At 37.3% G+C, this 144,179-nt stretch overlaps 9 protein-coding genes across 17 annotated transcripts in view; 3 read left to right on the forward strand and 6 right to left on the reverse strand.

Annotated features, from left to right (window-relative positions):
- Nucleotides 1-388: 388 nt before the first annotated feature.
- RB195_000256 (uncharacterized protein) lies at nt 389-4,102 on the forward strand (the record flags this gene model as incomplete). The annotated part of the gene is made up of 5 exons (XM_013441079.2): nt 389-410; nt 892-1,290; nt 1,688-1,786; nt 1,986-2,048; nt 3,972-4,102. 5 exons carry the CDS (start codon nt 389-391, stop codon nt 4,100-4,102), a joined length of 714 nt encoding a protein of 237 aa, XP_013296533.2.
- Nucleotides 4,103-4,376: 274 nt separating this feature from the next.
- RB195_000257 (uncharacterized protein) lies at nt 4,377-18,575 on the reverse strand (the record flags this gene model as incomplete). The annotated part of the gene is made up of 11 exons (XM_064196496.1): nt 4,377-4,503; nt 6,417-6,627; nt 6,691-6,922; nt 7,324-7,475; nt 7,591-7,681; nt 7,745-7,947; nt 8,014-8,134; nt 11,586-11,731; nt 13,272-13,391; nt 16,197-16,376; nt 18,464-18,575. The coding sequence occupies 11 exons, from the start codon at nt 18,573-18,575 to the stop codon at nt 4,377-4,379; spliced, it is 1,695 nt and encodes a 564-aa protein (XP_064052377.1).
- A 7,802-nt stretch (nt 18,576-26,377) lies between these two features.
- On the reverse strand, nt 26,378-74,155 carry RB195_000258 (uncharacterized protein; the record flags this gene model as incomplete). Of its 5 annotated transcripts, XM_064196497.1 has the most annotated exons (21): nt 26,378-26,506; nt 28,146-28,266; nt 32,417-32,461; nt 35,125-35,268; nt 36,565-36,637; nt 37,447-37,532; nt 37,608-37,721; nt 37,780-37,844; nt 40,670-40,748; nt 40,898-41,022; nt 41,113-41,202; nt 42,390-42,493; nt 42,550-42,772; nt 42,842-44,420; nt 46,223-46,464; nt 46,556-46,688; nt 49,118-49,314; nt 51,780-51,857; nt 57,444-57,554; nt 63,858-63,984; nt 64,135-64,160. In XM_064196497.1, 21 exons carry the CDS (start codon nt 64,158-64,160, stop codon nt 26,378-26,380), a joined length of 3,891 nt encoding a protein of 1,296 aa, XP_064052378.1. The 5 variants fall into 5 exon arrangements, with proteins under 5 accessions (XP_064052378.1, XP_064052379.1, XP_064052380.1 ...); XM_064196500.1 differs by lacking the exons at nt 26,378-26,506; nt 28,146-28,266; nt 32,417-32,461; nt 64,135-64,160 and adding an exon at nt 74,127-74,155 and having other exon boundaries at nt 35,121-35,268; XM_064196499.1 differs by lacking the exons at nt 26,378-26,506; nt 28,146-28,266; nt 32,417-32,461 and having other exon boundaries at nt 35,121-35,268.
- RB195_000259 (uncharacterized protein) lies at nt 72,000-82,327 on the reverse strand (the record flags this gene model as incomplete). The annotated part of the gene is made up of 3 exons (XM_064196502.1): nt 72,000-72,037; nt 72,665-72,746; nt 82,226-82,327. The coding sequence occupies 3 exons, from the start codon at nt 82,325-82,327 to the stop codon at nt 72,000-72,002; spliced, it is 222 nt and encodes a 73-aa protein (XP_064052383.1).
- Nucleotides 82,328-93,903: 11,576 nt separating this feature from the next.
- RB195_000260 (uncharacterized protein) lies at nt 93,904-98,056 on the forward strand (the record flags this gene model as incomplete). 2 transcript variants are annotated; one of them, XM_013447165.2, is made up of 8 exons in its annotated part: nt 93,904-93,991; nt 94,048-94,201; nt 94,264-94,378; nt 95,707-95,804; nt 97,189-97,247; nt 97,344-97,440; nt 97,729-97,930; nt 98,000-98,056. In XM_013447165.2, the coding sequence occupies 8 exons, from the start codon at nt 93,904-93,906 to the stop codon at nt 98,054-98,056; spliced, it is 870 nt and encodes a 289-aa protein (XP_013302619.2). The 2 variants fall into 2 exon arrangements, with proteins under 2 accessions (XP_013302619.2, XP_064052384.1); XM_064196503.1 differs by lacking the exons at nt 95,707-95,804; nt 97,189-97,247; nt 97,344-97,440; nt 97,729-97,930; nt 98,000-98,056 and adding an exon at nt 94,611-94,685.
- A 3,630-nt stretch (nt 98,057-101,686) lies between these two features.
- RB195_000261 (uncharacterized protein) lies at nt 101,687-111,662 on the reverse strand (the record flags this gene model as incomplete). 3 transcript variants are annotated; one of them, XM_064196504.1, is made up of 10 exons in its annotated part: nt 101,687-101,694; nt 101,787-102,003; nt 102,890-103,075; nt 103,929-104,054; nt 104,118-104,176; nt 105,495-105,553; nt 105,610-105,797; nt 108,022-108,187; nt 111,396-111,499; nt 111,564-111,662. In XM_064196504.1, the coding sequence occupies 10 exons, from the start codon at nt 111,660-111,662 to the stop codon at nt 101,687-101,689; spliced, it is 1,212 nt and encodes a 403-aa protein (XP_064052385.1). The 3 variants fall into 3 exon arrangements, with proteins under 3 accessions (XP_064052385.1, XP_064052386.1, XP_064052387.1); XM_064196505.1 differs by lacking the exons at nt 104,118-104,176; nt 105,495-105,553 and adding an exon at nt 108,250-108,336 and having other exon boundaries at nt 103,929-104,064; XM_064196506.1 differs by lacking the exons at nt 101,687-101,694; nt 101,787-102,003; nt 102,890-103,075; nt 104,118-104,176; nt 105,495-105,553 and adding an exon at nt 108,250-108,336 and having other exon boundaries at nt 104,030-104,054.
- Nucleotides 111,663-113,647: 1,985 nt separating this feature from the next.
- RB195_000262 (uncharacterized protein) lies at nt 113,648-119,831 on the forward strand (the record flags this gene model as incomplete). Its single annotated transcript, XM_064196507.1, has 14 exons — nt 113,648-113,739; nt 114,110-114,194; nt 114,595-114,651; nt 115,096-115,171; nt 115,499-115,613; nt 115,709-115,933; nt 116,097-116,232; nt 116,289-116,400; nt 116,514-116,627; nt 117,318-117,423; nt 117,617-117,728; nt 117,783-117,917; nt 117,979-118,119; nt 119,595-119,831. 14 exons carry the CDS (start codon nt 113,648-113,650, stop codon nt 119,829-119,831), a joined length of 1,743 nt encoding a protein of 580 aa, XP_064052388.1.
- A 4,164-nt stretch (nt 119,832-123,995) lies between these two features.
- RB195_000263 (uncharacterized protein) lies at nt 123,996-128,192 on the reverse strand (the record flags this gene model as incomplete). Its single annotated transcript, XM_064196508.1, has 7 exons — nt 123,996-124,156; nt 124,299-124,374; nt 125,644-125,732; nt 125,802-125,898; nt 126,204-126,408; nt 126,964-127,127; nt 128,133-128,192. The coding sequence occupies 7 exons, from the start codon at nt 128,190-128,192 to the stop codon at nt 123,996-123,998; spliced, it is 852 nt and encodes a 283-aa protein (XP_064052389.1).
- Nucleotides 128,193-131,717: 3,525 nt separating this feature from the next.
- RB195_000264 (uncharacterized protein) overlaps nt 131,718-144,179 on the reverse strand; it is a gene marked incomplete at both ends in the record, with an annotated part of 13,141 nt that continues 679 nt past the window's right edge. The window contains 37 exons of one of the 2 annotated variants that reach the window (XM_064196509.1): nt 131,718-131,772; nt 131,844-131,986; nt 132,492-132,558; nt 132,630-132,756; nt 132,927-133,078; nt 133,141-133,229; nt 133,310-133,453; nt 133,543-133,626; nt 133,713-133,799; nt 134,249-134,413; nt 134,480-134,614; nt 134,691-134,780; nt 134,840-135,031; nt 135,087-135,155; nt 135,207-135,295; nt 135,369-135,464; nt 136,000-136,077; nt 136,141-136,219; nt 136,461-136,546; nt 136,598-136,687; nt 136,742-136,874; nt 137,346-137,510; nt 137,568-137,744; nt 137,853-137,994; nt 138,051-138,107; nt 138,173-138,255; nt 138,329-138,484; nt 139,086-139,186; nt 140,340-140,450; nt 140,544-140,703; nt 140,759-140,897; nt 141,248-141,358; nt 141,925-142,017; nt 142,094-142,212; nt 142,325-142,491; nt 142,581-142,757; nt 143,117-143,202. In XM_064196509.1, the coding sequence (XP_064052390.1) occupies nt 131,718-131,772; nt 131,844-131,986; nt 132,492-132,558; nt 132,630-132,756; nt 132,927-133,078; nt 133,141-133,229; nt 133,310-133,453; nt 133,543-133,626; nt 133,713-133,799; nt 134,249-134,413; nt 134,480-134,614; nt 134,691-134,780; nt 134,840-135,031; nt 135,087-135,155; nt 135,207-135,295; nt 135,369-135,464; nt 136,000-136,077; nt 136,141-136,219; nt 136,461-136,546; nt 136,598-136,687; nt 136,742-136,874; nt 137,346-137,510; nt 137,568-137,744; nt 137,853-137,994; nt 138,051-138,107; nt 138,173-138,255; nt 138,329-138,484; nt 139,086-139,186; nt 140,340-140,450; nt 140,544-140,703; nt 140,759-140,897; nt 141,248-141,358; nt 141,925-142,017; nt 142,094-142,212; nt 142,325-142,491; nt 142,581-142,757; nt 143,117-143,202 (4,294 nt within the window). Of the gene's footprint in view, nt 131,773-131,843; nt 131,987-132,491; nt 132,559-132,629; nt 132,757-132,926; nt 133,079-133,140; nt 133,230-133,309; nt 133,454-133,542; nt 133,627-133,712; nt 133,800-134,248; nt 134,414-134,479; nt 134,615-134,690; nt 134,781-134,839; nt 135,032-135,086; nt 135,156-135,206; nt 135,296-135,368; nt 135,465-135,999; nt 136,078-136,140; nt 136,220-136,460; nt 136,547-136,597; nt 136,688-136,741; nt 136,875-137,345; nt 137,511-137,567; nt 137,745-137,852; nt 137,995-138,050; nt 138,108-138,172; nt 138,256-138,328; nt 138,485-139,085; nt 139,187-140,339; nt 140,451-140,543; nt 140,704-140,758; nt 140,898-141,247; nt 141,359-141,924; nt 142,018-142,093; nt 142,213-142,324; nt 142,492-142,580; nt 142,758-143,116; nt 143,203-144,179 lie in introns of those variants that run through there. The other variant, XM_064196510.1, reaches the window with a different exon arrangement.

The following is a 144,179-nucleotide window of genomic DNA, read 5'->3' on the forward strand; positions in this document are numbered from 1 at the left end:
TATAGCATACATATATAATAATTTTTTAAGATATAGTAGCTATTAAGCTGCTTTTTATTTCATTTAGCGGAGAGAATCACAGAAACATTACATACTTGTTCAGCAGAATACATAAATTTTAAAATAAATATTTTGGTTATTTTATATTTGTATTTTATTTTATATTTTTTATTTTTCTATAACATGTACGTATATATATATATATGAGAAATTTTTTAATATACAGTAGTTATCAAGCTGGTTGTTATTTCATTTAGCCGAGAGAATCACAGAAACATTACTTGTTCAGTAGAATTTCCATGGCAACAGACAACACAGAGTTTTTCCATGGCTTGATACAACGAGACAATAACATTGTCGCAAAAATAGCAGCTTAGTCTGCTTCAGAATGCTACGAAAAATGTCATCAGGTAAGATTATGATCCTTGAAGCTGCAAAAACGAGTCATTTGTTTATTTTTGATTCAAATCACGCTCAATCAATCATTCATTCCCGGTAAAATAACCACCCATTTTCAGTTTTATCACTTAGTTTCACGTCCATAATTAGATCCTAGAAAATTCTAGGATTTTGAAGCTTAATTACATTTGCAATATTTTATATATTATCATATTATATAAATATAATGTTATTTCATTCACATAAACTTCTAAATGTATGTGTATAATATAATTATGTATATAATTTCTTCATATTTATTTCAATAAATAAATAAATATAATATTACCATATTACATTATATATTCTTTCTACTGACCTAGTATTTCGCAGAAGAATTGACTAAACTATGGTTTTTTGTTTTCCTCCTTGTTGTAGAAAATTAAGAAAAAGTTTTTGTGGATTTTCTACAGTAACAAACTGTAACATTAATAAAAAGTCGTTCGTTTTTAGGGACAAAAGAAGAAAATATTACAAGGAAACCAAAGGAAAGAGCAGAAGAGAAGGTCAACAGGAGAAATTCTTCATGTGAGGATCGTGGACGCAATAGAAAACCTGTAGAAAAGCCTATAAAGAAGGAGAACGCAAGAGTGATCGTAGAGAAAAATCCCAAGGAATCAGCCGTTGGTCGAAATATCCATAAAACGGGAGAGAACGAGTGTAAAAAGATGAAAAGAGAACAGAACGGAATGAGTGAGGATATAAAAAGAAGAAAGGAGAGCAAAAGCGAAGAGAAGTTCACCAACGCCGCCAGAACCGCGAACGTAGCAGAAGCACCGGAGAAGAAGTCGAGGAAGGATTTTTCCACGGGTGGGAATGAGAAGGTATCCAGAAAGGAAATGGACGCGCAAAGTGAGTGCACAACTTTTTTCAGCTGATACGTTTATAGTCGGGTCGAAACCACGTGAAACTCGGGGCTCGGTTGCGTAAGCGGCTGCGCTCGAAGCGGTACATTAGAGCGTAGCGGTTGGGATCGCGAGTGGGACTCTTGTTAGCACCACTCATCGTTGCAATTCGCGAGGGTCCCACCTCGATCTCAATTGTGAACTGCAGTGACGATTGGTGCCAATGAGGGTCCCATCTCTACGGCAAAAATTCCGGTCCACCTCGCCAATTGAAGCGCTGTTGCTTCTGAAGGCAACTGAACCATCGAGCTTCATATCGTCTTTACCCGACTATACCATGTTCCCTTTATGTACTATTTAGAGATATTCGCTTTGAACTTTTCGAATATTCGAATGATTTCCAGAAAAGCAAAATCCGGGCCGTACTCGGATGAAATCGGACAGAAGTCCAGTCGAATCGCCGGACCTCGACGCGCATGTCGAGGCTATCCACGAGAGAAGAAGTCAGTTATCGTTATCTGGATAAGCGGAAGTCCTTTTTTTCGTTTCTTTTTCTGAAAGAACCCAAACAAAAGTTTCCTTCGTCATTCCGTACGGGACCTTCGTTCACCGTGTCAGAGATCTGTTTCTCGTCATAGCATTTGATTACCGCCGTCAATTAATGAGATTTCTACATTCTACATTGACCATAAATCTGTTTAGTGTCGTTACCGAAAACAATCCTAACCGATCCAATGTCAGATGTGGAAATAGTGATTGGTGAAGGTGAGTGATTTAGTAGGCTCCTGGTTACTGTAACGCTTAAAAATAGGAATAATCGTATTTTACATGCACTTATCTTGCACCTTATATGCTTTATAGAGACCTCATTTGATTTTTTCATTGACTTCAAGTTAAGTGAAAGAAAAAAATGCACTTTTGTAAATTCTTCGTTTCGAGACTCATATGCATATGGGAGGAGTTGAGAGAGTTGAAATAGAAAGTCGTTAGGTTTCGGTCGGTTAACCTCCACTCAGCATCGATATTGTTGATTGAATTTAAAGACATGAAATTAATTTTATTCCATTAAATAAAATTTAATGAAATAAAATTAATCTAAAAAACCAAATTAAAATAGAATCAAAAAGAGATAGATCAAATTTTTTTTTGGAAGAAAAATAAAAATTGCGAAATAAAAATAAATATTACGCTATAAATATATTATAAAATAATAAAAATAAATAAAAAATAAGATAAAATTTATGGAAAGCTCTGTGACACATCCGTAATTCTTCAGGAAATTAATTACATATATTGAAGAGAAAATGTTATGCTTGGTTACCCTGGAAATGTGTGGCGCCAGCGTAAACAGCGTATTGTGTACGCATATCTTTCTCTACATCTACTGTTCTCCTCTTTCAAAGCATAAATATAAATTATAAATATAAAAATATAAATTAAATCATACGTTAGTTTTCAAAAACATTTTCAAAGAATCCCTGACGAAACATCTTTACCGTAATATTCATCAAAGAAGTACAAATTTTCGGAAATTTTCACATGAACGGAATTTTCACATGTTTTTGTCTATGCGACCTATCTTACTTTTTCATAGGATTTTCGGATTAGATGAATAGATTCTTTATTTTATTATTATCTCATTTTCTTTATCGTTTTAACTAACTAACTTTTAACTTTAATTTTTAACTGATAAGGAATCCCACTAACTTTACCTATCATAAAATTAAATCGGAAACGATAACTTGTTTTCAAAAAAAAAAATTCAGGATTTTGGTAGTTATTATGTCTTGCAGTGGTATACGGTTTGTTCAGGGTTACAAAGTGATAAAGAATGACCTAAACCTTTCATAGTCTGAAAATTTATGGTCCATGAAAGGATTAAAAATAATCTAAAGAAAAAATTACATTTACAACAAAAATCAAACCAACTCATTAAAGTATGTTTAGTTGCGTTCAGAATGTCGCTAAAAGGGATGCTCGCTCAACTCCGCGCTCTATCTGAAAACCAACCACTCACTTTTTTGCAACGACGCGCTCACAACGTTAAAATAATCGTAACACGAAATTAACGATAATTATCGTCGAGAAAAACTATGTAGGAAATTGTGCTTGATCCTACGAAGCACTTTGAAACGCGCCACCCTTGCGCAGGAGTGGCGGGTTCTAACTTGCGTTGTGGAATCTAAGGTGATTCCCACGTCATTTTTCAGGACGATTGATTAGGAATTGGGCGGTACCATGCTCATAGACTTAATTAACACCCCAAACTCTATATTTGCCCTTAGCGACCCCAACATCGTTAGTCAAGGATTCCGTATTACGTTGGGTTTAGGGTACATTTGATTTTTTTTGGTAGTTTCATTCTCATTTGAGAGAACCCAGGAAATTACGCCAAATATGACGACCAGCTCAATAATCACATCACATTTCCCCTCCTCCAATGAGAAGACGAAATTTCCGTTTAGTTCTACAAATCCTGGAAAATTCTCCAAAGCACGAGACACGTTGTATTTAACATTTTTGATGTAAACTAAGAGAATAAAAGTAGGAAACGTTTTCCTACTCTTTTTGTTCCTTTTCCCAATCGCTAGAAAAATATAAAAAGAACAAAAAAAGAGAAGTAAAATAAGAATAATGAAATAAAATAAGAAAATAAGTCAAAATTTGTATAATTTGAACTAATTTCAGACGGTAGACCGGTCTTTCTCCCAAGACAAGCTTCAAAAACCGAGGAAGAACTGGTGGAAGGACTCACTGACATCAGCTTAGCGAATGTGAAAAACGTGGACGAACGTACCGCGAATTTCATTCCTGCATGAACCGCCGATAATATTTAAAATCTCTGTATAACTGTTAGATTAACAGCTCTGTACATTTTTTGCGAGTACATAAATTTTAAAAAATAATTTATTCATCGATTGTACAAAACCCGTTTCGATTCTCTTTGGGAAACGAATAAATGAAGACACATTGGAGATCACGGGAAGAGCAATAACGTTGGCTGTGTGTATGGATTGTTGAGGCAAATGGAACGATGATTTGAGGCAGTTCAGAAAATTTAGGAAGAGTCGGAGGAGCCCAGGATGACTTTTCCTAACTGGAAGCGGTAGACGTAGACGAGGACGTTTCGGCTACAAGTCGAGGGATTGCACGTTTGCGTCGCGGTAACGATTTGTTCAGCATTGGATCGGCTGGGAAGACGGCGTATCCTTTGCGAGCTCTGGAAAAATAGTGTTGATCGGGCGCAAAGAAAATAAAATTATTATTTTTCTGAACAGTGTTTGGTATTCTATTATTTAGGAGAAGGTATATTTTGAGGGAAAAGGGTTGAAGTTTAGATAAAACTAATGGAAATGGACTTTGCTAAAACTATCTTTTCCCATTTCCACTCACTATGTTGTAAAAAAAAGATAAAAATAGAAAGAAAATAAAAGAAATGAAATAATAAATAATAATAAAAGATGAAAGAAGAAAAAAGATGTATCGTAACTACATACTCTGCTCCATTCACACTCTATGACATAGAAAAAATATGAAAAATCTTAAAAAGCAAGGAAAAAGAGAGAAAGAAAAGAGAAAAAGAGAAGTTTTTTGCCTACTGTAGAGATTGTACATTTTTTCAGTGTTTTCGCATAAGAGCGAGCCTTAATACTATTGTATCCATCGGCTCCACCCTCTCCCGATTTTCCAAACCTTATGGATATAAATCAGACTATGTGTATTGTAAAAATTTGTTAAAATTTAGTGACTACTAAAAGTTAGGGGAAAAGAAGTTAAGAAGAAAAATAGTAAATATATGAAGAAGAAAATATAATGGAAATACAAGAGTAAAAGCTAAAACACATCGTATCATCATCAGGTGAAGGTGATAGGTGGATTTAAACATGAAATTACAGTTCCCGTATGTATTTATGTAACCAGGAGGTATATTTTCAAAATATTTTGAAGGGTGGACAGCTGAGGGAATGTCTGAGAAATAATAATGTAATAGAGCGAAAGAAGCTTGATGTTTTTTAAAAACGAGAAAAAAAGAAGAGACACACGGAAAAATTAGGTATTGACAAATATGTGAAAGATTGAAGAAGAGTGGAATTTAATCTTTTCATATCTTCAATTTTAATACTGCTTTCCAATTGTTTGAATCGTCAAAACGAAAATTTTAATCTTAAATTCAAAATCTTAAAAAAAAATCCTAAATTTTCATTAGTTTTTGTAATTCTCTGTATATCAACATTTTGGGGAAGTTATGAAGAACCTAACAAATTATTTGTTTTTAGTACGGTATGGTTTAGACCAGAAATCTACAGTAATCTTCTAGTTCACTGTCAAAAGCAAAAGAAACGAAAGGAAAAACAAATTAAGGGATTTCTGCTTCGATTAATGGGAAAATTTGAAGCTAAGCGAGTGCTAAAAGCACCCGAGGAACCTGCTGGAGCGGTGATCAACTCAAATTCGTGGAGCCTACTTGACGATTTTGTGCCTAGAGGGCCCATAGAGGAAAAATCATGCGCTGGCTTTCATTTATTTTACGCTTTCACTTCATTTTTCCATCATATACGTATACAGAAAAAGGTTACAAAAAGGATTTTGCAACTATCCATGGAAATTCTCATCCTTGTACTAGAACTTTGGCTTGATTTCTGTTCCCTGGAATTTCCAAGGCGAGTCCGAGATTATCATTGGGATATCATCTCTATTAGGTCAATGCGACGTCGACGAGGCCACCAGGGAAATTAATATCTGTTGAACGCGAGGCGCGGTGATATCTTTATGGACTGTATATTTTTAATGGGGAACAATTCCTACTGTAAGAAGTTACAGTATATTACAGTTAAGCTTGCCTAAGATTGTGTCTTTTGTAAAGTATGTAAGAAAAAAAAGACTACGGTAGTTCAGGCTTTCTTTTCAGATTTTCCAATTTTCTCTTTCTTTCTCTTTTTTTTCCTTTTTTTCACTTTCTGCCCTCTTTTTCTTTTTTCCTCTTTTTCCATTCACCTTTTTCATCTCTTTTTTCTTTTCTTTTATTCTGTTCATACGCTTACCCTTCCTAGAAGCGTCTTTAGATGACTGTAACCTCGTTGTGGGAACAATTACTAATTTTTAGAGAATTTTCTGGAATAAGACTGTGTGCACCTGGAATCCGACGGCATTCGTGGAGGTGAGGTCTTCGGTAGAGAAGGAACACGCGCCAACGAAAGAGATTTCTGCAGCGGTCGTGGACTTGATTCGCCTAGAAGTGTAGGGATTTGAGAGGTGGGCGGCGCACGAGGTTTCGCTGGGATCCGTGGAGGAATCCGCGATGGTTTCGGAAGTTGCGTTGTTGGCGACGAACGAGTTTCAAATCCTGTAAAAATTCCTGACACTTCAATGATTCTTCTTTTTCTAAGAATAATATGTACGTGCTTACCGTGTACAAGATTTCGTACGCTTCCCTTCCGCTCCTCGTTTTGAGGATTTTCGTTTTCTTGCGGTTGAACCTCTTCGTCCTCATCCTCCTCCTCCTTACTTGAGTCATCCGAATCCGAACGTGATTCTCGACCGCTGTCGACGGATTTGTCGCTTTTCGGTGACTCTTGCTGGTTGATCACATGCGATTCTTCATTATTTGGCTCATTCTCTTGGACAACGGAACTCGTGGTCTAAAAGTTGTTGATTTTTATGCGCATTGTTTACCAGTTGTTTATAGTCGGGTTAAAACGACATGAATGTTTGGTGGGGCTGCGTCAGAGCTCCGCCGTCGGCTGCGGTCGAAGCGCAGTGGCGGAGTTAGCGGTTGGGACCTAGGCGGGACCATCGCTAGCTTCATTCGAAGTGCAGCGATGACTGGAGCTTGGATCGTGTAGCGCGTAGCGATTAGGATCGACGAGGGACTTTAACTAACACCCCTTATCGCTGCAGTTCCAGTGAAGGTAGCGATGGTCCCAACCACTTTCATCACCGGAATTCAAACTTCGGACTTCCAGCTCGACCGCCTATGCAATTGCAGCGATTTTCATGTCGTTTTGACCCGAGTATATATTTCACTTTGAGTTATACGTACCTCCTCATGGTCCTCAGGTATGGTGATCAGCATGGGCACAAAACGTCGCATCCTTATTCGTTCTCGTGCTGTTTCTATCACTCTCCGTAGATCAGCGAGGAATTGTTCGGCAACTGGTGGTGGATTCACCATCATCGCCTCATCCAAGTACTCTAAATTATGTGAAATTTTTTTAAATCATTTTATCGTTTCCGGATGGGTCCCAGTAAATCATTTTATTGTTTCCAGGTGGGTCCCATGCAGTTTTGAGTAGAAAGAGTTGATCACCTGAACTGAAATACAGCCGGCGTTTCGGGATACGTTCCAAGGCGGCCTTGAATTCACATTGACTCATTTCAGAGGCGTGTGCGGCCGCCATCTGACCGTTGTTTATTTGTTTATTTGTGTTGTGTGACACACAAGACAACAAGAGAAATTTTACCTTTTGTGCTTCTTGTTGTTGCTGTAAATGATAGAGGAATTGCATTTGAATATCGGAAATCAATTGTCGTTTTTTGATTCGCCAACATAGATGCCAAACGATAAAAGAACCAATTACGGTAAGCGCAAGAAGAAACGCAAGCACCAGGATGAACAATAGCTCTGCTCTGGTCCCGGAAGAAGGTGGAAGGTAAGGATTTTCTCCTGGAAAGATAAAATTATAAAGAGAGAGAAGGAGAGAAGGCAGAAGAGCTCTCTTCAAGAACTCACCGGATACTCCAGTGACCCGGAAAGAAAGACAGTGTTCGTCCGGCGCAAAACCGGCGCAGGATAGCTTCAGCTGGACAACAGCTCCAGTCAGGATCGCCACATCTGTTTCCGTGCCAAGAAACTTAAAGTGGCGTACTTTTAAATTTAAACTTTAGTTTTAAAGTGCTTTTACTTTTTTAAATTCTTCAGTCACTGTGCTTCACCTTGTCTCAGCAGGTTTTTTTCTTAGTTTTTTAATTTTTTTTTTTTACAATTACCACTTTTTTGTTTTTTTTTACAGTTAGGATATGCATGTTGACATTGCTTGAAGACATATGATCCCAAGTACTGGATAAATTATTTTGAAACATTATCTGAAGAATTTTTTTGATTTCAGATCTAATTTTTGCGCTTCTTTTCCTTTTCTTTTCCTTTCTTTTCGTTTTTTTTTCTCTTTTTTTTGCTCTTCTACGTTCTTAGACCTTTTAGACCTTTCAGACCTTTATAAATAGCAATGAACTTGTATGAAAATGTAAATTAATCGGAAAAAAAACTTTTCAGAGTAAGATATAATTCCTAATCAATTCTTGAAATCAAGTAGAAAGCAGAAAAAAAAACTCTTTTCATAGGAACTTATAATTCCTCATCAATTCCCGAAATCGAGCGGGAACTCTTGAAACCAAATAACCAAATTTTCTCCTTTTTCACATCTTTCCATGTGTTCATCCACATTTTATTTGTTATTATTTTTATTTTATTCATCCTCATTTTTCTTTTTTTTTCGCTCTTCCGAAAAATTTTTCGACTTTGTGAATAGTACTGTGTTGGCACGGCAACGGTAAATTAATCAAAAAAGAAACTTCTTTTCCGAAAAAGGTGTGAGTTCCTGCAATCCCTCAAACAAAGCACCTACGCGTGCGTCTGAAAAAAATCTCTAAAATCTAAAAAAATGTTTTTTTGACGTCTGGCTCTTTTTTTCAGCATTGGAACACGTATTTTGCATCGTTTAGCCGGCGACTATTTCCAGTTTTCTCTAATCCAAAAGAATGTACGCGGATGACGGAGGATTTCTAGCACGTAACGTGATATGTCATAAAGATGGCCTCGACAGATCCCCCCCCCCACTCTGTTTGTGATTCTGCTTGTTTCAGGTATGCAAAATAGTAAATATTGATCGAAGTATGAACAAGAATTAAATCGGCATAAAAAGCCAAGGAAAGTATCTGGTAAAGAACGAAATGCTCTTTTAAATGGAGATACAAGATACAAATAAAAATAGAAATAGAATGAACTTTAAACTCCTGTTTTTTTTTCTTTTTTTCTGTGCGCGAATTTAAATATAAAAAAAACGTCATCAGTTACAAATAATCTAATCTACAGCTTGGACGGAGAATACGGTATCATACAGTAACGAGAACCATAAAAGTATTTACTTCAAGTGAACGTCGACCGATAAGCGGACGGCTTCTATCGCACGGATCGCATGAAAAATGAACAGTTCTTTGTTAAGCCAGCCGACCTTCTTTTATTTTAAACTATTTTTATTTTATTTTATTTTGGCAATTTTTTTAGTGATTTTTTAAAATCTTTTCTCAGACGTATTAAATTGTTCGAAGCATTTTGTGGATCTACAATGGATCCTATTTCATCGCACATTTTTGACAGCACATCGATACAATTTCAACCGTCTCAAAACGCTATAAATTTTCACAGGGACCACCTGTTATTTTATCTACTATCCTACTTTACAAATTGAAATTCGTTCCTGAAAATTGAAGTGTGAAAAATTCCTGAAGAGAAGAAATTACGAGCGCTGAGAGCATGGAAATGGTCGGAAGCACTTTTACGACCACATTACTTTTTTCTGCTGCAGTAAGGATAAAGACTTCCAGTAAAAATAGTCATAACATAAAGTGTCGCCACATAAAAAATGACATAAAATAACAACGACAAAAAAATATGTGGTTAATAAAAAATCAAGACTAACTCGCGTACAGAAAGGGGTTTTATCTCGGACTGAATCTATGGAATTCAATTTGTGGATCTACTTCAAAAATATTGTAGGGCTATTAGTAGCTGAGTCGGTAAGACGTCCGGCTGTTACTGGACGATCGATCGATGGTTCGAGTCCGCTGTGGTGCCAACCAAGCCTTTTATCGTTACGGGATCAATAAATTGGTACCGGACTTATGTGGGAGGATAAAAACACTGATTTGATCCAAAGACTGACCCCTTCAAGTCATTGTTTGGGCTACACACACGTTCCTAAACCCCAAGCGATTCCGAACTGCAGAGAAACGCGTTGGCGCATCCGAAGCGGATTGATTCGACAAAGACTTCATCCTTTTATTACATGTAGGTTATGGGAAAACTGGTTCCTCTCAGTTATATTCGTATTAATGCGCATCATAGACGATGCGCCTTCGATTACGGTAAGAAAAGAAGGAATGTGCGCTGCGGCAGACGCGTCGCGTCCAACCGGTTGAACACATCTGGTTTCAAGTATACATTCTGGACAGGCTCGCATTAATTATTTGCAGGAATCAGTCACAGAACCAGCCATTCTTGTCCTCAATACGAATGAGTTAACCATTGTAAAGGTGGAGAGGTTGTTAGCGCCTTTACGGCTTTACGGTAGAATATGGGGTGAAAATTAGGGAATTCAAGGAGCTAAGGAGATTAGGAAGCTTTCGCACCCTTCTTGTTTTAAATCCATTTTACCTAACCTTTTCGGGCCTCATTTCATCTTTTCCTCTATATATTTCTGATTTCTACGGTCTCCTCCATAATCAATGAGGGAAGATATAATGGAGTTTAGAGGGGTGTGGAGAAGCTGAGATCCATGAGAGGACAAGAAAAAGAAGGATTATTCTTAAAAGTAAGAATAAAGTGAAAAAAGAAAAAAAGGATAAGAAGGACGAGGAAAAAAGGTAACAAACAGAAAAAACCGCCCTGAGTAATTTCTCTGCACATTCTTCCTGTTGAAATTAATTAATAAGATAGAAATCAACGGAGAGAACACTACCGCAAAAATCCTGACAGAAGTTAAAAAAATAGAGTCAAATTAAATAATTAATTGAATAATTAATACATAAAATCTACTAATTACAATAATTATTACATTATTTCATATCATTATTATTACATAGTATTAAATCTTTAATATTAAATAATCAATTAAATTAAATCAATTTAAATTAAAAACTTTAAAAAATCCTAAGACCTTAACATGCCCGAATCCTATGAACATCTCTACCTTCCACGAAGAAATATCCGTAGGATACGCCAATGGCAGGATTGCAGAGATATAAAAGTAATTAACGAAGGAAACGTTGCCTGTTCTTAGGCTACAAATTTGTCGAAACTAAATTCTGGAAGCATAGTTGGAATCAGCGGCTCCATTACTTTTGAATGGTATTTTGAAAACTTAATTTTGGCCGCTTCCACGGATTCTGACGGTTTACGGCGGATTACCCCGTTGGTGATGGATTTTGGGGCAGTAGCCGGTGTTGTAGCAGCCTTTTGACTTTCTGGACGACTTTTTAATGGATCACTAGAGTCTGTAAATTCTCCCCGGAACATCATCGACTCACCATTACCGCAGGGCGTCCACGTACTGTAGATATCTCGAAAAGGGTTCGTCGAGTGGTTGCTCTCCACCGATGATCCATGTTATCGAAGAACACTGCGCTCACGGTACAGTCGACGCTGCCCTCCGGTGAAACTGCTATACCTCCATCTGAAACAGTACACTAATTCATAAATTTTCTCATCGTTAGGTTTTGTTTTGGAAAAAAAAACTTCGAAAAAGTTTATATTTCAGATGCTTTGCATACATTAGAAAAAACCTCTTCAAGTTCCGAATATGTTAAAAAATTACACGATCTCACTTGTTTACAAATTTTAAAGACATAATCTAGAATTAGATCATCGATGCATGTGCTTTCCCGTTCTTAAGCAGTCTACGATCATAATAATCCAAGATTTGGTGTGCTTTTATCCACGCAAATACGCTGATCTTTGAGTTCGGACAGCTTTCACCTTTTAACTAATCATGTAATCGACCGTTTTAATCGAATCGAATTTATGAATAAAAATCTTCGGGGTGCATACGTATACTGTAAATAGGAATGAGATGAAGAATAACAGCAGCAAGGTGAATATCCGGAAAACCTCAGGAAATATGTAAGATCACAGTAATTTCCGGACAGCAACGGAAGTTTTAGGGCGGGCATTTGCTTGGTTTATACTTCGCAGTAGTGAAGCAGGAGCCAAAAAAAACCAGAAAAGTAATAAACCAAAACATCATTTTGCCTTGATTCATGTTATAAATAGTTTTCAGTTGAAGGAAATTATTCTGAAACGAGAAATAAACTGTTTTCTTTCTCTGTCTAACCAATCACCGCGTTCTATTAAGGAATCTGTCGCGTGAATCAGCAAAAGAACTTTTTGGCGGCGAGTTTTTAGAAAGTGACAAAACTCTGGAAAACTCCGAAGAAAAAATCTGGAAGCAGAGAGGTCTGGAAGGATATGTTTTCAATCCTTGAAGAGAGTTTGGATTCTTCAATAATAATAATTCTTCAATAAACACAACTCCTTAATTTTTCTCCTGTAATAATATACAATAATAAAATAATAATGAAAAATAAAATAATAATTTATAATAATATATCAGTAGAATGTTTCGTTTTCTTATGTAATCGGAGAGAGAACTCTCACCAGCTGCTGAATAATTAGCAACTTCCAGAAAAAAAAAACCCTTTCTCTCGGAGGTGATCTACCTTTCATAGATTTTCTTAGAATAGAACTCGACATGAACAGCATTTGAAAAGAAAACTGATGGATTTTTCCTTACTTTGGAAGAATTATGGGGTTTTTCTCTTTTTGATTTTTAATCTTTGGAAAAATTAGCCAACGAGTTGGAACAAAATCACCAGAAACAATCTGAAGACGGGGGATGAGTCAGTTCTGCTGCGAGATTAGATTTAATCTCAGGGTCATTCATGAACATTCACCATTTGCACGTGATTCTACAGTAAACGGACAGACAGACAGAGACAGACAGCCAGACAGACAGACAGACAGACAGACAGACGGATAGACGAGCAGACAGACAGACATACCGACAGACAGATAGACAGACAGACAGTGTAGTAGTAGTAATTTTTCGGGAACGTTTCGGCGTGCTTGCGTAGATTTTTTTCTTGCATAAATTCCCCGATAGGAATCCGAACGTTTTGAGTTATCTAGTTAAGTATTTCGGCTAATCACCCTCTTACCTCGCCATCGTATCGGGACTTTCGGATGTAGGACCCCATTCTTCGCCGGTAACGACACAACCGGAATCAGACGCTCGGTCTCGATCGACGAATTGAACGCGAGATTGTGACGACATTCATCTGTAATCAAGTAGCTTAACATAATTATTTTGAGTGGAAGTAGTTTTTTTTGAAGAATTTCTGGATCTCGCTGGATCTTCGTTGGTATTTAAAGGATGAAAGGATAAAGTGTCCGGCGTTAATCAATCCGCTTAGGATGCGCCCCCACGTACACTTCAATTCAGAATCGTTTGAAGTTTACGATGTACCTCAGGTACCTGGCCCATAGAATCGGGAGATACAGATGGAGTGAGAAATTTGCGGGGGCTTGATTTGCGTTAGAGCGGTTTCGAACTATTGGACGATCGTGCAGTCACAGAGGAACCTCTTACCGACTGCGCTACACTCGCCCTCATTAACCTCTATGTTGTCAGAAAACCCGTCCACTATCAGCAAAACTACTGAAAATCATCCCTTCATCTACACAGTTTCTTTCATCTCCCCAAGCCCCAAGAAGATAGATAAAGTAGCGAAAAATAATTAGCGTAAATAGCTAAGGAATATTTTTAATTGAAAGAATGAGAAGATATGTGCCTTCGAAAAAAATATGTGAGGTCCACGATAGCTGTCCTGCAAACGGTTTGGAGAGATGGAAGTGAACAATTTTAGAGTCAACTCAAGTTTCCATCTCATGTCGATAGGAATCATGTCGTGCATGAAAAAATCAGAGTTTCCTACAAATCACTTTCGTGCAGCTAAAAATCTCTTTTAGTTTTCTAGTTTCAAATAAGTCACAATTTCTGCAGCGACATCGAAACCACTTTTTTACTTTTCTTCACACGAAATAAATTTTCTGTCAGGCACAAATAATGGCGAATTTTTTTCTAAATTTTAATTTGCGCATAGAAAAAGTATAGCATTGTTTTCATGTCTTACAAAAAAACATTTATTTCTCTACAACAAAATATTTTTACCTTTCTATGCTGATTTAATTTTTGTTAATTTTTATTATCAATATTATACTAAATCTTCAAAAAAAAACTTCAAAATTCAAGTACCCACAATAATTAGATGTGTGTTGCTTGACTGGGACCTTTTATTGAGCCAGATTAGTCCCCTAATTCCTGTAATCAAAAAAACCTTTTTTCTTCCACTACAAAATAGTATTTTTGATTTTTTATGCCGATTTAACAAATTATCAATTATCGTTAGTTATTTTTATCAATTTAATAATTTAATAAGTTATATAACATCAAAATATTTAAACAAAATTTCCCCGTGAAATACACGGGCCATGGTTGTGTTTTCTCCTACATATTCACGCGAACCCGAAGTCGAACGTCAGGAAGGATTCGGATTACGCTGTTTCCTACATACGGCCGGGTGAGACTGTAGATAGTGAATCTCAATCGGATCGAATCTGTGTCGCATGTAATAAACAGGAGATTCGCGATATATGTCCGGACAACCCATATATATATCTTGAATCCTCCAAACAACATATCCTTTTCCGTTGGGATTCGATCTCAACGCAAGATAAATTGAGAAATTTGAGTGAATTAATATAAGTAAATTTGAGGAATACTGCTCTGAAGTGTTCGATTTTTTTTCTTTTCAAAAATAAACACGTGTATCTGTGAAGCTTTTACCAGGGCAGTGGTAAGCTTTAGAGGGATGGAAGAGATGTTTATGTTCCTTTCAAAACTTTCCTTTAAACACACTGCAGGAAAAATTGGAAAACTGAGCTCTGTTTATGAGGTTTTCGATTTTTTTCGATAGAAATGTGTCCGGTCGTTGAATTTGTGAAGTTTTTGAGCGGTCCTCCTAGGCGAATGAGAAGGATTAGAAAGAGAGGAAAAAGGTATTTCTTCCGATTTCATTAAAAGGAAAAATTTTAAAAATTTGAGTTATATTTGTGGGGTTTTTGATGTTTTTCGATAGAAATGTGTCCACTCTCGGAATCTGTGAAGCTTTCGAACAGTCCTCTCGGGGAATGTTAAGGATTAGAGAGATGAAAGAGGTCTATATGTTCCTTTCAATCTCAATACAGTAGAAATTGAAAAAAAAATTGAAATTGAAACTAATCCTCTATTTTTAGAGATTTAGATTTAAATTTTTTTTAGCTTTAGTTTTTTTATTTTTAGAGTTTTCAAAAGTTTTTCTATGGAAATGAGTTCAGTGTCTCTGAATCTGTGAGGTGTTCAAACGGTCCCCCACTCTCCTCCTTCTTCTCCTCTTCACCTCCTTCTCCCTCTCCTTCTCCTCCGGGCGGATGGCAAACATTAGGGAGATGAAAGAGGGGTTCAGAGTTAATGTGATGTAGTTTGGCTTTTCTCGAAAAAATTCGAATATTCGAAAATCTCAAAGCGAAGTTTGTAGTTTAGTTTATTTATTTGTGGAGTTTTTAAAATATTTTCAATGGAAATGTATGCCATAGTCTCTGCATTTGTGTGAAACCCTTTTTGAACGGTCCCCCTCCTCTCCTCTTCCTCCTTCCTCTTCTCCTCCTTCTCCTCCTCTTCCTCGCCCTCCCTTCTCCTCCTCCAGGGGAACGGCCAGCATTAGCGAGATAAAAGGGGGGTTTATAGTTAATGTGATGTAATTCATTTCAGTATGTAAGTGCTGTAGATGGCTGATAGCATCGACTCCACTAATTTATATGTGATAGGAAAAAACACACACACCACACACATACACGTCGTTGATTAATAGCAAAGGCGATCCGGGCTCGTAAATGAACCCCCCCCCCCCTTATCCTTAATCGTCTCCGGCGGGGGAGTCGTATTAGTCGACGACAAATCGCTATGGCATGGCATGACAGAAGTTTGCAAAAACATCTTCAGGAGATACTCTGGATAGCTAAAGAAACAGAAGCTGAGCACTCACCGAGACGATCCACACAATATCCGGCTGTGTTCAGGTAGACTGGCATTGTTCGCGGACACATACATGTACATCGTTCGCTATAGGAATTATTTTGAACGATTTCCTCAGCATGGAAAAGTTCTGAGCATAGCGGAGGGCAAATCGTGGGGAACAACGTGTCCGGTAGGCCAGGTTTTCTTACTGAAAGAAAAAATCGCATAAAATTTACTCAATCGAGAATTAAATGATGATTATCCGTTGGAAGCAGAAATATTTTAGTAGAAGCTCGTTAAACTCACTAATTTCCCTGCTTCACGGGATTTTCAGTCGTTATCTCTTCACAAATTTATTTATTTATTTGTTTGTTTATTCACAGACACCCAAACAAGAATCGAATAATAACTAGATATAAAATAACGTGTAACTAATAACACTTTACACACTTTAATATATAATAACGAAAGAAACAACTTATAAATATAGTAATAATAATAATAATAATAATAATAATAATAATAATAATAATAATAATAATAATAATAATAATAATAATAATAGCAATAGTAATATGATTACGAATAGTAATTAATTTTAAAAACTTATGAATCGGATGTGGTGGGGAAGAAACTCGTTGTGCGCTCACTTCAGCGCAAGAAGAAACTTTCAGTCATTATTTCTTTAAGAATTTATTTATTTATTTTTTCACCTATTAAATTGTTGGATTAATTAAATCCGAGTTTTCATACATCAGAAAAAAAATCAGAAATTAGAACTTGTCAGCGTTAAAGTTTTTTACACCCAACGACGGCGATATGGCGATTTGGAACGTTCACACTTTGCACTTTCGATCACCGATGGCAAAAAAAAATCGTTTACAGCGTCGAGAATTTTCTATTTCACTCATGCTGTCACATCTGAGGATTTTGGAGGTTTTCACCTCCGGGAAGCACTAGAATCCCTTAATTCATTCTCACTAAGAACATATGGAAAACACAATTTTTTTTCTAAGAATTTCAAAATTTCCAAATGTTTTCACCTCTAGAATGCACTCGAATCCTTTAATCCACACTAAGAACATATGAAGAACACAGGTAATACTTTTGTACATTGTATTTGATAGCTACCGAAGTACTGTACTGAAAGAGGTGAATGATTAAGCGAATGCGAATTGAAAAGTACCAAAATCCTGCGTGTATACCGTAGAAAATCCTTAAACTACACGGAAAAAGCTAGTTTTTACCATGATCCGCGGCTAGTACACAGGTAAATTTCATTGTTTTCGTCTCTTGTCGGCTTCCCTATGAAATATCGCTTTGAGTGCAAGAAAACAAAGCAGAAACAGGTTTCAGGCGATTTTTGCCGTCAAAATACATCTTTCACTATCAGATTCCATGTCTTTACCAGTGTTTATCTTATTTATTTGTTTATTTAATACAATATAAACGGTGTTATTTACTGTGGAAAGAAGCAATGTATCCAGTAAAACTTATTCAAGCTCTATCAGAAAAAAAAAGAAAAAAAAAAGAAAAAGCATAACAACAAGAGACATAAGCAACTAATCACAGTTCCAAATTACAATTTAGGGTTTGAGTAGGATGAATATAATCCATATTTTCAATTTTAGACTCTATCCCTTTTTTTGTTATATTTTATTTAAAATAGCCCCCGAAGAAGAGAGCGCAGAATAAGGTATCAAAATATTTTTGACCCACTAGCTCAGGAATTAAAACAAAAATCACAATAAATCTTAATTAATCGAAAATAATAGGAAAAATCACATGAAAAAATAAACTAAATTCTAACTTTAAATTAAATCCAAAGGTTAGATAAAAAAAAACGGAAGTGTTTAAAACAGGGAATTAATGTATAATATGTAAACGACAACATCCAAGCGACCTTCTAGAATCTTCTTTTTTTGTGGTATTTATTACACCTTCCCTAATTCAAAACACAAATATTTTAGAAAAATAAATAAATAAATAAAAATCGTATAGAATTAAAAAGGAACCTTGAATTTCATTCAACAAAAAGTGGTCAAATGAACCAGCCTACTTCAATTTTTTTTCCACTTTTTTTTTCTTGAGAAATGTCCGCACTCTGCCCAGAGAACACGAAAGAACTGGAAAATTTGTTAAGACGGATTGTGGCTGTCGATTATTTGCCCGAGGATACGTCCAGTTGCTTCAACATTTTAGGAAAAATTTTGATTTTTACTATCTTTACAATTCTGGATCTCCTTCACTATAGTATGCTCCATGGAAGGATAGGTGACAGAAAAATAAGCTTACCGACTGCGTTGAGTATGCCGCCGACAGAATGTAAGGATGCAGCTTCAGAGCGTTGAATTACGACGATAAGCAGAAGCAGAACGTCATAAAGACGTAATACTACAGTGAACATAGCCGAGGTGATGTGCGTAAGTGATACGTTATCCGCTAGCCATGTTCGAGAGGAAGGTCAGTGTGCAACGGATGAGAGAACGACGACGATGATGAGGACGACGCGCACGACGCAGAGGTCTCCACAACCACAGCCACCACCACCACCACCACCACGATCCGCACCGGCTGAAGGAGGAGCACCGCGTCTGCGTCCTTTGCCACGAAGTCTCTCGTGACGGCGCGCTCTCGCGTCCGCACCCGCGCCCACCGCCACCACCACGAATACGGTCGATCAGTGCTGGTGATAAGGAATCCGTAAGTTGGTCGTCGGCGATGGCGACGACCTCGAAAACCGCACCACACACACACACACACATACACACATACACAGACACACAACCATCAGCCAGCCGCCTGTCGACTTCGTTGTCGTTTCGTCGACGATCGGGAACATACCGCTACCGCCGGCACAACGGAAACATTTATACGCATCACGTTCAACGATGTCGTAAATTTAGTTTCGTTTCAGCGCCTCCAAACACACACTTTTCCCCAGCACATTTTAATCCAGTAACAGAAAAATCCGGAAATCGTTGCGATAAAGATTGGGCGCGTCACGTCTCAGAGAATTTCCTTAGTGCTCTTAGCATTTCCAACCAAGCTGTGAATATTCAACTCGCATGAGTTCGAATATTCGAAGTTCATAGAGGGAATTTATAATCATATCTGTTCGGTTATTGGAACTCGTCTTTGCTATGTAAATACCATGCTATCATTTATTCTATTTATTATTTATTATTTATTTTTGTTAATATTATTTTATTATATTATTTGATCTATTTTTGTGATCAGCAGAAGGTTATGGAATATCATTAGACTCTTTCCAACTAAAAATTCATGAATAATGACAAAATTTAGGAAGTAACAAATTCTTATCAAATTCAGAAAAAAATTAATTAATTTAGAAAATTGAACACAACACTAAAAAAGTTAATAATCAAACTATTACATAATATAACAGATTTTTGTGAGAAAAAATTTAATTAAACTAGAAAATTAAACACTAAACGGGAAAAAGTAGATTAAATAATCAAATAATAATAGTTACAAATTTTTGTTGATGAATTCTATCAAAAACAAAACAACAGACAATGAAAATTGTCGCGTAGGAAATTTTCGCATGGTTCCGGTATCGTTTGCTTCTTCATATGATCGAGAATGAAAATTCACTGCTCAACGTTGCGCGTAAAAAAAGTAACTAGTTTGAGTGAATAAAATCTTTTTTAATTTCTAAAACTCAGAAGCGCCGTTTCTAAATAGTGGGTTATCCAAGGGATCCCTTATGATATAAAATATTAAGGATTCGATATTAGAAAGAGCTGAACCAGGATGACTTCTAGCTATGATTTATGTAATATTTATTTCACATTTTATATTTATTTGAAGACACTCATAGAGGTCCCATAAAAAAAAAACAAAAAAGATCAAAAGAATCACTAAAATTTCGTCTAAATTTCAACCCCACAAAATAAAGTGTTAAGTGCTGTCCCATAGGTTTTTTCACGGTCGTCAACACTTCGATTTCCAGCAGTTTGAGTCCTGGGCTAAAAGAAGTAACAATCTACCACATCGATGTACGAGGGTTGCCAAATATTCTGTTGATTATATTGGTATTGGAATATTTTTGTTGTTGAATAAAAAAAAAGTGAAAATATCAATGAAAAGTGGGAAGTGTACATTTGGAATAACATAATAAATTGGCTCGTAAAGTAAAGTAAAAAAATAAACTGGCCTCGTTCAACACCTTGTGTAGTGGATTGGTTTCCTCTTCCTCCGCTGCAGCTTTTGAAAAAAAAAAAACTCTTGATGTGCTCTTCTTGAACGATAACTGACAAAAATCCTAAATATTTTGTAATTTGTAATCAGGTTCTCTGTCAATTGGATCGAATTGAACGCCAACCGTCTCCACAAAGTGCCTTCATCGCTTTTCCGCAAAAAAAAAGTGTTAGTGTTCTCTGAAAAAGAGCTCTAGAGCTTTCATTTACTTTTGCTGTAGGTTATACCTATTCGAATTTACAGACTTTAGGTTATATTTCGTGAATATTTTTTTTGTTGAACTCAGGATACAATGAATAAAAATTATTTAACCAAATATCTGTCGTAAACAAAATATTCCGATAAGATCCAAAATAGTAGATAACGTAGACAACGCGCTTATTTTAGTAAGAGCTCACCTTCCAAAGTTTTATTCCTAGTTTTTTTTTTATGTTTCTTTATTTTTATTTTTATTTTGTTCTGAAACGAATCTTTAGATCTTCAAATGTTGTGTAGCATGCCGCGTTACTCATTTCAGATTTTCTTTCTACTATTTTTTACTACAGGTTATATTATATTTTTATCCATATATTTATTTTCATCTGAAATTTATTCCCATTTATTTATTACATTTATTTATTTATATTTATTTTTATATAGACTTAGTTTTTTTGTCCATTAAGTCTTCATGAGTCCACATGCTCTACATGTATGTAGAGCTCGTCTTCGAGCATTTTTTTCTTATTTATTATATTGCACATTCGGATTAAATTCATCAGAGAGTGAGATCGACGAATGAGATGCGCATTATTCCTGAAAAGGCAAGAATTCCCGAAATGAGTCATCATTCCCATTAAGCTTGGCTCTTCCTTGAGAAATGAGGGAAGGAGGCACGGATAATCTCCCATACTATGTACAGGCGATATCCATGTGTTGTGTCCATAGAAACCTTTTTTTTTCTTACTAAATCTCAAGAGAGTATCAAAAGATTTAGCGAGGTTTCGATATAGCGTACGAAGAAACATTTTTTACATAAAAAAAATAAATAAAAAGACATTAGAATAGGAACAAATTAAAGCAAATAAAGAGAATAAAAATATAAAATTAATATAAACATTTCGCATCTTCAAATATGGTAAAGGTAACTTAGAACGTACATAGCCCCTGAAATCCTCGAAGAGTCCTTCAGTAAGGTGTTTTTTTTTTGAAAATCATTTTAGATCATTTTTGAAAATCATTTACGTCTTCCATTTAAGATTCAAGTAAATGCTGCGCTACTGGAAAATTATCAACATTAGAATTCTTTTTTAATCAACCATCAAAAATCACAAAAAAAATAGTTTTGAACAATTTTTTATTTACAAAAGAAGAGGTTTTTTACGGAAAAGACATGGTGAGGAGGCAAAAAATCTGCATCAACTTGAAAAATGTGCAAGTAATAACTGAAATCACTAGGAAACTAGCGTGGTCTTGAATAAAAGGCGAAAATTGACAAGAAAAAAAGAAATTAAATGCACAAACGAACAGTTACCGTATAAATTAGTAAAGTAATATAGCCGTGAGTTCGACGATAGAACTGATTTTTCGATCAGTGTTTTGATTTTTTATTAAAGGACCGCAAAATTCGTGCGGACTGTTTCAATTCAAAGATAACGGAAATGGAGAAATTGGTTACCTTGTGCAGTTTTGATCTTTTCTAATTTTCTAGTTTCTTAATTCCAATTTTTTAAAATTAACTCTTAATTTTATTTAACTTTTATTCTTTTATTTAACTGTTAATTTTTCTAATTTTTTCTGAGAGGTCCGCAAAATTCATGCGGACCGTTTCAATTAAAGGATAAAAGGATAAAGGTGGAAAAAATGATTATCTCGTGTAATTTTCCCACTTTCCTACCTTTTTTCCTCTTGTGTTTTGTTAAAAATTGTTTCGGAGATCCTCCGCAAAACTTTTGGACTTTTTTCACATATCCATCTATTAGTACTCCTTAACATACATAACTGTTACAATAGAAAAAAAAACTTGGTTTTCCCCGAATAAGGAAAATTTCCCTTCGAAAAATAAAAATATCTCTTAGAGAAAGAAGTTGATGATGAATTTAAGGAGATATTTTATTGAAAAGTGGTTATTACGTATCCATTTAAATTCTATTTTCACCATTTTTATTTTTGTTTTATTTTATTTCATTTCATTAATTTTATTCCATTTTTTACTTATTTTGCTTTCTTATTTTTCTTCTCTTTTCGTGTCGATACATTGTTTGTTTCTCCAAAATAAACGTCTTTTTTCTGCTGGATTCAGCTTTTTTTTTAAAGAATCTCAATGATTTTTTTTTAGGAAAGCCCATATTCCACTGGATTTCACAAGGTTTTTGAGCGAAAACGAGTGGTTTGTAGAATTTCACATGTCGAATTTCCTTTTCCTACAAATCAATTCTTGAGAAGTTGTGGAAATGATGAGTTAAGTTGAAGAAATCAGCTACGTCTGTTATGCTGCAACAGTCGAACGATTTATTAAATCAGGGTAGCTCTCCCCTCAAATGAGTACAGTACCCGCCTCGGAGTGATGATAGGTTCGTCGGTTGTTGGCCGGGGAGCCAGAATATTATGATCGAAACGGAAATTCTTATCACTGCGCTAAATACGTCATTTTCGATGATCAAATACAGCTAACATGGAATTGAGGCAGAAATTAAAGGCATCACTCTACGAATCTGAGGTGATACGGATTTCATAGGTGGAGTATTCGTACAAGGAGCCGTAGGCTATGGAGAAAAGGGTGATTTCGTCCATTTCTTCCTAATTCCCGGATTTCGTCCATTTCTTCCTAATTACCCGGAAGATAACGGCGTTCCGGCGCGCTATTTTCTACAACGAGTTTGATTGGAGCGCACCAGCCTTGTGCACGCGCCGCATTTTTCGGACCGTTTTCTACGGGAATTAGGAAGAAATGGACGGAATCACCTCCTCCTCGTAGTCTCCCGTCCCGTATACGAATACTAAACCTGAAATCCGTACCACCTCGGATTCGTGGGGTGACACGGATTTCAGGTGGAGTATTCGTTGTGGGTTTAACGTAAACTAAAAGCGTTAGCCTATTGCTCAGAGAAGGAATTATCTCCTTATTTATTTGAGCACAGAAAGAAGTAGGCCTTGATCTACAGAGGCGTCGACTACGGTGTTTTGAAGAGTTATTACCTATATATGTATTCCTTTCAAATGTATATATTTTGTACGTTTAGTGTGGAAGACGTGGCGTGGTTGTATCCGGAAGCGAGAAGGACAGATTTATTTGTTCCAGTAAATAACTAAACAACTAAATAAGTGTAACTTAGTGGTAAGAGGTTTCCACACCGTATGCGGACCAGTTGTCCGACATCTCTCAAAGTCAGTAAATCGCTGTGAGGTCGAAAACTGTTAACTGCTTTTGAGGATGATCCTGGAGCGGTGAAAAGCTTGGTCGAAGCAGTGGCCCCAGTGGCGCCCAAGCCTTTCCCTACTCTGGGGTTGATAAGTTGGTACCAAACTTGCCTGGAAGGATAAAAGCGTAGATTTGACACATTGGCTAACCCTAGCAAGTCATTCTATAGGCGAATTCTCCGTATCGACAAGGGAACATGTTCCTTACCTATGGGGCTACTATCTGACTGCGCTAATCCTCACCCCATAATCCTTTCCTTCCTTAATCCTCACCTCACCACGGATACCCAACATCAGCAGGAAAGTCCTCCGATCCTAAATTACACTTCCACTTGTAGCTATGGGAACCAAAAGTGGACATAGGATCTTCATTGTCGGGCGGATAGGGATCGGACGAGGAAAAAAACTGATATAAAAAATTAAATTTGACTGGACAAATCACTTCCGATCCCACCCTTTCAGAAGACTCTGAAAGAGGCGAACTCGCAGAAACCTCAGCCAAGAATAAACGATTATAATAACCGTGTCTACTGCTGAACCTAAGAAGACAAACACTGGATCGACCTGCTGTAGCACAGTTGATAAGAGGTCTGCTGTGGGACTGGCGGGCAGTCGATGGTTCGAAACCGCCTGGGTGCCAACCAAGTCTTTCATCCCTCCGGGATCCATAAATCGGTACAAGACTTGTATGGAAGATAAAAGCACTGAGTTGATCAGTTCGGCTGGGCCCCCTAAGTCATTGTATGTATGGGCCAACACGCCTTCCAAATACTCAACGATTACGAGTTACAGTCAAATGTGTTCGGGTCCCAAGCGGATTGATTGACACCAGTGACTTTGACACTGAATCATCATACCGAGGTTACTTGAAAGTCGTACATTGAAACTGCTATAAATGTTATTTTTTGAGAATGATCTACACTTATTACAGACAGTAGTACCGTACCGCAGGTGAGAAAGACCTCACACATTGTATAGCCTGAGGGTTGTCTTAGCAGCGCCTATATGAGTGTTAGCAAACAAATTAAAAAAAAAACAACAGAAGCGGTGCATTGTTTGCTCCATTTTTTTTGTTTCTGCAGAAAAAAATGCTCCATTTCACACCAACGAGGACATCATCAAGATTCTTTTTGCTGGTATTAATCTTCGCGGTTCGTCTTTTATACAGTTTGCTCAGTACATAAGCTACACTTTCCCACACTCATCAATACGGGGGGGGGGGGGGGGGGGAATCAATGATTTTTCTGAAAACCCACGCGATAGTTTGTTCCACGATTCTATCGTGAAGTTCGGCCTTATCACCTCCTTGTGTAGCCGGCTGTGACTTTTCTATGCTCTGCTAAAGCCGTTTCTATGTTGTGCCTGTTCCTTGAAGTCTGGAATCCATGGTAACATTTTTTTCTCTTAGCTGATTGAGTCAAGTGCCCCTCAGTACCTCATTTCCTCGCTCAGTGTCGTCATAATATCAGTAAAATCAGTGATTTCTTCATCTTTGTGTTGAAGCTAAATTGAAGTCTGAAATTTGAAGAATTTGAGAAATTTGAAGGATTTTGAAGTCAAAGTCAAAGCCTCTGACCGTTCAATCAATCAATCAATCAATCAATTCAATCCACTTGGGGTACGCCAACGCGTTTTACTGTAATTCGTAATCGTTGAGGTTCTGGAACGCACGTTGGCCTACGAAATAACTTGCGGGGGCCAGCCGACAATCAATTCAGTGTTGTTATTCTCGCAGAGAGGTCTGGTCACCAATTTATTCGCCCTCGGAGCGATGAAAGGCTAGGTTGGCACCGAGGCGGTTTTGAACCATTGACCGTGTGGCTAGACAACAGACCTCTAACCGATTACGCTACACCCGCTCCAGTAGTGGTAGTACTACCGCTTTCATTTGGACAGTTTATATTTATTTTGGGCTATTACTGAAAAACTCTTGAAGATCTAGACTAACTATAATTGAATTTTAGACTCGTGAGCAGTTACCGTAAGTGGTCATATGATTTCAAAAGTGAATCAGTAAATTTTATCACGCTAAAATCCCCTAGGTATGTCCGTTTTCTTTTTTTTGCGGAAAGACACCTGTTTTTTTTTTTTTTGTTAGCGCCGCCTGTTCTTGCTTGACAATAGTTTTCTAACGAGATTTTTCAAATTTTAGGCAGCAAAATATTACAACAATAATAACTCACCTAAACAATTCACTGATAGCTCTTAGTTTGTCAAGGGGAGTTATCTTTGGGCGGACCTATCTATGGAACTTTAAGGTATGTTGACATTAAAAATTACAAATCAAATCAAATTTTTATTTCTCATAATGTCCACTTTTCTCTCAAATTCATCATTCAGAAAAGAATGGACGAATTAAACGTTGAAACAAAACCGGTACACAATTTGATTAGGGCACAGCAGAAGTATATTGTAATGACAAGATTTAAAAAAAAATGGTTTCACTAGAAAAAAAAAATCACAAATTACCCCGAGATCGGCATCATTCACATCTATGTAGCCGAATGAGATCAAAGAAAATCCAGAAAAAAAATACAGAAAGACAAAAAATTCGTTTGAACAAATCAAAATCGGGACGCAGAGCCGTCGTCAATGATTTTGTGCTGCGATTTGTTGACGAAGGGAGGAGATCAGCTCGTCTTTTTCGAGCAATTCCCGTCGTAGCGCCTCGTTCTCACGAATTAACGCCTCTTTCGTCTCATCCGGAGAGCGCATCTCCTAAAATTTTTCAGTAATCATCTCAAATATTATAAATACATATTATATTTGCTTATTATTTCTCTATAACTTATTGTTTATTTACAATATATAAATACGAATATTGGAGATGAAAATGGATTTTCTCCGCTAAAAACCGAGAAATAGAAGAAATAGGAAACATTTATTGTTGCAATGAAGAATCAACTAAGAAAATAAATTCAGATACCACCTAAATGAAAATGAAATTGAATTTCTACTACTTAATATGGAGAAAAAATAAAAAATAAAAAAGACGTAAATAATAATAAATATATAAAAAACAAAAATAATAATAAATAAAAAGACAAAATAAAAAAGCAGGAGAAGTTTTTCCAGTGTCCTACAGTAGAATCCTTTAAAAGAAAGTTTGAATACTTGCAAAATGGTTGATCCTTAAAGTGATTACGAGGACCCGGACCTTTACACATGTGCGTAGAAATCTAAATTCTAGGAGAGAAGATTTTCAAAAAAAATGTGTCCACTTTTTTTTTTGCAATTTCTCTCCGCTAACAGCTTTTTTTTAGCAGTTCATATGGAAATTTCATCCATATTACAGCGCTATAACCATGAGCAATAAGACTTAGAAAGTATAAATATAATGTATAAGTAAGTATAGTATATAATGAAATATAAATCGATTAAAAAGATCCTGAAGATACGGGGCTATTTCCCTAAAAAATATGAATGGAGCCTTTAGCAGGTTGATTTTAAAAAAAAGTTCTACGAAGCCTCATTTTTTGAGTAACTAATTTCCTTCATCACAAGAAGCAGGACATAAACAGTAGGAAAACTCTACAGTTTTTTTTTGTTTATTTGTAGCAAAAGAGTAAAATTCTCAAATTAGCAAACTTTGATCGTATCGTATCAGAAGTATCCGGACTGTGACCAGATTTATAGTTAATTTTTAATCAGAAATTTTTCCGAGAAAATCGAATTGGGCCGGTGGATAAGTTAGCTATTTTAAGTTAGGCAAATGCTGATCTATCAGGGCTGGAAATCGCGAAACGCACTGCTCAAAGAAAATAAAGAAAAGGATGAGGAAAATAATGAAAAGAGCGACAATCCCTTTTTGTTCCACAAACAACACGGTAGGTCTATTCATTTTCTTTAAAGATTTCAATATTTCTCCTAACAAAATTGATCAAGTGAGGGAGCACTAATAATCAATAACCGAACAAAAGAAAAAGTAAATAAAAATAGATAAAAGAATAAAAGTAGTGAAAGTAGCTAAGAGTGGCGAGATGACGATTTCCATTTTCAAAGCTGAAGCAAAAAAAATAGGGATTAAATATGGGTAAGGGAAAATAAGGATTTTTTTTTAGGTCATCTCATTGATAATGCGGTATTCTTCACTTCTTTCAGGAAAATGGGATGAACAAAACTTTTTTTTTCATCGCATATATAAACTCCCTCATTTTCTAGAATTTCTCCAATTTTTCTGATGGGTTTTTAATGTCCCTCTTCTAGAATTTACTTATCTCTGACGTAAAAATACGTACTGCTCTGAAGCAGGTAAAAAGATTGTAATATTTATGGGAAAAACTCTGATAAGGTCGTTTCGGGGTCCGTTCGTGCACGTTTTCTAGAAAAAGGAATTTCTCTTCACAGAAACTCTTACCTGTGCGACTAAGTACTGTAGTTTTTCGAGTTGACTTCGAATATCGTCAACCTCGTTGAGGCCATCCTCTAACGCTTTTCGATAACCACTTGGTGGTCCAGCGAAGACTGCCGCGGCTCGCCTTAAATAATAAGAACCTCAAAAAAGGAGGAAAAACAAGAAAATATATGAGATAAAATATAGACAGGAAAATCCAAGGATAAATTTAAGAGATTTCCGCAAGAAAATTCCTTCTAAATGTCAGACGGTGTCTTCGGCTGGAAATAGATTAGCGGATAAATTAACATTAGGTGGATAAAGTGGAGTGTATGAATGAATGAAAAATTGAAAATATGATTTTTTTTAAATCGAAAATTTAAACAAATGATGAAATGTGCTGAAAATAAAGAATCTAAAAAAAATTAAAAAGATAAAATAAGGAAATAAATTGTATCCAGCTAAACATAAACCGCTGTTGATGATTTTTCAAATAGTTGATGGTGTGAAAAGCCTGATTGTGGATTTTGGGGTAAGAATTATACTATTGTATTAAGTTTAATATTATTACTACCTATTACTATTATTGTATCATTGTAATAATAATAATAGTCGTAGAACAGAAAAGGCAGTTTTTTTTCTGCTCTGACTCGCAGAACAGGTTTTTCTTTTTTTCTCATTTTTTGATCCACTATTGGTGTATGTGAATTAATAAAAATAAATAAATAGATAAATAAATACATAAATAAATAAATAGCTTGCTAGTGAACATCTTCATGAGCGAGAGTCTAGTAATTTTCTAAATGGAAATTATAGCTGAAACTACATAAATATTCATTTTTGAAAACAGTTTAATTGATTTTTTTGAGTTTAATGTCTATTAAAGATTATTTTACCACACAAATATGTATTTCTGAACACAGTTTTATCTTTTTTTCTGAATAAATAAATAAATAAATAAATCATTTAAGTAGCTATTTGTTACATAATTAGTCAAGTATTTAACCAATTATTTGTTTAAATTCATTTTAATTTTTTTTTCAAATTTAAAGCAGAATATTTACATCTATCTGGAAGCTATACCTGGAAGATGTAGACTAATGCATCTTCTATGAGTTTTCCTACACTATGTACGGTTTAAATAATGTTAGTCAAATAATGGGTTGAGTGAGATCGTTGTTTACCTCGTGTTTATCTTTCCGTGAGGTGAAATCCTCAACAACAACAACAACAACAGCTGATTTTCACTACTAGCTGTAATACGTACCATAGATTCCATAGAACTTTCCCCAGTAATATTTGTAAAAAAAAAGAAATTCGTAATTTCTTTCCGTTAACTCACTGGAGACAGTGCAATTCTTTGTATCTGGAGCCAATCAGCTCTATATTTAAACAGGAATATAATATTAAATAATAATAAGTCCATTAGTTATAAAAAAAAACCTCCAAAAATTAGAAAATCATGAAAAATAGCCGCCCATAGGAGTGCGGTCCCTATTGAATCGAGGTTTCGTCAAAGGTCAGAAGACGTTTTGTGTTCTAAGACATCAAAAATATTTTAAAAAATATCAATCAATAATTAATACTTTGAAATCAACTTAGATCAAAAGAACGGATCCCGAATTGAAAACGCTTCGAATTTCAACACTGTCTATATTTGATGGTCAACAGCATGGTTTGATGGTGCTTGTGTGTACACTTTCCTCTCGTCTTGGGAAGTGGTCTCTCTTTTTGGGACCCACTGGGACGGACTAACGGCCGTTTCTACCATTAATTCCCAAATTCTAGAAATTGTGGTGGTTGTAGGGTTTTTCTCAAATGTGATTCATCGCTGATATGGCTCGAGAAATTTCTCAATAATGTACACAAACTAAAATTTAAAAATATTATAGGTGTACCATTAGAAAAAAAAAAACAAGGAAAAAAACAGAGCCTATTAGAATTTTGCCACTAAAGGAGACTCACTAAAGAAACTCACTCTAGAAAGTTTTATTAGGTTTTTCATATTTTTTCAGGGATGCAGCGCAGTCTTGTATGATCTGCATAACCTAGAAAATCCCTCAATTGCATCACAAACGAACTCGGGTCATCCATGACTTCTTTTCCAGAAACTGAGAACTAACGAACATGTTATATCCAAAAATTACCTAAAAATGATCTAAAAATTAACAAAAAATTAAATTATCATAAAAACCAAAAACAATATCCCGTAAAAAAAAGAAGTGCTCTTTTAAATAACACGTTAAACAATGCTAAACTCTTTTTTATTCATGTAAAGTTTTTTTTTCGAAAATTTAATTTTAAATTTAAAAAAATTCATTAATTTAGCTTTAACCTAATATTCTATTTCAAAGAAAGTATCTCTATGTGTCGTCGAGTATTTTCCTAAGAAGGAACTTCTGCTTTCTAATATTATATTTCTAATAAGAAAATATTTCATACCTTGAATACAGGACTTTTTAAAGTGCCCTTAAATATAAGAATTTTTAAATTGATGCCGAGCGAATCCAAGAACAAGACAACTAACAGGCGATCGGAAAAAGTGCCAAAAATCCGTGATTATTTACCATAGTACAGAATTATTTAACTTAAAAAGAGTTAGTGCAACGTCTTATCAATAATGAATGTGTTTCCAAATTCTATCTGTAATCAGTGGGAGCAGAGTTCCATCTTTTTCCTACCGTCGACCTTTTAACCCGCTGTAAGGGATGACGGTTTTAAGTGTATTTCATTAGAAAAAAAAACAGTGATCAATCGATAAAGTAGATAAAATCGAAGGTTGATACATCTAGTAACAATAGAATTCGTAACAAGGCGCACATTTCGAAATTCTAGCAAATAAAAAATCAGAACTCAAATATATTGGTAATAATAAATATATCGAAAAAAAAACGCTTAAGAACAGCATATAAACTTTTTAAGAGATAAGAATCCGAATATTGAAATATCTCAGAGTTTTCAGAAAATTTCAACATTTTACCGTACTTGAAATCTGCACAATGCCGGGAAATTTCAATATTTTACCTATTAATATTTTACCTTTTTCCTAGTACCGTTTCCAGACGAATATAAAATAGTTTAAAAATGGAGCTGTGCATTTTAAAGTATTTTATATTCGTATTTATTCGTATATATTCATTAAGCAAACAAAATTTTTGTATATTTGATTTATAATACAATAACAATATGTAATTTATTTTAATACAAATTGTTAATTTATTTAGCGAAGAAAATTTTTGTATATTTAATTTATAATACAATCATAATATAATATATAATTTAGTTCATTATAATTGTAAATTTATTAAGCGAATAAAATTTTTGCATGTTTATTTGTGGCTTTATTTAGTGGAGAAAAGTTTTGTAAATTTATTTGTACATTTATTTAGCGAAGAAACTTTCTGTATATTTATTAGTATATTTATTTAGTGAAGAAAATTTTTGTCGAACATTAAGAGATGCACTAATCTACAAATTCTTAAGTGTCTACGATTCCTGTCAAATCTTTCTCAATCCAGAAACAGTTGATTTATTCCACGATATGGTCAGGGCGTCAGAGTTTCGGTCGCATTTCACAGAAACACTTTTTTCGCATGATCGTTGCGTGTTCGTCGATGAAAACTAGATCTTAGGAGATCGTTCCACATTCTCCCCCCTTCCCCCCCTCCTCTCCCTCCTCCTCCCCCCGCACCCCACCCAATTTCTTCAATTTCTTCTGTACTCCTTTCATGTGAGACAACCACCACCCGTCCCGCAAACAATCTTTCTCTGTCAACGTCTTGGAGACGTGTGCTTGGTGTGGTGTCACCGACAATCGACCGACCGACGACAACACCTGGAAAACGATCGATGGATCCGCCTGTGCTCGCATTTCTCGAACGAACACAGCAATTGCGATGTGATGGAAAAAAAAGGTGGAACATCGGCGCGCAAAGCTCAGAGAACTGAGGCGTCGGCGCGTAAGAAAATTCAAGTCGACACATCCAGCCACAAAGCAACCCAAGGAATCAATACGGAAATTCGTGGAATTTTATACGTATGAAAAATATTTTTTTGATAAAAATACAGTATAAATCTTTTAGTAACTCACGTTGGAAAATGAAAAATAATAATCTAATACCTTAAAAATAAATTAATTAATTTAAAAAATAATAATCTTTCTAATAAAAATACAATAATCTTTTAGTAACTTTAGCCAGTAACTCAAGGAATCAATACGGAAATTCTTGAAACTTTATGTGTATGAAAAAATGTCTTTCTAATAAAAATACAGTATAAATTTTTTATTAACTCACGTTGTCGTCGACGTGCCATTCCCATTGTCGAACGTTCGACGTGGCCTAAAACAATCCATTACTGACATTTATTGGATCATTTGATAAATGTTTTCATTTTTGAAAGAAAAAAAAACTAATTTTCAAAGTTTACTTATGAAAAGTTTTCAGAAAATTCCCGATGTTCGATGTACGTAGAGGATAAGGGTTCTAATTTGAAGACGGTTCGATATGACAGAATTTTTTTCCTACATCCTCTCTCGCACTCATTATATACTTTTGAAAGAAAACTACGAGAACGTTCCACAAGAAAAGTAGTTGAACCGTTCTAGAGAATTCTCGAAACAAACTAGAACTAAAATTTTAAATCAAAAATGAAAAAAAAGATATTCACGAACCCAATAAAAATAAGAACTAAAAAATACTGGGTTCTAATTGTTCGATTTTCACGCAGATTTTCCAGATATTTAAAGCGATTCTTTCGCTAAAAGTGCTTGGCGAACTCGGTAAAAGATAAAAAAAATCGATTAGAGTTAGGAAAAATCGAGTTAGGAAAAACCCAGGCAAGAAGTATTTCTGTAGATCTGTCTTCTCTAATGACAAAATCCATGCAGCGAAGAAACTGCGTACATCGCCGATATGATTTACTATTAATTACTATATACTACTGTAATAATTACTATATTGATACTCTACATTAATTATATTATTTTTTTTTATCAATCCATGACATGATCATTCGCTTCAGAGGCACAAAACTTGGAAAATATTCCACAGCTCCCGTGGATGGCACTTTTGAAGCTTTAAAAGACTGCAAAAATGGTGCTAAGAAGCTGAGTTCAAAAGAATTTTCCAGGAATGAAGATCTGAACAGAAAAATGCGATGTTAGTGCTTGTTTCCTAGCGAAACTAAGAGAAAAAAAACACCGAAACCGAAACGGCTTCCCGCTTTTCCTGTAAATCGCTTTAAACACAAAGTGAGGGGAAAAAGAGGACTCGCTTCGCTTCGTGGATTCTTTTTGTTGTCGGAGAAAGATGGTGGTGACATAGGAGGGAAGCTACGGTGATCATTCGATTAAGCACCAAGAGAAATCGTTAAGGAAATCGGCTATCGATCGGTTATTTACAATTCAAGTCATTTTTAATTTATTTGAAAAAAAAACTTAAGCCAATAAACATTTTTTCAGCCAATAAACACCAAAAATGATCGATTTACGCTAGCGTTCTCTAATAAGAGAAATCGTGAAGGAAATCGGTTACCAATCAATTATTTACAATCCAGATTATTCTTAATTTATTTGAAGAAATTATTTACATTTTTTCAGCCAATAAACAACAAAAATCACCAAAAAAAAACAAGATCACACTACGCTAGCGTTCCTTAATCGTACGATACGTTGCTAATACGTTACGGTAATTGCTTTTAATGTGATCGTAAATTCGAAAAACGAAATATGAGACGGAGAATTAAGGACCTGATACGGCGCAGACATTTGATGAAATCGCCGCAGACCATATGTGGGTAGGGGGGACGAGGGGGAGAGAAATGTTTGATGTGAATCATTTCACAATGTGATGTGATGTGATGATGATGATGGGCAGAATCCAAATGATCGATGCCCGGACGCAATCATCATTCATATTTTGTGGATTCGTGTGTGAAGCGTCAGCAAGCAAGCACTCGCCGTGGCTATAAACACGAATATGGGAATTTAATGAAAACTGAACACCGGCCCGAACCTTAACGATCTGACGAAGGCGGACAGAAAACAATCGACCATCGTCGTCGTCTCCCTCGTCTTTGATGGTGGACGTGAGGACGTAGTGAGGGTTGGTGGAGGAGGGAGGGATGGAGGGTGAAAGAAAACAAGCAGTTGCCGCCGAGAATCGAAGAAGTTCACGCCGTCACGGCCTGGATCGACCAACCGACCGACCGAACCACCGAACAACCGACCGATCGACCGACCGCTCTCCTTTGTTCCGTTCTCATTCGCATTGCACCCGCCCATCACCACGCCAGGTGACTATGACATCTTAGTTATTTCTTCCTGGACACACACACAGCTTGTGCTAAGCTGTACCAACCTCCGCAATATTATTTTTACTTCTATTACAACGCCGGCCACATCCCTGTAATACCAAGAAATTCCCAGGAAAAATTTCCCCATTCCAGAAGTGCAAAAGAAATTCAATTTTCTTTGAAGCTTGGCATAGAGATTGCAACTTTTCGATGTGGGGACCAATAAATTGGCGAAACACGGGGGAGTCAAGTTAAAAAAAGAAATACTAATAACTATTTGGTAAGAGGCACAACGATTTGGGCTTTTTTGGTACTTGTTTCCGGGTGTAATATCCTAGGGGATGATGACTTGTTCTGGATGAGGTATATGAGAGGATATATTGCAAATGTTCTAAGTTTTCAGGCTCTGACGAAGGCGACAACGCCGAAACGTTAGTCCTAATAAGGTTTATTAACTATCTTGGCTGTTGCTTAAATTTGACTATTGATCTATTGACTATCGATCTATTACTGTTTGACTATTGATCTAGACTATTGATTCCCATTCAACTCCTCGAAATGAAAAAATCGTTAAATCAGAATCAGCTTCCGATCCGTTTGAACAGCTTCCCCGCAAACATCAATCGTAAACGTGTGCGCGCGCATGTGCTTGCGCGCATGTGCTTGCGCGCACGTGTAGATTTACGCAGCTGTAACGCAATAAACTCACATCGTTTCACTATCTTCTATAAGTGAACGGTCAATTGAAATAAGTGTAGCCTTTTCCGCTTCGAATTCCATTCTTCGTATCGCTGACAATCCGTCTATTGAATCCGAATGTGAGAAAGTGTCACCGACAAGCATCGGTTGGTCCCTGAATATTTATACGATATTTTATTACTGTAGCATCGGTTGGTCCCTGAATATTTATACGATATTTTATTATTGTAGCATCGGTTGGTCCCTGAATATTTATACGATATTTTATTACTGTAGCATGCCAAATATTACGATATTATTACACGGTTGGCCCGAATATTAATACGACAAAAACAAACTGTAGCATCGGTTGGTCCCTGAATATTTGTACGATATTTTATTATTGTAGCAAAACGAAACGCAATAAAAATTGTAAAACCATAGGCTAATTTCTTCTGTTCTGATCATTAGATTTTTAAAAACGAGTTCAATCATAAATAAGCTGATAATTTAGTAATAATTTATTTAGTAAATAAATGTAATTGACAATAATGACAGTATAAAAATAATTGTACTATAAAAAGTAAAGTTAAAAATACTTCGACTTTTTTTTATTATTGTAGCATCGGTTGGTCCTTAAATATTTATACGATATTTTATTATTGTAGCATCGGTTGGTCTCCGAATATTTGTACGATATTTATTTTTGGACGATATTATTTATTATTTATTATTGGGTTTTTTCCCTTCTGTTCGGGAGAAAATACGAACAAATATTCCATGTGAAATGTGAATGAAATATGTGATCGGCGGCAACGCGCCACCTCCCTCCTCCTCCTTGAGCCATTCTAATCCAACAAAATGATCTATGGGGAGGTATTAAAGGGATTTGAGGTCCTCGAAAGTGTTTTACGGCGTAGTGCGGCTCAACTACGTATGTAATGTGTGTCCTTTTCAGAGAACCTAATTCCTTAAATGAAATCGAGCGCAAATCTCAGCTCTTTTTGAAGAGGTTGTAAAAATTTCCAGAGGAAAATTTCGCAAAAAGTACAAAAAAATTGTACTGCTAATTAACTCTATATTTTGCTGAAAAAAAAAGAAAGATAGGATGATTCGCAATTGTGGTGAAGTTGAATTTTACGAAAAGACAATTTATATCCTGGAAAAAATCCGGTATTTAGTTTTATTTATTGACCATTGTTATTTATTATTTATTACTTGTAGGTTTATGGGAGGTTAGGGCCAGAGTAGGAGTGTTAGGTTCCGTTGTGGCTTCACAATTTATTAATTATTTAAATTTTTTTCCATTTCGGAAACAAAATGTATTCTCTAATAAAAGGAAGACTTCGAAAGAATGGAAGGAGATGAAGAAGGTGGATCCAAAATGTTATTTAATCTTTCCAGCACCTTGTTTTTCCGTAAGGTGATACATGGGACCCTTAGAACTGCTCCCATACCGAAAAACACTTACAGAATCTCGTCGTCAATAAGTCCACGATCGGGTTCTTGCCGCGGTAGAGCCGGTGACATCACACATTCTACTCCTAAACATCTCTATCACTGTCTCTGAGAGTTTTTTTTTCAAAAAAAAACAAACGATTGAAAAAAAAAACTAGATTGGAAGATTTCAAGCAAATAAAACACTCTGTGCTCAAACTCAACTCATTTTGTACTCTTTCAAGGAAATGATTTTAAAAAATTGTGAAAAAAAAAAACAAGTAAAGGTGTTTTCTTTTCAAAATAGTGCAATGTAGAACTGCAAATAGACTCAAAAAACTCAAAAGTGCACAGTTTTGCAGCTGCAAACTCAAAAATCTATGTATCCGCAGATTTTACGGATAAATTTTCCTTATTTAAAGCAGAATTTTGCGCTCTATAAATTCTAAAACCAGAATTTTTGGAGTTTTTCTTTTCTGGAGTTTTCTGAATATTTGCATTACATGGCGCATATGTAAATATTTACACAAACAGCACAACACTTTAACTTTAACGTATTTAAGAGATCTACATAGCAATAGGCGTACATAGGAACATGAAAAAGACGACATCTTCCCCCGTAACGATGCGAATAACGAGGAAAAAGGAGGCACGTATTGATCGGGGAGGTACCTTCTAGTCAAATTTTCTTTGGAGTGAGCAGAATACGGGACGAAGCGTCAGAGTTTTCCACTCACCACAGCAAGAAAAAAAGAAAAAATAGAAATAAAATTAGTTCCATGAGCTTTTTTCTCCTTTCTCCTTACGTTGGTAGATAAATGGGAAAAAATGAAACAAAATTAGTTCAATAATTAAATTTTTTTTGTTCATAGAGCACGATGGGTGAATCTGCTAAGGTGAAAAAAAGAAGACTTACTGGATACGATCGAAACGCCAACGTTCCCATTCCCATCGCTTTCCTCAACGATTGGCTCCGTAAATCCGTTTACGTGCGCCGAGTGCCTAAATAAACGAGCATCTTCTCTTCGGTGCCCTGTTTCCGCTTGCCGGAGGCGAATGGAAAATCACCACCACCACCTCCTCTTCCCTCTCGGGCTAGCGCTCCATTTCTCAAAACTTATTGGATTGTTTTCGACTGCCGGCGAATCCTCCACCACCAACGATTCGAATTCGGCAAGCGGTGCTCGTCGCCTGAAGGAATTTTGATTGGATTAAATTCACTTCGGGTGGAATATCCGTGTAGGATTACCCGTTTCGGAATGGTAAGGACATTCGTTGCTTTGTGACGGTCATTACCGGAGGAGATGATGCCGTCTGAAACGAGTTCATCCATCATGGATGATAAGGACAAACAAGTATTAAATAAAATAAATAAATAAATATAAATATTATAATAATATTATTATATCATTATTATATTGAAGTATGATGCCACCGAAGTCATCAGGCACTCCTCACACGTTCCACCAATAAAATAAAAATTTTAAAAAACTAAAAGTTCGGCTAAACTAAAAGTTTAAAAAAAAAACTAAAAGTTAAAATTATTGCAGAGAAATTAGTGTTTGACAGACGTTACATTTTAAATTTGAAGAAGAGGAAAAAAACGAGGTTTCTGCAGCTGTGATTGAGAAAAAATATTTGAACTTTGTAGATGATCGTAAGCCGGGAGTGTTGGAGAAGAAAATTCCCATGGATTTTGCTCTTAACCCAATTTAACAATAGAATTGCTCAAATGCGGGTCAAGTATCACTAGTACGGTATTTATCCTCTTCACTATTGTATTATTTTTCGTTAAAAAGCATTAATGAGATAGTATAGATAGAAATACATGGGAAAAAAATTTCAAAATACGAATAAAGAAACGAAAACAATTGTTCCTTCAGTGGACTGTAAATAATTTATTCTTGATTTATTTTTCCTAGCATTTTGCAGTAAAATTTTCCAAAAAAAAATGTCTGCACTTTTAAATCCTCAATTAATTAATTTTGTATGTAGCATCATAATATTACCATTCATGTTAATATCTTAAGAGTTTAGCGAATTCAATTTAATTTTTAATCTTCTTATGAATTAAGTGTCCAGCAGGTTTTTTTTTTAAATAAATAAAAAATCAGGACAAATGGAAGAATTACTGGCGCCTGCTCGACCACTTCAAAGATTAACGGGAGTCAATGTGATCAAATAAATAAAAAATAAATAAATAAAATAATAAAATAAGTTTAAAAATCAAGGATGAAAATTCTGGACCTTGAAGTTAAACAAATAAATGAAACTGCTGGACGTCCGACCCGAGATATGTACGGTACCTGATGATTATTTTATTTTTCAATTTTTTCGCAATAAATATGTATTCGAATGAGTGAAACATCAAAATGGTCCTAGATTCACTTTTTATTGCATTTAATGTACAAAAATTCGCTGTTTTTCGAAAAAAAATTGCTATTTCAATATCACGGGGATACTTTGCACTTTATGTCTTGAAAAATACTTTCGTACGGTGCGCATGAAAAGGAGGAAGGCGCGTGGAACAGCATGGCACCGTCGAAGTAGTTGTCAACAAATCTTTTTATATTTTAGAAATCTCAGTTTTCATCGATGAAAAGAATATCCTACTGTGTGCCGAACACATTTTAGGTGGAAATAAAATGCAAATTCACAAGTTTCCGTCCAGATACACTTTTTTTTCTTTTTTCCCGCCATGACTTTCCAATCCATGTGCGATGAAAATGTGCAAAAAAAATGACGTCATCCTTCCTCTGGGATTTTAAGCGAACGAGAGATTGACACTTAACAAGAGACTGCTTCCGCTAGTGAGGTAAGAACAAAAAAGCCAAGAATGCGAATTTTCAACTAAATTTCACTTTTTCCTGCCTCTATAATAGATTAAATGAACTAAGATGAAATGATAAAAGTTTCTATTTTTCTTAAACATATAAAAATCCACATAATCTCTTCTCCTCTCTTATCCACATACAAACAAAATTGATACTCTAAAGGCATCACCCCACGAATCTGAGGTAGTACGGACTGGATTTCAGGTGAAGCATTCGTATTACGGGATCGAAGATTATGGAGAGAAGGGTGATTCCGTCCATTTCTTCCAAATTGCCGTAAAAAAACGGCCCGGAAGATGCGGCTTCGAGCGTTCCGGGGCGCTATTTTCTATAACGAGTTCGATTGGAGCGCGCCAGCAATGTCCACGCTCCGCATCTTCCGGGCTGTTTTTTACGGGAATTAGGAAGAATTAACGGAATCACCCCCTCTCTATAATCTACGATCCCGTATACGAATTCTGTGCCACCTGTGGAAATTCCCCTATGGAAAATCCAAGGGATGCAGTGACTGGTTTGGCCAAGGAAAACGAACGCTAAGGACATTGACTGGAACTTCCAGCAAGGCTGGGCGCAAGCCCACGGCGCAAAGAAGGCACTGAAGTGGTGTGGAACCAATCTTCCGGTTTTCTGGATGAAGGATGTTTGGACGTCAAACTCGTTCGATCTCAAACTTTTGGATTTTGCCGTCTGGTCGATTCTGGGGCAAAAGCCCTGCTCATTTAAACAAAAGTCACTGGATTCCCTGAAAAGAGCCTTGGAGAAGACATGGGGCACAGGAAATGATCCTCAAGATGCGCATCCTCAAGAATTCCCGGAAGAGATACAGCTAAAGCTTGTGTTGAAACTAAAAGCAATCATTTTAATTTTGTGATGTGTCAGATCTTATGTAGAATTCTTTGACTATTGAAGAAATAAAAAATATTTCCTATTTGGATTGATTGGTGCAAAATTGTGGGTGGTTTTTTGTGCCAAAATTCATTTGGACCATCCTATATCAATTATATTTGACAAAAAGTATCAGAAAAAAGTTATTTTATATTTTTATTATTATTTATTTTATATTTTTATAATATTATTCATATCACTATTATTTTTTTATTATTTTCATTATATTCTTATTATTATTTATTTTATATTTTTATAACATTATTTATATCATTATTATTTTTCATTATTTTTCATTATATTTTTATTATTATTTTTTATTATTTATTTTATATTTTCATTTCTAGTCTTTAGTACAATTATTTCGATTATACAAGAAAAAAAGAAAGAAGAAAAGGAAAAATGACCCAAATAGCGTACCTTTGAAGATTTCGGGATTTTTGATTCACCTTTCCGGAAGAACGACGGTGCCAACATTTTACCAGCCGATCGTAACGACCTGAGGATACTGGAAATGCTATAAAAGCAGCGAAACAGCATGCAAACACACACATACACAGATTTTTTGCTCAAGTGGGGGGGGAGGACGTGCAGTTACGGTAGGAACACCTCATCATGCCTCTACTTATAGAAATCCTAGAGACAAACCTGGTTGTGATCGGCATCTTTGGACTTTTCGATAATCGTTCTCTGTCCGTCGTTCTATCACGTTCTCGTTCCTCACGTTCACGTTTTTCACGTTGTTTCGTTCGCTCCTTTTCTTTTTCTTCAGCCTTGAACTTGTAGTAGGATAGGAAGGAGTGGTAGGAAGAAGAAAAAAAAGAGGACAGGACCTGGCGAAGCCCGTACACAATCACAAGTACCTTCTTTTCTTTTCTCTCCTCGGAACGTGACTTCATACTTGAAATTGGTTTCGATTTCGCTTCCAGTATCCTGACTGTGGAGATTTGCTTCTGGAATTTTCTTATTGAAGAATTTGGTCACACAGTAGTGTAAGAGAGAGGTGAAAATATCGACAAATTCGTGTCAACAAAAAATCTACTCCAGACAGCCTCTTCTCAACTTTTCTATAGATGTAAAGAGTTGCATCGTTGGGCAAATTGATCCCTACTATAGCACATCAAAATGATTCCAATTGCAGTGCTGTTGTCTGAGCAGAGGTGAAAATTATCAACAAAGCAATTTTCTTTCACTGATATCAGCAGTAAGGTCCCAATAAGTTCGACTTTATGCAGCTTCATCTTGACTTTTCTTTAGATGTAAAGAGTTGCATCGTTGGGTAAATTGATCCCTACGACGGCATTCAAAATGACTTCAGTTGCGAAGGAAATGCGTCAGAAGTGTCGCGATGGGACCTTAAATCAGCTCTGTAGCGCCCGATGTAGATGGGAAAACCCAGCTGCGAACCCGACTGGTCACACGATTTCGCCACATATAAGGTCGCGATTACTCGTCCATAGTCAATGCGGGGACGGAAGTGAGCGAAATTTCGAATAATGCGATTTTTACCGAGTTTTAAACAAACAAACAAAAACAACAATTTATCTAGAGGGTTTCTCTTGAAAGAAAAAACCAGAAACTTAGTACTTTTTTAGAACTTTTCCTCTTTTAAGGAATTTGAATCAATAAATCAATTAAAAATTTAAAAAATGTCAGTTCAGGCCTGATTCGAAAATATAGGGAAAAAAACCTACTGTTTCTACAAAAAAAGATCCTGCTCTTAAAAAAAACATTTTTGTACTTAAGTACACACTTTGCTATAGGAAAAATTACAATTAATACTTTGAATGTTAATAAAATTAACAATTTAATTAGTTAGTTAATTAATTAAATAGGATGTCTGAAGAGAAAAACACCAACAGATTCAATGAATCAGGATTTCACAATCGATTGTGATGGATTTGAGCGGAAAATTCCCGAAACACATACGAAAATGGGGATAAATCAATAGACATTGAGGGGAAGATCGGAGCGAAGTAATTCAGAGCGCCAAGTACTGTGTGTACCTTACTTGCTACTGCATTTGTAGTGAAGAAAACCAAAACCTCCGTCGTCCCTATCGAAACGTTTTTTTCCCCCACCTCGATGAGGACAAAAAACTCCCTCAATACTCGCTTGCTAAAATGTGCTTTGCGCTTACCTCACAACTCTCTTTTCGTCGTTTCAACGGTGACGTTGATTTTGAGGAAGTGATTGGTTTGTAGACTTCTTTTGGTGGGCTCGGAGGGCGAAATATTGGTGGTTCTGGAAAATAAGGAATAATCGTGTCGAAGAGAGGTAGTGGAAAGGATAACGCTTACCGAAATCCTTCTCCTTCGGTCCGGATTCTTCCTTTTTCGCCGTTTCTTTGGAACTTTCGCAAACGTCAAGAGAGACTGACAGTTCCGGCTCTTCGGTTATAGGTGAAGCAACGTCCGGAGGACGTCTTATCGGTCTTATGATAAGCGCGTCCTCGTCGTGTTCCTCGGTCGGGGTCAAATGAGTGTCCATCGGGATCTCTTCTTCCGGTGAGGTCATTTCACCCTGAAAACACATTACGCCATAAAATTGTCCTTACGGGGGGTCAAGGAAACCCTGTGCAACGAAACTCACCGGTGAACAGCTAGCCTTCCTCTCGATCGGTTCCGCATTATCCGAATGACTGCGCTCTCTACTCGGCGAATCCATGCTTGTTGAAATACGTTGCGGTTGAACCACAGCACATTTCACGTTCTCCACCTCACGTTCAACTACGAACTCTTTTTCAAAGGGTTGATGATAGGTTCGGGAATTTCTGGTGCCCATAATAAATAGGCACGCTTTATCCGGTGACCGAGACGTGCTTCTGGATTTCTCGCGTGCAATTCGTTCCAGATGCGATTCATTGGGACGTTCCTTCCGTTGCGGTAGCGGTGTCATCGTCGTCAACATATACATGTCACTGGTCTTCAACGGTTCGTTAACTTCAGCCTCTTTCTCCAGGCTTGCGATCGCATCGATATTACAGATCGTATGTGATTTTGTCGGTTGATCCGCCACGTTTTTATCCTCAATCATAAATGTTTGAAATTTCCTCATTGTAAGTGGTGTGGAAGTGGTCAGAACAAATTTCTCATTCCGTTCATTATCCACCTCTTCCATTTCTTTAACGTCCTCCTCGTCACTACCGCTCTGAATTTGTTTCTTTTTGACGTGAGGGGTTGCCGAAACCGGCTCCGCCGCAGCTTGCGTAGGCGTTTTCTCGACGATTTCCTCGGGATCCACCGCAAAACTCACTTTTGCATGCGCAAGAGCTTCCACACTTTTTGATTGAGGAAGCTCGAAGCTCTTCGGTTTCTCCTCAACCATAAATGTCTTGAATTTTCTCATTGTGAATGGCGTTTTCACGGTAATGGTGAATTTTTCCAATTTACTATTCTCATCCACCATTCTTCCGGAACGTTTCGCACTCTCCGATCGGGATCGCTTAAGTTTTTCGGCGGTTGGTCCAACGGTAGCGATTGGTTCAGTGATCTCTCCTTCCTCGATATACGGTACATCCGGACTTCGAGGTCTCTCAGTGATTGTGAACGTATGATGTCGACGTAGCGCCTCTGGTGTCTTAATTTTCATTATGTATCGTTCCGGAGAAACGCCGGTTCTCGTGCATTCCGGCATCGAACGTTGCTTAACGATTTTTTTCTTCTTCTTAGGAGATTTAGCGCCTACGGCAGTTTGTGGGTCGCTTTCATCCACAAAAAATGCTAAATGTTTTCGCATTGGTTCTGGAGTTTTTACGGTCATCACATATCTGGGAGTGGGACTGGTTTCCTCAACCGGCACCTCCTCCACCTCCAACACTCTTTTCACCTCATCCTGAACATTTTCAGCTTTCAAATCACTTGAAGTGTCCGGAATTTTCTCTCCCAGTAAGAATGTGTGATGTTTTCTGGGAAGATGGGGTGTTTTCAGGTTGCCCTGCGTGAACGGCGGCACATCTACGGTCGCTGGTTCCTCCTTGACCTCACAAGTTCCTTCGTCCGCAAATCCATGTGATCCAGAGCACTCGGAAGTATTTAGGGGAGGCGACGAACAGTAGAGATCGTTACTGTTGCTAATTTCGTGGGTGGTCTGCTCTTTTTCGCTTTCTGGCACCTTTTCGATCCTTTCCAGAGTCTTTTCTTCCACTTCAATTATTCGCTTCGTTTCCGTCCTGAAATAAATGAGCTTATTTCGTATTTTTCTATATTATATTTCGTTCTATATCGCTATTTTATTCATTTTTTTTATTTTCATTGATATTTTATATTATTTTATAGTATATTTCATTTTATATGATTAGTTTCTTCATTTCTTCATTTTTTTTCAATTTTTATTCATCCTTGACATATTTTACTGTTAAAGAAGAAAAAATTGTTGCGGAAGAAGGAAAAGTGTTAAAAAAAACGATAGATTTTTCTTATTCCCCTGACTTTTCAATCTGGTAACTCTTAAAAATGTGAATCTTAGTAACAATTCCGACTTGCAGCTGTTATTTTTCAAAAACATTTTTGTCATTGGGTCATATTTGAGTCAGCCCATTTAACTTATTCTGGCAATTGCCCAAAATATTTTACACTTTGTTTTTTTTTCGCTCCAATTCAACTATTTCTGCATTCCGTTCATCGAGGATTGACAAGAAATCCTGGAAATTTTCAAGAAAAAAAAGGGTCCTACTAACCTTCAGAGAAATCTACGAAATTAGTACCCAGTGTCATTCACGTACTTGAAAGAATCCTGAGAATTTCCCCGAAAGAAAAACTGGCAACAGTAATCTTCAAAAAAATGTGCGGAATGTGCAGAATTGAAGCTTTAGGCATTTAATGTAATTTATAATCTACAGGCCTCCCCCCAAGTTTTTATTTTTGTTCAGACCCACATTAAATTTCTATTTTTCCGAAAACTTTCTCTATTTATTAGTTTTTATTTGTACTGTGACCTTCAAAATGTATAGTGGAATATTTCCAGAAGAATGAGGAAGGGCTGTGGTCTGGAAATTACTTCATAGTTATAGTTGTTGAAATCCGCAGCAATTACCCAAAAATTTCTAGCGCTGCACCCATATTTCTGAAAAAAAACGTCCATACAAGCTCTAAACAGCGCCTTTGTCGGAGTCATTGAAATAAGCCCCGCGCTCAAAGTCGGCCATTCATGTAAATCTTCTCATTCAGGAATTTTCAGTGGTGTAGATCCAGAGGTTCGATGGAAAGAGAAAGAAGAGGAAAGGAAAAGGAAGAAGAGGAGAAGAAAAGTCGATAACAGCTTATTGTTACAATTTAAACTAAAAATTATGGACTAATGAGCGATGTTCAACATTAGATGACGAAAAAACTAGAAATGAACAGAAAAGTTATAAAAAATAAATAAAATATGTTACAAAAAGGTTATAAAAATGAGTTCGTTCTGTTTTTCCACCTTTGCGGATGAGAAATCCAAGGAAGCCAAAAATGCGGATGACTTACTACTTACAAAGAGGGGAAGGATTTTATTACACGAGGGTTTGCTAACATCAGCAATAAGGTTACTTATCGATTTTTATGCCTTTTTCATTTTATTTTTTTATTTCTTCAATTTTTTCTATGGTTATCGATTTTTTACTCATTGACAACAACTCGCTTTTTTACGTTTTCAGTGACAATCGACTTTTACGAGTTATACTCGATCAATTATAATAAATAATAATAAACTCATTAATCAGGAAAACTTTAAAAAATTACGAAATTACGAGAAATAATCGTTGAAAATTGTGCAGCTCTCCGATGAGCCTCATTCTCGATTATTTTCAACGATTATTTCTTGTAATTTCCTAATTTTTTAAAAGTTTTTCCTGATTGATGGGCTTATTATTATTATTTTTGGTTGTTCTGTCTTGATGTAAAAAAAAACAAATACAGTAAATTCCCTTTACTGTAGAAGACTTTCGAAGTGAGGAAACTGTAAAGCATTGCGGAAAATCCAATAAACACGTCTCCTTACCGTTGTGAGGCCGAGCTGGTACTGTCGAGCTCTTTTGTGACGACCAACACATCGGCGTCAAGGCTCATTGAGACCGCTTGCGTCGTTTCCGGAAATCTGCGACGATCCTCCGGCGCGGAAAGCTGGAAGTTGGCATCCTCTGCTTTTTCCGGATCCGTATTTTCTTTCTGAAGAACTTGTTCAGCAAGTGACGTTTCTTCGGAGAAATCTTCCAATCTTGTCGGATTTTGTGGAATAACTACCTAAACAACGGGACGGACTTTTATTTTCTCCGATCAAGACCTATACTATTTTTTTATTTTATTTTATTTTATTTTAGATATTTTCCCATACCATATGTCGTGATGTGGATGGTGCCGCCGATGCTTCCTGACTAGTTGTGGCGACATCCATCGACGATGATTTTATGACTCGATTTGCATTCTGGTCGATTCGCTTGGGAATTGACGCTTTTGGTTGTCGTATCCTGAAATGTTGCCGCAGTTATTTATCATAGTGACAGCAATTCCAAGAAACGTTATGCTTAGCAAAAAAGCTGTCAAAAACTCTGACAACAATAACAACGCGCTCTCCTGGATCTCTTTTCATCGCAAAATCCAAGTTTTTCAAGGATTTCTAGCAAGCACATGGCTTCAAAGGTACCCAGATGTGTCAAGCATCCCGAATACTTAATTTTTATCTTATTTTTTTATTTTTAATTAATTATCATAATTATTACTATAATTATTATTATCCTAAAATTATCATTAATATTTGTTAATTATTCTTATCTGATATAAGAAAAAAAGAATTGATAAAAAAAAATCGGGAAAAAATTGAAAGATCTATTTGTGGATTTGAGAGAATTGGAAGAAATTCTATTCTCTTTTTTTTACTATTATTTTTTTATTTTCTATTTCTAGGCAATGCATAGTTAAGTGAACTGCTATGACATTCACATATTTGAGCTGCACAGTACGTAGTGTAAAATTAAAATTGAATTAATTTAAAATTGAATTAAAATTAAATTTAATCCTAATTAGGTACTTATAGGGATCGAGTCACAGGTAAGAAAATTATACAGATATACTGCGTTGAAAATTATTAATTAATTATAGTACATTAATACAGAAAATTTTCGCAAACCTCAACCTTAAACCCATTGAGCTATGATTAAAATTTAATTTAATTTAATTTTTAATTTCAATTCAATTAAATCCTAATTAGGTACTTATAGGGATCGAGTCACAGGTAAGAAAATTATACAGATATACTGCGTTGAAAATTATTAATTAATTATAGTACATTAATACAGAAAATTTTCGCAAACCTCAACCTTAAACCCATTGAGCTATGATTAAAATTTAATTTAATTTAATTTTTAATTTTAGTTAAATTAAATCCTAATTAGGTCCTTAGAGGGATCGAGTCACAGGTTATCCGGATATGAAAAATTTCCGTAAATCCTAATTTGATAAGTCTATTCGTCTATGAAGCGAAAGAGAAGCTGGTATAACTTATGAGTTCTAACTGGTGACTTCCTCTCCCAAATCCCAATCTAATTTTTTAATATAAAGCAAAAATTGCTCAAAATCCATGGCCAAGTGATAGATTATCCACGAATCCTCGACGAAATGGACAGTTCGCGTGAGAGCTACGCATTTATACGCGGCGATTCCGAACGCGGTTTTAGCATAAATAAGGAGTTATCAGTGAATGAGGAGAACATCTCCGAGCTTTGACGAATGGGAAACTATCTAATGTCCAGATAACAGACCTCATCACTCATGTAAGTTATTACTTTACCTCACGCGACCTCTAAAGCCTATTTAGCTGCTTCGTGACCTTCCTCCTATGGCCATGAACCTCCCTTTTTTAAATTCGCATCCGTCGATGTACTGGGATAAAAGGAAAACTTTCTGTGCAAGGATTTCTTTTCACCGAGAACCTCAATAGACTCACAAATACGCAAAAAAAAAGTCCATTACTTCTTTCCAAATTGAAAAGACATTTTTTCAGCTGAAGTTCAACAATTTTCAGCTGAATTTGAAGGCATCAAGAATTTATCCGAATAATGAACGACAATTTTAATAAATAAAATTTTCAGTAGAGTATTTTTGTTGCTAAATAGAAAAAAATGAAAATTCCAGAAAGATGGTAAGGAACTTTTGGAATCATCTGGTTTTATTTGCAAATGTTCCATCTGCTCGGTAATTTTCTGTGGAAAGGATAAAGTCACTGGCGTATCAATCCACTCGGGATGCACCAACGCGTTTTACTGGAATTCGTAATCTTTGAGGTTTTGGAACGCCATAAAATGACTTGCGGTGGCCAGCCGATGTTCCAAGTCAGTGTTTTTATCCTTCCCTACAAATCTGGTACCATTTTGTCGACCTCAGAGGGATGAATGGCTTGGTCGGCACCAGGGCGGTTTCGAACCATCGACCGTGTGGCTACAACGGACCTCTAACCGACTGCGCCACACCCGCCATGAACATCATAACGATCGCAAAAAAAAACAGTTGTAGAGTTCCAGGTTCTTAAACCATTTGACATTCCTGGTTTTTTACCCGGAAAGAAAAATGGACAATAATAATTGAATAGCCTTCCAAAACTATATGTCTCAGGAGGCATGGATCTGGTGAAGTCACCTTATTAAAAGTTATTTAAGTTCTTAGAGAAAAATTCGAAAAAACCAATATTAATGGTACTAATATTATGATATTTTTTAAAGTTTTTGACGAGGTGGACACCCTTTTCTTCTTGTAAGAAAAAAATTGTGATGATGTATCGGCAAACAAAGTCACTGATATTTTTAATCAGGTAAGAGAAACCGAAACTAATCGCTGTGGATTTTTGTTTAATTAAAGTTCCGTGAAAATTATAATAAGATTCAAATGAAAAAATCAACGGCACCCTGAGAAGCTCTGACTGCCCTTCATCGAAACGTCGTGCTGCTCGTGTCGTCCCATTCTCGTCAATTTGGTGAATTTATTTTTCACTGTCCTTGCCACGGTCATCAACGGACTTCGAGGTGTGGTTTCCGAACTACGATGGGATTTTTGACCTCCTTTCGCGTCAGAAGGTCTTTTTGATGTGGGCGGTCGAGGAATCTGAAGTAGTAGTGGTTACCGTTTGGAAGAAGAAATAAAATTACCCGTTAGTCACTAATGAGAGCAATTATTTATTAGTTTATTGATGTATCCAAGCAACGGATACTCGTAGAAGAATCACTGAACCGAAAAGGATTTGCCTAATATTAATGAAATATTTCCTTAATAAAATTCCCAGCCGTTTCAAAGTCATAAGGGAAAGTTTTTCTTGCAAGCAATGCGCGTTCCAGACCATTAATTCTTCGTAATTTCGAGGAGATTTCCAGGAAAGCAGCAACCGAACGAATCGAATTGAATTGCAGGTAGGATTTAAATGAGGAATTCTCCACGATGATTTGACTGGTTCTAGTTTCTGTACCTCAACGAATCACAACCAATAAAAGTCCTATTTTCCTTCGGGAAAGTGAAATTGTAGCTATTGCGGGATTAAATTTATTCCTCATTTTATTCATTCTATTATATTTATTATTCAACATCTTGTTATTTACATGCACATATTAATTCATTGTCTAATTTATTTTATCTTATTTTATTTTATTTTATTCTATTTATTCTATCTCTTCTAGACATCTTATCTTCTAGACAACGGAATCGCTGCTCCCTCAGGAGCATCGCAAGCGTTGTCCAAACATCAAGAATTATGCGAATTCTAGGGAGAAGAAAGTAGATCCTTTTCGTCAGGAAAAGTTCGGATTTTTAAAGGAACTAAGAAAAAAATTCATTTTTTCTCAAATCTAGCGCTTACTTCTAACTTTATCATCTAATAAAACCCATACTACAACCATATCAGTTTCGGTTTTTCGCGTTTTTTTTTGCATCCTTCAAAAACGCTGAAATTTTCAAGTCTTCGAGATGTAAAGGCCGCAAACGACAAAAGCATTAGGCAAATAATGAATAATTCTACTATAAACACCGTAGACCGCACTAAAAGAAAATACAAATAATTTCTTTTTTTCTCTAGAGTGATTAAAAATTGTTAACGATTTTTGCCTGATGATAACGTTGAAACGTTACTATCGAATTGATCCACGTGGATAACTTTACGGAAGAAAAAGGCTTTTTTTCCGTTTTTTTTCCTCAACTGTGAACGACACTAGGCACAAGAATCCCATGCATTTTTAGCTCTAGATGATCTCAGATACGGAATTCCTGAGAAAAACCGGAGAACGATGCCTATGTTCACATGCCCTGGATACTGGACATATCATTTTCACCTGGATAAATTTTTCAACAGATTTCTTCATAGCTATCTGAAGATTGTATTTTTCGTGTAAAAAAAAACGCGCAAAAAAATTTCCGAACTTTTCCTTCTCTTTCCAAGAAAAAATTACAGTAAACAGATGGATCATATCTGAAAAACGGCATTACACCACCCAAACAGATGCAGCGGATACTGGTTTTATACGTTTCAAGGCTTTGCATTGGAGGACGTCGTGGCTTTGGAGAAGAGTTAAAATTTTTCCGGTGAGGAAAATAGCAATAAAATTTCACAGATGTGTCTCAGGTTTAAAAACAAGCAGCTACCAGCTGTGTTCTAAGCTTTTTTTTTTGCTCCAGGAAAAAAAAAACTTGTGCAAATTTACAGGAAACGGGAGAGGGAATAATAGAACTATAAACTATGAATAGATCAAAACTCAAAACAGAAGAGGCTTCAGCTCGAGGACGAGCGAGCAAGCAAGCAAGCAATTTATAACGCTATCGGTCCTTTGGGGATTTGTCACGGCAAGCTAACCGCTCGTTTAGATCGAATCCACGAATCAGATTCGTGATGCTGATTATGGGTGGGACTGACACTGCATTTATTTGATGGTCCTTGCTCAACCACTAATCAGGATGCACTTTTCCAGACGAAAAAAAAGCACAATTTGCACGAGAAAATCTCTTGACTTCATCAGAAACGCTAACGAGACGAGAAAAGATGGAATTGAATTCGATGAGGATGAGGAGGAGGAGGACGTATAATGTGAATCCCTAGCTCTTAGTATGTACTGGTTTTATACGTTTCAAAGCTTTGCATTGGGGAATTTCGTGGCATGTGGAGTAGAGCAAGATTTTCTTCCGGTTAGGAAAAGTCCCAATTCGTTGCTGCTGCAAGGATGAAGAATGATGTCATCGAATCCGTCTAATATCGCCTAAAGCATCGTAGTAAACCCACTTTGGAACCTCTTTGCTGCATGGTTGGAGGGAGAGGAACGAAAATGAAGTGAGTGTGAGTGAAGGAGGTTTGAGCCGCTACTGCCGCCACTGCCGCCGCTGCCGCCGTCGAAGCTGCCGGTCTCAACGGCGGCTTATGGAACCAACCAGCAAAGATTAATCATTTCACATCCCGTGGTCCCCTTGTCTCACTCCCTCCCTCCCTCCAGACATCAACAATGACAGCTAAGTTCCCATTTCTCGAAATTTACTCTAGAAGTCTTCTAGAACATTCTAGAACTCTTCATCTAATGACTTACTATAGCGCTAACCTTTTGATTTCGATGTAGCTGCTGGATGACAGTTCGGTTCTCGATCACCACACAATCAGATTGTTGAGAATCGTCCGTCTGGAATGCAGCGATTGGAGGAAGAAAGAATGAACGTAAAAAGGAAATAAAGAAAAGAAATGAAGTAACAAAGGAATATATATGTAAACATATAATAAACAAAAACATACAGACCCAGTCTTTACAGAGAATTAAAAACTCATTTTAAATCGTACTGAAACTAGAATTGAATTCGTATTAAAAAGAGAATTATTTAAAACAATTTTATAACTGTCAGGTCATGCAAAAATCAACAACATTCCTACAGTATTTCCCCAGAAATGAGTTAATATTTTAAAAAAAGAGAAATTAAAAGGCTTATGTTGTCTAAACCGATTTCTGACAAAAACAATGAGTATTTTTCTTGCGAAATTCCATGTCACCATACCCGGTTCCATAAAAAGCTATCTTAAAGGACCCGATAAGGCGGAGCTATCAATTTTCCACCACAATCAAAGGTTCTGATCTCATTCTTTATTCTCAGGACAAAAGTAGAAGCACAGATTCCTACGGTTTGAAACTCCGTCTCTACCGTAATCCATTAATTTTAGACTTTCTGCAACGATACAGTCATGGATACAGTTCTCGTACGCAAAACTGTTCATTTTTAATTTATCGCAAAATATTCGTGAGTGTATCTATGAAATAATTGTAACTGTAATTGTAACTGTAGTTAACCAGAAAAAAAAAATGTCACCACGTCCCTCGAAGCGTCCTTTATCCTGTAATTAACAAGGGTGGGTACTATTTTACATTTCCAGATTTTTACATAGGACAGCACATACTGCCAATGAAAAGAAAAAACTCAGATTTCCTAAGAATTTCCTGGAATTTTCCCCCTTTTTTCTGATCCCATTTTCCCCAAAATTTCGTGACATGATATTTTGAGCAAATACTTCAAAATGAGGAGCGCTAGATTTCGCTCCGAAAAAATGATTGACAAAGTTGTCCGCAAAATCTGTTCTCGCGTCGGGAAGAAAAAAGTGAAATCCAAATACGCTGTAGTACGTTCACTTTACATAGTCAATCATAATTTCTATACATAATCGCTTAAATTATTTATTTATTTATTTTAAAAAATTCGAAGGAGTTGTTTTATTCCTCAGAAAATTTATACTTCTCGATATATTGGTTGTGGGCTCGTAAACTGGACGAGGAAGCGAGCTGAGGTAGGAAAATGAGAGAAAATGAAAATGAATGAATGAATGGAAGAGAAGAAGATGCGAAATAAAGATCGATCTAAAAACGAATAAAAATAAAACCAGCATTCAAAAAAATCAGAGAAAAAAACTATCCAACAGGGAAAGAAATTCTTCCCCAAATAACATGTTGTATAACGCTTAACTTTTTTTTTCTCTCATTTTTCATTTCATTTTATATTTTATTTTCATTTCGTTTTTTGATTTATTTTTATTTTTTTTCTATTTTATTTTCATTTAGTTTCAATTTAAAAAAAACACCATTGCTTATGCATCAACCTAATGCTCAGTTAATCGTTAGACATTTAAATTAATTTTAAAAAATAATAAGTAATAAAATGACAATAGATAATAAAAATAAAAAACAAAAAAACAATGATAAAGTAATAAATATAATAGGTTAAGGTTCGACATATAAATTTTATGAATCGGAAAAAGCGCAGGACAAGCTTGACCACGTCCCTCCAGGGACCCTTTATCCTTAACTAAGATCTTAAAACACTCAATTAAACCATTTTCGCAAGGTTGAGGATGTGTCAAGATTGAAAATGCTATGAAGATCCCAAAAAATATTTGTATTTGTAGAAGAATTTGTTCGACAACAAAAGTTCAATTACGCCCTATGCCAACTAATTGTTGCACGTGAATCGCACGTGCACTAATTCCATTCATCCTCATTTTCTCGTAGTTAACAAAATTTCTTTGAAGTTTCTGAAGGTTGAAGGTTTTTGAAGAAGTTCCAAATCTTGGTTTTTCTGGGGGGTTTTGGCACCTCAATATGTTATGGATAGAAAAATAAATATTATAAAAACACTACATTATAGATATATTATAAAAAGTAGGTGAAGATATTTTACAGAAAGAATCAAATCGCTCCCTGGTGTCTATGAAAAAAATGGAGCGAAAGCAAAGAAAAAAGCTAAAGTTTTCAAAGGATTTTTCTTAGGGTTACCGAAATTAACAAGGCTGACAACACAAATAGTTAGAAGTAAGCAAAATAAAAGAGAAAGAAGAAAAAAAGAAAAGAGAAAAAAAACAGAAAAAAAACATTCCAAAGAATAAATTCACTTCAGTGTTAAAGATTTCAGTGTTAAGGAGGAACGAATGTTCTTCGCTAATTACTGCTGTGGACAAAACAGGTTTTCATGTGTTCCCAGAACTTGGAGATGACTTCTCGCCAAATTTATGTCTTTTTAGCGAAAAGATTGCAGTGATTCGTTTATTTTCTTTACTTATTTCGATTTTGCACGACGTCGATGGCGAAGGAGAACCAACATTGGCGATCCTGATTTCTTTAGAATTTTTAGTTCGTTTTATTTTTAGTTCAAATATCAGGAAGAGTAAATGAAGCATCTATGAGTTAACGTCCCCCGGGGCTTAGGTTTTTAAAGTTCCTGTGAGCTATTATTAACGACGAGGACAGATACACATCAGCCAGAAATCCCGGAAAAGTAATGGTAGATCAATAAACGGTTGCAGCTGGAACAAGTACAGTAAAGGTTAAAGGATAAAGCTCCTGACGTCAGTCAATCCGCTTGGGATCCGCCAACGTGCCCGCTTCAATTCAGAATCGTTTGAAGTTAACGAACACTTCTCTGGACACTGTGTCAACCCAGCGCTTTTATCCTCACAGACAAGCTTGGAACCAATTTATCGACCTCCGGAGACATGAAACACTCGGTTGGCACATGGAGGGAATTGAACCATCGATCGATCACGCTCCAGTCCCGCTGCAGAACCTCTTACCGACTGCATTACGCCAGCGCTGAAGACGCGCATACTGGTGCATATCTTGACTTGATTTCGGGAAAAATTTGCCTGCAGGATCCATCTTGCAAATTCGAGATCATTTTTTCTATATCAGCAAATAAATGGTGTGGGTTTTCTTCGAATTTTTTTCGTATAACTAAAAAAAATTAACTTTTAATTAACTAACGGGATTAATTAACGGAAATTAACTTTTTTCTATCAATGTAAATTGAAGCCCTATTCAAATATATCTGCACCCACCGGGGAATAAGTAAATAGTAGTAAGTGTGAGTAAGTAAGTCAAGGTGGACGTGATTCAGTCAAGGTGGTTTTTGTGGTGGACGAGTTTACAGGGTCGTTATGTTTTACTACAAACGCATGTGAACACCTAAACATGTGCATGTGAATAACGTTCGAGAAATATTAATGCTGTGACCATGAACATTAAGGGAATCTGTGAATACATGTACATTACACTTCTGTACAAACTGTGAGAAGTTTAGCAGAAATATTTGTAAAAATTACTCTTTTTTGGCTCATCGCATAAATAATGTGCTAGTCCTCATTTTTTTCTCGATATTTTCCTCATTTTTTTTTCTTCAAAATCAAAGAGATCAGAGAAATCAAGGAGGACGAAAATTGTTTTTTTTTAAATAGAACATCGAATTTTAAAATACAACATCAATAATAAATTAATTGCAATTAATACAATAATTAACTACAGCATTGATGTTGTACCGAAGATTCTAGAATTTCTTCCAGTTTCTTCCAAAATCTCCTTCAATCGATAATTCAATTACAATACATTTCTACAATAGATTCTACACTTTCCTCCATCGTACTCCGCAATCCTCTTCAATCGATAATTAGATCAATAATACAATTCACAATTGAACAGGTGAAAGGTTTTTGAGAGATTTATTTATCATATTATTAATTCATTGGGTTTAATAAGTAACTAATTTTGGTTTTTTCAGAAATTTTAACCATGTTCTTAATAACTTCATATGGTCTTTACAATTAACTATTACTATTAATATTTACTATTTAATTTAATAATTAATAATTAACTAATTTTAATAATCGTAAATAATTAGAGGTTATCACTTGCTGTGTTATCCCATACATAATGTGGTATTCGATATTCTCCTCGATTGTTTTTCACAGTAAAAATTAATGGAACTTTTTTAGGTTGAAAATATACTCCGCCCAATTTTTAAAGTCATTTTCTATACTTTTGGCAAAATTTCAATATCTCTTTCAAAATTCATCTCGTAACGAAAAACACTCCTCCAATGCTGGCGAAAAAACCGGAATTATTCATGCGATGGCCGAATAGCCGTCAGCTTAGTGCACATTAACACTGACTCAGTTGAATCCCTCAAAAAAATCCATATAAGTGACTTTAGCGTGAGTGATGCCCTTTTATCAATGGAAAAATTCTTAAATCAACGTAGAATTAGAGCTCATACACCCGATTTTTCTGCTCAAATTTAGAATCGAACAATATTCTTTCGATTTTTCTTTCTGAAAGGATTTTTAATCAGAACTAAGCGAAGTTTTCGCAGTTGAATTCGAATATCCCCACCTGGATTGAATTTAGGTCATTGATATTATGACAATATATACAAAAATAGTATATAATATGGTACAAATAGTATGTACCACCATTCTTCTGGCAAACTTTCTTTCAATGCCTTCCAATTCAAAAATTCTTTTCGTAACGAAAGAAATCCTCAAAAGAAGAAAGAAAAAGTTCAGGAAGAGGAAGGAAAAATTGAAGAAGAGGGAGAAAAAGTTGAAGAAGAGGAAGAAAAAGTTGAAGAGAAAGAAAATGTTGAAGAGCACTGAACTCGAAAAAGAAAGATCTTCGCTTTTTTCAAAACTTTTCCCACACGTTAACTCAAATCGAGAGAAAAATCATGAAATCTAAAATCATGAAAAATCATGAAGTCAAGAAAAAACGGTGTAAAATCAACTATCCTGCAGTCACGTAAAATTATTTGAAGGAAATATTCAAAAGAAGGAGAAAAAGAGAGAATTGTAGTCTATAAAGTTCTGGATTCCCGGTAATCTTATTTTCCGAAAATCCTACATGGTAATTAAATTAATTTTTTCATCACAAAAATAGCAGAGACGCTAATTCTTTCGGGTTCAACGTTAACGCGAGCACCATTAGCATTTCCAAAGTGGTCGGTGGTATTTTTCTTTGGATTAGAAATTGGATGAGGAAAAATTACGTTTTAAAGAATATAGGATCAATTCCAAGCCAGAGTGGAAGATGTTCTGACTTCTTCAGTCAATAAAATAATTCCAGAAGAGTAGAAAATCATTTTTTTCCTCAAATGAGAAAAAAATTCATTATAAAATATGCAAAATCCATTCTGGTTCTTTGAGGATTTAGGAGGTGAGAGAATTTCAAATTGTATAGTTATAAAAATTCTAGAAGAGTAGAAAATCAAGTTGTTTCTAAGTGGATTATTCATAGATATCAGACTCAAACAAGATTTTTCTGGAAGAGAAGAGGAAATAGGTGCGTATTGGGCAGAAATATTGTGAATATATGTAAATACATATGTATCCCTCAACGAGGACAAAGTAAAAAGTGAACGAGATTCAAGGAGGAAGAGAAATTCACTCAAAAAAAATCCAAAAATACCTTGTCGTTGTTGTTGGATCTGCGTGAGGCCTGGCTCATGATGCTCTCGTTCGATTTTGATTCCGGAATCGGCGGTATCGATCGGTTCAGTGGTGGACGTCGTCGTGAGGACTACAAAAGAGATTCGTTACGGGTCAGGAAGAATTCAGAAAATAACACGATTATGTGGTGGAATCAGAATTTATGGAATAATACGAAAAATTTCAGGACATAGGAACAAAGTAACACGAAAGAGTAACACCGAGCCGATATCCGAACTATCTGGGGACTAAGGTTTCGGCCCTCGGAGAGGAGGCGGTTGTGTCGCCCGCTTAGGGGCTAAGTCATACATCTTCTGATTCCCCTCCGATCCGATAAAGCAAGGACAAGCAGCGAAAAACCTATTTGTCTTCTAATAGCCCTCAAAAAAAAAACCGGAGCTGTCAGTTATTTTCTGGGTAATGGAAAAGAGAAGTATCAGGCTATGCAAACAATTCATTTTTTATTTCTTTTATTTTATTGTAATTTATATTTATTAATCATTCATCTTATTTATTATATATATATTTATCTTTTATTATTATTATCTATTATTTATTTATTATTTATATATATATATATATATTTATCTTATTAATTACATTATTATTTATTATTATTTTTATTATATCTTATTTATTATTTCATTCACTCTGTTATAATTTATTATATTCCACTACTATTTATTATATATTTCATTATACATTTACTTCATTATAATTCATTATTGGTTATTTATTTTATTATTGTTTATCAGGAGATTTATTTTTTTTAAAGTTGGATAAATAGATGTCTATAAAATTAAAGGTTTCACTTGGCACTTGGTTTTCCTGACATTTCCTGGCTTTTATGTGAAAGATTGGGGCGCGAATGTCCCTCATAATCACCACAGTGCACGAGATAACGTTTTCTGGAAAATATCGAGGTGAGAGTCAGGAGATGGGGGCGCACAACTCGTTTTATCGAAAGTGTTTTTGCAGACGAAGAGAAAGTGTTTCCGTTCTTTTTTTCCTTGGACACCGGCGATCTCACTTTTTCCGGATTTCTTGAATGCGTTGCGCGTTTTCATTGAGGTACATATTCGTACTATTCCACGAACCCTATAGTTATTGGAGAAAAGAAACAATTTTTTCCAAAATTCAAAAAAAAAAAAGATAAACCCATAAAAATTTTCGTCGTTTATCAAGAAATGTTCAGAATGAAGTTAGCATTAAATAAGGTTTAATATGGACAAGAGCTGAAAAAAAATCATTCGCAATTCTTTTTACGATTCCTTAAATCCTTAAGAATCGGAAGAATAGCAAAAAAAAAGAAATGTAAAGTTGCTGAAAAAAAGCTCAATAAGGATCACTGGTTTTTCTGTGAAGTGTCAGCGAAAGATACATCTGACATGACAGAAACAGATCCCATGGCTGAAAACAATTTCATATTTTTTGTCACTCCCCAAAATCCCTAAAAATTCTAGAATCCAGGAAATCCCCGAAAGAAGTAAACAGACCCAATGAAGCCAATTATTTTTGTTGTGTATGAGACGGAAATCCTGATTAATGACTCAAATATGGGTTCGTGGAGAAAAAGAGACCACATTCTTATAGGTCAGCCGAGAAAAAAAAATGTCACGGATTGTGTCATAACCTCGTCCGAACTTTTATGAGGCGCACAATTCGTGCGCGGATGAGTGCCCCGTCCGTTATGAGCGGCTGTGATGAGATCGCAACAATATCCGAACACAGCCAAGCAAGGAATGCTCCTAGGTCGTAGGTTGAGGCCGAAAAAACGAACTGCTCCTGGAGATTTGAGGGAAAACGTCGCTGAACAAATCTTATGCGAAAGTGAGAGAAAAGCTTCGTGAGAACTACTGCGTGGCTTACAGAGAGGAGTTTGAGTCTGAAAAACGAGTTTTTCGCCCCCCAAGCCAACGCTTATGGGGAGTGCAAAAGGATTCTGGATGAAGATCCTGGCGTAAAAGGAAGGATACACGTCTCTTCACGACGACGAGGAGGAGTTTTTGGAAATTTTGTGAAAAATTTTTACACGGACATTTAGAAGCCCCGAGACAAGCAATACATACACATTCTATTCCGTCATCCAGGATCCTGACATTAAATAAATGAGCGAGAAAGAGGAGTTCCCATTTTACATGGATATGTCAATCACAAAATGGAAAAAAAACGTTCTGAGCGTCGTTTGGAAATTGAAAGAACAAAATCTGTAAGGATTTGTTACATGTTTTATAACATCCGAGAAAAAGTATCGCTAAAGTATGACATAACGATTGTTGGAAATGTGTAGCCATTACCAGGAATGGGCTCAGTTTCTTTGCCGTACGCAAAATCTCCGAACATTTCCTGAAAGTTCCCGAATTCTCACTGGTACTAAGATCGTTCAGGGTGTTCGCAGGCGCAAACGCAAGCAATTTCCACGAAAATTACGTAGCGTAACGCTTACGTAAGAACGTTACATGTAAGAGAAGAATGAATGAACGGGAAAAAAATGTTTGGATGATTTCATCGTCACTCAGCTATTCGTTTATACTCGAAAAGCCGATGGACTCGATCCCATTAATGAGGTCCTCGTTCGGAATTCGTGTGGATCTCATTTTCTAGCAGATTAACGAACGATGTTCGGTGTTCGGCGAAGAATCGACGAAGCACGGAGCGACGTCGACGGCCAGGATGTCAATTAATGAGAAGAGTACAAAAAGAGAACAACAGAATACGAATAATGGAGACGGATGATTGGCGACGTCTACTTTATAAGCACCAAAGGCCGGGAAATAAGGCTAGGAGTACCGTGGAGAAGCGTTTTCTCCACTCCTCATCCGAGAATCCACCATAAAAACTGACGGGACGATGCAAATTAATTAATTTGTCAGTGGTTTTGATTAAAATTCTGTTTAATTACTTTTCGAGTCATCTGTTTTCGCCGAAAATTCTCGGATATCCAGATTTTTCATTAGTTAGCTTGAGCTTTAACCAAAATGGGTTTTAGTTTATTATTGATGTTATTATTGATCGCTTTTTTATCGACAACTAACGCGGTTTCGTGGTTTTTTTTGGAATACCCATTTTTTTTCTATCCCGCTTGATTTTTGTTACTATTACGTGATTTCTTAATTGTCACTTCCCGACTTCTTCCAGAAACCTTTTGCGACCTGTAACGACCGTGACCCGGTGGCCTAGATTTCAAAACACGGCTTTAATTATATTATCAAAAAAATTAATTTTCATATTTGCGCGGTAAAAATTAGAACAAAATCCACTCCATTCATTTGCCGATATTTTGAAAAGGAAATATTCTCGAATCTTATATCTTTATTTTATTTTTTATTTATTTTTTTCTATTTATTTTTTTTATTTTATATTTTTGAGTCCTATCTTTAAGGTGGATCCCTCCAGACGACTTTCTTCATTCAAAATATGTGCCAGTATGCATTTTTTTCAGTGCGGGCGTAGCGCAGTGGTTAGGAAGTTCCGCTGTGACTACACGATCGATTGATGGTTCGAATCTGCCCTAGAGCCAACCAGGCTCATCACCCTCTGGGATCGAAAAATTGGTGTCAAACTTATCTGAGAGGATAAAAACACTGAACTGACACATCGGCTAAGCCCCGCAAGTCATTGTATAGGCCAGTTACTCGTTCGTAATCCTCAAAACGATCCTGAACTGAAGTGAACGTCCAGGCGCATCCAAAGCGGATTGGCTAACGCCGGACACTTGATCCTTTATCCACTTTATGCACTTCTTCAGCTACCGTAATTCGTCGTTGATTATGACGTCGCCGTCAGACAGATAATTTCTCTGTTTACATTCGAATCCATCATCATCCATCGCTCTACGCTAACTTCATTCCAAGCACTCCTTAATGAACGCCAGAATAATTTATGGATTCGTCTAGTTTCTTCTCAATAGCGACGTTTTGGGGAAATTCCAGGGCTGAGGTCTGGTCTTCAGTACGTAGCAATCGAAGCACATAACACAAATACCTCAGTGAAAACCGGCAATTTATCCCAGAAATCCAGAAAAAAGTGTAATCGGCAGTTTCCAGAGGCACCATTCACACGTCTGCAGGAAACACTTTGGACTTGTGCGCCGTCATTTTCAGACACAAAACTCGAAATTTTCCAGAAAATTCTCCCTACACTGTGTAGGCATGTGAGTTACGCTCGCACTCTAAATTATTGACGGGGAGATCCTAACTTTACAAATTTTTCCCAAAGCTCTTTTCAATTTTTTTGAGAAATCTTCAATTTTTCGAAGAAGCTTTTTCACAGCAGTTGTTTCTGTGCCTTTCTTGGATCTTTTTTCCTTCAAAATTTCATATAAAATGTCCAAAGGTTCTTGTCAATTACACTGTGGGACCTCCTCTTCTCATTAATTATTCAAAGTAACCTCTTCCTAGAAAAACAAGGACTGCATTCGTCAGCATTTTTGCAATTCCTTCCATTAGGAGGGATCTGAATGCAAATCAGCAAGTTTTACAGAGAAAATTCTTCTAAGAACTCGAAAGGACATTTGCACTGTGGTGCTTCGTAACATCCTCACACTAATTATACTGATATTGAGGATTTGAGATCCTTCTCTTTTCCTAAGAAAAAAAAAAGAAAAGAAAGAGAGGCAGGAGGAATTGGAATTGAAGGAATTGATGGAGGAGTTCTGTTGGAGAGCGACAAATTCAGTAGTCAGGAAATGAAGTCCGGGACATCATTCCACCTTAAAGAACTGAATGATAAGCAACTAATAAAAATATTTTAAAGTTTTAAAAAATTTGAAAACGAGAAAATGGTGAAAATCTACCGACTTCTATGATTGTATCTGGTGAAATGAATGGAATCAGCTCACAAAAAGAGAAAAAAATATAATAAATAAATATAAAAGAAAATATTGCAGCTAATAATATATACGAATTTGCTACGGTATCCAGAAAAAGGCAAACATTGCTTGAACACCAGTTAAACTCGTTAAATTCGCTAAATTTTGAGCCGATGAGCTTTTTCGAAGGAAAACGGCAAAGAAAGAAGAGGTGGTGGGCAAAAAACAAACCGATAACGTAATCCTGAGACACAGCGGGACCAGATAGGAGCAATTCGTAAAATTTGGACACGACTCAATAATAATAACAATGAATATCTTAATACTTGAATATAACAATAAAATTAATAAGTATATTTAATATTTTATAGATTAATTCCAGAAAAATACTATAATAATACAATTGTTGGGAGTACTTAATATTTTGTGACTTAAATGCAGGAAAAATGCAATAATAATACAATTGTTGTGAGTATTTAATATTTTGCAACTTAATTTCAAAAAAATACCATAAAAATACAATTGTTGAGTGTATTTAATATCTTATAACTTAATTCCAGAAAAAATGCAAATATAATATAAAATGAAAATCAAAAATTCTTCTCCAGTAAATCTACATTCTATATATTCTGACGTCTATATATTCTGACGCTCGATACTATAATAATTTTTCTTTTGGTAGTAAAAAAATATATCCATCTTCACTGAGCCTCGAGGGAGATGTGAGGAAGAAAATAGAAATAAAAATTTATACTAGAAACTACTATGAAGGCCAGGCGCCGATTCAAGCTGCTACATAAAAATACTATAGAAATTAAAATTAAAGAAATTAAAAGTAAAATAAATTAGCGTTTAATCACTGGAGTATGTAAGTAACTGAATTTTAACCTAAATTTTGAATTGATTCGTTTTTATTTTAACTTAATTTATTTTAATTTTAAATTCTCAAAAAAAAAAGGAATGAGATATTAGAATTAAGAAACAAGGATTAAGAAAGAAAAAATAATGAGAATTAAAAAAGAAAAAAAGGAAAAGAAAAAAACAAAAATTCTAATATCAATAACAACTAATAATAACATCTATATAAATGATTTCTTAATTCTAACATCTGAATTTTATCCTTATCCCCAATATTTGAATTTTTTAAAAACTTTTTTTGACCACAATGAGGCATGATAACTGGGCTTAGTCCTTGTTTTCTGCAACAACTTCAGAGTTAACTCTTTCGGATAACGGCTTCTCTTTCCCAGGATGAATGTAGAACGAAATACTACAAACAAAAAGATCAGAACTCGCATATTTTGTTGTGGTACTAAATATTCGCGGGGAAAAAAAATGAGGAACCCGTAAAAAACGAAGCATTGCTTGAGGGATTGCTTGAGTGAATCGCAGTGAAACGTATAATTATCGCCAGCAGTAGCAGCAGTTAAACATCAGACTACTGAAGAATTTATGCGGTTAAGTCGACATGGCAACGCGACGGGAAAATTATGGATGTAATGAGAGAACATGAAAAGCAAACAAAGGAAACGAACGACGAGAATTTCTGCGGGGAAAAAATCCAGAAACAATTACAAGTTTTACCTGTTTTTTGGTGGTCGGCGGTTCCGTTGGTGCCACAGGTCGATTCGATGGGACTACCATAAGCGTGGTATGCGTACGTGGATACGGATACGATGGGCCGGATGAGGATCGAAGGAACGATTTACTTCTGAAAAGAGAAATTTTCTAAGATGTTTTTTTTTTTGAAAGAAAAAGATATTTCAGGTGTCATATGTCCATTTTGTGACATAAAACGTTTGATAAAACGTGAATTCTCCGTATTCGTGAGGAGATGTTGTGCAATCACGTCCAAACTTACCTTAAATTGAAAAAAAATGCGAGCATTGTGGGAATGTGATGCAACAAAGCGGGCCCTCATGAGGTAGCCATAAATGAAAGCCTCAGGCAATCGTTGCCCCACCTAGAGACATATCCATTTCATTCGATTCGACAGCACCAATTGCTTTCCAGGCAACGAACGTAAGGAAGCGGAAACATTGCAGAGGCGATTGCATGTCGGGTGTTTTTTTTTCGTGTTTAGAGAAGAAAGAGGAAGAAACTGAGGGAAAAAAACGAGTAGAGGTACAGAAATCAATCAACATTTACATCCTGAGCTGAGCGGAACAGGAATTCAAAGCCGATGAGAATGGAAATTCTCAAGAAATGCATGGGAATAAGCTAAGAAAGAACTGAGCTGAACACTTTTCGTCAAGAGCGAGCGATGTCAAGCGGACGAGAACAATTCCCTGAGTGATGTTTCCAGCTTTTTTTGGACATTTTATCCGCGTCTTTTCTGCTGAATCATTTTTGCTTCTTCTGTTTCTCCCGAGGCTGCAATGTGCTGCCAAATTTCGCTCATTCCTGCTCGCCTTGTCAAAGTACATCCATAGCCGACAGTAGTTGCCGATATCAACAACACTTCAAACAATAAAAAAAATAAAAATATATAAATAAATATAAAAAATATTAATATAAATATACAAATATAAAAAATAAAAATATAAAAACTTTCCACTCTTCCTATCTTATCCGATTCATCACTGCACTTTTTCATTTCAGATTCTGAAAAATAACTTCTTCAAAATTTTTAATTCAAAAAACCTTTAATTTTTAGTTTAAAATCTTTGGATTTTCAAGTCTAAAATCTTCAAAAAAAGTAACTTTTTTGAATTTATTAACGCGCACATTAAAAAAAGAGTCCAGCATTATGTTACATGTCATTCTCATCATCATCTCATCATGAAAGAGCATCTCTTTCTCTATAAGAGTCAGTACTTTTGGTTCCTTTATGCTAATTAAATTCAATTTTTAAATAATTTTTATCTTGATAAATTTCAAATACTAAAAACCAAATCCCAATCTTTCACCTTCCTGAATTTTCACAACGTCGTTTCCATCCCGTTGGGAGCTACTAATTATTTCCACCACGAATAAATCCCCAGCCAAAGCCGTTTGACCATAAATTTTCAAAAATCAAAATTTTTTCGGACGTTTTAAACAGAGCGTAATAAAATATTCCATTATATTCTTGGCCTAAGAGGAATTTTGTTCCCATAGAAAATAAAGGAGATGGTAATTAATTAGGAAGAAGCCTATAAGTTTGAATGAAATTTAAAAATTCAAGTCTCTCGTCTAGCACAATTTCCGATCTATGAGTCTTGAAAATATGCTTTTTCACCTCGAAAACATCTCGGAAACAGTCCGTTTCCTTAAAAATCTCGATCATTTATTTTTACATGGTATTTAATAAATATATGATAATAAATAGATCTCTAGTCTGATCGTGGTGATTGAGTAGTGGTTACTTTTCTGCACTTCATTTCCCTTCTTCTAGGATCTCCTCTTTTTCCAGGCAAAATTGCTGAGCATATGAAAAAAAATTCCCAGGCACATTAAACTGCTCTGATAAGCACCAGTATTTTGATGGTCCTAAAATCCCCGAATGAATGCTTTGAATTTAATCATTTATTTTTTAACTAATTTGAACTTGAGTTTAATTTCGATAATTTTAATAATCTAGGGAACAAAAAGTATCTTGTTGATCCTGCCGAAAGCTTTGATTTTAGCGACGAGAATTACAGTTTATCTGGTGCACAATGAGGGTGTGAGGGTTTTTTGAAGGAAATGGGTCCAATTTTCACAATTTCACCCAAACCGGGCAGAAAACACGTAATATGTCGAGCGGCGGGCTCCCCTAAGGCAAAATAAGCTAAGCTATGCAAAAAGCTAAGCTAAGCCTAAGCTGGCTGGTAGTCCACAACGAAACGGTACGCATAAAACTGCAAGCTAATTAATTAAATCAACTTGAAAGTAACAAAAAAAAATTGAGTGCTCATCTGGTCTCAGTTGAAAGTACGGTATGCGCGAAAATCTATTCTAAGGATTTTCTCAAGAAAAATTATGCACTCTTACTAGTTTTTACTCCTATTTTTGAGCGCTTAAGGTCGATTAACCTCTAAATGAGGATCTAAATAGCACTATAAAGTCCCCTCTTTTCAATGCAAGATTAAGGAGACATTAATAATTTCAAAATAAATGAATATTTCCTCCACAAATCCAGTAGTAGTAGTCATTTCCGTAGTCCATTCAAGATGACTTCACAAATTTCCTTCCGTATAAATTTGCGTGAGTTTTTTTTTCCGGATAGATTTACTCGAATCGCGGTGGCTCTTCTCTCCTTAATCCCTTGGTGTTCGATCGACAAGATAGATGCTAATGTGGAACGTAAGTCGTTCCAAATCGGACGACGTTTCGAACGCGGCTCAAGAGATTTACATATGGAAGACGGACAATTAGAGAGTATTCAGAAATGTCCTCCTCAAAGGACACACGCTGCGGCGGCGGCCGCCGCTCCATTGTATAGTCCGTTAACGCGGAGACGTGTATATGCTTAGGATTTTCGATATAAAAACACTAAATCGAAATTTTCGCTGCATTTTCCTGATTTTTCACGGATACAGGAATATAGTACAAGTTTAAAACTCGGAAAAAAATCTTTTACGTTTAATGGTTTTAGGAATAAACTATTGCAGTTATAGTTATAGTTATAGCTTATTTGTATTCAATGGTTGCCTCTTACTCATGGCATGCCTTTGAGCGTAATAAATAAATAAATAAACAAATAAATAAATAAATAAATAAGTTATAGTTATAATGAGTAAATTCTAAGATACAGTTATAATGCTCTAATAACCTTTTTTCGGCATAATTTTCTAAGCAAAGATCTTTTTTTTTGCAAAATTCGACCCTCAGAAAACATAAGACGTTGTGTTGCTTTATTATTTTAGTTGTATGGAATTATTTCATTGAATTGAATTACTTAATTATATTAATTTTCTTTAATTAATTTAATTTCCAAGACTTCTTTATTGGGAACGACGTTGTTAATTTATTTGATTATTTTATTTAATTATTGCATAAAATAATGGATATTACTGCTAGAAAAATTGATCTATACTTCTTTCAGTTTTATTTATTTTTTCATTTTATGGCATTCTTGCACTTATATTTATTTTACTGCATTCTTTTAAACCCTTTTAGTTTCCCATAAACCTACTGCCCGCAGAAAAATTCTCACTCGAGAGAAATCCTCCATAGGTTTGCACCAAATGAAAAACGTCCCCAACTGCACGTCGCTAGGGAATTTATTTAAGCTTAGCGTTCATCGGAAATAAGCTTCCGTAGTATCCTTGGATCCGTCTTAACGGCCATACAATCCTCTGTTTTTCCTCTTCAATACCTTGAGAATCGTTAATGGAAAGAAATACACGAAAACAAAACCGAAATATAATCTTATAGAAGAATTCACCGCATGAAAATCATAAAAATATTTAGGGAGAATTTAGGGAGAATTTTAGAATGATTAGGATCAAATTCTTCCTTACTCTTTACGGCTAGGATGATTAGGATCAAATTCTTCCTTACTCTTTATGTTTCTGGTAGAAATTATATATGTAATAGATGAGAGCAGATTTTTAAAAAATTCTTTTTTTTCTAAGTCAAAAATAAATATGTTCAAATAGTAAATGTTAATAAGAAATAAATTATGTTGAAAATCCACTAATCGGTTCATCTAATCCACTAAAGGAAGTTTTCAGCAGCCAAAAAACCTTTATGACACAATTTTGATGTAATGAAAGGGAAAAACGATTGGTATTTCGTTTTTATGAGGATAAAAAGGATAAAATTCCTTCCTCTAATCCGATTGGGATGCGCCAACGCATCCACCTCATCTGAAAATCGTTTGAGGTTTCGCGAACACGTATCAAGCCCATAAAATGGCTTGTTAGGCCTGGGGATGTGAAAAATCAGTGTTTTGCCATTCCAGACAACTCCTCTCGTACCAAATCTTTTTATAAAATTACGTGAAAACCTCTCAAGGATCCTACATCCACCTATATGTTAAGGCGTTAGGTTTATTAAGATCAAATTCATCTTTATCATAACTCTTTACTTTCCTGGTAGAAATTGTGTAGGTTATACATCAGAGCAGATTTTAAAAAAAAATTAGAAAAGAAGAAAAAATCTAAAAAAATTCTCAACAATTTACCATTACTTATTACAAATATCATTAATGATTTTTTTTTGAAATATTTTCGAAAATGAACCCCAAGAAGTAATCTTGCTACTTCTACATCAAACATAATATGCTCAAATACCAATTTGAAACCCTGCAACTCTTCCCATTACAATGCGTTCAATCTGTATAATCCGGGATAAACCTGAGTTTAATGAATGATTTTATTTTAGTTTTTTCAATTTTTTTTTAAAAAGCATTCTCTCGGAGAGACATAGGAGGGTGGTGACGGTCTCATTGAGTTCCTACATAGAGTGTCCCTACATATGCGATTTCCATATCTCTGGATCAAGGGGTAATGTGCCTTAGGTTTAAAAGCTTCCTTTAAAAATGATCGTTCTGGAAGAGTAGCGCAGCATCCGATGCAAAGCTAAGCTGTAATCCCTTCTGGTGTTGTTTGTTTTCAATTTCCACTCCTCAGAAGCAGCAATGAGTGAGTTACTCTGAGTCTTTTTGGACCACTACTTATTTATCTCTTTCTGGGGAACCTCACGTAACTCCCGAGGGATTACTTTACGTGAAAAAAAAAACAAACCACGATTTCCACGTGAACCTGTGGAACAATAGAATATAAAACTGAAAGTTATTGTTAACTCTTAAAAATTGGCTCAGATGACCATTTTGAACCTAATCAAGAGTCCCAAGAAGTGGGTGACAATAATTGGGTTTTATCTATATATACGTAACTCACAACAAAGGTTCACAACCTCTTCGAGATGAGGTACTTTCCAGATATCATCTTATACTAAAGAAAGACGTATCGGTAACAACTAGAAAGTTTAATATAAGCAATTAATTTGATTCAGTGACACTAAAATTTAGTGACGAAAAAATGAAAAGAATACACCAGCCTTTTTCCATGGGACTGAAATCGTAGATGGACCTTGCACTCCCCTGAATTATTAATTAATTTGATCACCTATTGACAATTTCATGGATTACGTAACATCCTACTATTTTATTTAAGAAAAGAATAAGTTATTAGAAAAAAAGAATTGTAATTTTGAAGAAAATACTGCTACTACTATTAATTTTCATTCGTTCAATGAACTGGTATACATATAAAGTGGAAAAAAACTGTTCGTCCTTCCAAAAATTCCCACGAACATACAGAGATCAGGTGGGACACCTAACACATGTTCTTGAATCAGCACAATACGCTGTGCCCACTAGTGACCAAGACCTAGTGCTCCGTACATGACACAGGAGAAGTTTTCAAGCTGAATGTGTGATAAAATTTAAGAAAAAGAGGTTTTTTTTTCGAATGAGAAGATGGAGCTATATGTTCAACTATTACTATTATGAGCGGTGACGAGGATCGAGGCTGAAGCGAGGAAAGCAAGGAATATCGCCTGAGGCAATGATTGAGTTTCTGCTCTTGTGTCGTGTAGAAATTGACGAAACCTAACCCTTAGGGGTATTCGACCGTGCAGATCAAGGATATACATAGTATATACCCGATATCCCAAACAATAATCGATTCCATAGGATTTTTTACGCTTTCTCTGCAAACCTACTATTTAAGGTCTGCAGAATGCAACGAAAACTGCAAAAATCCTTAATTGTGGATATCGACAGGTTGTGAAAAATGCTGTTCCGGTAATTACTGAATTTAAGGAAGCTATTGAGATTAAGCTATTTTCGCTATATTAGATAAAAATAATAGCTGAGGCTTTTTCTTTCATACAGTGGTCACAATTTTTATATCTCCCAAGAAACATACATGCTTTCAACGGTAAATTATGGAGAGAAGAGTGATTACGTCCATTTCTTCCTAATTGCCGTTAAAAAAAAACGGCCCGGAAGATGCCGCGCCGCACAAGGCTGGCGCGCTCCAGTCGAACTCCTTGTGGAAAATAGTGCGCCAGAACGCCCGAATCTTCTGAGCCGTTTTTTACGGCATTTAGGGAGAAATGGACGGAATCACCCTCCTCTCTATAATCTACTATCCCCTATAGGAATACTCCACCTGAAACCCGTTCCACCTCAGATTCGTGGAGTGATGCTTTTAATTTTTAAATAATTTTTAGCTCGATAAATTTCAAAAACTGAAACGCAAATCCCAATCTTTCACCTTCCTTAATTTTCACTTTTTTTCAATTTCATTTTCGTTGCCATCCCGATGAGAGTTACTAATTATTTCCACGAATAAATAAAAGTGTATTTTTGTCATGCACTGATCACAATTTTTATATCTGCCAAGAAATTTTTGTGCTTTCTAAGGTAATCTATGGAGTTCTAGGATACTTTAGAAGAAAGCTCTTTTGCCCTATGATATTCAAGTGCTTGATAAGCGCATTTGCCTTCCCCTATTGGTATTTGTGCCTTAAAAACAGTGTTACCAACTCGAGAGGCCTACGAGGCCGTATCATACGAGGAACGTGGCTGGCTAAGCCTATAAGCCTTTTCCTTCCACGTCTCTTACGCTTCGTTACCGCCTCAAGCATTAATAGCACATGCATGATAAAGCTTGCTGCTTGCTGATGGTTAGGACAATTAAGGATTTATGGACTGCATAATCCTGTGCTTGCCGCTTATAAACGAAAAATTACCTTATTTTTTACGAGCTCATTAAATTAACATTAATATTTCACTAATTCCTTTCTTTTAAATTGAAAGTCCAAAGCTTTATTACAATTATCATTAATTTATATAATATATACTATTAGTTACTATTATTTACTAGCTAACATTTACCATTAACACAATACTAGTGTACAGTAATCACATCAATATTTTTTATTATTAATTATTATTAATTAATTGTTATTTTACTATCATTTATTTATTTATATCACTATTTATTAATTTAAAGTCGAGAACCTTGTCACAATTATCATTAATTTATAATACATGCCATTATATTACTATTATTTATGATTATTAAAAATTTAATTGATTATTACTTAATTATTATTGATTACTATTATTTAATGGGTAACATTTGCCATTAACACGATGCTAGTGCACCTAGTAAATGAGCACGAACATATACTTTTGCGTGATAAGGTTTTTTTTGAATTTTGAAGATTTTTTGAAGAATTTTTAAAGAATCCTGGTTTTTATTGTCTAAAAGGTAATAAGAAGCATTCCAGCACTGAACTGAATAGCTCTTATTGAGTCATTTGAGTCTCATTTTCCCTCCAAGTGATCTCAGATTTAATTTAGCTCCGAAACAATGAAAACATCGCTTAATTTCTCCTATACGTAGGGTAAAGGTTGCAATCTGCAATTTTTTGTGAGGAAATGCTATCCCAAATTGAAAATGGGAACTAATTACTATCAGTGATCTTTGGTTTCGTTCCCAGTTTATATTTTGAATTATTATTCTATTTTATTTTATTTGTTTTATTATTTTATTATTTTCAATTATTAATATTAATTTCATTCCTACTTTATATTTTTGAAAAACAAATTGTCGATTTTTCTCTCAAATTGGTAGTATCTAAAGAAAGAGAAGAGAAAATTGTAGACCGAAGATAACCGCGAAAAAAAGAAATAGGTTTCTTCAAATAAAATCTGAATTTTTTTCGAACTTTCTAATCAAAATCAAAAAAAAATTCTTTTTCAGATCAAAATTCAAAAATTAATTTGATGAAATCAATTTGTTATCGTTGCGGTTCCGTGTTTTCCTGGATCTCCTCCTCTGGAATTGGAATTTCACAATTTCAAGAAAGAATAGGAAAAAACTTCAAGAATTTCATTTTCCTTTGGAATTTTCCTCACACATGCTCACCCGATGGCTACGGGACCTATTATAGTACCTACAAATTATTATTACACCATATCAGAGAGCATCGCCTGAGGCAATGATTGGGTTTCTTCTCTTATTTCGTGTAGAAACGGACGGAAACTTAACTTTTACGGGTAATTGACCATGCTGATCACGGATAAATTTCAATAATTGTTATTTTGAAAAATAATTGAATAATAATAATTATTTTTATTATTATATGCCTATTATTATATTCTATTACTACACATCACAATAAAACTACATAACCCCAAGCCCGCCGTCCCACACGCCCCACAGAAATCATTGCTTTGCCGTCACTACCGGTTCTATTTACACGGAACTTGTTGACAAACAATTCCAAGCAATCATTCGCTCCAGAATCAGTTAGGCGAGGAATTCTGGATGACGTTCTTGAACGTGTGGACGTTTTTAAGCGTCTGTGCTCTTGTGAAGGCAAATAACTGCGAATCACGCGGCACTTCTCACCGCCTATAAGTGGTGTACTGCTAGCGCTTTCAACGCTCTTTTCTCACTCACTCGCCTCGTCCTCGTCCTCCTCCTCCACCTCCTCCTCCTCGCCGCTGCTGCCTTCTGATCGATACGTGTCGCACCCGTGTTCCTATAGAATTCATAATGCTTACGCATAATTATAGGCTCTTTTCGCTGCGTGATAAATTGCGGCGTAGTGGCAAAGTGAGTGAGAACGACGGGTCGAGAAACTGCACACAGATGCTCGCCTCCCGGAGGATCCTTGCCGCCTCGAACCCATGGTATGCAATTACCGACGTAATCGTGAAGAAGAGCGGAAATAGAATTGGTAGCAGTCGATCGGCAGAGATTAGAAGCTAAACGAGTAGAAAATGTAAGAAATGATGTGGGAAACAACAACTCTGGAAATTTCTGAAATTTAAATCACAAATCAGAAAAAAAAGAAAAAAAATGGAAGAGTACCAACGTAGATTTTTCTCTTAAAAATATCATTTTGAGGGTCAAAAAAGAAAAATTTTACAATAAAAAAATAGCCACAAATTGCTCTATAAAATTATAAGCTCTATAAGATTATAAATTCTAAAACAAATGTATATTTTCCCCCCAAAAGAAAAGTCTCATTTTGTGAATCAAAAAAGGAAAATTCTTTAATAAAAATTCTTCGCTCTATAAAAGAATGCTATAAATTCTAAAATAATTGGAGGTATCCTATAGGAGTAAGGATCCACTGACGAATTAGTGCCCTACTGGAAAATCTTATCCTCGCCATTCTTCAAATCACTCAGAAAAAAATGTCTGAAGGGAATTATCGAGGGAAAAAAGGGAAAAAGGGGTAATCAGTTTTCTAAGCTTCACGTCCGCGTTAAGTCATGCACAAATGAGATGAGCTCTTCAGAGCAAGAAGAAGAAGATTCAAGCTCACAACAAATTCAGGATAGATCCATAAAAGTTAAATCGCAACCGAAGCCAATGAAAACTACTAAAAATGAGATTTGAGTAAAGTAGATGGAGTGGCTCGCAACCGAACACCACCACCTAACATTCATTAATATGAGAGTAGGGTGCAGGTGTGCAAACAGCACTCGATGGAAATTTACGGGTTTTTTCCCTCAGACTCTCAGCAGACAGACTCAGAGGAGCCAGAGCCGAGCCACACCGTCTACACCTCCGCCATCGACAACACCTTTCTTATCAGAATTTCTTTTTTTTCTCCTACGTTACAAACTCCAGAAAAACATGGAACGAAACAATGACCATGATGACGAAGCTGTTCGATGAGTCCTATTAGCGAACGCGAACGAAAGTTCGGATAAAATAGAGAGAATAGGCGGTGGCAGCTTTGTTAGTGGATGATTCGTCCCGGGGGACTACGCTCTGCTTCATTGTTTTTTTTTCTTTTCACACTAGAAACATTATGACACGGAGATAAGCCGTGCTCTCACGTCTTTCGGATGCGTCTAATTAAATAAATAGATCCACCCATACAAGGATACGAATACAGTATACTTACTTGCTCATTTCGTGGTGTGGAACTCCCATGTACCGTATACGACACACAGAAGAAGCAGAAGCAGAAGAAATATCTCAAAATAACGACAGCATCATCAGGTTGTAGATATTGATCAATGGTCGCATGCGTCGGTCGCGTGCGACGGATTAGGAAAGGTGTCCTGAGGCTCGCACGATTAGAGCTCAATCAGGGGCGGGCAGTCTTCAGGCGACGCACCCAGGGAGCCGAGTGTGTGTCGAGAGCGGAGCCGGCCGGCCGGCTGTGGACGAATCCGGGCCGAAATTCACAAGAGCCACAACGAGCCACAGCGTAACGACAACGTTCCGAGAAGGCAATTATGGACATAAAGCCATTCCATGCCCAGGCTACTTGAAGAAATCCAGCTTTTTTTGAGGGTCGCCCCGGAGAAATGAGCTTCGCTTTGACTTTCCGAAGTCTCCCGGGGGGCAACGCCGAACTCAACGACAGCGCGAAGCATCGGAAAATGGTGTCAGTGTTCGCAATTTTGACATCCAGGGGGAAGCCATGTCCGACTTATAACTGGATGGGGATCAATTCGTTTTTCTCCGCAACGTTAACGCAGCGCGTTTATGTTTTTACGCCGTAAAAGTATGTTGGTAGCTAATGTTTGCATTACATTATGTTCATTCTTCCATATCTTGCCGAATTGTTCGTTTTTCAAAGCTGTACGGCTACAGTATCCTGACTTTCCTAGATTTTTCTTCTAGTACTATGCAATTTTCTAGTCTTTTTCTTTTAGGAAGCATACAAGGTATCAAAATGTTCAAAAGATGAAACAACTTGTTATGAACCTGCGATTTTTAGGTCTCGGCATATTTTTTTCACACAATTTTTGATTTTTCCCATTTTTTTTTTAATTTCTGGGATTCGCACGGTGTTTTCTACTGGATGCTTTTGAAAAGTAATCCGACAATCAACCCCAATCTCTACAGGAAGCAGTTCCAGAATCTGCCCGATCCAGTCCGAGCCACCTTTTCCGCCGGAAAAGAAAAACATTTTCAAAAATTTCGATGACGTCAGAAACGAACACATTGAGTTTTTATTGTCCCATTCCCTCTCGTTCCGGAAGAAAGGCATTGAGATTTTGAGCGTTAAGTGGCTACACGCTGCTTATAATGATGGTAATTACATCGGCCGGTTCTTGGTTCTCATCAAAATAGAATTTTTTCAAAAGTGAAAAAACCCATATGCAAGGACTCAATAGAGCAATATTTTGAACAAAATAAGAGCGGGAATGAAAGGAAAAACAAAAAAAAACAAAAATAAAGGAAAAACAAGCGTCGAGGACAGGACTACGGTTCCTTGGCTTGGTTTCTAACCATCGTTTCTGCCGGAACCAAATAATATAAACCATTTTGATGCCATGTAATGTTTAGCATACTTACGAGAAAGCTACGAAAATAATCTGCCCTTCGAAAAATTAAAAAAAAATAAAAATAGACAGAAAATTTAGAGAAATTATAGAGAAATTTCAAGAAAATAGAAGAAATAGAAAAAGAGAATCTATAGAGAAATTTCAGAAAAAAATAAAAAACAAACAGTAAACAAAAGATGAAAAATAAAAGGAATAATGAACTCATTGATAAAAATATGAAAAATCTGGTCAAGCTACACTACACCGGTTTTAGTAGAGCAAAAAACCTTTCTGTATCCATCAGAAAATCCGGATATACTTTTATTTATGAAACTATTCGATAAATAAAGTATAGGCTGGTCTCGGTAGGAAAAAAAAACAAAAAAACAAACGTTGAGGAACATTAAAGCGGGCCCCATTAAATTGTTATGACAAACAGTTGAAATAGCTAGGCAACCAGAATTTCCGGAGTAATAAAATCACCGGAAAACTACTGTGCTCTCATTTTCTTCTTTCTTTCATCCTATCTTTTTTCTTTCATTTTCTGTCGGGAGCAAAACAATGAGGATGATTTCAATCCTCCAGAAATCTAGAATCCAGAAATTATCCACGGATCCACAGTTTAATTCAGTGGAGTTTAGGTTTAAGATCATCAGTTTAAGTTTTTTGAAGTCACGTAATTTCTTTAGAGAAAAATACCAAAAAATTCCAATTTTTCCAGAAAAGAAAAGTTGAATTTGATTCTTATTTCACTAAAAACGAAATTTTTTCTTCGTCCTCCTGTGTTTGTTTGCAAATTTTATTATTTTTATGTCAGTGATACATTGAATCTTAGGAAGTTCGTGAAAAATGGGGAGGATTTCTAGGAGAAGAATCCAGAAACGTATCATGGATAAAGTTAGTTAGTAACAATGGTTTTTAAAACGAAGAATGGATAGAGGTAGGGCGAGACGGGGGACCGGTTACATGCGGAACACCGTTAGTTGAAGAAAGTAACGAAGCACTGTTCCCGTTCTAACTGGCTCCAGAAGATCCTGAGTTATGAGTTTTTTTTTTCAAAAACAAGGAGGAATGTGTTGTTTCCGGATTTGCTGGTCGTCATCGAAGAATGTCAAGCATTTCATTACATATTTAACCATTAATCATTAGAAACTTATGGGTAGAAATTAAGAAAAAAGAAAATACATAGAAAGGACATCCAGGATAAAAACGAGGACCTAGGAACCTTATCTGGTTCTTTGTGTTAATTTATACGTAATTTCATCGTCAAAAAAAGACCACCTGCCACAAAATTTTTAATTTCTTGGGGAATGAGTTTTTCTCGGAAGATAAAGAAAATGAATGGATGAATGAAGGACGGAATCCTCTAGGGAATGGATGAATGGATGAATGGATGAAATTAATGCATGAAATGAAAAAATTTCGTCTCCTCTTCGCGTGAGCGCTGATATCCATGAATGTTCACATGGAAAAGAAGCTCTTAATGCCTTGCTTTGAAGGAGAAATTCGATAGTCGAATTTTTCGAATATTCGAATATTACTCGATTCGTCTACGTATGGGTTACTTCTTATGTTGCACTGATTGCTAATTCTCAAATTCGAAGCTGTAACATGCAGCGAAACCTGACACGAAATGCAGCGTTTTCTTCGGGGGGAAAAGAAAGAAAACCTCAAGAAATCTACTTCGAAAAATCTGAAACGAGGCGAAAATGACATCAATAGAAAGAAAAGGCAATCCGAAGTTTTCCAGCCATCAAGACTCAAATTTCGACACTACAGTACTTTTTGTTACCTCATTTTCCCCCTTACCATTATTTTCAGTCAAAGAAAAAATGGGAAAAAATGGAAACTAAGTTTTATGGATGAAGTGGAGCTACACAGCCTTAGGTTCAGTTAATTCCAACCCTAATCTTTAATGAGATCAAGTTTTTGTGGATTAAGTTCTTCAGCAAAAACCTAACGCATTTTCGATCTTAAATAATTAATAATATAGAATTCTATGATATTATACTAGAATTAATAATAAATAACAATATTATCAAATATATAATTTAGAATATAATAATCACGCTATATAATAGCGGATTTATTCTGTCACCTGTGTTTTGGGGGTGTAACAAAATTCCAGAAAGCTTCAAATTTTTACGTCATCGTAAGTAAACCAGTGAAACGGGTCCAAGACCGTTAAAAAGCGGCCCTAGCGCCAGAAAGCGGCGGTAGAATGAGCTGGGACGGGTCCCATGGCGTCAAATAGCTGCGGCGGCGATGCCGATCACCGTTATTATGGGGTGGGGACGCCACCCATGGCCTGGAACTGGGCACGCCAGCGCCAGAAAACGGCAACATGGCAATTTCGCCGAGTCCCACCGCGCCATTTTATGGCCGTGAAAGTTGTTGTGTTGCGTTTCACCCACATGTACTCAACCGCATGTTTATTCCCACCACACAGCCCAGCTTAGCCTCATCAGGTTGATCCGGAGCGATGAGAGGCTTGGTGTTGGCACAAGGGCGGATTCGAACCCGCGATCGATCGTGCAGACAGTGGAACCTCTAACCGATTGCGCTAAAACCGCCCCTTTTTCGGAAAGGAACCATAAAATCATCACTTCAGTTCATGATCGTTTCATGACTGGTTGAATTTCCAAAACGAAGGGACGAAGGAAGTGTTGTTAGAAGGAAAAATTTCACGAAAAAAAAATTAATTTCACGGAAAATTCCACTACTTCTAATTTTTATTGATCGACGACGCGTACAACATAAGAAGCCTGAGGTCCGGCTTTAGCCGCAAGTTCAGGCTGGTCTCAAAAAAATAAATGATGACGGTAATATTGTAATAAATAATTTTTAAAAAAAATAATAAATAAACAATAATTTTAAAAATGAAAGTAATAAAAATTTTAAAAATAATAAAAATGAAATAAATAAATAATAAATAATAATTTCAAAAAAAGACAAGCAGATGCAGCGCGATGCACGTCGTGAAAAGCTGAAACAAATAGATGTGTTTAACCATGAGTAAGCACTGAATCGACTGAAAAATTGAGATGAGTCAAGAGGCGATGAGAGAAGCGCTGCTGCAAAAAAGAAGAGTCATGCCATTCCAACCAAGTGCAGAGGGGGAGACAAATAAAGTCGTGTCGAGTCATTCGTCGTTGACGCCTTAGCCTCAGCCTCGGCGACGATTTGAGTGAGGTTGAGAGGTTTGTTGACACCAACAAATCGTTCTCAATTCAACTCGCTTCATAGAATTCCAAGTCCATTCCATAGACTTTTATCCATAGGACCGCTGCCGTTCAATTATATAAGGTTAGGGAATAAGAGTTCGTAGAGTTTTATATTAGATTTTTTTTCGTGATTGTTTGATAAACTGCTGTGTGAATTATTTGAGAGAGCTGTTTTCGTTCTGAAAAACCGTTTTAATTTGATTTTTTTGAATAATTTTATTCTATTAAATAATTTTTCAACCATTGAAATAAAATATCAATTCTTTGAATCATTTGAGACAGCTGTTTTCGTCATGGAAAACTGTAAAATGGTTTTTTGAACAATTTGATTTTTTCTCGTTATTTTTTAGCCTTTGAAATAAAATATCCAGGAAGCAAAAATCAGCACTTTCGACACCTAATTTTCATCGCTTTTCATCGAAGTCAGAAATCTAACATTTTATTTATTATTTATTTAGTTTGTTTTTATTACTTTTTTTATGTTGAATAATCTATCTATAATAATCGGATAATAATAATTGGATTTCAAACAAAAATTACAATTATAATTTAAAGTAATGAGAAAGGCATAGATCGAGTAAAGCTGGAATGGGCGTCTTTTGATGGACGTCTCCCGAAGAAGGTCGTTGAGACTCGATTTTCCATCGGTCCCACATTACTGAATATTTAATGATGAATAGAAGAGACTAAACATTTACTTACTATATTTCCATTAGAAATTTGATCTAATCGATCAATAAAAGGTGAAATTTCAGGCATTTAGAACCGGATCGGTTAGAAAGTGGATTCTTTGCGATCATTCGTGTTTGCTCATTGTTGTGTACTGTATCGAATGTTATTGTTTTTCTCACTAGTTCTTATTTTTACCGGCTAAATACACTGTAAATAAATAATATACCCACTGGTTGAAGTTTTTCCACGAAATATAAAAGGTTTCACTCTATCTGCCAAATTCTGTGAATAAAACTCAAATTAATTATCCAATTAGCTAAATCATGATAAATCCAGTGTTAATTTCCATGCTGTTGGCAAAATTTAGGAAGTGAACTATAGTAGTTATGTTAGTGTTTTACTAATCATGAGTTAAGCTGAATTTCAAGCGTAGATTTATTTATTTAATTATTCACATACACCAATGGTGCACCAGGGAAGAAAGATAAAAAAAAATGGAACACACTTGTCTGATTCAGAGAATCGTATCTTAGATGACAGAGTCAGGTAAAAAAAAGAAACAAAGTTGTAAAAAAAGGGAAAAAACCATTATCAGTTGACTCAGGCAATTAATATGTGCGAGCGAACGAAGAAACGTGAGGGATAAACGGATAAAGTCCGGTCCGAGGTTAATCAATCCGCTTGGGACGCACCGACGTGTAAGTCACTTCAAAGTAAGAATTATTTGAGGTTTACGAACGCGTAACTAGCCTATACAATGACTTGTGGGACCCAGCCGATGATCAGTGTTTTTATCCTCCCAGACACGTCTGCTACCAATTTATTGACCCCGCAAGTGTAAAAGGTTTTGGTGGTTCAAGGAGCGGCCTCGAACCAACGATCGTGCAGTCACAGCCGAACCTCTTACCGAGCGCGCTAACCATTTACTGGCAGTGATGATTTTTATATGGTCCCACTGAGAATTATTTCACTGGGTGTGATCAGCTGTTCAGAGCTACACATGTCGCCTTAACAATTATTTAATTGTTCTTTAAGGATGGCGAGTAATAATAACAATTATATTTATATTTCCATGCAGTTGTATTTAGTTATATAGGTGGTCGATTATTCGGCCCATAATTGAGCCAAATACATACTGAATATGTTATTTATTGAGAAGATCTTTCGAATAATTTTCGAATTCGATAAATTACCTATGTTAATTATTATTTTGCTATTATCATTTGTTATTATTGTTATGTTATTATTATTGCTTTTAAAGTTAAAGTTAGGATGAAGTTTCTGGCGTTGATCCATCCGCTTGGGACCTACCACCACGTTCACTTCAATTTGGAATCGTTTCAGGTTCACGAACGTGTAACTGGTCTATAGAATGACTTGCGGTGGCTAGCCGATGTGTCAGGTCAGTGTTCTTATCCTCCCAGACAAGTCTGGTACCAATTTATCGATCCCGGAGGGATGAAAGGTTTGGTTGAGCACTAGGGCGGATTCGAACCTCCGATCTATCGTGCAGGCACCGAAACCTCTAACCGCTACACCACACCCGCCCTAGGAAACTTGAAGAGTTTTTTTCTTTATTTTGTGAAAATTTCACAATTCTATCCTGTTTTTTTGCTTTCCTGTGACCAAACAAAAATCCATCATGACGTTACGGATGTATTGCATGTATTGTCTGAGTGTCACTCACACTCAAGATAGTGGTTGAGTTTTGGGATTTTATCCGATCTACAGCTTACATATCTATATTAAAGGCACGAAGTCACTATTAAAATTTCTATTAGAGGACCAGAATGCTAATAATATCTTCATCACCTCGAGATCAGTCTCGTGTAGGGGTATCGTATTGCATTGTCGCTGCCACATTAACGCCATTACCAATAAATTTCTCACGCCAGGGCTTCAAAAGGGTTGAGCTTAAGCTTTTTGTCGCCTACTCTTAAGATGTTCTTTGACTCAAACTCTTAACTAGTAAGTAATCGTACCAGTAACAGGTAACTAGCAACAGCTCAAGCCCTTCATCTGAGATATAAGTGTTGTTTCAGCGCTTCCTCTACTTTATCTTGTCCACGAATGAGAATTTCCTTAGACATGCACTGTTTCTAAACCACAAACTTCCTTCCTTAGAGATATCCACGATTCTAATGAGATTCCGTGTCCCTGATACCTTTCTCACCAAAACTGCTTCAATTTAAGGAACATTATGATTCTCCGCTTCTGCTGTGACAGGATTGATTCATATTCTCCATTCTGTGGACGCGTTGACCTATTCAAATATGCGTGGGTGGTTGTGTTTGCATGGACGCGGATTGTATTCTCTTTCACGCTATTGCGTTAAAGAGACTACAAGAGACCAAGCAGCATGGAAGAAGGTGGATGGTTTAGAGTCGCCGTAAGGCACCCGTTAGCTCAATTCACTCTCATACACTAGGGCTCAGAATGCCGCATATAGGTTCCCACGCTTGGAACAGCATTTTAAAAAACAGTGAAACAATATCTAATACGACAGCATAGAGAAGGACAGTGTTATTTATGTATTTATTTATTCGCATACACAGATAATGCACCAAAAAGAAAAAAAAAACACATTTGTCTATGTCAGGATAGTTAAGAAAAAGTCGGCAAACTCATTGTCAGTGGGGCCTCACGCATTCCTTTTCGTGGCGGAAACGCATCAACATGTCGTTCTCCTACTCCAGAAAGTGAAGAGTCCTCTCATGACATCTACTCCCGCAATCCAGTTATAGGAGTCATCCAGATTCCTGAAGCAAAGAAAGACCTCGATGAAAATCTGCACACGCATACTATGAACATATAATAAACATACTTACGCTTGCTTGCCTCCGAAGTGACCGCTGGAGATCTAGCGGTGCCTGAAAAAATACCAAACGCACCCATCGCTGAAATGACAGAGCCGGGGCGACGCTTCCCATTAGTTCTCAGTCTGTGAAACTGAGGAAGAGTAGCTATCCTTGCACGATTTGATAGAAATAGAAAAATAGTAAAAACAACAAATTGTTTGTTGTGTAGTACTTTCAGTGTTTTAGTGTCATATTTTGCTTTTTGACGTAAAACCATTAGTTTGTTAATTACGTACTATGAGTTTTGGTTTTGTCTCTATGTACGATTGTTATTTCCAACACCTCATTGCATAGACAGTCAATCCTCGGTAACTTTAGAACCAAGAATTGAATATAGCTGGTCTCTTTAGTCAATTTTGGCCGGTAGTAATAGAACTAGTTAGTGGGTCGAGGTAATTTCCCGTCAACCGTTCCTGAGCAGAATTTTTTCGCCTCCAAAAACAGTGCTGAAGCTACAGTAACAGACAAATGACCTATTTTGATAAATCAAACTCAAAATCAACTCGAAATCAAACTGATTTCCCTATCAGGTAAGTATCTTCTTTTTCTTAGACAATTAAGTTTTGTTGGAACGAGACGGAATTTAGTTGATTTATAAACGATTACACTTTTTTTCTTTTTCGCCGAACTCTGACAAATGATAAATAAGATTAATGTGCGTTTAGCCTATTTTCCAGGAGGTCCAGGAGAGCATCAAGCGCAGAAAACCTGGCGCTGTCAGGTTATCAAATGAAATGAAAGTGGTTGGATTAATTCCAGTATCAGAAGGCACTAAAAGATTATAACATATGCTTTGCACAGAGCTGGAATCCTCAGTTTTTTGGGATGTTCTTCAGGGGACAGAGGACCGATCAGACTTGTTTTTTTTTTTTAAATAAAGCGGGAAGAAGATCCGACTAATTAGCTCAATAAAACAGAAAAGAGCATCATTTTTGAAATATTTCATAAAGAGAATACTTCTTAAAGCTTCAACATATCTAATGGAGCACCTCTTGCAATTCTAAAGCATTTCTTCGAGTTTTTCTATTTAGTCTTAAGTAGTTCTCGAATTTTTACATGACGATGGATGAATTTCGTCCAGCAAAGCATACGGCGCAGCAAACATAGCACACTCAGAGGCGACTTGGTTTAGTTGGATTTATCCCAGTATCTCAAGGTACTAAAGGGTGCTGACATGTGCTTTGCACAGGGTCGGAGTCCTTAATTTTTGGAATGCTCTTCAGGGGATATCCAGAAGAGCGATCAGGCTTACTTCCTTAGAAGAATTCTTTATAAAATCAATAATTTGAAATTGTTGATGTCTCCTTTATAAAATAAACTAATAAATAAAAAATAAACTCTAAACAAAGGTATATTCAACTTCTATGATTCCTTAAATGTCACTGATCCAAGTACTAAACGGGTCCAACGTTCCTTAACTGATCAAACCGGAATGGTGTATTTTAAATTTGTTTCAGTAACGTTTTTTTGCTCCGTTCGTGGATATTTCCATTGTCTTTGTTGGTGATAGTATAAGTTTCAAGCTAGTACGATTTCCTCCCTAAACAACTGTTAAAGAAAGTTAACTTCCGCTCAAAAATCTATTGTACCACAATTCTCTGCATTTTACTCATTTTTTCTTTTCTTCACGTCATGCCATGTGTTCTGAATTTTAATTTCAAAAAAATCACCCAGCGGGACTAATCTGAATGGACTCTCTCCAGATATCACAAATGTACGAGCGTTACGCTCACGCATTTAAAATATTATATAGCGTCGATGTAGTTTGAAGTGAAGTACAGTAACCGTAGGCGGTCGAGGAATACTGAAAAAAATATGAAATTAATTATTTTTAAGAAGGAATCTATTTTACCAATCGTAATTAATTTTTTTTTTTAAATAAATTTGTGAAAAATTGAGTATATAATATAAGTTTCTGTTGTTGCAGTATGTAACAGTCCCAACTTCCTAGTTCCAACAGAAGATGAAAAAAAGAAGAAAGAAGAAAGAATTCTGTAATGAGCTGAAGATAAGGATGAAGGAGAAGAGAGTACAGGAGAAGATAGCGGAGGGAAGAGGAGATAATTACAAGGAAAATTTACCATCAGAATCCAAGAACATTTTTAAAGGTTCTTTTCTTTCTTATTTTTTGGTAGGTTTTTTTCTAATTAAATACAAACACTACATTTAGTACTATGATGTAAAATATTATATAGCATCGATGTAGTTTGAAGTAAAGTACAGTAACCGTTTCTCGCAAAAAATAAGGATAAACAATAGAGCGCTTGGGATCCATGATTTCCTTCGGAAAACGCCAACACGTTCCAATCCAATGTCGTACAGGTTTATGAATTTTTAAAAATTTTGAAAAAAAGAAAAAAATGAATTTTTAGTTTACTATATGAAATGATTTGTGTTGAATATCCGATGCATCCAGTCAATGTGGACCATCCCCCAGGCATACAGATACGATAATCGGAGCCGATGCTCCGATCTCCTTCACTCCGCATCCTCAATTTTATAGTATTACATCGTGTTCAATTTCCACAGCTCTTGCACGAATAGATTTCCTTCCTTTTTGACGGTTGGCGAAAGGACTAGTTTTTTTCTAGACGGTTCGCGGAAGGGACCCCTTCATTTTTGGATCGGTTGGCGACGGGATCCTCATCACTTGAACTGTACAACTCATGAGCTAGTCCCCATTCATTTGAGGCGTCTCCCTTTCTCACTTATGCCCTCAGGCGAATCTAGTACTAATTTAACTTTAATTTAATTTAATAGTTATGGAAGGTTAAGCTGAAATATTTTCAATTACGCTTTCTTGGAAGTTCAGATTTTTTGACCTTGGACGATGACCCCATAACCACTGACAGCAGCAGATGTGATCACTCTGCTACTCTCACCAAAATCTGACTAAACCAAAAAAAAATTGTCTCTAACTCCAGTAGATATAAAAACTCCAATAGGTATGTAAAGTACCAATAAAATGGTCCGCATCCTCAATTTTATAGCATTACATCTCATTCAACTTTTTCAACGGCTCTTACACGAATAGATTTCCTTTCCTTTCTGGAATATTTTCAATTACGTTCTCTTGAAAGCGCAGATTTTTTCCGCATACGTAGGTGAAATCTACTGCGTTGTACGACTTGAAATATAATCCCACTCAATTCTTTTCCAGGCCCCGAAATCCATCATATTTTATCTGTTTACCGCATGATATTGTGAACAAAGTCATGTAAACAATACATCAATAATATTTCTGGAACAACATATTTTGGACATACATGGTGTTCTAATTCTATTCTATTTATATTTATATTTTTATTCTAATTCTATTCTATTTCTATTTTAAGAAGAGCTGTCAATGGAAACAAACAAACGAAACGAATTATTATTGGGCTTTACAATGCTACCTGATGTCATCCCCAAGACCGTAGATCGTAAATACGACGGATTCCTTGAAGGCAATATAAAAAGCAGATAAGAAATTGACGGTTTTTTTTTATGTTTCCACCAAAAGACAGGGTTAAGAGGGTAGATCACGAATGCTAGCGTGATGAAGTTCATATTTTTGTTATATTTTATTTCATTTATTTTTTACTTTTATATTATTTTATTATATATTATATTATTTTATCATTTTGTTATTATTTCTAGATTTTTAAACCAGAACCGACTTCAAACATTTTGTAGAGAATTTTCTACATTAGAAGTTGTTACGGGGTGAAGGTTTATTTTTTAGAAATTTAATTTTTTTTTTTGACTCTAACTTTTTAGCTACTTTTTAAAGGGTTTTTCTGATTTTGACATACTCGAGTGACTAATTCCTTTTTGAATACTCCACTAGGTCAAGCAGGTGAAGGAAAAATAGACTATAAATATAATATAATAAATTTCTCCTGATTAAATATAATAAATATAAAATGGATAAATATAATATAATATAATAAATTTTTCCTTTTACCGTAACTAGCTGTGAAGTAAAACACTTTTTGAGTAATATAGAGGATGTCCAGGTTTAAAGAATAGAAATAAAAAATAAAGAATGTGGAGTTCATTCCGGAAAGCTGTAAGCACCATTGTTTGATGTTTTCAAGTATGTGTAATCGGTTTAATGTGGTTACTTGAAGATTTTGGGCCAATTTGTTCCTCATTGTTCGTGCTGGAAGAGGTTGAAGAGGTTTTTTCTGGACCATTCTGGATCTGATAGAAGGATCTTTGATGGGAAATTCTCACGTTTTTCGTGGAGGAAATGACCCGAGAGCTCACTGTGATGATGCAACAACGTCACAACCCCACTTTTACACATGCGAAGAACTCGAATTGGACTTTCACCGCCATTGAGGATCAAGGAATCCCTGAACTGCAATCAGCACCTTCGAATCTATAAAATTTCCGTGTCACCCGAAAAAAAACCAGTCTAGGAGTGACGATGAGGAGGTGGGCGACACGAGCAACTTGTCGTCTCCGCCATTCTCGTGCGTCTCTCTTGTACCGAATCTCACGACATCATTACCACGCCCTGAGTGACTCACCCGTGTTACACCGTGTGGTCGTCGTGTGTGTAGACGCACCGCATTCTTGGAGATCCCGTTCCAACTTCTCGGCGCTTCTAGTTCACACGCTCCCTGTGGCGACCATGACCGAACTGACGTGACGTCCTAACCTCACCATTCGCTCCTTTTTTTCTGGACATTTCCTGGATAGCTGCTGGAATGCCAACTATGATAGCTTATCAGCGCTTATCGCTTCGCTTTCCTATTCTTCCTGCGGTGACGGCACAGATTTATCATCATTGCTATCCTAGCAACGATCCTGACATTTGTTCAACTTCAACTTTGAGGTTTCGCCCAGCTCGCTCTGCAAGAATTCATCACAGTTATTGCGTCTGCTCTCGAAAGAAACCAGTTTAGACCGTAGGTAATCCAATTATATTAATTATCAATTAACTTATCGATCCAATTATTAATTATATATATTATTAGTAATAATTAGGTAGATAATTAGATATTAGCAATAATAATAATAATAATAATAACGATAATAATAATAATAATAATAAATATATATATATATAAAAAATAAAAAAAATAATAATAATAATAATAATAATAGTAATAATAATATAGTGCTGTTACTTTACACATTTCTGGAATACCATTACATATTTTTAAAACCTTACAATTGAAATTTTAAGCTAAAGGAAATGTGCAAATTTTTATATTTTATTATTATTTATTATTACTTATTTTATTATTTTCAAATTTTTATAACTGTAGCTTCTATAGCTATAGAAAATTTTCGAATTTTAAGTCTTGAAAATGAGAATTTTGCGTCCAAAGTGCTGTTACGTCACCTTACGAATTTCTGGAATCAATACAAATTTCTAGAACCTTAAGTAACTGATTTCTGATAAGAGGGCAGTCATGTTTACATAGAGCTCTACTTTTACGCCTGTGCCTATGAGTCCAGTTAACCGCAAGGCTAAGAGAATAGCACCACTGGAACACACATTATTTGCCGATTTTCATCACTATCATCATTGTAATGATTCTATATTTATGTTTATTGTCAAGTTATTAGATAAATAAATACAAACAAAAAAAATTAATGGCAAAATGAATATCAAATAAAGGTGAAGAATTGAAAATAAATATAAAAATTGGAAATTATTTTCTAGAAAAAAATGAAAATCATAAATAAAACTTGATAAATTAAATATTAGGTAAAGTTTAATTGGTTATTTAATTTATTATTAGTTAAATCACCTCAAATTTTAAATGAAACTTTGTAAATATCCGTAGAAAATCTCAATCCGAAACCAATAATTTCAAATTGTGATGCCCTACAATGTGTTTCTTTTTATCCTCGATATTATTACAGAATTTTTTCCTCATGTGGCATTCTTTTTCCTCAGTAGCGTTCTCAATCCTGTACGTCTGGAAGAATTGGACGAGAAATCGATGAAAATGAAGAATTTGTTTTTTTTTGCCTCGGTCATGCGATGACCTTACACTTCTGGTTCCCAATTAATATGATTTTTTCAAGAATTTCACATGAGAGTGTGTACAGCGGTGGTGGATCGATTCGGCGAAATCAATCGATGTTGTTGATCAATCGATCTGTAGGAAAACCTGTAGTTTTTATTAGTGGAGGTTGCGTTTGAGTGAAATGTAGCATGCTGTACCACCTGACGTCACGCATACCTCCTTACGTTTTGCATTTCATTGCAGCGCCGCGGCGACGGTGACGTCAACACGTACGTGGTCGTGCGTTCGCTACAATCAGCGCCGTAAGTTTGCACGAACAGGTTTTTTTTCTAAAAAAAAAAACACCACAGCTAAAAAATCGATTGTTCTTTTTCTATAACGATTGTCTTATCTAAGATGAGGGGAGATAGTGGTGCATCGGCTGTTGACACATCAGCCCATTCTCTTCCTTAATGTACTCATAGAATAATGACTTATATTTTTTCCAATTTCTAAATATTTGAATTATTGCATTTTTGCATTTTATCTTAATCCAATTAATTCTCGTTCACATCGACCTCTGCGGTTTTTTTTGTCGTTTTTCTTTTCCCTTTCTATTTCCTTTTTTTTCGTCCTAACGAGGTTTCGGTAAACCTTATTAGTGATCGAAAATTTCGACAAAATCGTCTTTATCAGACCCCTAAAGAGGACTTGGAGATAGTTGATCACTTTTGTTTGTGTTGTTTGATTGTTTTCATCTTGCTGTTGTTTGATTATTTTCTTTTTCTTCTTTTTTTTGCAAAGAATGAGAGGATCAGGTAATGCATCACACGAAAAATTTCCCCGAAAAACTTATCCAAATTTTTCAAGTCCACCAAGAACCGATCCTCTAAAAACTACTCAGGACCCATAGCTCAACGAATACGAAGTATGTATCTGTGTTTGTTAATCGTGATATGCAGAATGAAAAAAATGCAAAAAATCTTCATGTGATACTGTAGACTTCCATATTTTTTTTCACATATCCTTGAAAAACCCATTTGAAACGGAACAAACTCATTTCCGTCACCACTACCGCTAAGGATGTTGTGGATTTAGGTCACCTAACTAAGTGATCTAATGGCGGGTGGGAATTCGCCGTATTGGAGGTGCGTGAAGCGAATCTCCAAGGCCGTACCTTCCTCTTAGGTTCACGAACTTATTAGAAATAGCGGTGATAAGGTATTTAGTTTGGAAACTACTCCTCATTCATCCTTGCTCCATCCTCATTCGATTGATTGATCCTTCGATTGATAGATTGATGGTCGATCCATCCTGATTCGAGTCAATTTCTCACTATGATGGGATTAAACTTTAAACGTTACGTTTCTTTAAAGTATTTTGGTACATATATAGTACATTTTCTGGAAAACTTCCGGTCTTCTCATCACGCATCCCGGTCCACCTGAGCGATCAAATTTCGAAGTAGATGTTTATCCGGAAGCACAAACTTGGATCTTTTTATGAGATGATTTGCAGAAATCACTATTCTTCGTTCTAAGCTTCGTATGTATGACTCATTCAGTGCAAACAGGGAGTACTTTAGTGCAAAGCACCCCGTAAAACGCCCACGCAATAACCTCTTCGTCATCGAATTCGTCGAGTAGTCGTCGTAGAAGTGCTTAGGAACTTCAATGAATATCATTTATGACACATATTTCTCGGCAAAACCAGCTCATCGTGGTGTTGTGCGAGAAAATTCTAAATGAACTTCTTCACGACTTACTACGACTGCATATTTATGGGCGGCGGCGATCTCTTCACTTCGGTCTACTCATTCACCACTCGAACTCTCACCGAACCTCGCGTAGCGCAGGCGGTTCTTATTTGCCTAACGCCGACATCTTATTCAATATATAACTGTCACTATGCGAGCAATGTTCAGTATCACCTGTCACAAACAGTATCTGTCATTCTGTCATTTTTTTCAGTTTTCTGTCATCTCTAAGTTGACATCTATTTGTTAGCAAACAATAGCACACTGAAATCTTAGCTTCCTACACATTCCAAATCCTTGCTTCCTGCAAGATTATTGTAAAGTGTTGTGGATCAAAGAACTTTAGGAAAAGAGAACATTTTTGTTCTCGAAAAGTCCGAAAGAATTGTTAGAATTAGACTAACAGAAAACGTTTATATTGTATTGTTTTTAAAACATTTATATTGTATTTTTTTCTGGATTTTAATGACTTTTTTGACTTTATATTCACATATTATTGTGTTTAATATTATATTATATAAAAATTTCTATAAAACTGCTATTAAAATGTAATCCTGGATGTTTCCCACATAATCTTTTTCAACTTTGGGAAGTGTATTTGTTCCACAAACTATTCTCAGTAACTGAAACCACCGTAAAAGTCGTGTTACTACGAAGTTCTTAGTGCTTTTAAAGTCTGCAGACTGTCACAGAAGAAGATTTTTAGAAAAAAAAAAACTCTGCAAGAAACAGAAGCCTCACGATGCTGAAAAAATATTTTCGTAAAAAAAAAAAACGCATACTTTGGTCCCTCCAACCGGTCAAAAGTCTAATAGTTTCCTCTTGACTTTTTTTTTGCGTACCGGTACGGTAGTCCTTAGCCGCGGTTTAAGTAAAATCTCAGTCAATAGGTGCTAATTATTTTTTCAGTTTCCCCAGCAATTATTTCTTTTCGGACTGGAACGTGGTCGCAATTATGATGCTCCTATTATGGTATTCTAGACAACATTTAGAATATTTTATGACATAATTTTCTATAGATGAAGGGAACCCATTGTAGTCCACTGTTCATCCTAATTTATTGTTGAATAAAATTTTTTCTATTCCTGCCAATTAACTCAGTTCATACCTGTTTTTTCTACTTTTTCTACTTTTATTCATTCTCTCCGATAGAGTTCTTTTTCCTCAAAAATCCTCTCAACGATAACAGAATGACAGCGCCGAGTCCGGCGACATGTTGCATCATCGCTTGCATCCCCTATTTCAATATTTGACTTTACGCAACCCGTCGAACTTTGTTTGAGGAACTTTTGAGGTCTCGCAAGCAGTCAAATTTCGTTCGAGAACCGTCGAGAAGCTTCTTTTGAGCTGAGCCGAGTGCTCTGGTCTCGTCTGCGATCGACGATCGATAAGCATACGTTTCGTTTCCTTTAACTTTATTTTTAAAAACTTTATCTTACTCGACTAACTTTACTTTTACTTTTACTTTCAACCTCTGGAAAATAAACTCTGAAAAATCATTCATGAGTAATTCTCAGCCTTCAATGGTCACCGAAGTCATAAATTGTTTAAACAATTACTAATTCGACGCAATTCTCGATGTAAATAAATAAACTAACAATGGAGTCAAATTTCATAGCACTTCCTCATACGTAGAAGAGGACCATCGTGGTTGGTCTTCTCGTCGGGTCCCATCAGATCTCATATTCGACATGAGTGTCACTACAGATTTACCAGTTTTCTTGTTTCTTTGTATGGCTGTCTCATATGTGTCTATTTCCTAAATTTATTTTATTGGCAGAATATCCAGTAAATAGAATTCGTCAGCTATATGTCTTCCTTTTGCCTACTGATTCTCTGGAACCATCTATGCCATCTTTAGAGCTAGCTTTTTCCGCGATTCTTTCTCCTAGAACCATTAGGAACAGCCATTTTCCAAGTTTCCAAGCCTTCTGGAACATCAGAGCTTCTAGGAGGGCCCAAAAGTGTCGCAAAATGTTTGTCGGCGAAAACAATGACAAATACTTCTTGCAAAAGTTGCACACAACAAATCTATAGAAGGGTCCCATTAATAAACACTGCTTGGACTCTAGCATTTTCTCATACGCTGTACCTGTAAACAATAAGGAGACATTCGTAATGCTTGCAATAGTAGTAGTTTGCCATAGTTAATTCACACGCTGTTGTGCAGTTGGTCCTCGTATTCCACAAAACAATCACTTCATAGACGTCACCGTGGCAACGTTGCAGAGCCAAAAAAAACCATAGGTCTTCCAATGATTACAAACAATCAAACAATATCGATTGTCACAAAGTGAAGCGAATGCCAAGATTGTGAACACTTCTTGAGTTGAATGACTTGTTCTGGATGAGACGAGTTGTGAGTTAAAGGCATCACCCCACGAATCTGAGGTGGTACGGATTTCAGGCGGAGTATTCGTATACAGGATAGTAGATTATGGAGAAGTGGGTGATTCCGTCCATTTCTTGCTAATTGGCGTAAGAAACGGCCCGGAAGATGCGGCGCGTGCACAAGGCTGGCGCGCTCCAATCGAACTCGTTGTAGAAAGTAGCGCAACGGAACGCTCGAAGCCGTATCTTCCGGGCCCTTTTTTACGGCAATTAGAAAGAAATAGACGGAATCACCCCCTCTCCATAATCTACGATCTCCACCTGAAATCTATACCACCTCAGATTCGTGGGGTGATGCCTTTAAACCATAAGAAGAGATTACTCCTAATGCTACAAATACTTAACTTTCCAGGATCTGGCGAAGATGACGACGCTGAGAAGTCATGAAACTAATAAAATATAAATAAAAAATTAAAATAAAAATTGTTAACGACTTTAGCTCTTGCTTCACATTGATAGTCGGCAATTTGCAGTGATTATGGTAGGATTCTGGAAAAATCGAACTCTCACGCATAGATCCACAGTTTCTAGTCGTATTTAGTCAAAAATAGATGTTTTTTCTACTTTTCATGACTTACCGCACCATTCTCGAGAACGGCGTTGTCACTATATCACGAATATGAAAAAAAGTTACAAAGTACAGCCATTGGGCGATTAACTCTTGGAATTTGTCCTTTTCCAAGGAATTAGACGTAATGAGTCACTAAATGTCAACATTAAAAGATAAGAAATGTATTTTTCTTAGACTATGGTCTGACTAGACTTTCTATGGAAATCTGGTGAACCTTTGATGCCTTTAGTGATTTCACCCTCTTCACTTCCAATGGATAACTTTAATATTAAAGAGTATAGACTCATCAACAAATCCAGAAGATGTGTGATATGTTTGTGATGTTTTTCATCCGTTAAAGGCATCACCCCACGAATCTCAGGTGGTACAGATTTCATGTGGAGTATTCTTGTACGGGATAGTAGACTATGGAGGAGGAAGGGTGAGGGGGAAAGGGGAGTTTGTCCATTTCTTCCTAATTGCCGTAAAAAAAACGGTCCGGAAGATGCGGCGCATGCACACTGCTGGCGCGCTCCAGTCGAACTCGTTGTGGAAAATAGCGCGCCGGAACGCTCGAAGCCGTATTATCCGGGCCATTTTTTACGGCGATTAGGAGGAAATTGACGGAATCATCCTCCTCTCCATAATATACGATCCCGTATGCGAATACCCCACCTGAAAACCGTACTATCTCAGATTCGTGGGGTGATGCCTTTAATCTGCTGAAGCTGAAAACCACAGCTCATGTTGAGTTTAACAATTCCGCCAAACAATAAATCCGAGCTTTACGACCTAATGTTAGCGCGATTCAATGAAGATCCTAAAGATCATAGGATCGAACACGATAGTTGAGTCGGGAAAATTGCATCTTCCAGGCTCGTGGTGCTTGATGAACTTCCTCATTCTTTCCTTCTACAGTTTCCGTTTTCCGTCCCGTCAAGCATTGCAACTGGCAAGTTAGCGATAATAAATCCAGAAGAAATTCTTACAGATCTCAACAATGGCACACCAACGCCGATACAAAAGGGAGAAATCTTCTGACAACTACATCACACTGGCCCCATCATACGAACTCGTCCTTTCACAAAGTTAGTTACATTTTTCCCTCAGCATTGCGAGAATTGCCTCAACAACGCCTTCGTAGATGAACCTTCGCAAATCGAGTCCACTCTGGCCGTCGTTGTAGAGGAAGGTCAGTCGTTAAACCTAAAATGTACGGCAGGAGAGGGAATAGACGAACGAACGTTGAAGTTCGAAAAAGAACTTGAGGAAATCAAAGGGAAGCGATCACCGCGGAGGTAACACATGATTTTTTTTCTGCTCTCATGTGCCAAAAGAACAAAATAAGGCTTAATTCTAGCGTCAGTCAACCAATCTTCAACTTTGAAGATGCTACCCATAGCGGTCTCTACGAGTGTTTTGCTAGGACCAGCACCGGAAAAGAACATTCCAGAAAGATGAGAGTTTCTACCAAGGTGAGGCATAAAAGACAAAAGGAGTATCAAAGAAGGATAGAGGAAAATGACTCTAGCATTAATTATTCTGCTTCGGATGCACCAATGCGCGCACTTCAATTCAAAATGATTTGGAGGGTACGCACCGCCTCTAGCCTAAACAATAACATAAGGGGAGAGGGACTAGTCAATGTCTCGAGCTAGTAATTTTATCCTCCCAGACAAGTCTGGCACCAATTTATTAATTTCTAAGGCGTCGGCTCTGCGCCGGATTCGAACCATCGACCAACCGTGCAGTCGCAGTGGAACTTCCTACCAACTGCGCTAAACCCACCAAGAAAATATCATGAGATGTCTTATCAGAAGATGTTTCACAAATCTAGCACCAGGAATGTTGTTTTTTTTTTTCGCACATGACGAGACTGCTTTTCTAGTGCCTTCCCTGTTTGTTTTGTAGTTTTTTCTCCAAACGTTTACCTTCCATTTATGAATCATATGCGATTTATTCACTCAGTGACATTTCGTCACATATGACGAGTACGACCATTTTTTTTTCGTAGCATATTAAAGGCATCACCCCACGAATCTGAGGTGGATTTCAGGTGGAGTATCCTTATATGGGATAGTAAATTAGGAGAGGGAGTGATTCCGTCCATTTTTTTCATAAATCCCCTAAAAACGGCCCGGAAGATACAGCTTCGGGTGTTCTGGCGCACTATTTTCCACAAGGAGTTCGACTGGAGCGCGCTAACCTTGTGCACGCGCCGCATCTTGCGGGTCGTTTTTTAAGGCAATTAGGAAGAAATGGACGGAATCACCCCCCTCTCCATAATTTAGGATCCCGTATACGAAGCCTCCACCTTGAAATCCGTACCACCTCAGATTCGTGGGGTGGTGCCTGGTTTGTCTTGATTAATTGATTAAGGCCACAGATTTTCTTGAAAGGACAACTGAAAAATAACGCCTACGTAAATTTCAAATAGAAGGTTTTCTATAACATCACTGGGTATTAGAATCTCCAATTTTCCAGAAACAAGGTTGTCTTGCTTTGGGAACGGGATTTCGCTATCATTATTTGGGATTTCAACGTAAAGTAATCATAAAGGAAAGAAGGGAGACCAGATAGTCTCGGACTGCACGTTACATTGAATTCCATATAGGTCATATAGGTCATAAAAAGAGACACAGCAGCCAGCAATAAGTGAATTATTTAGTATAAGCGATCGATCTTTTCCATTAATAATAATGGATTAGAGCGTTGCCAGTTTTATTTTCCTTTGTTTATGGATGTAGCACGTAGAGTGAAATATCCGAAAAATACAGCATTTAATCTGTATCCTACATTTCAGGCTGTTCTTCCCAATGATTTTATTCCTTGTGCTAAAGACGATGACTATTGTGGCACCAATGGACGATGTGGTCTGAAGAGCAATGACAAGATTTGTGTGTGAGTCAGAAAAACCAGGATTACCACGATTTCCAATGAATCCACAAAAAAAAAATACCCTCTAAATCAATGAAAGCTTCGCTCACTTAAGGTAACAGGTATCCTTAAGCTCAAAAAATTCCAAAACTTCATCAACTTTCCGTTCTGCCACTTTTAAAACCCCTTGCTAGATTCCCTCTACATCAGCTTAAGGTTTCCGACGAAATAACAACTCTAGGGCCTTACTCATTAGGATGATCCGTATGTGTCGATAGAATTAGCTCCCCTGGTTAAAGGCATTATCCCACGAATCTGGCGTGGTATAGATTTTCGTTATAGTATACCTATATCGGGTCGTAGATTATGAATACAGGGGATGATTCCGTTCATCTCTCCCTGCATCACTGTAAGCAGACGGCTCCGGAACGCTGTTTCTTACGACGTGCTCTAATGCAACGTACCACCCCTATATTCATGTTCATATTTTATTCCGCCTCGCCCTGGCTACGATTCGTCGTATGAAAAGAATTGCCTATCGGGGCGTCCGAATGGATTTTCGACCAATCGCAGGTGGGCGTTGCAATAGAGGACGTCGTAAGGAACCGCGTTCCGGAGCCGCCTGCTTACAGTGATGCAGGAGAGATGAGCGGAATCACCCCTGGATTCATAGTCCACGTCCCGATATAGGTATACTCCAACGAAAATCCATACCACGATTCCAGATTCGTGGTGTGATGCCTTTAATTTTCATCCACCACCATTTGATTCTGTTCTTTGTACAAAGAGATTTTAAAAAACACCCCCAAAATTTAAAATTGATTTTCCTGAGCTGTAGCCAAGATTGTTATTGATCGCCTTTATTAAACAACGGCTAACGTGATTGACTGACTGACTGACGCGAACAATGGCTTTGATTTTTCCAGGCTTTGAGGAAGGCGATAGCGCCGGAACGTTAGCCGTTGTTTAATAAAGGCGATCAATAACAATCTTGGCTAAAGCACAGGAAAATCAATTTAAAACCCCGTTTCAACATGCCGAGATTCAAAGACAGTCGAACGTGGGCAATACCCCCAATATTATTCTTCAGATAAAAAAATTTAATCGCACAATTCAAACACATAGTAACTGGATTATACAGTCCGGTCAAAAGGACAAGAAGGACGGATAGTTGCGTAAGCGACTGCGCTCGAAGCGGTGCGGTGGGGACAACGGTTGGAATCGAGGTGGATTCATGGCGAACTGCAGAGATGGGTGGCGGTGGCGAGGATCCTTGCACGATCCCAATCGCTACGTTCCACGGCGCCGCTTCGTGCGCAGCCGCTTACGCAACTATTCGTGCTTCGCGTCGTTTTCACCCGACTATAGCATTCATTAATGTCATGTTTGTGAAAAAATTCGATTATAGTTGTGACCCTGGTTATGTTGGACAACGTTGTGAACACCTCCTTGTGAAAGACTACTTGAGTGAGTTTCAAAACCATGATTTTCTCCTTTTTTCGTCATTTATATTGTAGATGTTGTTAGGGAGTTCGCTTTCAGTAACAGTAACAACGCTTTCAGTAACAACTGCGAAGGTAGTTGTTGGGGCCGGAGGAACGCTAAACGTTGTCCTCATTTTCCTCACCTTCCTTTTCGCTTGTCTCTTCATAAAGCAAAGGTAACTGTCTTCACATTTTCCAGAAGTGTGGAAGTCCGACTTTCCTTGAATCTTGGCAGAGAGATTGCAACTTGTCGATAGTCGATTTAACAAGAACCAAGATTGTCAACAAACTTCAAACTGACAAGTAATCGGTCTTTCCAGGCTCTGACGAAGGCGACGACGCCGAAACGTTAGCCGAAATAACGTTTGTTGACAATCTTGGCTGTTGCTAAATTGAGTATCGACAAGTTGTCTTCACATAAATGAACGCTTCTGCAAGAATATTTTTGGAAAGTTTCTTTTCAGAAGACGCACACGTTTTCTCGAGTCCCGCTTGCCTTTTCCAAGCAACGAAGAGATGTTCTGCACGAAGCCAACGAACCCGTACTCCGATACCGACTGCATCACTCATGACAAGGAACGATTGACAAAGTCGCATGATTTTGATGAACCTCTGGCTCGCTCCTCGCGAGTTTCAGCAATTCGAAAACTTCGAGTTGCAGTAAGGGTAAGAAGCGTTCACCGTTCAATTTTTCTCCCTGATCCAACGATTTTTCCCTCAACTTCAATATCTTAGGATCGGCTTGTTGGCAAACCTACTGGGATCTCCATAGAAGGATCTACGGATCCATAGGCTACAGATCTCTGTTTAGCATAATTTTCTCATGTTGTACACTACGGTCGCAAGCTCATAATATATCATTCGGATTTAATGTTGTTAATAAATGAATGTCATTAAATGTTTTTTAAATAAATTTGTGAAGTAAAAGTAACAAAAGAGTTGTAAACCATTGCTCAAAGGGCACTACTAAGGATGAAACGCCATATGTTTGAACCTATGAAGGCGCATTCAATAACTTCAATAATAACATGCTATTTTGAGACAGTCCTGCATGCGGACTCGTCTTTTAAGAAAATAATAATGCTGTTAAAAATTCATAGTTTCTGCTTGTGTACTAAGATACAACTACGGATTTAGAAAGTGAGTGAGACGTTGCGAACCTTTTATGACCGTGATAATTGTATGCATGGCGCTTCGCCCCAATTTATACCTCCGTATGCCCAAGCTCTGTCCGTTGCCATCATGTTTGCCAGATCCTTTCTTCAAAAATTCCATAAGTGCATGCAGACAACAGCTTGAATCACACCTTGCAGTTTGCGTGATATGACGTCGCGTCCCAGGCTGATTGTCCTTAAATTTGGATCAGGACACTCAATTCTATACAGTTTATCTTTTGTGTACAATTCCATATAGTTCATCTTTTGTGCACATATTATCAGCACTGTAAAAGACGCTTTTATTTTAGCGGTATCATATCAAGATAACTATCTATGGCGCTTTATTCAAGACAACCGTCCACTACGGGCATCCCTTATTTGGCTGTTACTGAGCACTCTCTGATCCCTTGTTTATCACAAATACTATTGCTGAGCCACTAGCACCCTAGGCCATAAGCCCAATCGCACTATTACTAGAGCAAAAGAAGAAAACCAATCTTTCTTTCGCGCCATTACAATGATGTTCACGAATATTCATGTTAGCACATCATCCTATGTTAAGAGTTGAACTAAATCATCTAATGCTTCAAATGATTTCCATATAGTTGTAGTCGGTATCGGTGAAACATAGGTATAAAATCAGGTTTCAATGTTCCTTAAACGTTCTAGCGAAACTTTTGGCGAGAAGATCAGAGAATTTCTCACCAATGATTATTATTCTGATTTTGAAAAAGTGGAAAAAAAGTGCTTAGAAAATTAAGTTATTAGTGATACGCTAAGGCGAGCAAAGCGAGTATCACAAGAAGTTAGCTACACTTTCGGACTGGTAACACATACCTGCCATATTTTGTGCATGAAAAAATTAAGTTGAAAGAATAATGAAAAAATACGAGCACGAGCAAACCAGAATCGTGTAAACTAAACAACGGAAACTGACACATAGATCATTACCTATTATATTATTACACCTGGGTACATCAGCTGCACACACATATTCTTCTAATTGCACGAGTTAGACAGCTAAGCAAAAGAATAGTCGAGTATCCAGTACATTTATAAACAACTTTAACACCATAAATGTCAATCAGAATAAACAACTTTAACATCGTAAATGTCAATCAGAACAACATACAGAATGTGAATGAAGGCGACAAAGCTCCTGATTTATAAAAAGACAAAGACACGTGATAAAAAGATGCGAAAGAACAAAATGAGACACGTAATACGAACCTGTGAACTTTCTTTAATATACATCATAGTAACATCAGTCAAAATACGAAATTTCCAGGATACAATTGTTAAAATATACAATGTTAAAATACACTAGGCGTAAGCAAGATGTTGTATCGGTATGACGTTTTACGTTCTCGGCAAAGGGGAGGGGGATTCTGGATTCACTCCGCAGAGCACAACAAGCTCCCCAGAGTTTTTTCTTCTTCTCAAGCCACTGAAACACAGCGGAGGCACAGATTTTGTTTCGGCGTCTGCGTCGCGACTCGCGACCCGCCACGTTCGAGCACAACATCCTGGCTCCAGGATTCCATTGCTTTCTATTCAATATTATGAGACCGTACCAGCCATGTTTTTGCTTTTCACCTTAGTTCAGGGTCACAGTTGGTTCAGAGCCACGTTTACTCGTTGTGAAATGCAATACAAAAAGTATAAGTGCAGCAAAAGAGACTTCAACGCGGATCTGAGGGTAGGTTTGCTTAGAACTTCAATTTTTGAGCACCGATATTGAAGAAATGAGAGTTCAAAGTGAGTTGTTCTCTACAAATCGCTTCGAGTACTTTCATGAAGAACAAAGAGTTCTTGTAGAGTCTTCGTGAAGGGACCCTATTTTGTGCTTTTTTTTCTGTGCAAACTCTCAGAAGTTCGGGAAGATTGGCCTCGGCCATGTTCGAGGACGACACACCTCGGCGAAGACGCGGATAATCGCATCAGGCAATAAAATCAGACCGCCGATTAAGTCAAGCAAGCCAACCAAAGAACTTTTCCATTAGTTTATCGTTCATTTTGTTGTTGAGGAGCCTCTACGGCTTTAGTTCGCAGGGATTGAATTTCTCCGCCATTTTTTTTTCAGGTAACTTTGCATAATTGGCGTTTTTTGTAAGCGGTAGCGAAGAAAAACCCAAAATCCTAATATGTTTCAGAACAAAGCTAAAGACTGTTACACAGAAAGTCCAATTTTTACAAACTGAAGCCTTTGAAATGCCCTGACAGAACGGGAAACTATAAAATTTGGGGGAAAAAAGGTGTCTATAATATTTTTTTTTCTGTCCAACCGTTCACGACTATGAAGAGCGCCAGTCGTGAACGGTTGGACAGAAAAAAAAATGGGATAGAAGTTAAATTCTTGCAAAATAAAATCTGGAGGAGCAAAATAAACGTCAAAACTAATGGAAATGTGAAGTTTTGCTAAGAACGCATAGTCTACTCAGAAATTATCAGAAAAATAAAAGGAAAACTATGAAGAATAGAAAATATCCAAGAGACACTTGTTGCACCCTGTAAAGAGGGCTCAGTGCATGGACCTCGCCGAGGAGACACTGACTCAGCACCGATACAACACATTTAGTGGTTACTGTTAGTACAATACACAGTATTGAAGTAAGTATTAACGTAACAAGAAGAAACTGTGCAGAATTTATATTCTCATGAACTCACAGTTTCTTCCAACACTTCTTATTCCAACTCTGTGTGGTTCATTTCTATTAAATAGGATAAATTGAGACAATGCTTTGGAGAAATGAAATGAGAACTATGAAGAATAAAAACTTCACATCCTAGATCTTTCAGGTACCTGTCTATTCCCTTTTGGAACAAACCAATCCAGTAATACAATATACGCTTCAGAATTCCTTACTTCTAATGTCAAAGACTTCAAATTATAGCCACTCTAATCTGACATGTCGTTTTGTTGGCATTCGCAGTGGATCATCACAGAACTCGAGATCGTACTCTTGCTGCTGTTGGCATTTTGTGTAATAAAAAACTGTGTATGACAAATGCAAAACAAGACAAGGATTAGTGTAACTACAGCAGCACCTTAACTGATTCACTATTCAAATAGTACAAAAGCAATCTCGGTACGGCAAAATAGAGGTGAGACTGAATTCATTGTTTCTCGGCACCTAGTACTACACTACTGAGCATGTTTAAACTCCGCTGGCCATAAACAGTCTACGCTAGTGTCTACTCCAACCAGCCAATGATAATGAAAGCACAATAATATCACTTTAGGACGTTAGTTTACCGATAACCGTTACAAACCTGAATTAACTTCAACTTCTCCGTTTCAGAGGAAAATTCTACAGTTCTGCATAAGCTACATCCTTGTAATCCACACTCAAACGTTCATGCACCTGAGTATCTGCGCTTCCCGCGATGGCGCAGTGCATACTTATTATGCGAATGGTACGTCGAAGTGCTAGATTCGGTAGAGGACGATATCGATGAGATTTCATCAAGAGAGATTTCATCAAGACGTGAAATAATCGGAACAACTAGACGAATTTTTCTTGCGGGTATTATGGATGTCCCGATTGGAAAACCAGTTGCCTGATGAAGGAGTTTCGCCACCTGTAAATAACTCACATGTACAACAAATAATTGATGTGAAGTCACTGCTGAATACACTTAAGAAGAATGACGATACGTTACATCAAGACGTAACTCGCCGGAGACACGCTGTTTGTTGGGTGCTGCCTCTCCGCACCCGCCAGTGGTTGGGATGATCTGATCGGAAGCGCGATGATGGGACCAATAAATTCGCAAGAGCTTTTTGTCAGAAAGGTTCTCTTTTTTCCGTGTCATTGTGCATAAATAAAATTATTTCATAACGGTGGGCGTAAGGAAATCCGTTTATTTTGCCATACTGCTTTGTTTTCCTCTCTCCTCTAAAACTTTAATCCGTAGGAATTGAATTTTACGTCATGCATTACGAGTCGCAAAGGAGCGACTCCATAATTACTGCTCCACTCACTTGAATAAATAACTGAAGCCTCATTTTCATGATCGTTGTCCTAATACTCACTTAAACCAACAACTACACAAATCCATATTCAATTAATGGTTCTTCTGTTCATGCAGGATGGAAATCTAACTAATACATCATAATCTCAGAAGAATAATCCTGGCACGAAAACAAAGGATCACGCTTACAAAGACGGATTTGGCTACAACTATGTCTACGAAGAAACATATTCTCGCATACTTATATGAAAAAAGCGGAGAATCTATCTAAAGAAAATCAGTTTACCGATCAGATCGTGCCATCGACCGCTGCAGAGAGATAGGGCAACACTTAATGTCCCCAACAGCAACGCGTCTGGCGGCGATTGCATGCACAGAACGATTGTGGAACCATCTCGTTCTTTTAAATTTACAGAAAAGTCTATTTTGAAACAGGATAAGGTGCACTATTAAAAGAAAAAAGAGGTAAAGCTAAAGTTGCTTCTCACTTTACCTTAGAATCTCGCGGAGGATATTCTAGAAGATCTGGAGCGTCGATGTAAAATAGCTTCAAATTCCTTTTCATTTCACGGAATCGCCGTTTTCGTTTCTTCTCAGCCAAATAGCTAAGCAGCTCAACATGCCTCCTTTCCACTGCCCTCACAGAGAAATATAGAGGAATATGCTCCACATTAGAACCCTGAATATGTGAGTTGTGAGCAGTGAGACGAGCAAACATAAATGCGATAGTCGGAACCGGTGCTTTGAGAACTTCACCCTGGGGCCTTAGTTAGGCGACCCTTTTGACCCAATCCAAACATTCCACCCACACGAAAAGGGGGTGAAACTACTACAAAAAATGGAGATACTAAAAACTACTTAAGAAAGTGCAGCATCTTATTGCAAGGAACTACAAGAAAACAGAGAAAGAAGACTGCCTTACGTGAGATAGGAAAATAGAGCTTCACAAAAAGTGTATATGGTGAGTAAGTTCCAAGTTCGACCTTCTTTGAATCTTGGAGAATATCAAGACCTTTGCGGGTTTTGACCTACGGGGTCAGAGGCGGGGGCATCGTTACTAGTTAATACTAGCGGCGCAACTCTCACAACTGGTGGTCCGCTAACATCACGATTTCGTGGCTATCAAGGTGAGCGCTGGTCTGCTTTTCTGACGTTGCTTTTAAATAATCTGTTTGCTAAATCATATCTTGTGGGATGACGAGGCATTTGAGAGAGTAGATTACACGTGTCTTTGATTTTTCCAGGCTCTGAAGAAGGCGACGACGCCGAAACGTTAGCCAGAATAAAGATCAATAACAATCTTGGTTCAGCTTAAGAAAGTAGTACACAGTGTATATGGTGTTTGGACGACATTATCGTAGTGATAAGATGATTTAACCAAAAGGAGGAGAATTCGGAGACCTCATTTCTACCTTGTCGAAAATTCTTTTCACCCGCACAAGAGCAAAGTAAGAGGTGACCACTTCGTGAAAATCCGGCCCCACTTTATGGCACTCACGTAAACACCTTCAAACACAAAAAAACCTAGTTACCTCAATCAATTTCTTTACAAATATCCTCTTGTTGCTTGGTTCACGAGTTGATACAGTAACCCCACCCAACATGAAAGGTGCCAGTGGAGAAAAAAGCGGGGTCAACACACATAGCTCTTGATTGTTCTGAAGTGCTCTAAATTACAAGTGATGTTTCTGGAAATTGGAATTTTCGAGAAAAATTTTTACATTGGTATCCAATTCAATGACCTTTGCAGAATTCGGATACCACCAAGATAACCAAAGAACTAAATACTCCAAATTACAAAAGACCCACGCAGTCAATTACTCGGACAGTATGTAAAAGGTCGCTAAAATTCATATTAACAGATAACCATGGATTGTGCGAATTTCAACGACTTTTTATATATTGTTCAAAAAATCATGTAGAACGTACCACAATCTTTTATTTCATGTTTTGAATAAATGTCTATAGCTAAATAGACGTATATTCGGCACCAAATGTGTTCAACCGAGCGCCCCCACACAAACATAAACCACAAACACCACTGCATTCAACTACACCACCACCACACACCCTACTACAACAACCACCCAAACCACCACACACCCAACCCCCAAAAAAAACCCAATAAAGACAGATAACAAGAAACAACAAAAAGGTAAAAAAAACAAAATATTAATTTCAAACATTCTTTAACTAACTGTAAGGATAACGACTTAATGGCATTATTACTTTGTATACATTCTTCAAACTCCTTTCCACATTTTATCTTTTTATTGTTTCATTTCTATCTGTTCTCTGCATGAAATTCATACGAGAGGTTGGGTGTATTAGTGGAGAACAGAGACCTCTGTATCTGTGAAATACGCTTTTCATTAGATACCATGAATCTTTGCGAGGCACTAGTCGCGCCTCCTCAGGCGCACGATAGTAGTTTTAGTTAGCTAGATGTGGCAAAAGAAGTGTCTAGAAAGCGAAAAAAGTAAACAAATACAGCATGACACCGAGCAAAAAAAAAACATTTTTCAAAACATCCTCTCTATTTTCAAGGATGAATGAATGGTTTCCATTTCACAATTCAGAACAAATAATAACAAATGATAATAAACATTCCCACTCACATTTCGAAACGCTATTTATGTGATCTTCGTTAACAACTTTACTTAATCTATGGTTTCAAACTACTTTTATCACCAAGCACTTTCCTTTCCTGTTCTCTTTAAAAAGCGCATAGTAAGACCTGCTAGCACGGCGAAAAAAATGCATTGTAAGCGCGGCAGAGGCGGCGAAATGCGCGGGGAAGACGGTATGGGCGGGCGTCAGCGAGACGTAGCACAAAAGAAGCTATCAGGCTGGTGTGGCGATTGTGACGCTGTCAGGAGTTGCACTATGCAATTATCGTCGCTCATTAGTCTCCCGGATACGCGACGGCACATCATAAGGGTATCTCTTGACCGTTCCCCCGCTTGGCACGGCTTCGAGCGCAGCAACTTATGCAACTGCACCATGCATCATTTCGCTTAGACCCGACAATACACAACACACACAACGTATGCATACACACGCTTCATGTTCACACATCACACATACCCTACACCTACCGCTTTCCTTCTCCCCTACCCCGAGGCGTGTCAACCTCGTTCGAACGGATGAACACATTCTACATCGACAAAACTTTGCAGTGTGTAAAAATAATCTGGGTGCAACAATTAGTACCTCCCAACAAACGCAGAGCGTTCACTTCTTCCTTCGTCTAGCATTCTTTGTACATCCTTATGAATAACTCCGACAGCTTCATACAGTCTGAGGTGCTCCTCACCAAAGTGATGTTTTAGAGTATGGCTGAGTAATTGTTCCACTTTGCCATAAGCAGCAGCGCACTTGCAGCATATCAGAGTTCCAAACTGAAATCACTGAATGGATTGCTGAAAATCTACCATTTTCTAACCCAATGATGTCGCGAAAAATGAAAACAAATCATTACATAGAGGTCCCAATTTTGCCGACTTAAAGCGCAACTATTAGGTTGACGCAAGAATACCTTTACGCGTCTATCTCGACTGCCTTAATTGCGTATGTAAATGCATTTCACACCCAAGGGCCGGCAGTTTTTCCCATCCTTCAGATAAATATTCACTTCGACACTAAAACTGAAAAACTTTTATCAACTAATTCTAACGAATTTGACATTAACCGCTAATCTTGGAAGAGGATATCCATATTCAACTGATAACGTCAGGAGAAAGGGTCCTTCAAGGGAAATCAGACTTGTCCAGAAGACTAGTCACAAATTTTGTTGATCCTTATTGCAAAACAATGGCGTACATAGCGGGAATTTTAATATGAATGCGTAGCCTTTCTAGTATACGATTAAACAACGCCAAATCCGTTGAACCATCTAGTGTACGAAGTAATAAACAAAAAACATTCTAAAGGCAGTATCCAAGCCAATGAGGAATTAGCACTCACTAATTACTGACAGGGTAATAGTTTCGCCGAAATATCTAGTCTATGAGAAACGTAGTTGCAAGGTCGTAATGTAGATGTGACCCGGTATGCACCGTCAGCTTCTCTCAGAAAATGTGTGAAAGCACCACGCACTATGTTAATCAACTCTGGTGAAAGTACCAAATCACATTCTTTTTTTTTACTTTTGCCCAATTCCTTCTCTGAGGCTCAAGGAAACGTTGGAAAGTTGAGCCCTAGAATACTCTGAACACGAATCGTATCCAGCATTTTCGATTCTGTACTAATAACCAGATTACGCTAGAGGTACAAGCCAGTAAAACAGAGAGGAGGCGCAGATTTTGTTTTGGCGCCGCAGCATTGCCGGGCTGGATGTTTTGTAGGTGCGAGTGAACAATACAGAAATGTTGTCCATGCCATCTTCTCATACCTCTCCAATCGGATAACGTCTAATGCACAATGTACACGTTTTATTTCCTTACTAACTTGTTGCCTGCTTACAAAACAGACGTATCGCTCCAGTCTAATTTGCACCGTTAGGGACCACATATCTGGAGGGGTTGAGAGATTCACTGGGCACTACATCTCAGTAGCTGCAAACTACTAACAATAGCGATCCAGATTTTGTTCCCGGAGCTGCGTCTAGGCGCGATGTTGGAGAGCGTAATCTCATCGAGGCTCGACTGCGTTGCAGAGGAGTATACGAGGTGATCGACATGAAGTGTAACGCCACAAATTTGCACCAATTAATCCAAATCAGAAATATGTTTTGGAGGCAGGTGTAGTGTAACAGTTAGAGGTTCCGCTGCCTGCACGATCGATCGGAGGTTCGAGGCCGCCCTTGTGCTTTTATCTTGTATAGCAGGATCAGAACTTATGAAGCATGGTGCAGTTGCGTAAGCAGCGGCGCTCGAAGCGGGGCGGTGGAGCGTAGCGGTTAGGATCGCGCGGGGACCTATCCTATCACCATTCATCGCTGCAGTTCATGATGACCGCATGTCAACGCCAGCCGCTAGCTCCGCTACGTCGCTTCGAGCGTAGCAGCTTGCACTGCTACGCTGTGCTTCATGTCGTTTTGATCTGGCTATAAATACAAAAACTTCCTATGAAATGATTGGACCTCTCTAAGCTGTTCATATCAAATTAGTCAATAGGACTTCGCAAACGCAGTAGCTGAAGCAGCTGAAAGAAGGAAAAAGTATCGTCCACATTTAAGTGATTTGGAATTGATGACGTATTCCTTTACGTTATTGCCTTCAGGGCGTGATATCAATTAAACTGTATTACTTTTTTCGATTAGTGCTTCCGTTGTGTGCAAATAACCCGTGTTCCTTTGTTCTTTGTTTCTGCAGAAATGTAATTCCGCAGCAATAAAACTTAAGAAAGGTAGTATTGTTACTGAGATGACCAATTTTTCTCTATAAACTATGTGTTGAGGACTTCCCCTTCTGCTTATCGCATTGGTTGCAAATGTTAGCGATTGTTAAAAAAAAAAAAGAAGTTACAAATAAACGGTACAAATTATACTGGAGTAGTACCTATATTACATTTCAGCGCAACAACAACACTGATAGAAAGGCTCTGGAACAGAGAACATGCTTCTGTTTTGTAATCAGTCAACAAACCAATAAGGTCCATAAAACCTGCATGAAAAACACCTGCCTCGGTGAAGGGTTGCGATCTATCTCGACCACCTGTGGCACTAAGCAGTATATCACTGGAACAGCATCTCGCCAGTGATTCAGACAAAGTGTCGACAAGTTTCCGGGTGGGGCATGTTACATCGAGTGGTGGTGGAAGATCTTCGAATTTCATGGTTGCGAAAATCCTGAAATTAGGTGCACTGAAGACCGAAGAGTACCTATAGAAAATGACCCTTTCAAGCCTTACTCATGGATAGTAAATATGTAGAAATCCACCAATCCTTCTCGCAAAATCAAAAAAGTCCTGAGGCGAACACAACCTTGTGACGCAGGACTAGACAGAAACGGAAAGATGAGCTAGCAGTTTTCCGAAGTTTAATCTCTGCAACACCAAGCAGAGCTCCGCAGTATCGATCTAAGAATAAAGCCCTATCTTTGCAAAACAAAAGAATCTACGGCAAAAACCAAGCAGGAATGCATCGATCATGCTTTGAGAAGAGAAGACGATAGGATGGACTAAAATAATCCTTAATGGATTATTTTAAATTAAAAGACAATTGAAAGATTAAAAGACACAAAACATTTTCAGAAGGGGCCGACAACAAGATTGAGTATTTTGATCATAGCACGGAACAGCTGAGAGCTTAATTGAACGCAGCTCAAGGACGTAGATTTCATCAACGCTGCTTACGAATGGTACGAATTTCTGGAATGTATGTGTGAAGGACCACGGATCATAGTCGGCTAGTCGCGTAGGTACATGGTGCGTCCCTAGGTGGCGCAGCCAACCACTACAGCAACTGCAGGCAATTCCCCACTAATCCGTAGACCAGTAACAATTCTGTATTAAGTGCTCCTGAAGAACATTGAGCACCGCGAATTACAAGACGACTGGATCAAGCACAGTGCGCGTGGAATGTGGGCTCACGAAAACTGCCCCAAAAGAGATGGGTCCCCTTGCCCATATAACGAAGTAGAAATCCGGCCCAGTCTGATTCCTTAATAGTTTGTGGAGTAATTTTTGTTATAATTGTTATGATAGTTGTAGTTGTTGTTGTTGTTCAATTTGTTGTTGTAGCACACACGCCTCTCACTGAAACTAAACACTTTCTGCTGCTCTTATTTGATCTCCTTGCCTACAACGTGGATATTTTTAGGTGCCTTTTGTTTTTTCTTTTTTCCAGTTGTTATCAAATTGATATCGTTGCTGGGGAACTTCCGCGTGATGGATCAGCTTACATAAGCAACAGCTGTAAACTTTTTAGATGTACTTGATCGTTGGTTATATTTTATTGATTGGTAATCTTACCGTAGCATTTCGAATAAGGTTAAACGAATTTTTGACACCTAATGCTACTCGCGTATGACACTAATAAAGGTACATAGAACTGTGGCTAATGCATACAAATGACAAAAATGAACAAAGCAAGTGTGAAATGTTGGCCCACAAAAGTGGCCCTTCAGACGGTCAGAAGACATCAAAATACGTCATAATGTTGTAAAATATATTATAAAACAGCAAAATACGCTTTCTTCCACCAACAATAGGTGGTTCCTCATACAATCACCCATAGAGGGGTAAAACTGGCAGCCTATGGGCAAATCCGAGATGGACCTTACGCCAGCGATGGAGATGAAACGATGATGTAGGTGTGAGGTGGAAGATGATGTACAAAACGAGGAGGACGCAAGAAGTTCGACGGATATAGAAGACCACAATAATGATATTTTTCAAAGGATGGAGATGGCCATTACACATAATTTTCATCGTTTTGTTCAAAAACCAATAGTATATCTTTAGAAGTATGCGCCAACACGCGAGTTTCTCTTCAAAGTAGTTAAGTAAATGGAGTTTTGCAAGCGGGAAACAAGTTGGAGGAATTCCGCTAAATGTCCTTTGCGTAGAATTTTGAAGGGAGCGAAAACAATGCGCGCCTTGTTCGCCGTCCAAATGTATCTTCATTCGGCGGTCCTCAAGCACTGACTCCGATACGGAAAGCGCACAAAGTTTGAAACCAATTTTGTTTACAAAGAAATGTTCCAAAATATTTGTTAAGCACACACATTTACAGAAGGAATAGCAGGTTACCAACGCTAGATGTATCGGACTGCGCGCAAGACGAGAGGGACCCGTGTGCCGTTTGCCTTCAGTCGGACACTCGCGGTACAAAAAATCAAAGTTTGAATGGTACTGAACTGGAAAAAAGCTATGTGTATGTAGGATGACAGAGACGTAGTATTATTTATTTAGTGTGATGTTATGTAAATGTACAAGTGAACATTTACGATTTCAATAAATAGGAATCAAACATATGTGTAAAAGTTCGTAAATAGATGCAACATATTCTTTCGCGTAGGTATAGTGTATTAATTGACCAGATGTGCAGCACACATAAAAGCTTCTCCAGGGTGCCTGGTAGTTTGCATACTCATGTACATGAACGACCAGAAAAGATGACAGAAGGTGCTGCAAACAATATCGCTTGAAGAAGACGTAAAACGATGAGGTTGAAATATCGCGTGTAATTTCATGCACTAGAAGACATAATATACATCTCGAAAAAAATCCAGACTACAAGAGTGTGCATGTAAAAGTTCACCACGAACATAAAGGATAAAACGATAAAGTGCACGGCGTTCATAAATCCCAATGGGGATGCGCCTACGCGTTCGACTTCAACTCAGACTTCGTGTGAGGTTTATGAACGCACGTGGAGCTTCACAATGACATGCGATGCTAGCCGAAGTGCCAAATCAGTGTTTTTATTCTCCCAGACAAGTCTGGTACCAATTTATCGACCCCGAGCTGCGAAGGGATGAAAGGCTTGGCTTGCACTAGGACGGATTCGAACCTCCGATAGCAACCTCTTACCGGCTGCTTTACATCGCCCCTCAGCACGAACATATAAGAGAAAAACATGTGAACACATGAACCTATCACCCGTATCACCTCTGCCCCCTTATTCATCGATTTGCTCGAGCGGGCACCAGAAATACTTCCATTTATCCCGACCGCGTGCAAGTGTTGTCTCGTAGCATCTCTCCTCGCTCGAGAGGACTCGAAGAGCGTCGTATTTTTTCTTGAAGGAAATCGTGAAGAGGTCTGGCCAACGGGTCGGCAGTCTTCATGGGGTGCGTTGGATGTCGCGTGGTATCCAGTCGTTTACGGCTCTGGTGCAACGATGGTCATTAAAACACAGCACGTATCCGGCCCACCTACTTTTGCTTTCCTTGACAGATGCGGCAGCGTCTCTGATCTTCAATCGATAACACAGAAGTGAACTTGGAACCTCTTCTTCCACTTGCGTAAGGCGAGATTTTCCTAGCATCACCCTTTCGATTCCGCTTTCTATGACGGTGATCGCATTTTCCTCCTGCTGGCGAAACGCTCACGTTTCTGGTGCGTAGTTCAAAGAAGGAGGAACGGTGGTGTTGAATAGACCCTGAGCATCCGAGACCCATCCGTTACGCACGAACATCGTCTTGTCCAGGCTCAGCTGAAGACCGATTTTTTTTACAGGTTCCATCAAATTCGGCCAGCATCCGTTCCGCCTGACTGACGCTTGATGTTATCAGAACGATGTCATCAGCGAAACGAAGATGGTGTGAATGCCGGCCGTCAACTTTCACTCCCATGTCATCCCATTCCAATCCTCCCATCGTGTTCGCAAGAGTGGCACTGAATATTTTGGTGAAATTGTGTCACTCCAACGAACTCTTCTCTTCACATCGATTATTACATCATTGTGGAATGAGGAAATTTTGGCCGTGAAGTTTCTATACATATATCACGAATATCCTTATGTATGGAGTACAGACGTGGTGGTTGTCCAAGGCCTCAATGACCGCTTCGGTCTTGACTGTATCGAAGACTTTCTTCAAGTCAAAAGTTCAGCACGAATATATAAGAGACAAACAAACACACGAACCTAAGAAATCACAAAAACGAAAACTCTCCTGACGGCAGTCAGAAGACCTGCACAACATAGAAATCAAGATAAGAAAATATCATTTTGCATGTCGTTGTGGCGTCTGTAGTACGCATGTGTTACAACTTATCTGACATCTAACCATACTATCGCAATGTTTGACTTTCATAACTGTTCTACTTAAATTTAAAAAAATAGAGAGTATACAATCAACACTAAACACACTAGAACAAGTAGAAGACCTGATGACCTAACATGAATTCAAAATCAGTGAACCCACTAAGTTGTCCAAAATGTTTATGCACTGTCTGAAGTTGCACAAGTCGCACCATAGGTTACACTTAACCTATCACGGTGATCAGTTCTGTGGAGTCGACATCTACACTCCAATAACACAGTATTTTTTTAACAGGCGAACTTTGTTTAATTTGAGGTCCTTGGGTAAGAATCATTTCCTTCAATGTTCGTAGATTTCCGTTTTGATTTTTGCTCTGACGAGTATCTCTGTGAGCGGATGAAGCGCAACTGCTAAGAGGTCCGACTGTGACTTCATGATTGATCAATGGTTCGAAACTGCCCAAGTGCAGCCAAGCCATTCATTCTTACGGTGTTGATAAGTGCATAGTAGACTTTTTTGGCAGGATAAAAACACTGACTTGATACATCGGCTATCCCTATCACTGTACACTCTAACTACACCTCCATAACGTCCAAACGATTCTAAATTGAAGTGAACGTGGTGGCGCATCCCAACCAAGGTTGATTAACGCCAGGCACTTTATCCACTCTATCCTTTTTCGGGCGAACTTTTTTACCGCTTTGAAGTGAGCAGATCAATGTATGTAATTTTCCATTGGAGGCGAAGATCACTTTTTCGGGAGTACCTATGTACGTATAATGTATTGATGTGTTGCGTGCATGCTAGAACGGATAAAAAGCGAAGAAATCAAATTTTTATACAAATTGTGGTAACCTTAGAAAGGGCTTTGTACTGGGTTCTGTATTCACGCAGTTGTGGCCCTAAAGAGACCCCGTTGAGTTATCACTTTAAAGAAGGTCGTTGGGTTCAGACGATGCTTCAGCGGTTGAGATACTCTTCAAAAAAATCCCAGGATGAGAAGGAAGAATTTTCTCTAACATGCTACTGACTTTCTGACGGTCCGTCCACTCTTCCTCTTCCACTTAGGTTACCACGTTCATTCCATTCCGTAGGTTTCTTGAAGACAATTTTTTTTTTCAAGAAACCTTTGCGTCTTCTTTTTTTTTCCTAAAAACTTGATTTATTCACCTGTTGCTATTCATTTGATTTATCCTGACTTCATTTATCCAACCTTTATAACCTTAATAATTGATTTCTTTAATTGAGGTGGACACAAGATTGTTACAATCCTTTATTCCTGGCTAACGTTTCGGCAAGATCGCCTTCTTCAGAGCGTGTAAGGGTGAAATCGAACGTGATTAATCCAAATTGATTAATGAATCACAAAGAGGAGTGCCTCTACATTACGCGGGAACTCGCATTAGGCCCAACAGTAAACGTGGGACTTGCTTTGTTGGACGGATAAGGCGTTTGATCGGATTAGTCGCGGATTGTAACAACCTCGTGTCCGGCTCAGTTAAAGAAATCAACTATTGAAACATCCGCATATCGAAATATTTATTGAAATTCGTACATGAAGACTTTATAACCTTATTGATCACTTTTTTATATTTCAGATGAAATTGTTTGATCACATTCAGACATTATATGAGCATGAACTGTACGAGGACCTTGTCTTTCTACACGAAATCATTCCACACTGCGACAGGCAAGCGGTTTTGGTGTTGGGTTTTTCCGCTCCTCGCGGACGTATAACTTAACTTTCTGCTTCTCTACAACTGGTGAAATGAAAACGCGTATAATGGCCAAAGAGATTACTTGACAGAACAAATTTTCACACCTGTACAGGAATTAAATCTAATGCATTCATCTCGTGTGAGAACAAAGAGTTGCATATTGACTATTCTGGTCTTCTTGTTCCATTTGATTTTTGGATTTATAGGACATCTTTCGTGTTTTTGCTCTAGTACCGAAATTCAGTCGTGAGCCATGTCCACGACAGAAACATCAAAAATTTCCCCAATTGTTTTGAAATTGAGGTATTTTCGCAACCGTAAAAGCTATATCTACATTTCCAGTCTGAGCGCAAAACACGAAGCTCTGTTGGCTGTCTATGTTGCAGATGCTTATTTTGAACTGGAGAAATACTCCTTGAGCTTACTGGTAAGTAATTAAATTAAAACTTGAATAGTTAGGCACACAAATACGAGTCTTTCCTTTCGAATAAGTTATTGTTTTCAAGCTTACTTCTTTGCACCTAAAGCTATTGTTTCGAAATTTGAATCCGATGAATATATAGTAACGTTGTTCGAGTTTTGTGTGATAAGAAAGCTTTTCCTCAATTAAGGAATTGAGGACATAGTGAAAGGTGCTTCTTCGGAAAAGGAGTTTTTATTCTTGTGGTAGTTAATCCAATTTTCCCTTGTCGTGAATTGATTTAAAGTTAATTGGCTTATTGGCTTACAAAGTTCGGTTTTTGGGTTTTTTTATATTGTTTTTCTAATATCTAACATTAATAATTTACATCTTTTCCAATCCTATCTTTTGCTATTCTCGCTTGCAGAATTACTTCAAAGCCTTGCAACTGTATCCAGAGGTGTCTCGCTCCATCCACGGCAAGGTTAGTAGATTTTTCTTCATATATTTATCCACAGGACCTCTTTATTACTTCTGATTTTATTTCTTACCTCACTCGTTGTTATCAATATCGATATTTTTTATTCGAGTGAACTTTCCTTTACGACGTCCACAATTTTTTTTATAAAAAGATCTGCTTCTCACATTCAATGTTCTGAATGTCTTCGTAGTGTTAAATTTTCTACTTCGTTAACTATTTTCGTTTTTGTGCAGATCCTGTTAAGATTTAGTTAGATTCTTGACGAGAAAAAAACCATACATAGCTCGACTCACACCGTCTTCAAACTCCACCAGACTGTACAAGAAAATGTTTCGCGTTCGAAGAGCTGTGAATTGCTTAATATCGGCAGAAACAATCATATTATTTTCTTAAAACTATGTTTTTTTTGGAGCTTTTTGGTATTACTTAATACGATGTGTTGTTTAGCAGTTCTCGGACACCGAAGTCAGATTTCGCTACCACAAATGTTTAGTGAAGGAGAAGAAATATGAAGAGGCCTTAGGTTGGTGTTCCTGTCAAAGCTCTTGCTATTGCAGGCAGCTATTGCAATTATGGATGTTTCATTGTTCTTTCATCTTATAGAGATCCCGAAGTAAGCTTCTGCGTAATTAAGACCTTCAATCTTGCTTCAGTCATAGAGCAGCCTCTTACCGGCTGATCCAGACCCCCTCCATTTCCCTTTAATAGCCTTAAAATTAAAAATCGAAAGTTGCTACGCATAGGACTTTTCAAAAATCGGTCCAATTTTCTTCCCATTCAATTCTATCCGCTAGATTCAATTATTTTCTCTTATATTAAGGTGAGAAATTGCCTTATGGTTATGTTTCAGCTGTTTTGGCTAAAATTCCTGGACATCAACATATTCCGAAGGTTCGATATGCCATGGCAAAACTTTTAGCTGGCAAAGATCACAAAGGAGCGAATATGTCCATCGGCTACCTGCAGTATGGTTTGGACACTTTAACTCTTAGTGTAGTACTGTCGTTTGCGTGGATTTTGCATACTTTAAAAAATATGATTCTAAGAGCACTTAATTCAGGGATGTTTTTACCAACTGCAATAGTGCATTCGGATCGTTGGCTACAATACTTCGAAGTGGATCATCAAGTGCAACAACATTAGATACAGAAGCAATCGTTGAAAGTTTCGAAGGCTCGGGTGCCGCAAATCTTGCTACTTGGCTTGAAGCACAGAAGTTGCTTGGTGCTGGTCAAGCTGAACAAGCTTTGAAGATCATGTCTTTGCTCGGAACGAATAATCCTAAGTATGCACCATTTCTTTCTTTTCTCTCATTTTCCTTTTTCTTGTTGCTACCAATATTAGGTGCTACCTTATACATGTCTTATAGGAGGAATGTTAGCGTGTAAACTGGATCAGAGTCAAACGTAAAGGTTATATATGTGTATATAACGTATCCTTTCCTTTAGGATTCTCACGGAAATGGGGTTGGTGTATAATTCATTAGGCATGCGTCACGAAGCCCGCTCAGAGTTAGCCAAAGCACATTCTTTGGATAGTGAGCAGCACTACGCAATGGACACACTAGCTCTGCTGTTTGCACAGGTCTGATCTTCTTTAAGGCTGCTGTCACCTTACTATCCCTGTTCCTTCTTTTATAGAACACTCCTCCAATGGCAAAAGAGTTAGAGTCGCTAGCAACCCAACTTATGAACTCGAACGAGAATACTGTAGAAGCATGGATCGCATTCGGACACTGCGCACGAGTTCAAGGTTAGTTTATCTTTCACAGTTCTTCCATGTGGCATAGCTTTGCGATGATTCTCTTCTTTCCATGTGCCTCTTTTGTTCTCGTTGTTCCAAGACGATCGATGATTCCCATTTAGGCAAGCTTAAAACAGCACTGTACTTTGCACACAAGGCTTGTAACCTCACTGTATTCGGCGATAAACCCAAATCTGAAGCTATGTTGCTGAAGGCACTCGTTCTACTGGATCTTGGTGAGATTAATGGGATTTGTTTGAGGGTGTGAGCCCATCTAACCTAAATATTTCTCAGTCAACTAGGAGATTTTGACAGATTATATCCTTACTTCATTATTTTCATATTATATTGCATCATTATTATTTTATTATGGTTTTTATTTGTTTTTTTTTCCATTTTCTTCATGAAGAATGCTGTCCGCAATAAGTTTCTTTTTTCTTTGGAAATGGTGTTTGTCGGCTTATTCTATGAACTTACCCAACAGCGTCGTTTGTTAAGACTTTTTTATTATAATAATGACAAAAAACCATACGAAGCAAACTGCAAAACTAGGAATTAATTTCGGACTATTGTCGGACTACACCTGAGTTGGCTAACTATTGGGTTGCGAAAGAAGTCGCCGTTTAGTTTAAACTTGGAAGTTGCACTTAAAGGCGGTATACCACGAAATTGACGATGTTGAGATCTCTCAACGAAAACATAGACGGACGAACGAAAGTCGGGGCCCTTGAGCAACGTTAATTGTTTTGTTAAATGGGTCACGTCGCTTATGCAACAGTACATATATAATCGGGACAAAACTATCTGATGCAGTTGTCCATCACAACCACTATCTCCGTCGCGTCACATCGAGCGCAGCAGCTCACGCAATTGCATTGAGTTTCAAATCGTTTTAAATTGTTTATGTTTCATTGTGGATGCTTTAGAGAAATTCGATGAGGCGATGCGTCATTTAAGCGCAGCTATCAAACGAGATGTCAAGAATGTTGATCTCTACGAGCTACAAATAGTTACTTACCTTCAGAGAGCCAAGTACGACTATCTTTCCTCATTTTTCTTATTTTAATTCAATAAAAAAGTAGTAAGTAGAAGTATCTTATCTTACTTGAAAATTGTTTCTTGAATTTGTTTTGTGCCGAAGAATCTATAGCAATGGAAATGTGTCCAATTTATGTAGTACTATAAAATGATTCTTTGCTTTGGTACAATTATGTGAGTTTTGCAGGATCCGGGAAGCTCGTGCTGCTGTGGCTATCTGTATACAGAATCTCCCTAGTTCTCCTCGGGCACGCGTCCTCAAAGCCCAAGTTTTGCTCGCCTCAACCAGTGGAAAAGAGGTGCTGGATTTTTTTCTCCGTTTCGTAGTTGCCTCAATGAGCTTCTTTTTTAAGGAGGCACAAACAATATTAGAAGAAGTCGTATTTGCTCATCCGTATCTCTTAGAAGCGGTTTGGCTTCTTATCAGCCAGTATGATAGTACTCATAATTACCAGAAAGGCACAGAAGTATTGAAGAAATTAACAGAGGTGCAGAATGAGCACTTTTTTTGAATTCCGAATTTCGAATGAGGTCTTCATTTTGATTCAGAACTCTATGGTTCCTTTCCATTCTATGGGTCGGCTTCACCACCAACTTGGTGAGTTTTTGTCGAAGACGGGTATGCCAGCAGCAGCATATCATCACACCAACTTAGCACTCACCAAACAGTGTGATGAGGCTGCCGTACAAGTAAGTTTACTTGCTTCTATCTTTTAAAATCGTTTCGTTGCATAGACAAGAGTTAGTCACTTAGTTGGGAAGAAAGGGACATACGTGTTGACGGAAGATTCCTCTCGAATCTTCGTTTTGCGGACGACATCGCTATCTTTTCGAAAGTACAAATGAAGCAGAGGCTATGCTCGCGAAACTGAACGAAGCAGAAAACAGGATTGCGAATAAACAAAAAGAAGACACTGCTCATGAAGAACGTCTGCTCCGAGAACTGAGCACAAATTGAAGGCTCAGGACTCGCAGAAACTTCGTCATACGTCTACTTTGGACTTCTATGAATATGAAGAACTAGTTGAAGGAAAAACTGAATAGAAGGATGAAAACAGCGTGGCCAGCATTCGCACCCGTCAGGGAAGCTAAAGACCAACTGACAGACGAAGAGTTCCGTCCCCACCAGTACCGGCTGGATGGTTTTTCCAGCGTGTTAAGCTCAGACGGGTGGGCGCAGACACCGCTCCCATATCTAGGAACTCACTCTCTACCCGCAGAGCCCTTGAGAGATATCTCTTGAAGTTCAACTGGCGCTCGCAACACTTACTCCTCCTTCGCAGCTCCGACTTACCAGTCAGTGTCTTATCTTCGCGACCAATCGGAATATATATCGAAAGCAAAGCATAGATGGGCCTGTTACATTAATAGGATAATCGACGACAGATGGAGTGAAAGAACGCTGAAGTAAATCTCAAGAGATGTTAAAGGCCCTCGATGGAGGCCGCTAACGAGATAGTTCGCTACATGGGTGCACCAGCAAAGAGCTCAGCTGGATACGGCTCAGAGACCTTGTCAATATCACTCAAACTTTGAGGACATCTTGGATGACAGTGGCGAGGAAACGGAAGGAGTGAAAAAGTTGCTCGACGTCGCACGTCCAGCCAAGACGGGTCATCTAAGTATCTAAGATTGGAGTTTGAAAGGATGTTGAGGTTTTTGGACATGCGCTATTTAGCCATAAGAGGGGAATTTTTTAAATCATAATCAGAAGAAAATGTTTGTAGTAAGTTCATTTCTCATTCAAAAGGTGGAACAATCAATCCAATATGTTTCCACCAATTTTATTTTTCATTTATTACAAGAGTTTCGTTTCAAATTATATTGTAGAGTTTTGTTTCCAGATTTTTTTGACCTCAAGAATAATATGATATTTTGCATATTACCCTGAATTTCTGAAGATCATGGTTAAAAAAGATCAAGATCTCAGGAATATAATTGGAAATTATGCGCGTAGTCAGATCACATCTATCAGATTATAGTTATGACTATTATTTACTTTCAGTATTGCCCATGTTCGACTGTCTGACGTGTAAAGTAGTTTTAATTATTCTTGAGCTGTAGCCAAGATTGGTATTGATCGTCTTTATTTAACAACGGCTAACGTTTCGGCGTTATCGCCTTCGTCAGAGCCTGGAAAACTCAAAGCCATTATTTACTTTCAGATGACTCATCTTGAACCGACATTGTCGTTCACTACACCTCCGATGCCCACTACTCCCACCTGTGCTCCAAACGAATGTCCAGGTGCACCTCGCCTTAGAGGAAGACAGCGACATGCGACGCCTACTTCTAGCACTACGACGGCTGATGGAGATGCACGCGGTGTTCGGCTTTTCTCTTTCGACTCCTCAATGGATGATACAGCAGGAGAAGCAATGGACGTACCTTCGGAAGGTTAACTACAACGGAAACTATCTTTTATTGTTTTAATTTTTACAGACGTGCGAAACTCGGGTCGTTTTTCTGGGTGCGGTTCTTTTTCAAATTGTAATGTTTTGAATCTTTTTGGAGTGTGTGTTCAGTTGTGTACATAATTTGAAATATACTGCCCAAAGGTAAATATTTATCATATTATCTGTTAATTCTGTTGGTGGTAGTCGTTTAGTACTAAAATGATGACTTCAAAAGAAAATCTCATTCAAATCAACATCCCATTTCACGGTCTGAAAAAAAAAACATTCAAAACAGCTATCAAGATGATATCTTCGGTACCGTAACCATATCGTGAAAACTCGGCGCTGCTATCCAGTATGTAATTTTCCGCTTTTAACTTCGACTGCGATGTTGCGCTATGCAAATAGGCGGAGCACCTTCAAAGGATGTTATAAAAATGCTTATAATGTTATTGTCGTTGTTGTTGTTATGAACTATGATGGCTGTAACTGTAGCAGGTAGTTACACTCTTTTCCATTCAAAATAATAGGTCTCATTTCCACAAGAACGTTCTGCATGCATGGTGAGATTGGCAGCTCTGAGTTTTAACGGTCTTTCTTCGTCGTTGGATCCCTGAGAAAAGAGAGGAAGAGGAGTGAAAGAGTTTTTATCTAAACGTTTTCACCGTCAGTTGTGTGATGACCAGAGATCTGTATGCTGCCATTAAACCAAAAATCTTGAAGTGCTCTGTGAGGAAATGAGATAAATGAAAAAAAGACACGTAGTTTTATGCAGATTCTAGAGTAGGCTACAGTAGTGTAACGTGAATGAGTGTTTTGCAGTACTTATGTGACGTTCCATCGTAAACGTACCTAAAATATTATCTATCAAATTATCCCCTAGTCCTCTCTTCTTGAAACATCGGTATTGTGAACGTTTTCTGTTTTCTTGCTTTGCCAACCGGGTTTTGATGGAACTTTATTTTTTGAAGGGCGGTGTGACGCAGCCGGTAAAAGGTTCGTATCGGAGATTCGAAACTGCCCTAGCCCGTTCGTCCTTCCGGGGTCGATAATTTTGTACCAGACTTGTCTGGGAGGATGAAAACACTGACTTGACACATCGGTTAGCCCCCGTGAAGCCATCGCAGAGGGAAACACTCGTTCCAAGAACTTTAAAAGGACAAAGTCACTGGCGTATCAATCCACTTGGGATGCGCCAACGCGTTTTACTGGAATTCGTAATCGTTGAGGTTTTGGAACGCGTGTTGGCCTATACAATGACATGCGTGGGCCAGCCGATGATCAAGTCAGTGTTTTTATCCTCACAGACAAGTCTGGTACCAATTTGTCGACCCCGGAAGGTTGAAAGGCTTCGTTTGCACTAGGGCGGTTTCGAACTTTCGACCGTGTGGCTACAACGGAGCTCTAACAGACTGCGCCACACCCGCCCTTCCAAGAACTTTAACGATTACGATTTAAAGAAAAACGAGTTCGCATCCGAAGTGGATTGATACGCCAGTGACTTTATCCTTTTTATTTATGGCCTGACGTTTCGACAACTTCGACTTTATCAAAGGCCTGAAAATGGCTCTATGATTCTTTTTTCTTCGAATGCGTCTTCGATGCTATGCATATTCCATCGAATTCCTCCTCTCTCCTTGGCAAGCCTCGTTATCGTTCTAAGACCTCCAAACAAGAAAAGAAACTGACCAGTCTTATCGAGTAGGGGGGGGGGGGACGGGGTTGGTGAACCACCGCGTTCTTGCAGAATGTCGCCCAAGGCGAATGAGAGTAATTGATAAACGATTTCTAGGTTTTTGATAAGGATGAGGTTGTGGAAACATTTGGCCGCTAAAAAACCCCCAAACTTCATTGTCAGAACAAGAAAACATGGTATCTATTAGACGTTTTTGTTTTCATCATAGTGTTTTTTTTTAAACGAGTTTTCAATGTATTGCAGCTTTCTACTTGTTCCGTGCACTTTGCTCATCAAACAATAACATTTTTCCTGAGTAAGTCCTTTCTTCTAACATTTATTACCACCAATCTAATCTAACAGTGTGTGTTTAGCAGGATCTGTTCTGCTATGGGCATTCGTATTTTGTCTCCTTTGCGTTCGAGCAGCCCATAACGCGAATAGGTTCGAAAAAGTGCGGTGTTCTTAGTCCAAGCAGTGTTCAGTGTTCATTATTCATGATATGAAGTACGACATCCAGATGCAATTAAATTTGGAGGAATCCCTTGTTTTTATTTAGTAAGGCGAGCCCCATAATGTGTCTGAGTGCTAGAAATCCTGAATTTGTAGAGGATGACGCTTGGAAACCATATACCAAATCTTATATATTAGTGAAGAGGACCCACTATCGAATATTCCTCTGGGGGCTGCCACTGAGCAAAAAAAGTAAAAAAAACGTGTACGGTAAAGTCTTCTCCCTATTCAAAGTAAAATGTCTTCTAAGTTTACTTTTTTTAAATGGACTTCTTGGAACTGAAACATTCCGGTAGCGGTTCTGATCGAGGTGGGACTCTAGCTAGAGTGGAAATAATTATGCTGCTCCACTCATCTCTGCAGTTCGCGATGGTCCCACCACGTCCCCAACCGCCTGCTCAACCACGTCGCTTCGAGCGCAGCCACTTACGCAACTGTTCCGAGCTTTTGCCCGTTCTGACCCGACTATATGCATTTTGAGGTTTTCTAGGAGTTTCTCCTACACTATCCTTCCACAGAACCCCATGTGATTTGCAATTCATCAATTTCCGCGGAACTGTGATCTAGTCTTTTTCATACCTACAAGAAAGGAAGGTCCTAGCGGAACGTTAGAGAATGGCTCGAGTTTGAGAACTCGATCTGAAACTACAAAGAACAGCAATTTCTCGGAAAAAAAAAACCAGCTGAGGTAAAATTTAGGTATCAGCCCCTTTAGTTCACTCAATATTACAATCCTTTGCATCCATAGCATTGATAACGAAGTGATACCTCGTGAACTGAATTTCATTACTCACACGTGGGTGGAAATACGCGAGTGGAAATAATTATGCTTTATCGGGCAATTTTACCACTAATTCAATTTAGGCGGTTTCGTTTGAGCGTTTTGATCAGTGTAAAGAGTTGCCACTCCGAATAAACTAAAGTCCCTAATGTTGTTGCTTTCGGGAGAATTTTCGCGCTTAAAATAATTTTTTTCTGTGGACAACATTCACATTAGCTACATTAGCTACGGACTGAATAATTAAAAAGAAAGAGAGAGAGAGCAAAATGAAATAATGACATAAAAAATAAAATGAAATAATGCAGTGATTTAAAGTCAGTTCTTTTAGAAAAGAAAGAAAGAAAGAAAGAGAAAAGAGAAACAACGTATTAGGCTCTTCGGAAACTAATTCAGGATTGCGGAATATGTTTGGATCATAAGAAATTTCTCCAGGATTTTTTATTGAATGTAAGACTGTCATAAACCAAAAATAAGCTTTTTTCTGTTATGCTTTTCGTTCTTAACACATTGTATCTCCGAGAAATTGAAAGAGTTGGGCTACGAAACTCCTCCCTAACCACCATACTTCCCAGACCTTTTCGCCAACAGACTACCACTTCTTTAAACACGTGGACAACTTTTTTGAACAAGAAATACTTTGTGAATCAGGACCAGAAAGAAAAGGACAGAAGCCGTATTTCTTTCCGACAGGAACTTAATTCACTTGTATCTCATTGCCAAAAATCTATTGATTTTAATGGTAATTATTTTGATTGACGAAGTTTACTTTAGGTTAAGAAAATTTATTTTGATGATACATTGGATATATCAACGATATCAAAAAGATATATCAAAAATTTGCATCAATTCCCGAACAACCTAATCGTATACTGTAACAAATTTAGCTTCACAATATCACGAATGACACTGAACACTGTCAAAGAGATTTTCAATTTTGAATTTTAAAATCTCTATTTTAAATTATGGCGGATTATTCAGAGTACACCTCGCGATTGGAGCTCTCTCATGCAGGAGTAAATTCATTTCAACGAAATCTATTCATTTCAAACACTATGCTGTGCTATTTTCACTTTTTTATATTAAATAAATCTTAAATAAATAATAGCTGTTCTCATGTAGCAAAATTTTAGCAAACTCGATTACATACAAAACAAAAACAATTTGAAATAAAATTTCCTATAAAATTTTTAATTTAAAAAAATCAAAATTTTACAGGAGTAACTTTTCGATTTGTAATATATTTGAACTGTCCAAAATACATTCGAATAGCTTCACGATAACTGCTCACAAAATACAGTACGATCAATGGATCAATAACAGGATATATCGTGAGAAGAATAGCAACAATATTTACACTTGCTCCTGGAATATGTTGTACTAGTACTGACAGGAAACAAAAAAAATTTGAAATAAAATTTCCTGTAAAATTTTAAATTTGAAAAAGAATCAAAATTTACTTTAGTACTGACAGAAAAGAAAAAATTTCTACAATAAGATCACTTACCAATATTTTTACCAAATAATGACATTACTAGTAGACCGGATGAGGGAATAAACGTGAAGGCGATAGGAAAGAAGGACTGGAATTTAGTTAATTACCAGTTCACCTCTCTGATTTGAATTAAACAAAATTTTGTAGAATTACTTTTTTTTTACAAATTACCAAAGCAATTACAGTTGCGTAGGGCTGTTCTTCATTTGATTTTTTTTTTCTCTAAATTCTGTTTAGGGCCGCCTTTACGAAGAGTTTGTGGATGACTGGGAGTATGTAGTGCATACTGAGTGATAGCTATCGATACCATATGGATCCTCTTTCATATATTCTTTTTTCTATACTTTTTGCTTTCTTTCCCCTATATATTTACTGCATTTGTTTTATAATTTATCCTTGCCACATCCTCTCTTTTTTGGCACATCATTGAGCGTAATAGACAAAAAAGTAAGTAAATAAACAAATAACTAAAACCAGGGTGGTAGAGGGATTTGGGAAATTTCGAACGTATTTAGTTGTGGCAATCCTGACAAGATGGTAAACAGATGGAAATGACACCGTTCAGTACAAACCACTTGTCATTTAGCGATCATAGACCAGTGCGTCGGTTCATAACGTGCATTTGTTGTGAAGTCTTTTTTTTTTAAACAAAAATGGCAACGATGCGACTGCTGTTCAGCAGAAAATCCGATGTCATTACAATTTCGTGACGTCGTGGCCGCGTCCCAACCTCACACTCCGTCAAAACATGGGTTAAGAATTTCAAAGAGACGGATTGAGCTCCAAAAAAATGAAGCCACAAGGAAACCAACGGACTTAACGAACCCCAGAAAACATTGAAGGAGTTAGGGTTTCAATTGCAAGGAGCCTACCGCGATTGGCAAGGAAACACCCACCAACCTGAACCGCCCGCAGAATACCCCACTGTGATTTGAAGTTTCACCGTTACAAAATTCGCTCAAAATTATAATGAAGTCGGAATTCTCGTTGAGCAGTAGCCGCTCAATCACCATTTTTGTAAAATTACTTCACAGCAAATGCACGTTGTGAATCGTTTCACCGATCCATAATCGCTAAATGGTAAGTGCATAGTTGTACACTGAAGGATGTTACTCCTACTCGTCTGCTAACTCCTCAGCGCTATCACCATTCAAAATACATTCAAAATTTTCAAAATTCCGTCTCCCGGTCCCACCCTGATTAGTACCCGGTTATGCTGATCAATCACTGATTAGGGATCTTACATTCCGACGTGGGCAGCGCGTGAAGAGCTTAGCTATGATGTTGATAAGGACAGGCGCGTCAGATTCCTCAGATGTTCGGATTTGACCTTATTAGCCCCTATTGATATCCTTACCTGTATCAGAAGAACCCGAAACATCTGAATTTGCAACTCTTTCGTCTTCTTGCTCGTCACTTGTTGCTTGTATAAGCAGCGAAAAATTGCTTAAAAATAAATTTTGTTCAGGAGTGTAACACATTTCATTTCATTCCACAAATTCAGAAATCCTCTACCTGTTCCACAAAACGGTATCACAGCTAATGTAAATCCAATGACAACGCTAACGTTCAGCAAACCAAGAAAATCGAGCCATTGCATTTCTTCATTCATCTGAAAAGAAAAGTTTCTTGGATTTTTTCCTTCATTCAAGAGTACCATTACGGTAAGGATAAAAGCTCTATTTCAAATGATTTCTTGTCTTTAAAAAATTCCAGCGAAGATTATATAAAGAGGCTAATAACTCATATTTTTTAATTGATTTTCTTGAGCCGTAGCCAAGATTGGTATTGATCGTCTTAATTAATCAATTAAAAACTACGTTTCAACATGCCGAGATTCAAAGACAATCGAACAATAACTCATATTTTACTATCCTTGATGAAGAACATTACAAAAATTCGATTCTTACAACTCACCACATATACAGGGCCCAGATAGCCTACTTGTGTAATGTCTATATTGTAAAATTTGAGCATTTGTTCGGCAAAATAGGCATCTTTAATTGCCGAAGGTCCGAAATTGAAAAAACAAACGGAACCATAGTCAGCAGCCACGAACACGTACAGTACAATCAAAATAGACACATATAAAGGATTTTCAAACACGAATCGAGCTCGTGGCCTAAAAAAGTGCATTGGAATGTATTTACAATACATAAATGCATCCATTGGTAAATAAAAATTAGAAAATAAGCAAATAAATTATTAAAATAATCAGTAATAAATGCATGAATGAAAGTTAATTTTCTGAATAGTAATTTTCATTTTTTATAAATGACTGAGTATCATGTATTTGCTACAGAAATTTTTTTTTTGGATAGAGGGACAATTCCTCGATCGTTTTCTTTCATTTTTTTACGCTTAAAATAATTCTCTTTTATTTTTTTAACGCTTAATTTTTGTGCTGAAAAAAACTCAGCACATCGTTTCTCGTTCATCCTACATCCGTTTCACTTAGTCTTCTGATTCGTGGAAAGAAAATACCGGTAATTTTGAAGGTGATCGAAACTGATATTCTGCACGATTGAGGCCTCATCCACTTTCACTCCTCAACCCCATGGATTTGAGAAGATTATTCCAATGTGCAATACTTTCTGGTGCACAACGAAACAAATAAATCAAAAACTGAATAATTCTATGAACATAGAGGCGATCGATTAGTAGAACTACGATTTACCTGACAACTTGAATGTATCGATAGAGGAAATGTAGTGCTAATACGCAGAGTGACTGTGCAAACGTGGAGCAGAACACAGCGGTAGCGAATCTGTTGAAACTATTCGGAACAGCACCTAATCCGCTAGCAAAAATAAAGAATGACATCTCGTACACATGGATCACCTGAATTATATAATCATAATAAAATTTTATATTTTATCTATATAATTATATTTTTATTTTTATTTTACTTTATATAATTATATTATATTGATTTATAATTTGTTGCGTATTTATTGAGAATCTTTGGTAACAACTAATCGAACTAATCCACTTAATTTTCCAGATTTTCAGCAGTTTTAGTAAGTTTTTGAGAGTTCTTTTTCCAAAAAATTATTAGCATAACTTATTGTGCACTCTTGAACCCTAAAATGTACGAGTTGCACGTTCGCATCACGTTTGCATTGCCCGAAGTGTTCAGGAAATCTTTATCTTTAGTTTTAAGAAAATGAAACTGTATACAGCACTCACCAAATAGTAGAGAGACAAAAATAAAATTAAAAAAAACTATATCAATGGATTTCCTTTTTGGATCGTTGAGAAGAGGCAAAATGTCACCAACTATTCGTTAAAAAAAATAATTGCATCCTGACATAATCCACAACAATAAGGCCATGGTGGGAAGATGGTATAAGGATTTCCAATTTTCGCCAAAAACTTCGTTCAATACTTGAGTTTAGCCATATAAAGTTGTCTATTTCTCAATTTTCCTCATTTGTCCTAATTTGATCATTGTTTAAGATTGTGATTCTTCTTTGCCCTTAACCTATGATGCAGGGAGAGGAAATTAGAAAAACTACAATTAAAATTGCGGCACTTAAGCAGAGCTATATCCAAAAATTGTAAATCCTTTATTTTGTTCGAAAAGACAAGCTTTTTTCGTACACTAGACCATGTCAAACGTCCTGATCCTGAACCTTGGCAGTGGGAAAGAAAAATCGGAAATCGGAAATTCAGTTCTTAGCTCCGATTTTTGAAGTTTCTAGAGGTTAAAATTTCTTCTATAACCACCGTAACCATTTCTTGATACAAAACAATGCAGATATCCTGAAAACTTCGACCAAAAAAATTGCTTTTTTCCCCCAAAATCGTTCCTTATTCGAATGAGGCAATTCTTTCTTAACAAACCGGCATAGTTACGGCTTGGATGATAGAATAGACCATGTTGAATATTGTTGTAAGTAACATAAGCTGCCTATATCTTCCAAATTCAGCGGCAGTGTGCTTACAGATGAAGAACGTCAAAATTGAATTAATAATCAGCGACAATATAGTTGTAGAATACACAACATTACGGTGGATCGATGACAATACCATAACGAAGTAAAAATCCGCACCAGATACGATAACTATACTGAAATTTACTACGAAAAAAATATGAGTTGTAGTTCCAGTAGATGTGTGCGTAGGTGAGAAAAATGGCCACGAAAACTGGAATATATTAGTCAGATGGGACCTGAGATCTTTCAACCGGAGAAGAGCAGAGTTAAGCGATATTTTAAAAGTAGTGCACCACGAAGCTGTCGTAGTTCGATAGCCTAAGGGAAGATATAGAATTCATCCACTCCTTAGAACGTTTTCTCTTCTCTTTGCGTTGACGTTAAAGCTGACGTGTTACGAAGTTGACGATGTTGAAGTCTGTGTGGGCAAATATGGAGTTTGTGGTTTAAATCACGAATATCACCATTGTCCCGCTCAATTCCCCGTAATCACCCTAAAAACGGCGTGGGAACATCCTTATTTCCTACGAGGCGCATCAGAACGCGCAATCCCTCCATACTCTCCAGTTCCCTCAGCAGCCTATTCACCAATTTTACTTGAAAAGGCTGCTGAGGAGGTCTCACTGATCTCCGACTGCTTGTTGGTGGATGCCACGCGAGCACAGGTGTGGTGTGTTGTAACGTATCTCGTAGGAACAAACACAGTTCCCACGCCGTTTTTCAGGACAATTAAAAGTAGTTGAGCGGGGCCAGCCTCATCTTCATAATCTACATTCCGAACTCTATATTTTCCTACAACTTTCCCAACTACGTCAGTTTCGTGTACTTTGACTTTAACCAGAACGAATAATGTATGCATGGGAATAATTTCCACCGTGTAGGATCATACAGAAATGCTGAATCTTGAACAGAGAGGAAGTCTTCAGAGACAAACTGGGTGCACCAGTCCCTCGCAACCTCCTCTATTTATTCAAAACGATTGAAAAGCGGATAGAAAATATTTTGATCATCAGAGAACATCATCAGGAATACAGTAAAAATTACTGTAGACTTTCTGGAAATCAATACAAAAATTGGACGCATGCAGTGACCAATTCTACCTCCAATTTTGACAAAACATAAATTATTCTCAATCTAGGAAATAAACAACGATATCTACTGTCGGCAATTACCAACTACGAGCTATGCGCGTTAAGATTTGTCACAGGTGCTTAATATACGCTAATGAGATTGAAAAAAACATATATTGCGCGCAATTCCTCTGGTAACTATATCAAAGAATATCAGAGAACACTAACATAAATTCCGGAAGACTATTCCTAACAAGCTGACAAATTAATTTAATTAAAATTTAATCTTTTTAATGCAGTAGTTAGTTTAGATAACTTTTCAGATGATTTTGGCATTCTTCATTTCTCTACTTTTAAATTACAACAGACATATTTGTTCTATTAGATGCCAGTATGGGGTGGGTGTAGCCCAGTCGGTTAGTGGTTCCGTTGCCTGCACGATGGATCGGAGGTTCGAATCCGCCCTACTGCTCACCAAGTCTTTCATCTCTCCAGGGTCGATAAATTGGTACCACACTTGCCTGGGAGGATGAAAACACTGATTTGACACATCGGCTAGCTCCCGCTGGTCATTCCGTAAGCCAGTTACACATTCGTGAACCTCAAACGATTTTGGATTGAAGTGAACGTGGTGGCGCGGGTTCCAAGCGGATTGATCAACGCCAGGAACTTTATCTAACTTTAACTTTATGAGTTAGAGAACTGAAAATTATGGTTCGTAGTGGGATGTTCTCAAAAAAAAAAACTACAATAAAAACTACAATAACTAAACAATAATAAACTTTCTATGGGTGAGTAATCTCATTGGTCACACTTAAATTCTCATGCTTGATCAGAGCCGTCTGATAAACACGCTTGTTTTCTCTGTTACATCCTTCTTACAACTCAAATCCTATTCGATACGGTATTGTTGGGACTAGAAACAATTCGATGAGTTTAGGGCCCGTCAACTATCAACAATTAGGAAGTGACACTCCCATTTATAACTGTACTTACAAGCACCTGCTCATTCCTTGTTTTTTTTTTTTTCTTCAAAAATTGGTTTACAGAGGATCTAACCTTTCCAGATAAAAAAAAAAAAGATAAACGATAATAACAATGAAATTATAAATATAGTGACAAATAATAAATAATACTAAATAGATAATAGATAAAAACAAATAAATCAGTTGACGAATAGATAAATAATAAATAAAGAAATAATAAACAAATAAATAAATAATAGATTATATGACAATAAATAATAATATAAACGATAAAAGGATAAAGGACAAAGCTTCTGACAGATCAATCCACTTGGAATGAGCCAAAGGGTTTCACTGCAATTCATAATCGTTCAGGTTTTTGGAACGCGGATTGGCCTTTACAATAAATTGAGGGGCCGATCCGATGACCAAGCCAGGGTTTTTCTCCTCTCAGACAAGTCTGGTACCAATTTACCGACCCCGGAGTGATGAAGCGCTTAGTTGACACTGGAGCGGTCTCGAACCTCCCGTCGATCGTGCGGCCACAGCGGAGCTCTTACCGACTGCAATAATTCGCTAACTTTTTTTTTTACTCTCATAATAATGCTATGTACATCCAAAATGTGTGACAAACGCCGACCCTCCGTGATCGTAAATTCACCTTGAGATGGAAATTTTAGAACCTCCAGAAAACGGACATGATTGGGACATCTTTGCGGATTCTCACGGACATCCTGACCAAAATCTTTAAGGTGGTTAGCTCCCTACAAAATCTTCAAATCGATTATGAGATCAAACAGCTACTTGAACATTTTGTGGTTCATACTTTTTTTTTTTTCTTCAGAAAACAAACATATACACTTGAACAACGCCAGTTTACTCTGTCAAACAAATTTAATATACAACAATAACAACAGATACTGTAACAAACATGAGATCACAATCGGTGCTTCAGTACAAAAAAAAAATGCTCGGCAACAGTGAACATTATTGAATTTCCTATCCATTCGGTGATAGGGCAGAATTCCCACTGCGATCAAATGAGGTTCTTGGAATTAAAATAACCCAAAAAAAGACAAACGATTTCCAAGAAAAGAAAATGAGCACATACTACTGAAATTGCAAGAACAACAAATCACATTCAGTAGAATTCTAGATTTAAAAAAATTTAAATAACTCCAACTCGAACTAAATGTTACCACTTTTGATAGGCCCATGTATGTGGAAGTTGTCTTCAACATAACAATTAAAGGACTTTCTTGTACGAAAAGGTCACCCTTTTTAACTCCTTAAAAAAGACTCAGATTCTACACCGGAGATAGGATTTCTTTCTACTTCCTTCGTTTCCAATACAGTGGCTTGAGAAGTAGATCCGGGAAAGGTTGAGAAAATAACTCAAAAAACCACAAACTGAATCTTCGAACTAACAAATTTTGTTCTTCTTCATAAGTTATCAACTCAATAGAAAGTGGAGAGTCGTTGTATTTGAACAAGGTCGTCCATAATGTGGTACCTAGAAGAAAGTTTAGGAGGAACATGAAGAAGAAGGAAAAACGTGTGGAACTAGAAATATATGTAGCTTGCCTGCTTGCACCGAGACTCCTCGCTAAATCTTGTTTTCGGGATGTTGACAGATGCATGAATTGTTCAACCAGTTCCCCATCTACCATATTTTTGGTGTTTGTCGCATTAATCAACGGTCGAATCGGTTTCCCGCCTCGAGCGCCCTAAATAAATGACATGGTTGAAACAAATTCACTTCAGTGATGTTTCAAGGTAAGATCCAAAAGTTAGTAAGTTCTGCTCAAGCAAAGTAAAGCACCATTAAAGCAACGATTCAAATACACAACAAATCTTTGAAGAAAATTCAAGATTCAACCATCTTTTGTTCATTTCAGAGTATATACACATTTAAAAAATGAAAATTCGTCTTCTTCTGTGACATTGAGGGAGATAGTCTATGTTGGTGCGGAAAAACCAAAGTCAAAAGTAATAGTCAACAGATGAAAGTCTCAGCAAACCGAATCTTGTTCAGATACCTACACAATTTTTCGCAGAGAAGATGTTAACGTGAACCAATACGAACCCTCACAACCACAACTTAATTATAGGTACTCGGTAGTTACTGCAACCAATTTCAGTACATTTTTAAAAATCCGAAGACAGGTAGGAGTATGCTGCTAATTTCCCTCACTAACACAGCACTTTCAGGTGAACGAAAGAGCAACTCGCCTTTGGATTTAACCCGGCAAGCTGTCCGACAGAGTTGGACATGCACTGATGAAGAAAGTGTAGTCTTCTGAATAAGTATACAGACCAAACTATCATAGATTCCAAAATACGGTATTTAGCAGTGTGTACTTCACGCACCTGAATTGTCTCTCAGAAATTGGTCGGACAATACCGACAGAACCGTCAAGTGATGCCCAAATACATGTTTGCTGCTGTGATATAATCTTGGCTTCAGCTGGTGTCAAAGGAAATAGGGATGAGTGTCCTGTATAGATAAGGAATCAGTTTCGGAATAGAGAGCAAGGGAACAATGAGTCGTGAAAGAATAATACTCCTCTATTAATATTCTACTAGTGAATTTATAATACCTCTCGAGTTCCCTAGCAGAACTACAGAAAGAATTTTTGAAAATAAAGAGTACAGAAGAGAACTCACCTTTAACTCTAAGCCATGCGTTCACATTTGTGCCGACGTTTAGGATACCACGAAGTATGAGCTTTTCTCCACCGTTGGACTCCTGCGTTTCTGGCATATAGTTGAACAAGCAAATGTTCCCAGCTTCGTCCGACATTAAAAACGCCAAATGACTGAAGTATTAAAAAAAACATTAAAGGACCTCGTCAGCATTGTTAAGCTTGAGAAAATGTACTTATTATCCACGAGGAACTGCGCAGCCATAGGAGAAGGCACATCAGGTCGGTCGTCTCGTGATGCGACTGATAGAGCTTTGAACTGTTCCTGCACTCATACAAAACATTACTACTATTATAATTACCATTGATACAAATATTTCAAAAAAGTATTAACCAACAACGCACTTGAAAACGAATAAGTGACATAGAATCATGCATATCACAGGCGATAGCGAGGTTGCGCATAGAAACCAAAGAATGCACATAATAATGCATATCCAGGAAAGAAATACCCTGCAGATCATTGTCCCGGAAACCCCATATAAATACCTGAAATGTCGTTGTAGCGATACAATAACAATAAAATTAATAATAACAATATATAACAACTAATAAAATTAAAATCTCCAATACCGTACTTTTTGAGCCATTCCGCTAAGGAGGAGACCATTGATAGATGCCAAAGCTGTAACCGGACCTTTTTGTTCTTTATCGTAAACCACCTAAAAGAATAACATCGAGCATATTTATGATTTTTCTGGTCCTGAGGATCAAATAGTCCTACGGTAATAGCTATTTTCTCTCTTACTTTGATTTTGTGTTTTGATGTTGGTTTTCCTGGTTCCGGCACAACGTCTATGATTTCCGCAAGTATGATTCGACCTCTTACAAGTACCTGGAATCGTGCTCACAATCTTGGGAAAAAGAGAAGAATAACAAAATTGTAAAGAATTTACTACGTCTACAATATTTGAGAATATCTGAGAGAGACCTAAAAAATAAATGTGTATTGATTTCTTCTAACTGCCAGTGTCTTTCGAAAACTCGTCTTTAGCGACATAATTGCATTGCATCAACTAATTTTATTTTAAAAAAAAACAATATGCCGAAGGTAATTTACTCTCTACCGGATTGCGATTCCGGAATACTCGAGTACAGCTCAATTCACGAAGAATTTGATAAAATTTTATCCCAGTGAAATTTTCAATTTGCTGATACCCAAGGAATATGATAGCAACTGAGCGAACAACTAAAGAACCAGCGCAGTAATAGGCGAAAATTACAAAAGCTGCAACCTATGTATTAAAAAAAAATAATGTGGACTCTATACGAATATTTTGTTACCTCTTCACCATAATTGTTGATTGTCCCAACCGACAGATACGGTTGCATACCACTGATAGTAGATTCAGAGCGTAAGGTGACCTCTTCACACGCTGTCACCACTTCCATTTCCTCGAATTTGATATCGGTATTGGGCACCGGTTTCCAGTCCATTGGAGAATACAACTGAACGAAAAATCTCTTAATGTTGCGAGTGCTTCGTTTTCCCAATTTTATGACCTATTAACTAACGTTAAGCGTGTATTGAGGGATGGAAGGGAGAACAAAGTTTTTGTTTTTCTCGTGCGTTTCAACTTGTTTGTCATCGTTTACCACAACCCATATCTTGTTGCTCTTCATTGGAACAGATGTCGTCACGGCATAGACCTTAAGATTAAGTAATTTACAAAGGTTTTACTCTTTTTTTTCAAACCGACAACTTTAAAACTTCAAAAATTCCCACTTGACTACTCATCATGTACCGAACATGATGTACCGTTGCACCAACAGGAACTTTCTTGCACGGGTAAGGTAATTCATAGTCAAAATCCATCTAAACACAAACCAGGGATATTTAACAGAACTAGAATTTCTGCGAGAAAATGTTCGCACCTGCAGTCTTGCGATACGCAGCTCCTGCAGATTCCTGGCAATATAAAGGAAGCCGTTCGGAACGTTCTGATTGTTGAATGGTGTAAATGCCGATAGGGGACCGTCAACCGTTAAAGGGTGACATTGGAGCCCACCCCATGCCCCCACCAGCACCAAGCATGGAAATGCACCCGAAAGCATAACACCGTTCACCTAGAAAAGTCGCGATGTACTATTCAGAATGAGAAATCTCCGAAGAAGAACTCACTATTCCACAAACACGTTCGAAAGGGTGAATTATGACACGGTGCTGCTCAATTTCTCTGCCAACTTCTACCTAGAATTTTTGCATTTTTTCTTTCATAAAACATTTCTCTTTGTAGGATACCTCCGCTCTTCGTCCATCATGCCCCATAAATGGTGTAGATCTAATCGTTACAGTCATGGCAAGACGACGGAAACCAATTGCTAAGTGTTCTAAAACTTTCGTTTAGGTTGTAATTTGCTACTTATCTCTTGCTAGCTTAAACATAGACGAAAAGGATCTAACCTCGCAATGGGTTCCTCCATTTGTACATTTCATACGCTATAACTTGATCGTCAATGACCGCCATCAATATTGGATGTCCCTGATTTATGCCCAAACCTGAAGTATTTCCAATGTAAAGTATATAACATTCAAATTATTAGAAGATAAGCCACACTTTCTTACCGACTGCGCTATACAAACCCCCAAAAACCTTTTGTACTAATGCTTAACTAGATCGCATCGATTATAGAACGATAATGTGTGGAAAGAGAGAAGCACTAAGCGAAAATGAAGGGTACGAAAACTGGAATGGGAATGACGAAACAAAGAAGAAAAGTAGGACTTTAAAAAAAACAGTGATTGAAATTTGTATGGAACCAATTAGTTCTAGTTCAAACAGTCGCAAGACATTGAACGTGTAGTAAGGGGATAATAGATCGGTAAAGAAAAAAGGAAAACGAGTAGCATGATGACATGGGGAATGGAACAACTAAATGCTACGGGTGTCAATATAATAGTTTCTTGACGTTTTACATCTTGAAACATTTCAAAAGTCGAATGACGGTTCAGTAAATAAGGACAAACTTTCTACTGTACTCTTAAGGGTTTCTCATCATCATCACATGTCTTTTACTGTTAAAGTGGAACCTACCAACAATCTGTAGCTCAACAACTCTTTCGTTAGGACGAAATTGGATCGAAGAGTTCTCAAACTGTTCCGCTCGAGCTTCTAAAAAAAAGTATGAACACTAACAAAAAAAGCATAAGCGACAACAAAGTTGGTGGAATCTACCTTGCTCCTTCTTGTCTTTCTCTTCCTCCTCCGGCATGAGATCAGTTATGATTTCCGGCATCAACCCAAATTTTAGGAACTAAAAAGTCATATAAATATAAGATCATTTATACAAATAAAATGAGAAATATGTTTGTTGTTTTGCGTTTCTCTGTACACCTGTTCTCATGGTCGCTTAAGACCCGTTTAATTCGATTTGGACCAACTTTTACCCACGTTTACTTTCGGATTGCGCTCAGATTTGAGCTAATACTAGCATGGAAGTGTCAATTCGTTTATTCCCTCAGTCATAACCAAAATCTCTTGGAAGGAATCGCTACCTGGTATACTATTGACATATCCGGCAAGGAATGGACCACAATCTTACCGCTATCTCGAGCCAAAATAAGCCAATAAGTGGGCTCCACTGAAAACAGAAACATCACCAAAACGATCAAGCACAGCCAAAACCGCTCACCAGTGTTAGGATCGATCGCGTCCGATTCCTCACACCCAGTTGTAACACTGGTTATCTCAGCCATTCTTCTCCTTTTTCGAAAACCCTCATCTGAATCACGTTCACGTCAGGTAAAAGAAGAACACTAAGGTATAGGTCAAGTACCTTTTTTGTCTACTCCACTTTCACCATAAAGTAGTTCGTCTTCATCAACAATGGCGCTAGCCGGAGCTACCGCTTCTTCGCCGTATAAATCAAGTTCAACGGAATCCACAACACTCCGACGTACAGACGCTCTCTGAACTGGTAATATTTTTAAATCTGTAGGTTATGGTAACTAATCTAATCCTTCCTGTTCTATCATATTTTAAGGAACGGTAAGATAGTGTATATCAGTGTAGAATTATTGACATATTCATGGTGACCTATTTTTGCCATATGGATGGTGAAAATGTCACAGATAATGTTTTTTTATACACACTAAGCACTATTCTTACACATGCCAAAAAACTTTAGATGGTAATCTATAGTCATTCTAAGATAATCTATAGAAATTTCTTGAGATTCCTCCTTGACTTGATACTTAAGAATTGTTTGAGCACACTTCCTTTCTCACATTAGTATATGTATTTGAAAAACAGTGTTACCAGTGCCGGAGACAAAGTCGGCAGCTGGTGTTACCATAGATGCAATGGGGAAACGAAATACATATTTCCACCCTCTCCGGTGTAATGCAAATTTCTACATTAAAAATTCTAGAAGAAGACACCTTTTTAGGTCTGCTGAACTTCCTTCCGTCTACAAGAGCGTCAACGTCGGCATCTTGAGAACAAACCATTAGACCACTCATATCTCGATATATCGACAATGCAGTAAGAGGAGCACGATGGTGAATAGTCTTTTCCGCGAAGGCGCTATTTGATATATCGACTTCCTAAGAAGAAAACCATGGTATCATTACGATTTACGAAAGATAATATACTCCACTCACCCTGAGATGCACGTTCGGATTCATCACAAGGTGGAACAGCATCAGTCGTCCATTTTGAGTGAGCAGCGCAACATAGGGGTCAACTATGGAAGCAGCAACGACAGGGAAATTGGAGTCCAAGTCTATTTGTTGTAGCTGTTTCTCTTCAGCGACCAGAGCCACACGAAGAGATGTTACCTATAATGAAAGCAGATAACAAAAACTATCCCTGCAAATACTCACAACTTTTTGAATGTGTGAGTAAATAAATACAAGTGTCAACAGCGACAAATTAATAGTTACAACCTGCACGGCGAGACCTCCATCTGCGAGTTCTCCAGCAGCTACTGTAGGTTCATCAGAAAGAAAAAGTGGTTCTTCTAACTCGACCATGTCTTCGCCTAGTTCAAGAATTAACGAGGAACGAGTCCTAGAGACGATAAGATATCTGAAAATAACTCCAATTAATCCTCGTAGATCCAATGTATAAATAAAGAGATGTACTTATGTGAGTCGTCTTCTCTTCTACCAACTGCCCACAGCTGCTGTGCATCTTGTAAACTAAACAGTTACAAAGCCGTAAAATCGTAAAATTGAAAATACCCAGAAATTAAATTGAGACCAACAAGCTGCTTGTAATGACATCTGGTCGAACAGTTCTTTGAAGCACGCAAAGAGAGCCGTTAACTGTATGCCCTGAGGCGGTCACCTGGAGAACAACAACGAATAAGCAGATTTTAATTCAATGAGATCAGTTTTTAATTGAAAGTAGTACTACGTACAATGTCAAAAATTGGATCAGTTCTTTCCTGCTCCAGAAGAATTGGACTGATTCCATGAGCATTCCCAGCTGTGATCGCCTTCACTGGACCAATATTAGTTAAGCGATCAAGTTCACGAAATACTAGCTTTTCCTTCACTTTAGACTCAACGGTGACCTGAAAAAGAAAATAATGAAGAACGGAATGGTTCCACTTCGAAGTTACAAGGAAACTGAATCAATAATGCAATTAGAACATGGGCAACTGAGATTCCGGTACAAAATCTTGCTGACTACACCCACAACCTGAAACGTTTTTCTTTTCTTGCGCTGATTAATTCAGCGACAGGGCGGAGCACAAACTTTTTTGACCATCAACACTGAAAGGTTGTCAGCAGAGTTTGGAGCCGCCGGGCCGAAACACATTTTTGTGGCTCTACGAATAGCTTATTAGTGGTCATAGTTTCTGCTGGCGACGCACAGCGTTGATACTTACAAAATTCTTTAGAGCCGCGAGAACGTGCCAGGCCAGCAGCCACAACTCTATTACCGTCCTAGAAGCAAAAAAAAAGATGAACAAATCCATGACTTCAAGCTACTGTTTTGACCCCACTCCCGCCCAACCACAGTATGACATCAAATATTCAACATAACCTATCTTCTCTCCTAAACAAGCAAAACCTATTTCCTCCCCCCCAATTTAGAAATCTTATTAGTATTTGATCCAGAAGTGAAAGGGTTAATGCATCCATAAGTAAAAAAGATTTAGAAAGACTCACCACTTGCTCAATGATTTGCTCCCCATACAGCTCAAGATCGTCGTCATCTGCCTCTATATTCTCAATTCGACATTTTTTAGGTTCTGGCGGACCTTCTTCCACTAAATATTTCTGTATAAGTAATGTAGAATATAGAGGGCAACGCGAAGATGCGCTAAGGCCACTTCCGCATTTAACTCCTTAGCGAAATGCCTATGGTCGACCCTCATCACCAACGAAGTCAAACTGCGAGTCTACCTATCCGCAATTCGCCTCATCATGATGTACGGATCGGAGACGGGGGCAGAATCATCTACGGTGATGGAGAGTCTTAATTGTACAGAAAGGAAGCTGCTTAGACGGCGGCTAGGCTACTTTAGGCTTAGAGTATGCCACAATGAAGTTCTTTACGCGGAAGTTGTTGTTATGCCGGGGGTGAAATGATACGTGGAAGATATCAACTTCTTGCGCGCCATCGAAAGAGGAAACAGAAAATCGTCTTTGCTTATTTGGTCATATATTAAGGAGACCAGCAGATCACCTTGTTCAACAAATTCTGAGGGGTTTGTCTAGTTCTAGTTGGAAGAGGCCACCTGGCCGAAAACGAAAGTTCTGGACTGAGGTGGTGAGAGACGACATGAGAATACTTGGCGTGGACAGCCAGTTCAACCGACACGTAAGGCTTCCCAGGATAGGTATAGGAAAGAATGGATTGACTCTCTCCAAGCTCTGGCTGAAGACCGAGAAGGGTGAGCAGAGCTATGTTCAAGGGCGGCACACCTCGACAAAGACGCGGGTAATCGCGTAAGGCGAAGACATCAGCCCGTCGATTAAGTCAAGTAAGTCAGTGATGAATAGCATCCGTAAGAACAAGAGAGTCCTTTTTTGACTGGTTTCATAATTCTATCAGCTTCCAAGCATCATCTCAAAGACTTAATTTGAAGGAATTGGATTTCTACGCCTGTTTTTGAAAACTGCATAGTTAACCTCCTTCTGGTATGGATCTTCGGGTATTGTGACGACTACCATTACAACAAACGCAGAATCGCGAAAAAAAAGGACAGAATTTGAACACCTACAAAGTTCGACCTTTGAGGCGCCCTAGGAGCACAAGTAACGATACCACTAATGAAAGAGAATTATGCTGAGACTACGCAATCCTATTCAAGCGCCACCAAATAAAAAAAGATAAAAAAAAACTATAGAAAGAAAGAAAAAAGATGTCTGGGGGAGAAAAAAAGATAAAATAGTAAGTTAACGAGAACGAATGCATACCTTTATCTTGCTTTACCACGAAGAATTCCAAGAGCTGAGAATCACCAAGACGTGAACCAATAAAAAGTCGACCAGGTGTACAAAGACTCATGCAGTATGCAATGGACGTATCTACAAAAAACAGCCTTAGAAAAGAAGAAAAGAAGAAATAACCTCGATCTAGGGAAAAAAAAACATAAAAATGTGGAGTTTGCAAACACATACCGAAAACGTGTTCTAACTCCAATGATCGAACAGTTTCCGAAGAATCAGTGATCAAAGTAAGTACGAACAATCTTCCATCCATTGTGCCTAATGCTACATGATTATCACCAATCCACTCTGCCGCACCAGCGTCTAATGTCATAGACATGTGTTTCATGTCCTGAAACGATAAAAATAAGCAGAACAGATGCCTTCTTTCCGTGATTACTACCAACCTTCAAAGGGAACTTAGTGAAATTGTCGTAACAGCTGTTCAGACTGATTCCACAAGGAGGAACGGACTGATTCAAATAGATAATCTCATTTGATCCGACTACAAGAACACCTCCCATTGGCTTCGGAATGGCAACTAACCTGGAAATAAGGATATGCATGCGCCATTTCATATGTAATGTCATAAAAAAGAAGAAAAATCGTTTCATACTCCACATTATTTTTCCGTTACCTTAAACTAAAACAAATAAATATTTCTAGAAATGTTCAACGACTATAATGACTGCACGCAAGAGGGCCATATGCACTTCTTCCCCGAAATTCTCAGCAATGTTCGACAATGTAATACGCAGTCCCTGTTTGTACTCTCTTATTCGAATTATTGTATCATGCTAGGCGTAAAGACTGCTAGGTTTAAAAACCACCACTGTTATCAAGTAAAAGAAGAAGCGCAAAAATTAGCATGGAATGAAATATCGTTGAAAGCACACCTATTGCAATCCATGGGTAGACTTCCAACTTGCCAGACAATCGCAACTTGCTCATCAAATACATTCACAGAAACTCCTAGCAGATGCATAGTATCATATCGCACAGACGCTCTAAAACATAAAAATAGAAAATAATGTTCGGAGAATAAGATGATAAGAGAATAAGATGATCAGATAATAAGAGAGGAGAATGATTCACAGCATAATTAATAAGTTCAATTTACATTTACTTACAATTTACATTTACATTTACAAGATAAAAATCGCAATAAAAGAATCGGGACAATGTCAACAATGTTTTCAAGGCTAAAAGGAGATGTATATAAAATTTACACGAAAAAAAAAGCCTGTCTAGCTGTAATTTGTGAACGTGAAGAAAAATAGAATCGGAAATTTCTCTGAGCGTCAGAACTAGGATAATTTCAGAAGTTCTGTCATCACAAAAGTTCATTCCGCTACTAACATGTCTAGTAATGACTAAGAATAGCCGATCTCTTTCAAAATGATTGAGGAAAGCATATTTCTCCCAACATTTCATGGGCAAGCAGGAGAAACATACTTCCACTGGTAACTTTCATCCAGTTCAGAAATGGGTAGCCACCACAGAATCAAAATCCTGTACTCATAGAGCTGATCTTGACAAAAACTATCATCAGTTACGATAACAATAATCTCACCTTCCTGCCGTTGTTTGATGAGGTTCGTATAAAAACAACAACGTAGGCTCATAATAACCATCAAGAAAGATAATGTCAACAATGTTTTCAAGGCTAAAAGGAGGAAATAAAATTTACACGAAAAAAAGCCTGTCTAGCTGTAATTTGTGAACGTAAAGAAAAGATATACCGATGGTCGATTTCAGATAGCGGGATCGAGAAGCTATTTATAAAATCGCCGTCGAAGGGAAGGATCCCAAGCACCCTGTCGTAAACGACAACAGCCCCACACCTACTTGCCGGATCAGTCTAAACAAAACTATATAGTTGTTCCTAATATCTAAAGTTACAATGAATGAAAAAAGCAAAATAAACAAACGTGCAGAAACGACTATAAATAGAACGATTAACAAAAGCGCACCCTAACGATCGGTTCGTGACAATGGTGAGTGAAACCGTCACGTTTGAACTCAGAAGAGAAGCTATGCAACGAAATGGTACTGAGCGCCCGATCCTCAGGATCAACAGCAACAACAGATACATTACACCCTTCAAAAGCAAGAAGCAGTGCTTCGCAGCTTGGATAACCTGGAAATAATCACTGTTAAACTGAAGACAAAGAAGTGAAAAAGGAAGTAAAACAAATAAGACCAAACTAAAGGGATTCTTGGAGTTACCTGGAAGCTTAGCCTTTGCAAATGACTGAATTGGTGACATAAATCGGCAGCTATACACGCATTCCAGTTTTGTTTTCTGCTTCCACTCTTCAGATGCGTCTCTTGGAGGTATCAGGGTATAAGGATTAGTACGAAATAACCGAAGATGCTTAGCACCAACTGTTAGGAGCTGACTTCCTAAATATTCAAGAATACGGAGACTTAAGACGCAACAGCGGAGTAGCTCTAAGGAGCCATGATATCTGCTGAGAAGTTAAATAGTAAAATCGAATAATGATCCATGTATGAACCATCAAACATCAAAACACTATACATCCATCATTTGATCTAAGCCCAAAAGCTCAAAGAAAAATTCCCGATCATCCAGTTGAATCAATCTCTTCAGCGAAAATTAACGGAAACGCATCGAAGATTTAGAATCAAATGAAGAAGAATGAAGTCCTTACTAGCACGTATTAGCTACTCAGTAGCAAATGAACACGAAAGCAAGTTTCTGTGAGCAACACGTTACCACGTTGAATGAAAGAAACGCATACCTCTTCCTGGCAAAAACCTCCCATATGCACTGAAGTTTACGGTGGTCGAGTCGTCTTTTTCGTTCAGATAAGAATACATTTTGAATCTTCAACAACGATCTTTGAGAAGTTCAGATCAGATCAGTACAACATCGCAGCACTTGGTCAACTAAACAAAATAATATAGAGAAGAATGCGTACTTCGAAGAAAGTATCCTAGAAAACTTCCACTGCTGAGATTTTGAGCTCCATGTGAACCTTCTCATCTTCTTGCCTCTAATAGTTACTATAGTCGGGTCAAAACGAAATGAAGCTCAGTGCAGTTACGTAAGCAGATGCGCTCGGGGCGGCTGTTTCACGTCGTTTTGACCAGAATATATGGACTCTTTGCAGTAACAGTATCTCGCTACTATTTGTACAAAACACTCTGTTCCTGAATTTAGAGCCTGTTTAGAAAAGTTGCTGAGAAAAAGAAAAGAATCGATCTGTGAACTCTTTTTGAGCATAGCCTTTGGCTGTAAAAGCGTTCCCGCAATTTTTCCCAAACAAACAAATAACTTCGGAATGCAGTTTTTCAGCAAACAAGTTACCCAAGGTGGTCTTAAATAGGAACGGTTTGATGGTCATATTGTTCTTTCCATAAAACCAACGTCAACCTATAGACCAATAGACTACATCTCGAGAGAGAGAACACTTTTTCCCTTTTTGTCCCAAGGAAGTAGTAATAGTATGCATACAAAGACCATTCTGGAGAGTGTGAAGGAATTTGTATTGATAGCATCTCCATACACAACACCTTTCGATTTTCTATGGTGTAATCAACCACGGAACAGCTGTGGTGTATAAAATCCAAAATCTCATAGATAAAAAATCCGTAGGTTGTGCTTTCGAGGTCACAATCGAAAGTACAAAGTGTCACAGCCAATGGAAACGGGAGAAAAGTCGCTTCAGAGGTAATGAGAGAAGTGTCCTTTGCCCTTCTATGCGGATTTATACAGTAAGGCTTGGTTTCAAGGAACAAGTAATTGGTAAACTCCTTTATGCCTCACACAGATTCAGACTATATAAAATTGATACACAAAGG

Source organism: Necator americanus, chromosome IV, assembly GCF_031761385.1.
Source record: "Necator americanus strain Aroian chromosome IV, whole genome shotgun sequence".
In the NCBI taxonomy this organism is placed as follows: Eukaryota; Metazoa; Nematoda; class Chromadorea; order Rhabditida; family Ancylostomatidae; genus Necator; species Necator americanus.